The sequence below is a fragment of the Astatotilapia calliptera genome, chromosome 23 (assembly GCF_900246225.1).
Source record: "Astatotilapia calliptera chromosome 23, fAstCal1.2, whole genome shotgun sequence".
Classification (NCBI taxonomy): domain Eukaryota; kingdom Metazoa; phylum Chordata; class Actinopteri; order Cichliformes; family Cichlidae; genus Astatotilapia; species Astatotilapia calliptera.
The window spans coordinates 7728809-7862777 of record NC_039323.1 but is presented as its reverse complement, the minus strand read 5'-3'; the positions used below and the strand labels follow the sequence as shown (position 1 = coordinate 7862777).

At 40.6% G+C, this 133969-nt stretch overlaps 10 protein-coding genes across 21 annotated transcripts; 5 read left to right on the top strand and 5 right to left on the bottom strand.

The window, feature by feature from the left end:
• The first annotated feature begins 14827 nt into the window (after positions 1-14827).
• On the top strand, positions 14828-27138 carry exoc1 (exocyst complex component 1). Of its 4 annotated transcripts, XM_026159828.1 has the most exons (20): positions 14828-15099; positions 16844-16975; positions 17069-17199; positions 17294-17453; positions 17764-17781; positions 19529-19716; positions 19841-20068; positions 20487-20619; positions 20732-20841; positions 21967-22116; positions 22418-22526; positions 23339-23383; positions 23710-23873; positions 23977-24090; positions 24350-24429; positions 24519-24747; positions 25543-25726; positions 25829-26028; positions 26140-26334; positions 26421-27138. In XM_026159828.1, exons 2-20 carry the CDS (start codon positions 16852-16854, stop codon positions 26571-26573), a joined length of 2715 nt encoding a protein of 904 aa, XP_026015613.1. In that variant the 5' UTR covers positions 14828-15099; positions 16844-16851; the 3' UTR covers positions 26574-27138. The 4 variants fall into 4 exon arrangements, with proteins under 4 accessions (XP_026015613.1, XP_026015615.1, XP_026015614.1 ...); XM_026159830.1 differs by lacking the exon at positions 23339-23383; XM_026159829.1 differs by lacking the exon at positions 17764-17781 and having other exon boundaries at positions 14829-15099.
• Positions 27139-27860: 722 nt separating this feature from the next.
• cep135 (centrosomal protein 135) lies at positions 27861-37629 on the top strand. 3 transcript variants are annotated; one of them, XM_026159823.1, is made up of 26 exons: positions 27861-28173; positions 29093-29244; positions 29334-29524; positions 29642-29809; positions 29913-30054; positions 30165-30249; positions 30339-30467; positions 30565-30780; positions 30873-30938; positions 31032-31182; positions 31260-31489; positions 31582-31737; positions 31825-31962; positions 32054-32131; positions 32242-32393; positions 33146-33261; positions 33348-33502; positions 34407-34462; positions 34581-34749; positions 34853-34963; positions 35075-35260; positions 35409-35609; positions 35728-35930; positions 36014-36118; positions 36856-37011; positions 37169-37629. In XM_026159823.1, the coding sequence occupies exons 2-26, from the start codon at positions 29132-29134 to the stop codon at positions 37188-37190; spliced, it is 3495 nt and encodes a 1164-aa protein (XP_026015608.1). In that variant the 5' UTR covers positions 27861-28173; positions 29093-29131; the 3' UTR covers positions 37191-37629. The 3 variants fall into 3 exon arrangements, with proteins under 3 accessions (XP_026015608.1, XP_026015609.1, XP_026015606.1); XM_026159821.1 differs by having other exon boundaries at positions 27862-28173; positions 35400-35609; XM_026159824.1 differs by lacking the exon at positions 37169-37629 and having other exon boundaries at positions 35400-35609; positions 36856-37015.
• Positions 37630-37636: 7 nt separating this feature from the next.
• Positions 37637-41571, bottom strand: chst14 (carbohydrate (N-acetylgalactosamine 4-0) sulfotransferase 14). Its single transcript, XM_026159832.1, has 2 exons — positions 41001-41571; positions 37637-38986 (listed from the first exon to the last, which is right to left on the bottom strand). Exons 1-2 carry the CDS (start codon positions 41295-41297, stop codon positions 38159-38161), a joined length of 1125 nt encoding a protein of 374 aa, XP_026015617.1. The 5' UTR covers positions 41298-41571; the 3' UTR covers positions 37637-38158.
• A 1327-nt stretch (positions 41572-42898) lies between these two features.
• Positions 42899-69009, top strand: cracd (capping protein inhibiting regulator of actin dynamics). 4 transcript variants are annotated; one of them, XM_026159819.1, is made up of 9 exons: positions 42899-43124; positions 62075-62240; positions 62684-62816; positions 62902-63057; positions 63344-63559; positions 63659-66221; positions 66776-66966; positions 67058-67220; positions 67468-69009. In XM_026159819.1, exons 3-9 carry the CDS (start codon positions 62775-62777, stop codon positions 67626-67628), a joined length of 3492 nt encoding a protein of 1163 aa, XP_026015604.1. In that variant the 5' UTR covers positions 42899-43124; positions 62075-62240; positions 62684-62774; the 3' UTR covers positions 67629-69009. The 4 variants fall into 4 exon arrangements, with proteins under 4 accessions (XP_026015604.1, XP_026015603.1, XP_026015605.1 ...); XM_026159818.1 differs by lacking the exon at positions 42899-43124 and adding an exon at positions 50258-51509; XM_026159820.1 differs by lacking the exon at positions 42899-43124 and adding an exon at positions 58653-58678.
• A 782-nt stretch (positions 69010-69791) lies between these two features.
• aasdh (aminoadipate-semialdehyde dehydrogenase) lies at positions 69792-77251 on the bottom strand. 2 transcript variants are annotated; one of them, XM_026159825.1, is made up of 14 exons: positions 76806-77246; positions 75803-75923; positions 74746-75029; positions 74471-74663; positions 74153-74394; positions 73956-74062; positions 73698-73870; positions 72583-72919; positions 72374-72486; positions 71581-72280; positions 71316-71479; positions 71070-71195; positions 70529-70660; positions 69792-70280 (listed from the first exon to the last, which is right to left on the bottom strand). In XM_026159825.1, exons 1-14 carry the CDS (start codon positions 77114-77116, stop codon positions 69885-69887), a joined length of 3399 nt encoding a protein of 1132 aa, XP_026015610.1. In that variant the 5' UTR covers positions 77117-77246; the 3' UTR covers positions 69792-69884. The 2 variants fall into 2 exon arrangements, with proteins under 2 accessions (XP_026015610.1, XP_026015611.1); XM_026159826.1 differs by lacking the exon at positions 69792-70280 and having other exon boundaries at positions 70535-70655; positions 76806-77251.
• A 239-nt stretch (positions 77252-77490) lies between these two features.
• LOC113015951 (uncharacterized) lies at positions 77491-83071 on the top strand. Its single transcript, XM_026158334.1, has 9 exons — positions 77491-77656; positions 77758-77821; positions 79285-79340; positions 79437-79470; positions 79569-79594; positions 79671-79719; positions 80295-81812; positions 82454-82496; positions 82582-83071. Exons 1-9 carry the CDS (start codon positions 77579-77581, stop codon positions 82592-82594), a joined length of 1881 nt encoding a protein of 626 aa, XP_026014119.1. The 5' UTR covers positions 77491-77578; the 3' UTR covers positions 82595-83071.
• ppat (phosphoribosyl pyrophosphate amidotransferase) lies at positions 82850-97457 on the bottom strand. 2 transcript variants are annotated; one of them, XM_026158335.1, is made up of 11 exons: positions 96849-97457; positions 89304-89370; positions 88780-88986; positions 86551-86663; positions 86300-86445; positions 85987-86062; positions 85157-85308; positions 84946-85073; positions 84628-84849; positions 83583-83703; positions 82850-83500 (listed from the first exon to the last, which is right to left on the bottom strand). In XM_026158335.1, the coding sequence occupies exons 1-11, from the start codon at positions 96974-96976 to the stop codon at positions 83328-83330; spliced, it is 1533 nt and encodes a 510-aa protein (XP_026014120.1). In that variant the 5' UTR covers positions 96977-97457; the 3' UTR covers positions 82850-83327. The 2 variants fall into 2 exon arrangements, with proteins under 2 accessions (XP_026014120.1, XP_026014121.1); XM_026158336.1 differs by having other exon boundaries at positions 85987-86059; positions 96849-97456.
• Positions 89454-100903, top strand: paics (phosphoribosylaminoimidazole carboxylase, phosphoribosylaminoimidazole succinocarboxamide synthetase). Its single transcript, XM_026158333.1, has 15 exons — positions 89454-90242; positions 90477-90974; positions 91054-91113; positions 91207-91818; positions 92475-92552; positions 92802-92959; positions 97651-97690; positions 97769-97966; positions 98919-99097; positions 99184-99363; positions 99475-99588; positions 99679-99762; positions 99959-100139; positions 100226-100384; positions 100605-100903. The coding sequence occupies exons 1-15, from the start codon at positions 89873-89875 to the stop codon at positions 100769-100771; spliced, it is 3078 nt and encodes a 1025-aa protein (XP_026014118.1). The 5' UTR covers positions 89454-89872; the 3' UTR covers positions 100772-100903.
• Positions 100904-104554: 3651 nt separating this feature from the next.
• Positions 104555-112728, bottom strand: LOC113016961 (GTP-binding protein REM 2-like). 2 transcript variants are annotated; one of them, XM_026160194.1, is made up of 6 exons: positions 112646-112728; positions 112449-112500; positions 108950-109259; positions 108758-108831; positions 106782-106959; positions 104555-105201 (listed from the first exon to the last, which is right to left on the bottom strand). In XM_026160194.1, exons 2-6 carry the CDS (start codon positions 112491-112493, stop codon positions 104909-104911), a joined length of 900 nt encoding a protein of 299 aa, XP_026015979.1. In that variant the 5' UTR covers positions 112494-112500; positions 112646-112728; the 3' UTR covers positions 104555-104908. The 2 variants fall into 2 exon arrangements, with proteins under 2 accessions (XP_026015979.1, XP_026015980.1); XM_026160195.1 differs by lacking the exon at positions 112646-112728 and having other exon boundaries at positions 112449-112639.
• Positions 112729-115267: 2539 nt separating this feature from the next.
• nrl (neural retina leucine zipper) lies at positions 115268-120284 on the bottom strand. The gene is made up of 5 exons (XM_026160254.1): positions 120091-120284; positions 117579-118389; positions 117169-117468; positions 115831-116046; positions 115268-115562 (listed from the first exon to the last, which is right to left on the bottom strand). The coding sequence occupies exons 2-5, from the start codon at positions 118191-118193 to the stop codon at positions 115401-115403; spliced, it is 1293 nt and encodes a 430-aa protein (XP_026016039.1). The 5' UTR covers positions 118194-118389; positions 120091-120284; the 3' UTR covers positions 115268-115400.
• Between the last annotated feature and the right edge of the window lie 13685 nt (positions 120285-133969).

Here is a 133969-nt window from a genome sequence, read left to right as displayed (position 1 = left end):
CATGGAGTAGTGTAGGTAGTTTCCAGACCTCAATCATATAGAAAACCTGTGGGGGGAACCGAAGCTTTGCGATGCCAAGAAACCTAAAAGAATTATAGAGTTTCTGTAAAGAGGAGAGAGGCAAAATCCCCCTTGCCAACAAGGGTTTCTCCACCAAGTACTTAGTAATGTTTTACGTGTAGCTTAAACACTTACAGTGGGGCAAAAAAGTATTTAGTCAGCCACCGATTGTGCAAGTTCCCCCACCTAAAATGATGACAGAGGTCAGTAATTTGCACCAGAGGTACACTTCAACTGTGAGAGACAGAATGTGAAAAAAAAAAAAAAATCCATGAATCCACATGGTAGGATTTGTAAAGAATTTATTCGTAAATCAGGGTGGAAAATAAGTATTTGGTCAATAACAAAAATACAACTCAATACTTTGTAACATAACCTTTGTTGGCAATAACAGAGGTCAAACGTTTACTATAGGTCTTTACCAGGTTTGCACACACAGTAGCTGGTATTTTGGCCCATTCCTCCACGCAGATCTTCTCGAGAGCAGTGATGTTTTGGGGCTGTCGCCGAGCAACACGGACTTTCAACTCCCGCCACAGATTTTCTATGGGGTTGAGGTCTGGAGACTGGCTGGGCCACTCCAGGACTTTCAAATGCTTCTTACGGAGCCACTCCTGGACATGCACTGGCTTCAGCAGCGGAACACGTCTGGCACTGCGGGATTTGATTCCCTGCCGTTGTAGTGTGTTACTGATGGTGACCTTTGTTACTTTGGTCCCAGCTGTCTGCAGGTCATTCACCAGGTCCCCCCGTGTGGTTCTGGGATCTTTGCTCACCGTTCTCATGATCATTTTGACCCCACGGGATGAGATCTTGCGTGGAGCCCCAGATCGAGGGAGATTATCAGTGGTCTTGTATGTCTTCCATTTTCTGATGATTGCTCCCACAGTTGATTTTTTCACACCAAGCTGCTTGCCTATTGTAGATTCACTCTTCCCAGTCTGGTGCAGGTCTACAATACTTTTCCTGGTGTCCTTCGAAAGCTCTTTGGTCTTGGCCATGGCGGGGTTTGGAGTCTGACTGTTTGAGGCTGTGGACAGGTGTCTTTTATACAGATGATGAGTTCAAACAGGTGCCATTCATACAGGTAACGAGTGGGGGACAGAAAAGCTTCTTACAGAAGACGTTACAGGTCTGTGAGAGCCAGAGATTTTCCATGTTTGAGGTGACCAAATACTTATTTTCCACCCTAATTTACGAATAAATTCTTTACAAATCCTACCATGTGGATTCATGGATTTTTTTTTCACATTCTGTCTCTCACAGTTGAAGTGTACCTCTGGTGCAAATTACTGACCTCTGTCATCATTTTAGGTGGGGGAACTTGCACAATCGGTGGCTGACTAAATACTTTTTTGCCCCACTGTATTTCCTTCAATGACATACAAATAAATTTATACATTTCATCTAATGTGTTTTTTTCTGGGTTTTTGGTTAATATTCGGTCTCTCTCCATTAAAATGAAACAACTATAAAATTTGGAGACTGTTCGTTTCTTTGTAAGTGAGCAAACTTACAAATTCAGCAAGGGATCAAATAATTATTTCCCTCACTGTAAGCATGGAGCATAATGTATAGTATAGTGAATTATGTCTTCTTTTTTTTCAAACTTTTGTTAAACTTTTCATGCATTCACGCAGTCGTGTATAGTTAAATGTACATCATTATTAGGATGAGTCATTACAGATCATTACTGAATTATCTCTTCTAATACCAGGTAATTGTTGGCCCTTGTGTGAAGCAGCGTGTGTAAAAGCAGACACACTTGGCAACGCTACATTTCATTTTGATCCAGACAGTGTAACAAAAGGAAATAATGATCGCCACTGTTCTGTTTTCTTCATCTCAACCCAATATGAATATAAGATGAATTAATGAGATACTACAAAGCAAGGTGGGTATATTTTGGCTGTAATTGGCTTCACTGTTACAAGCAGGGGCTTGGATTGATTGACTAAGAAGGCATGACACGAACCACAAATGAGAAACAGATGCTGCAACAAAGATTCTGAAGATTTATTGGAGTCATGTAGATACTCCATAAGGACTTTGTGCACACAGCAATATGTGATTCATTGTCTCAAGATTTGAAAAGCACCTTTGCCACTTACATGTACATATAAAGCTACTTGAGAAATTAAAATACTGCTTTCATTTACCACTTTCATTACCTGCCACCAGATAAAATGTATATATATTGATTCACTGTAAAAAGATTAAAGGTCATTTTTAAGTCACTTTTGCTGCGGAAACAAGAGATGCACTCGACAGAGGGCTGTAATCTGCTCACAGCTTTGTCTTCGAAATCTGATGCGAGTTTGCTTACTGGCACAAGTAGAAACAAATGGAGTGTGCTGATAATGGAGCAATTCAAGGAGTCATCACACTCATCTCCACCCTTGTCATCCTCCTACACTAATCTCGCTAACCATGCTTTATCTCCCACTTTTCCTTATTGTGAATGGAGACCAAACAGGGCAGGTCACGGTGCAAGCATAACAGCAGGATGACAAGCTATATTGTTCTTTGCTTTTTGATATTTGTTAGATAAACACAAGTTTTCACGGTCTTTTGAAGTGAAATGGATGCTAAAGTTACTTCAGAAACACCTGCTGAGCTTATGAAAGCTCCCCTTGGTCCAGCATTCTGGAGAAGTCTTGAAATGTCACGACCTTTAACGAGTTCTGTGTTGTCATGAAGCTGACTGGCATTTGCGTATGTTGGGGTAAAATATTTTTTGGGAGTTAAAACCCAAAGGTATTTAGAGAAGGTTATTGTCTATGATTCACACATTACTTGAAGCCAAAACACAGATTACAGTCTTTATTGTGCAATAATTATTTCAAAGAAATGAAATCAGGACGTTTGACTCAGTAGCTACCTTACTTACTGGAATCTTAACATTTCATCAGTATTTCTAAATTATCCATGGCTTCATAGTGTAGTGGTTTACACATTCACCTTAGAAGACTCCTGGGGATTCTATTAAATCAAATCAAATCAAATCACTTTTATTGTCACATCACATGTGCAGGTACATTGGTACAGCACATGTGAGTGAAATTCTTGTGTGCGAGCTTCACAAGCAACAGAGTTGTGCAAAATACAATAATGTAAACAAGCAAAATACAAGAATGGCTACATCTGAAACTAATAAATATATGTACAATATATAATAGTATATGCATTTCTGGATGTGTATACTAAATATTTTTCTACGTGTGTGTGTGTGTGTGTGTGTGTGTGTGTGTGTGTGTGTGTGTGTGTGTGTGTGTGTGTGTGTGTGTGTGTGTGTGTGTGTACACATATTTTACAAATTAAATAGAGTAAACAATGAATAGAATATATAAAATAAATAAAATTAAATATACAGAGTGAGACATGTGCAAAACAGTGGCATTACTGTACAGTGTGGAGTGCATAATGTTAAAGTTCCAGTAGTGAAGCTGAGGTGTCTATGAAGTGTTCAGCAGTCTGATGGCCTGATGGAAAAAGCTGTCTCTCAGTCTGCTGGTACGGGACCGGATGCTGCAGAACCTCCTTCCTGATGGAAGTAGTCTGAACAGTTTATGGCTGGGGTGACTGGAGTCCTTGATGATCCTCCCCGCTTTCCTCAGGCACCGCTTCCTGTAGATGTCTTGGAGGGAGGGAAGCTCACCTCCAATTATCCGTTCAGAGCACCGCACTACTCGCTGGAGAGCTTTGCAGTTGTAGGCGGTGCTGTTGCCATACCAGGTGGTGATGCATCCAGTGAGGATGCTCTCAATGGCACAGTGATAGAAGGTCCTGAGGATGCGGGGGCTCATGCCGAATCTTTTCAGTCTCCTGAGAAAGAAGAGGCGCTGCTGCGCCTTCTTCACTGTTTTGTTTGTGTGTACTGACCACGTAAGATCCTCAGCCAGGTGTACGCCAAGGAACCGGAAGCTGCTCACTCTCTCCACAGCAGCGCCGCTGATGGTGATGGGGGTGTGTACTTCTCTGCACCTCCGGAAGTCCACTATCAACTCCTTTGTCTTTGCGACGTTGAGGGTGAGATGGTTGTCTTGACACCAGTGGGTCAGGGCGCTGACCTCCTCCCTGTAAGCTGTCTCATCACTGTTGGTGATAAGACCCACCACTGTAGTGTCGTCCGCAAACTTCACAATGATGTTGGAGTTGTTAGTGGCTGTGCAGTCGTAGGTGTAGAGTGAGTACAGGAGAGGGCTCAGTACACACCCCTGTGGAGCACCAGTGTTCAGTGTGACGGGGGATGAGGTGATGCTGCCCAGTCTGACCACTTGGCGTCTGTCAGACAGGAAGCTAAGGATCCAGCTGCAGAGGGAGCTGCTCAGTCCTAGATCCTGCAGTTTCCTGTCCAGCTTCGAGGGAACGATGGTATTGAATGCTGAGCTGTAATCTACAAACAGCATTCTCACATACGTGTCTCTCTTCTCCAGGTGTGACAAGGCAGTATGTAGTGTCAGGGCTATGGCATCATCAGTGGACCTGTTGTGGCGGTATGTGAACTGTAGAGGGTCCAGTGAGTCGGGTAGTGCAGAGCAGATGAAGTCCCTGACCAGCTTCTCGAAGCATTTGCTTACGATGGGAGTCAGGGCTACAGGTCGCCAGTTGTTCAATGAGGAGATGGTGGAGGATTTGGGTACAGGGACGATGGTGGCCATTTTGAAGCAGGCTGGGACTACAGACAGAGAGAGGGAAAGGTTGAAGATGTGCGTGAACACTCCAGCCAGCTGAGCCGCGCATGACTTGAGGACGCGGCCGGGAATCCCGTCCGGACCAGTAGCTTTGCGTGCGTTCACCTTCCTGAAGCACCTCCGCACATCCTCCTCAGACACAGTGTGCGCACTGACGTCATCCGTGGTGCGATGGGAAGGGTATCCAACGTTGAAAAACAGCACAATTACCCATTGCATGGTATGGTCTCAAACACAAAGAGTGAAATGTTACAATTAACCCCATAGTCTGGGTTAGTTGTAACATATCCTGGGGTGAAATGTAACACAATGAAATAAGGGTACTAACAAAACATTAACATGTAATCTTTGTTTATTCAACACATGAATGCACTTAGAGCCATTTATGTAGCTGTGTGTGTGTGTGACAGAATGCAGAAATCTAGCTTTTGAACATATTCCAACCCCCCAAAAAAGACAAGTTATGGAATTTTCTGCAACTGAATATTTCATTAATTTTGGTTGGTCTTCCTTGAGTTTGGCCTCATTGGCTCAGTGGGCATTATAACCTACAACTCTTGCACCAATTTTGAACATAACAATGAAGCTGGAAAAATGTAGTTGTTCACCAGCATCGCAATTCCATTACTTTTTATCATGGCTTACCTTGGTGTGGTTTGCAGAGTGCTTCAGAAAGATGAGGAAATCTGTTTCTTGCACCCATCCTGATTTATTTCCACTACCAGTACTTCCTACTGGTCCATCTCTGACACAGTGGTCTGCATAATGTATGTGTGGGAACACAAACAGTGAAGTAATTGTGTTGCCAATGGCATTAACCGCATATACAAATGAAACCAGTGAACCTCTCTCTGCTGATGTCGTTGCCCCAACTTGTTTAATATAAGTTAAAGTAATAGTGTGGTAAGTTGTAACATCTGCATTATTGTTACAACTAACCCAGACTGTTGCTGTTACAACTGACCCAGACTCCTATAGCCATGAACTAGCTAACATTACAGCCAACGGCTAAAACATTAGCACTAAAGACCTACACAGAATATATCCCCATAGACATACAAATAACACAATTTAAGTTTGATGAGTTTAACTGAAAAGCAAATAATGCTATTAGAAATTGAAATAAAGTAGAAAAACTTACTTTTTGCCATACAAATTACTTTTTTTCGTGTTAAATTGTCTGTGTTTGACAAAATGTGCTGATTTTTCACATGTGATAGCAGAACTGAATTGGGCATGCACAGGATGAGTCACATCATTTGAAACTTAGCCCTGACTGGAGAAATTGGAAGTGTTACAACTGACCCACGTTACAACTATCCCCGGTCTCCCCTACTCTGCTAGGACTTTACTGTAGTTGTAACTGTCTTCAGTTACTGCTTGTTGTGCTTGCAGTTTTGACTTGAGTAATTGGCCATTGAATAATACAGTATGTCTTTTATTTGCGTTGAGAAACCGTTGACTTGCTTTTGCAGTATTATTTTCTGTTGAGATGAAGTACCGTCTGATCAACTTAGCTGAATCTGAGCCGAGAGTATAGTTATATTTGAAGAATCTCTTAATGTTCACCTACATAGAGCGTTGTTCAGCCGGCTAGATTTTGGAAGGGGTTTTTCTTCACTAAGGCAATAATTCTGTCGCTATGTACTTTAGGTGTCTTCTATGGTTTTTCAGGTTTTTTGGTTCTAAAGCTTATTGCACAGCAAAAAAGTGGACAGGGCCAGCCTTTTCTTCTTGTGTCCACGGTTTGTGCTAAAATGACAAGAATAATAATTCTCATCAGCTCAACCAGAAACCTTTACTGTAACTACTGGGCCCAGTGTCATCAATTAAAGTATTAAAAAAAATTAGACCCACCAAAACGCATCAATTTCTTACACAGTAGCAGGATGTTTTAAATGATGTTCATGGTTGGAAATGAGGAAAATTAGCAGGGAGCGTAACGTATTAGCAAGTCATCAAAGATGATTTGTTAACTTTATAAAATATGACAAACCTCTAAGTTTATTGTGCTTTCTCATGAAGAAAATCAAAGCAATAAAAAAATTGTGAGAATCATCCTGCAAACTAGTGTGAAAGTGAAATAATGGGCTTTTAAAATATGTACATAACTAACAAAGAAATTTTCATTGTGTTATGTAAAATGTTAATGTAATTCCAGTTCAGCAGTGGCTTTATGAAGAAAAATCTCTGAATAAATATATAGAATAACTATAAAGATTTTTGTATATTATTAGTTTTATTCATGTAACAATCCATGTTAATATTCTAAAGCTTAAATTGAACTGAAAATTAAATCACCAGGTTTGACATCACATGTCAAAAAAGAGAAAACTAACTTAATCAAACAACAAACTAAAGGAGGTCTTTACTGTGATTCTAATTATTTTTACTTTTGAATGCTGCTACATATGTTGGTCGTATCAAGTAACAGAAATCAATTTTTTCATATATTACAGGAGATTATCTGCAGTCATACTTCAACACGTGGCTATAAATATTATTATGTTTTATCATTACACTGACTACTGCATTCAGACCAGGCACATTTACAACTTCCTGTGTAGGCAGAATCTGCTAAATTAATGTCAACAGAAGGCAATCTTCTTCCCCTCACCATAATCGATGGGAAATGTCCCACACTTATTACAGTTTTTTGACAAAGATCCTTTGTTCCCTTCAATATGTTTATGTTTGTAATACAATCAAATTCAGCCTCTGTTGATAGCCCAACCAATGCTGTGTTTTGTACAATAAAAATATTTCTAGTCTAATAAAATAAAAAACTTTAAAAACTGTTCACACTGCAGAGTGCAGATGATTTCCCGTTGCCATAGTCACTTTGAGCTTATTTCACAATCATTTTATTGGATCATCAGCTAGCTACTTTATTATTTATCTATATGCCACCAGATTAGCTGGAAATAATATAATAGGGGAACTCTGAAATGCCACATACTAAATCAAAGGAAATATATTTTCCTGAACTTAATCCAAGAGTTGATGTTGCTAATATCACATATTTAACACATGAAGCAATAGCAAGCTGTTGACTGACTTAGTATATCACAGGGCCTAAAGTCCAACACATGATGATGCCATTATAACTGTCAGTTAGCCAATACTGTGGTTTATACACAGTATAATTTGGACTCGTGAAACACTTTGCATCGCACACAAGACACATTGGTGATTCATTTATTATCACTTTCGCCTTAGAACAAGACGATGGTTTGAACCTACTGGTTTTTGTTTTGTTTGCATGCTCTGCATGTGCATGCATGGGTTGTCTCTGCATACTCCTGTGTCCTGTTACATTTCAAATACATGCATGTTAGGTTAGGTGGTGACTATATGCACTGCGCATGGCCGTGGATGCAAGAGTGTGTAGTTAGTGGATTCTCTGTATTAGCACTGCAGTGGACTTGCAGCTTATCCAAGGTCTACTGGGCACTGTCAGCAGAGATAGGCTCCAGAATCTATTATCTTAATATGATCACAGATTACAAATATACCTTATATGGATACTTCGTAATTGGAGAATTGAGGTGTTTTCTACTTTCTTGTAGTTTGCAATATCTCTAAAACTAGAACTATCCTCTTTCCTGTACCTCTTCGCTGGACTATCATATCATGTGATTTTTATTGTCCTGCAATAAAAATCACATGATGCAGCAAGAGTAGTGACAGGGACTAGAAAGAGTAACTGCATTTCTTCCATATAAGCCTCTCTTCATTGTGGATTTAGCTACCTGTTAAATCCACAATTGAATTTAAAATCCTTCTCTTCACATACAGGGTCTTACATAATCAGGGCCTTCACACCAAATCATTACCATATTGGCAAAATAAAGCACTTTGCTTGCAGGATGTTAGCTTACTTGTTGTTACCAGTGTTTCTATAAGTAGAATGGGAGGCATTCAGCTTTCCAACCTGTCTTCTGTGGAACTAGCTCCCAGTTTGGATTCAGGAGACAGACATCCTCGTTACTTTTAAGATTAGGCTTGAAACTTTCCTTTTTGATGAAGCATACAGTTGAGGCCGATCAGGTGGTCCTGAATCCTCCCTTAGTTAATCTTATGATGCTGAAGGCTTCCCATCATGCACTGTTTCTTCTTCACTCACTTCATTTCACTCTCCATTTGTTTATACAACATATTTTATTTTTCATTAGTAACTCTGGCTCTTGTTCCTGTATGTCTTTTGTCCTGTGTGCATCTGCTCTCTTGTTTTTCACTCTTTCCCAACTGGTGGCTGTCCCTCCGTGCTGGATGTTCCTCCTTGTTAAAAATGAGATTTTCTGTCACTGTCGCCAGGTGCTTGGTCTTAGGGGGTAGTCTGAGACTTGGATTTTATACTCTTTGTGTTTATACACCACTTTGCATTTACCTAAAAAAAAATGTTATGGTTTTGAAAGTTTTTTGTTTTTGTTTCACACAAAGTCTATGGAAGCATTTTCATGCCAGTAAAAATAAAAATAAAAATCTGTGACTAGACTAAAAAAAAAAGCAAGAAAGAAAAGAATTTATCCAACAATAACAGCCCAAAACAAAAGAATTGCTTTTCGTGCCCTTGCTCTCCCTCTCAGTGTCTGGGTCCTAAGTCCTGCAAAACTACTCACTTTTCGGTCATAATGACAGCAATTTCCCAATTTATATTTTTCCATGTTTCAGGAAGCTACATAAACAATCAGCAGAGCACACCGGGTAACACAGAGGCGCGCACATTTTAAATTACATGATTACTTCAAAACAAAATCGCACACATTATTGACCCTCATAATGAGCAAAGAGCTCTACATGGAGCATTGCTCATGTAATAGCAGCTCTCATGCTTACTTCGCTTTGGATGACTAGCATGTTCTTCTTTATGTGTAATTTGCCAGTGATGAGCAAAGCCCTCATGTTGGGATGAGGTTACTCAAGTGGGATGCCATTCATACAAGTTTTCATGTGAGTGCTTTGCTGTGTTGCTCCAAGAGTCAAGTGTCACTATCATTTACATACTTGATCCATAATTTAACAGCTAAAGAAACATGATGGGAGTTGAGAGGGAAAAGAGTGGCAAAAGAAAACTTCCATCAACATACATTTGAATAGGAGTTTATTACAGCTTGCTGTCTGATTTTCAAAAAAAAATTAAAACAACTAATAAAAGACTGCTGCCAATAAAAGACCAATAAAAGTTACCCTGTATGAATACTAATTTAATATTTTGTGTGAGTCCTGACATTACAATAAATATGAGTCTTAGATACTTACTCGGCAGTACCTTGGCTTCAAGTAACACTGTGAGGAATCTTCAACTCATTTTTGACCAGAATATGTCCTTCAATGTGCATATTAAACAAATGTATATGACTTCTTTCTTGCATTTACATAATATCTGGAAAAAATAGAAACATCCTGTCTGAAGTGAAAAACTGGTTCGCGTCTAGTATTTATTACTTCTAGGCTGGAGTATTGTTCTTGATTACCATGAGATTGTTCTAAAAACTCCCCGAAAAAACTTCAGTTGATCCAAAATGCTGAATTTAAAATCCTTCTCCTCCCATACAAAATTTTGAACATTCAGGCCCAGTCTAATCTCAAAGACCTCATAGTACCATATAACCACAAATTAGTACTTTGCTCTCAGACTAACCACAAGTTAGCCTGCAGTCTAAGTATTTCAAAGTAGAATGGGATGCAGAGCCTTCAGCTTTCAAGGCCCCTCTTCTGTGGAATCAGCTCCCAGTTTGGATTCAGCTGACAGACACTTTTTAAAGGTTAGGCTTAAAACTCTAGTATGCAGTTAGAGCTGGATCAGGTGGCCCTGAGCCCTTAGTTATGTTGCAATAGTCCTGGGCTGATGGGGGCTTCCCAGTTTCTTCTTCACTCACCTCTTTTATACACCACTATGCATTAAAATCATCCATCCATTCGCTTCCGCTTATCCTTTTCAGGGTGGCGGGGGGTGCTGGAGCCTATCCCAGCTGTCATAGGGCGAAAGGCGGGGTACACCCTGGACAGGTCGCCTGTCTGTCGCAGTGCTAATACATAGGGACAGACAACCATTCACACTCACATTCATTTGCACATTCACACCTAGTGGCAATTTGGATTATCCAATTAACCTATCCCCACAAGCTGCATGTCTTTGGACGGTGGGAGGAAGCCGGAGTACCCGGAGAGAACCCACGCAAACACGGGGAGAACTTGCAAACTCCACACAGAAAGACCCCGGCCTGATGGTGGAATTGAACTCAGGACCTTCTTGCTGTGAGGCAACAGTGCTAACCACCGTGCCACCGTGCTGCCTGCATTAAAATCAATTATTATTAATTATTATTAATCTCTGGCTCTCTTTCACAGTGTGTCTTTTGCCCTGTCTCCCTCTCCTCACCCCCAATAAGTCATGGCAGATGTCTGCTCCTCCCTAAACCCAGTTCTGCCAGAGGTTTCTTCCTATTAAAAAGGAGTTTCTCTTTCCCACTGTCGCCACAGCCTTTACCTTATAATATGTAGTGCCTTGCGGCAACAGTTGTTGTGATTTGACAATATATAAATAAAACTGAATTGAATTGACTTGAAAACAATACCAATGATGCCTTCTTCAAGCATATTAAAGGCTGCCGAAAATGTCATCCTGATACCAAATGAAACAGACACAGAAGCAGAAAATGCTATCAGCCTTTAATCACCAGTGTGAATGTCAAATGTAGATTACACAGATGCAATCACCGTCCTCTGACACTGCAGCACCAGCGTGAAAAGCCCTTTTGTTTTGTCACATCTGCATGTCACCCCGTGCATGTCACTGGGGCGCCCACATCATAGAAATGGCCTCCTGACACGAGTTGGGGAAAATTTTTACCTGCAGGTTCCACTTTGTTTTGTTCCTCTAAATTGAGTACTTTTAATTGATGCTATGCCCACTAAACGGCAGTTATCACAATTCAGTAAGTTTGAAGTTCCTGCGACTGCAAAAGCATCGCTCTGTTTTAGGAACATCAACGTCAGTACCGACCATTATAAACTTTCGCATTCACATAAAAGGAAGACATACGTGGAAACTCTGAGTGAACCCTTAAAATGAGGTGGTGGTGGAAAAAAATGAAGACAATTACAGTGTGTGTATATTTTGTAATGTATGTGTGGCTGCGAGTTGTTTTTAGCTGGAAAAATAGTTAGCCTTTTAATGCTGTGCTGTGGGTCATGTTACAGACTTGTCCGTAGACAAGAAAACAATAAATAAATAAAAAGGTGTATATTGCACACATGGGCTGTAAACAGTTTTCTTTTTACACAAAAAATAACCCCCCCAAAATACACTAGTTCTTTTTCTGTGACTAAATGTGTGTAATTGTCACAAAATATTTACAGATTAAACGTTATTTAAATGTATGAAGCAGAATTGGCCAAGACTTAAATTCTTCTACATATTCCTCTATAGTGTATTATACTCCGTGGATATTTCCATTATTACAGCCATAACTCCATAAAATGTTTTCATGTCTGCACAATGTACATCAATGAGCTACAACAGAGGTTTTCATCACATCCTACACTGATGCTGTATTCATTTCCCTAAATAATGCATGACTTTTATAGTTTCTTTAACTTGGACATATGAGGCACAGTTTATGACACATGACAAGTGGTGGAAATGAAAATATGAAAGCACCCATTGTACACTTTGGATGTGTTTTGAAATCTCCCCATTTCATCACACTGAGCAAGTAGCTCTGAAGCTAACTGATGGTGACAGTGCACGCTACATACGCCAGCTGGGAGATTCAGCATTGTCTCTGCACAATAACTTCAACACAGCCATTTACCTCAAGGCATTGTCTGCAGATCAATGTTAATCCTTGATCTTAATCTGTGTCACATCTCTGACTCATTGTGTTGACATTCATTTGACTTGTTTATTGGTTTGCTTCGGGTCTCTGTATGGCCTCAGTGGACTTTTGCTATAAAACTGGACCACAAATATAATTTTATTGATGCAAAAAAAGGCAAATTCATCTGTACAATACTGACAACACCCTCGTGTTCTTAAACACATGGTGTTTGGCCAGTGTATTTATGAAAAAAAAAATACACATAAGCCATTGAAAGTATAGAAATAATATCTATTTCGTGGCTTAATAATGCCACCTGCTGTCCTTATCATGTTTGATCATGTTTGAATGACATGAAATTTTGTCATCGCCTGAGAAAGTTGAGCCACCAGCAAGGAATGAAATATTTTGGTAGCTAGGAAGGCTCCTATTTTTGAATCTCAGTTCAAAGACAATGTATATAACTTCACGATGTTACTTTAATTTACACGATATTTTAGTCAATATCAAAATGGTTATTGCACTTTGGCAGTTCTAACCATTTTATGCACCCCTCCTGCTGTCCAGCTGACCTATACTGGGTAAAGCCATGTTCTATTCAGCTGGTCATGGCAGATGGCTGACCCTTCTTGAATTAATTGAAGTGACAGAAATGGATGTCTCACTACAAAACTTTCCTCTTTCCTCTGTTTAGGGCATAAACCTTTTTTTCTCCTGCCATAATTAAAAAGTACATAGTTATGAGATTATGAAAGCTACATATATTCAGATCATTTATTTGAGCAAGGGTGTCAAAGTTATTGCTTTGGTAAATTTGACTTCTTTAAGTCATAAAAGACATATTTGGTTATCAAAACTGCACTTATGTGTTCCACAGCTTGACACTTGATCACAGCAGACTCAATGATTTTGATTTTACATTTATTTTTAAGACAAAGGGAATACTCACTATCAGAGAAAAATAATTTAACAGAAAATAAAACATTTTGTTGTCTGGCAGTGTTTTAGAGGAGTAGTTTTACAGATATCTCAGAGTTTCATATTTTGGTTTCATTTATCATACTTGAATCATACTTCAATGAATCTTGTTATTAATCTCTGGCTTTCTTCCACAGCATGTCTTTTATCGCATCTTTTTTCTCTCTCCCCGGCTGGTCATGGCAGATGGCTGCCCGTGAGCCTGGTTCTGTCGAAGGTTTCTTCCCGGTAAAAGGGAGTTTTTCTTTCCCACTGTCTCCAAAGTGCTGGCCTATAGCGGGGTCAGATGATTTTTGGGTTTTTCTCTGCATGTATTATTGTAGGGTCTACCCAGTGGCGGTCCTAGCCTGTTTGGCGCCCTGAGTGAACACTCCCTCTGGCGTCCCTCCCCCCCTCCTCCCCCCAACCACATAAAACTGTTGTCAGAACCATACTGAATTTCACCAGAGAAAAATGCGCACACACACGAACATGAAGAGAGAGAAAGTATGCATAGTATGCAAACAGCTACCAAACAGCCATCATAATTCGTCATACAATGAGAACAGGACAAATCAACAATTGACAATGACTAATTAATATTAAAATCTGTAACATTATGTATTGTACTGTTACTATTTTTACCATTTCTTTTTGGAGCAACTGTAACCCACATTATTTCCTTAGGGATTAATAAAGTATTCTGATTGTGATTCTGATTGTTTCAGGATACATGACCTGCCATTATCCAATGACACATCTGCTTACCTCTATCTTTTGCTCATTTCTCTTCCTCTTTTTTTCCCCTATTTTTTCTAAACTGAACACCTGATGGCTTTCAACTTTTCTTGTCCATCTTCCATTGGTTTTAATTTTGCACTCCAGTATGAACCTAATTGACCTACACCCTAGTTCACAGATTCACTTTGTCTAAGGTGTATTTCTGGAATTTCGCACAACCCAGGAACAAATCATGAATACATAATGGGCTTGGATTTACAACATTATGAATGAAATGTGCTCTATTTGGAAGCAGCCGGCCCCACTGCCCTGTCGACAGGTTGTGTGTGAGACTTTAAATCATCAAACTGTAAATTATAAATTTTAAATCGTTATTGATCCCTTTACCCCTGGTCCTAAAGTGTATATTTATTTTCTTACTCTTCTTATATTTGTTGTTTGTTTATTTGCACTGCTGTAACTGGAGCCTCGTCGTCTCGTCTCTCTATATACTGGACTGTATGTAGCGGAGATGACAATAAAGTTTACTTTGACTTCAGTGCGTGGGACATTGCGTCAACATGTGGTACAGGACTCAACTAATAAATGCTTTGTTGTTCAACATAATGAACATAAAGAACAAATCTACACTTCTGTAGCGAGGAGATCTGTTATATTACGAGGAGCAACTGTTAAACAACTGCACAGAATCTATGTGACTTGTAGTGTTATTTTTAGCGTTTGCTGGTGGAGGAGGATGTTGCTGTCACATGACCGCTCCATCTGAGGACCAGGAAGTAAGAGGGCGGTGCTTCGTAGGGCTGGAGGGCTGAAAAAACAAGGTAACCGCTATTGTATTATATCTCTGTTAAAATGGACACAGAGTGCATTTTGAATAAAAACCCTGACAGTGGTTTATACGAGTATTTCGCGGGTGTACGCACTCTTTTCGCCTGGTTTATGCAACCGGCGTCATTTATGCTAACAGCAGCAGCTAGCTTTGTCCAGCTAACAGACGCTAACCGACAGAGAGGACAGCAGGAAGGGTCACCGATGTCTCTGGGTTCAGGGCTGCAGTATTCACCAGCTGCCTCGAAAGCACGTTTATTTTAGTTTTTGGGGCACTGTGTTGTAGTTTTAATCGACGTCCTTTAAATATGTCAGCGTTAGAAATGCACAAAGACACAAAGCGACTATTTATGTGCATTGACGTAACCTCTTCAATCAGGGATATGAAACTAAATGTACATCTTGACCACCCTTCATTTTGATCTTAATTGGGCTTAAAGTAACACAGCGTTTCAGAAAAAGAACATCATACCAACAGTAAAATGTGGTGATGGTGGTGTGACGGTCTGGGGCTGTTTTGCGGCCTCACAATCTGGAAGACTTACTGTGGTAAATGGACAGTAGAATTCATGGTTCTATCAAAACATCCTGAAGGAGAACGTCCGACCATCTGTTCGTGATCTCAAGCTAAAGTCCACTTGGGTTCTGCAGCAGGATAACAATCCAGAATACACCAGCAAGTCCACCCTTGAATGGCTTAATAAGAACAAACTTGAGACTTTGGTCTAGTCAAACTCCTGACCTGAATCCGATTGTGGCTGAATTACAACAATTCTGCAACAATGAGTGGGGCAAAATTAATCCACAGTGCTGTAAAACTTGCTGCCAGTTATTGCAAACACTTGATTGCAGTTGTTGCTAAGGGTGGCCCAACCAGTTAATAATAAACACCTTCATTTAGAAACTGAATTTTGTTTACTTATATTATCTTTCTCCAATATTTAATTTTATTTGATGATCTGAAGCATTTAAGCGTGACAAGCTTACAAGAAAATGGTAAATCGGGAACGGGGCAAACACTTTTTCACACCACTATATATAAAATAAAGAAATCAGTTTTTCTAGTATCCTGATGACTTTGCACTATTGTACCTACTCCGTCTTCTACATTAAAAGATCTTTATGGAACTGTCTTGGAAAAGGCATTTTTAGTGTCAGTTATACTTTTTACCTCGATAAATACAGGATATATAAATGTGAAATAAATATAAAATAATATAATAATATCAAAATCAAATAATTTTTATATGATACTACTTATCATTTTTTTTGGCACATCAGTTATAGTTAAGGCAGTGAAATGATGTTACCTTATTAAACTGCAGTGTGCATCCTGTTATTTCTTACCATTTGATACACAAAAATTTCCCAAAAGAGTATAAAAACCTCTTTGGGAGAGGCTAAACTTCTTTGGGGCAATCACCAAAATTTTCTGTATGAAGGAAATGATAAACTTTATTTATATAGCATTTTTCTTAAAAAGTAACAATGTGCTTCTAGGAAACATCCGATTAAAAAAAACTTGCTTGGGCCAAGCTGCTGTGTTTTGGACCTGCTGTAGTCACCCAGGCAGTGACAGACTGATACTTGAATAAAATCTATTCAAGTAGTCCACTCAGGATGAAATTAAGGTGTGGATAACCATTCAAAGTCCCTAAAACAGACAACCAGCTTTAACTTTCCAAGTACCTGAAGTTGAAAGAAGCATTTATTTATGTCATGGTCTCTGTATGACAGCATCCATCATGACAGCCATAAAGCATGCTCTCCAGAGGGACATCTTCACACCCAATGATGAGCGTCTCCTTGGCATTGTTAATGTCTGCAAAGCAGGAAAAAAGAAGAAGAACTGCTTCTTGTGTGCTACAGGTAGTCACCATATAAATGGCTGTAAATAATGTGTAAGGATAAGAAGCCTTTTGAAGTAATTTTTTAAGTAATTGGTTTTTTTTGCTCTTCCAGTTACCACAGAGAGGCCTGTCCAGGTTAAAGTAGTAAAAGTGAAAAAATCGGACAAGGGGGACTTCTACAAGCGACAGCAGACCTGGGAGCTCAGAGACTTGACAGAAGTAGATGCCAAAGATGCAAGCAAGGTGAGAAATAATACATTTCTCTGACCTTTTTTTGTGTTTTCACTTAGAAAACATGTTTTCAAAGCTGATATTGTTTTTTACTTTTATGGTTTAGGAAAATCCTGAGTTTGATCTTCATTTTGAGAAAGTTTACCGGTGGGTGGCCAGCAGTACAGCTGAAAAAAACTCCTTCATTTCCTGCATCTGGAAGCTGAACCAGCGTTATCTGAGGAAGAAGGTGGAGTTTGTGAATGTCAGTTCTCAGCTGCTTGAAGGTGCGTAAATAAATACTCCACCATTAGCCATCCCTGTGACGGCATGCCTCTTGCTACAATTTGATTGCATTTGCTTAAAGGTGTGTCTGTTTATCTCAAACCACTGCCGTTGACACTAGAGTGCACATATTTGAGGTAATCTAATATGGAAGTGAGAATTCCACCTGGATTTTTCTTTTTAAGTAAAATTTTTAATGGCATGTTTTCAAAAAGATTCTGCCTCTTCTCTGTTTCCTGGTTTGTGGTATGGTTTTCTGTGTTAAAGTCTTTCTTTATTCTCACTTTTTTCTCTTTAACTTTCTCTGGCCAGAACTTCCTAAAGCGGAAGGTTGGTAGGACTTAACTTCCCCCTCCTCGTTCCTCATGTGTTTTCATTACATCAAACCACCATTCTCACCAGAGACTTTCACCTCCTTAAAACTGCTGCTATTTGGCTCGTTGTCCTTAGAAAGTAAATAGAAATGATTCATTTTGTTTGTCTACAGACATTTAGATCATGTTTTTAATCTCCTTGTTTCCCATGTTCGTTCCACATTAAAATGACTGTTTGTATCAAAATCAAATTTACATACTTGTCCTCTGGCCTGTAGCTGTGTATCTGTTTATATTGTTTTGAGTGCCATCGCCTTAGAGCAAGAGCGTGTTTGAATTAAATCTGCATGCTTCCCTTGCACCTGTGTGGGTTCTCTGTACCTCTGATTTCTTCACACAGTCCAAAAGCATGCATGTTTAGTTGATTGGTGATTCTAAATTGGCCATAGGTGTGGAATTGAGTGTGAATAGTTGTATGTCTCTATGTGTTATTCCACCTCTCGCACTATGACAGCTGGAATAGGCTCCAGCTCCACAACAACCCTGAACTAAAAAAATTGGATGGAAGGACTCAGTTTTGGAGGAAATAACCAGTCTTCTCTTGATTATAATTGAACTAGATATCATGTGAACTTTGATGTGCACAGAATATTTTTGAAACAATCAGCAGTATACCTCTTTCTAGAAATCATGAGCCAATTACTCAAAAAAAAACAAGCGTTATAAACAGTTTGATGTTGGGACTATTTGCCTTTTGCTGTCTATACTGACCAAGCACTCTTACTTCTATTTGACATCATAGAGATACAAGAGTAAAAAAAACCCTCTTAATTGAGCATAAATGTACTTAAAAGCAAGCAGGTTGAAGCATGAGCCTTTGGTTTATCGGGTTTTCTAGCATATATATACTGACTGACTTATTTGAAACCTTTCTTAATGAGTAGCCACATCTGAAAATCGTAGGAAAGTATAATAGGTCTCCTTTCATGTGTAGATCCTGTGTCATTTTCTTGAGCCTTGAGCATGAACTTCTTCTCATGACTATGTGTGTACTTCCTTTTGTTGGGTGTAGTTTATCAGGTTGAAAATAGTTCCTACATGAAACTGCTCTTAACCTGGTGGGTACATTTTTTAAGTAATTGGATCATAATACTATGGAAAGATATTGATGCAGAGTTTTAAAATGTACTTATGTTGTTACCTGAGCTCCTCAAGGCATCTCTACAGCTGTTTATCTCCAAAACTGGGCAAGTCGCACTCTAGAGGCCAGAGTGAAAATATTTATATTTGATTTTGCTGTGAATTGTCCCTTTTCATACATATGGATATGTCAGTATATAACCTTAGTAATATATCCCACACTATTTAATGCACACCTGTAGTTTAATTGGAGCTAAAAGAAGTAAAGTACATTGTTAGTTCAGTTGTTTCAGCATACAGATTAATTATTACAGTAATTTCTTTACTTGGAAGCTGATAGACATGCTTCATATTTTCAACCTCCTGCCACTATCTAATATTGTTTTTCATTTGTTGCTCATAGTCATGCTACGCTTTCATCACTCATACAAAATAAGTACAGCTTTACTCTTAAAACCATGAAAGATCTGGGTATCCCTTACTCAGTGTAATTGTGCCTGTAGATGTTCTTTCAATAATGGAAGAAAACTGGATTGAGTCTGAAGATGCCATATCATGTGTTTTGAACTTTGCCACTCTACTTATGTCTTGCACATGTTTTTGTTCTCTTCTCCTGGGCTTAGAGTCTGTGCCAAGTGGTGAGAGCCAGAGTGTTGCAGGGGGAGATGAGGATGCTCTGGATGAATACCAGGAACTCAGCACCCGTGAAGAGCAAGACATTGAGAGCATGATGGTGACATGCGAGTACGCCATCTCCAATGCAGAGGCTTTTGCTGAGAAGCTCTTCAAGGAGCTTCAGGTTTTAGATGGGGTGAGTAAAGCCAGTTCATTGTCCATTTTTAAGGGTGACATCTGTTTAATGACCTAAAACCACTCTCATTAATAATGAAAGAAAATGATAGTAATTATATCTCTTTATCTGTTCTTACAATAAGGCCAACATTCAGTCCATCATGGCATCAGAGAAGCAGGTCAATATCCTAATGCAGCTGCTGGATGAGGCACTGGGAGAGGTGGACACCATCGAGGGCAAGCTGAGCAGCTATGAAGAGATGCTCCAGAGTGTGAAGGAGCAAATGGACCAGATCTCACAGAGCAATCGTCTCATCCAGATCAGCAACACCAACAATGGCAAACTACTGGACGAGATCCAGTTCTTAGTGGTAAAAAGCACATTAAAATGTTTTCCAAAATAAGCAGCAAACTTTAAGCCTCAGTGGATCTGAGGGTATTGGAAATTTAAAACTTTTTGGGGAATGGCCATGTTGTTTTTCAGAGGAAGAAGAAGTAGTGAAGTAACGTACAAAAAGTCTTTTGGGGCGCCTTTTTAGTTCAGTTAATCACACGACAAGTAAAATTAAGGTGAAGCCACCCATGTCCACTTCATAGTCAAAGCAGACACACTCCTGATTTTTAGGACTTGATAAAGTTCAAAAGGTTGCGTTTATGAAATTCACTTTTAGAACCAGTCTAAAAAGGCCACTTGAGGATCAGTTGAGCAATTCTACTTTCAACCAAATTTAGATTTTGCTAGACAACGACACTTTGATTTGTGACTTTCATTTTGTTTTCCTTGTGTAGAACTACATGGACTTATCAAAGGGACACATCAGGGCCTTACAGGAGGGAGATCTGACATCCCCTAAAGGTATAGAGGCCTGTATCAATGCCTCTGAGGCTCTCCTGCAGTGTATGAATGTGGCTCTCAGACCAGGTAAGTTTAAAAATGACGTTTTCTTGATTACTTGCTGACTGGGTTGATGAGCCGGTGCTCTTTAAAAAAAAACAAGTAATGAGATTAAAGTCTTGTTGTTTTCTTTCTGCAGGCCATGAAAAACTCATGGCTGTGAACCAGCAACAGCTCCTGTTTGCTGAACTGAGAGACACCTTTGCTCGCCGCCTCACGAATCATCTCAACAATGTGTTTGTTCATCAGGTAACAGGCATAGCTTGGTCAGGAATATATTTTCATTGTCTTATTCTAAACATTTAAAGAAGGAAAATCTCATCAGAATAAATGTCTCTTGAATCCCCCAGCACTACTGAACTGTGAAATTGAACAAGGTGTACTGATAACGTTGAAATTTGTTGGTTTCGTAAATGTTTGGCTGAACAAAGTAGTGTAAGCAGATTTAATAATGAAATGTTTTGGTATCCTCGTCCCTGGTCTGCTGTGAAATGGAGGACATCAGTCTATCCTTTGCTTTTCCAAGCTCTTTGTCTCTCTCTTTCTCCTCTACTGAGCTTTCTGTTTAGTTAAGACTTACTTCCTGGGCTTCCTTGTATCGTCTCCCTTCACCTATCCTTGATTCTCTGTGTATCCCACTTTGAATCATCCCACTCTGCTCTTTGTCTCTGTGTCAGTTCAACCACTTCAGTCACTTCAAAATGACCATCCCTCAGTTCTATAGGTCCTCCTGTCTGTCACTTCCAGTGAGTACCCTCACAGCAACCCCCACGTGCCCCATTTTGCTAATGTTTGAATTCTCACATATAACTCAAACATACATGCCATGAGAGCTCAAGCTTTTCACCATAGCACATTATGTATTGCATGGGATATATTTCTAACTACTGAACATCTCACATTTGATCTCAAAGCTGAAGAGGCTCTGTCCATCCTCCTCCTCCTCTGGCAAATGCCTCGGCTCAGGGCTCATTATGTTTGTGTGCTAACGTGGCTTCTTTGCTAATAGTCTCATATCATAAGATGCTGTGCCTGTCTGCGTGCATGTCTTGAAGAGACTGAACAAGCTTAGGGGAAAGTGGGAAGAACATCAGTTCGGTATCAAAAGAGATGCAGTTCAGGAAGTTTGCTGAGAATGTGGTGGCTCTGGAGTGTAAGAACGTCTTAGATTATTTACTTTAACATCATTTGGATATCCAGTACACTAAGGTAATGCTTCAGATGATTGTAAGAGGAAGCAGGCCAAGTCTTCCTTTTGCATAACATGTGTTTGCGTGCATATATGGAAAAATGCATATTATAACTTTTCTCCTGTAATGTATACTTCTGGTGAATATACTGCTAATGATTATCTGTTCTCACTGTGATCTTCAGGGCCATGACCAGAGCTCAACCCTGTCACAGCACACAGCTGAGCTGACCCTGCCCAAACACAGCCCTCTCCACAGGGACTTACTGCGCTACGCCAAGCTCATGGAGTGGCTGAAGAACACACACAGGGAGAAGTACGAAGGCCTGTCGAGGGTCAGTGCAGTGTTACTTTGCAAAAATACTTGAGAAACAGTTTGACATTTTGGGAAGTGTGCTTTTTGTGGGGTTTGGATAGTACAGCGGACATTTGTGAGCATTATTAATACAGTTAAAGAAGCAGAGAGTGGTTAAAAAAGACTAAGAAATAAACTAGAAGCAAAGAAAAGAGGAGAGAGCACATGATTCTTAGTATAATATAATGCTTTCCTAGAATGTATGTTTTCCAAAATGTTAATACACATTTTAGCTGTAACAAGTCGTAAATCTTAACAAATATTCTCTCATTTTTTTACAGACATATGTTGAATATATGAGCAAACTGTATGAGCGAGAAATCAAAGAGTTCTTTGAAGTTGCCAAAATAAAAATGGCGGGTACATCCAAAGACCCGAAGGGCAAGTTCGGTAAGCGCTATGATTCCCACGTTAAACTTAACATGAACTATGCTTGTCTTCCATCATGTAGTTCACTCAAAAGGAATGAATTTTGTTGCATTTCTTGACTGTTTTATCCTCTTCTTATATTATGTTCTCACACCTTTACAAACATTTCTGCACCATGTCTGGTACCAAAAGCATTACCAAAATCTTTTTAGAACAGGTCTCACAGCTCTGCATCCTTGGCAGCCTTCTTGATAATCCCTCTAGACACTTATTTGGACAGTTATTTTGAAGCTTTATCTAATGATCACGGCAGCATTAAAAACTGCATCTGTAGAATCACCAGTTGAATATGATTTTAAAAAACAAAACACTTGAAGATTTATGTGCTTTAGCTTTTAAAATAAGATTATAAATAGCTTTTTTCCCCCTGAAATTATTCTTATACCACCATCTTTGCTGTTGCAGGCTTCTCCATCTTATAATCTTATGCCTGCATCCAAAGTTTGTCTTTCAGTAATGTCTCCTTTTCCCTTTGCACAGGGACTTTACATGCTTTGTTTCTCAATATGTATAATCTGCACAGAACCCCTGGATGAGCTTAGGTTTTGGCAGATTTATAGGACTCTGCTTTCTGCACTCTGTATTAGCTTTTCCTTCTGAAAACAAAAACAAAGACTTTGTTTTCCAAAGGTTTTTTCGAGCTACTACCTAAGTCACTGTGGTGCACGTCAGCATATGTGTACATCTAACATCTAGCCTTACCCCTCCCATGCTGCATGTATTAAGCCTAACCTGTGTCTGTCTTTGATGCCCGCCTTTCTAACTGGCTGCAGCTACGCTTCCGCGGAAAGAGAGTGCACTCAAACAGGAAACAGAAAGTAAGTACGACATTTGAAATGGAGCTGTTCCACTGTCAATTTTCAACTGTGCTTCTGATCACTACATGGCTGTACTAAAATGAATCCTCTGATCAAACCCCTTTGCTGTTCCAATACAAGCCATTACCTCACCCTGTACCTGGTTGGTTGGGCTAAATCATCACAGTACATTACCACACATTCTGTAACAAATGCCAAAAATCTAACCATTTAATTTGATGTTAAGTTGGATTCCTTCACTGTAGAATTTTTGGAAAACTGACTTGTATTAGCCTTCCCACAAAACATAGCCATTAACTCATACCATATTTGTTGTGCTACATTAGGCCTACATGGCAGCTCTGGGAAGCTGACAGGCTCTACTTCAAGCCTGAATAAGCTCACAGTGCAGGGCTCCAACAGCCGGCGTTCCCAGTCTTCATCACTACTGGACATGGGCAACATGTCCGCTTCTGACCTCGATGTGGCCGACAGGACCAAGTTCGACAAGGTAACACTACCAGAAATTTAAGTGGAGTGGAAATAAAGCAACATGTGTGTACATCCTGAGAAATTACATTTATTTATTTATTTATTTATTTTTGTCTCTGCAGATATTTGAGCAGGTCCTCAGTGAGCTGGAGCCTTTGTGTCTTGCAGAACAAGACTTCATCAGCAAGTTTTTCAAGCTGCAGCAGCATTTGACAGTTGCACCCCCTCTCGCACAGGTATTTTTTTGATCACATACTGGAAATGGCTGTAACAGAAAGATCAAATGTCATCTAAATGAATTATAATACTTCACAACAATAGCAGTGCTTGTACTTGTGTGGTAGCATCTGAAACTGGAGCATTTGTTTCTCCTGAAAGCGTAGAATAAAACAGTGATGACAGATGTTAGCGTGTTATCAGATCCAGTGTCATTCATATATGCATCCACAGATGTTTGTTTAGGTTTGTCATGTTTGATCTCTTTTGTCCTGTCAGCCAGAGGCGGAGGATTTCGATGGAAGCTTGCCATCTAAAAAGCCTCCCCAGGCAGAACACAAACACTCCTTGTCATCAGAGTGAGTTCTTGCAGATCATTGCTAATATTTCTGATGTAATTTTTTATTTTTTTTAAATGCAATTGTTCGCTTCTTTTTTCTATTTCCAGGAAAGATATAGTGCGGCTGATGATGAATAAAATCTTCCAGAGCATCGAGACAGAGCTCAACAGCCTCATCGCTTTGGGCGACAAGATTGACAGCTTCCACTCTCTGTACATGCTGGTGAAGATGAGTCACCATGTGTGGACAGCTGAGAACGTTGACCCGGCCTCTTATCTCAGCACAACTTTGGGAAATGTGCTGGTGACTGTCAAGAGAAACTTTGACAAATGCATTGTGAGTAGTGCCTTTTTTGTTGTTGTTGTTGACATCACTAAATTCAAGTCTGGTTAAGGAATATTATGTAGGTTTATTGAAGGCTGCCACACTATGTGTCTGTCTAATTTCTTAACTGCCTATCCAACTCCAGACCCACAAGCAACTCGGGGTCATGTGGGGGGGGGGTACACTCTGGACACTCGCCAGTCCATCGAAGAGACAGAAACACGCTCTGACATCCACACTTCCAGCCAATTTAGAATCACCACTTAACAAACACATCTTTGGCTTGTAGGAAGAAGTGAAAGTAGGTGAAGGAAAATCAAAAAGGCTGAGGGATAACATGCAAACTCCACAAAATAGTATAAAAGAGGGACAAAGTTTCTGGGTCTGAAAGGTAAGGGCAACACAGACGTGCCTTAAACCTGGAGTCACTAAAGTGGTAGAAAGCCTTGCAGCTGGGTGACTGTGGGTCAGGAATGGTTGTGCAGCACGGCTACTCATGCCTGGATATTGCATTCAGTGTTGTGACACCAAACACGTGAGTTTACAATGAAGTCATAAAGGCAAAGTGTAGTTTTCTGATGCTGAGGAATTTATTTATAGCGATCTACTCCTCAAAAATCATAACAGTAGTATCATTTTGTGAAAAGGCCAAGCAAAATTTTACTCAGAATTCATTTTCTGTGATAATCCAGGGCCTGTGGGAAATTACTAGTGTTGTTGTTTATTTGTTTGTTTTCAGTCAAAGGAGTCATTGCTGGGCTGAATTTGGGAATAAATTTTAACTTTCTTTCTTTTCTTTTTTTACAGTCTAATCAGATCCGACAAATGGAGGAATTTAAGATATCCAAGAAGAGCAAAGTTGGTATCCTGCCTTTTGTCACTGGGTTTGAGGAATTCGCTGAACTGGCTGAAACCATATTTCGCAATGCAGAGCGTCGAGGAGACCTGGACAAAGCTTACGTTAAGCTTATCAGGGCCGTCTTCATGAACGGTGAGACCACTGATCATTAAGCAAGTTTTTATTTATTGGAAAAGGATCATGTGAAGTTGATGTGGTGTCCTGGAATTTCTGACTTGTTTATTGTCTTCTCAGTGGAGAAGGTTGCCAATGAAAGCCAGAAAACACCACGAGATGTCGTGATGATGGAGAATTTCCACCACATCTTTTCTACGCTGTCACGTCTAAAGATTTCCTGCCTGGATGCAGAGAGACGAGAGGCCAAGCACAAATACACAGACCATCTACAGTCTTACGTAATCAATTCTCTGGGCCAGCCTCTAGAAAAACTGAATGTGAGAAGAGTTAAAGTGACCACAAAATTCAGTCATCTTTATTAGCCTGAGTTGGAGTATTACGAATATAAGCAGAGTTTTATAACAGGCAAACTGTCATCTCGCTTGCAGCATTTCTTTGAAGGAGTTGAAGCACGTGTAGCCCAGGGTGTTCGTGAGGAGGAGGTGAGCTATCAGCTGGCCTTCAACAAGCAAGAGCTGCGAAAAGTAATCAAAGAGTATCCTGGTAAAGAGGTGAAAAAGGGACTCGACAATCTTTATAAGAAGGTGGACAAACACCTGTGTGAAGAAGAAAGTCTGCTGCAGGTGAGAAAAAAACAGTTTAGGGGATTAAAATCATTGCATGCCTCTTCCTGCCTCTGAACTGTTGCACTTCCTGTCTATTCCTCTAGGTGGTGTGGCACTCCATGCAAGACGAGTTCATCCGTCAGTACAAGCACTTTGAAGATCTCATAGGCAGGTGCTACCCTGGCTCTGGGATCACTATGGAGTTTACAATCCAGGACATGCTGGAGTACTTCTCCAGCATTGCTCAGTCTCATTAATCTTGCTGCTATGCACCTTTCCTTAATGATTCATTACTGGCTCACACTGGCTGAAGATACACTAGCAATTTACAAACTACCATCTAATGCTTTTTGAATTAAGAACATTTCCTCTTTGTGTTTTTATTTGAATGAAAGGGAATTTGTACATAAGACAGTGCTAGGGATATTGCTGCATTTTTTGTGTGTGTGTGTTTCGTTGAGATTTAACAACAGCTCTCTAAATACTTCTTGTTTGTCATATTTTTATTATTTTTTGATGCCATATGTACATAATAAATTAGCATCTGCACAACCCCTCCTAGTATTTGTCGCACATTTCTGTTTGTTTTACCGTTAAGTCAGGGGAGTGTCCTTGCTCTCGATACTGGATGAGAGCAGGGATAGGACCAGTGGTGGAGCGTAACTTTACTGAAGTACAATTTTAATATACTTTGTTAAAGTATATCTGTGTTATTTTGCTTTTTCTTTACAGTTGAATGCAAACATTGCATTTTGTACTGCGCACATTTACTTTAAAGGTTATACATCTCCAGCTGCATCAATAAAGTGATGTATACATACACTTGGTAGTGACTACTTTTGCTTTAGGTAATTTATTTTTTTTATGCTAAAACTTTTATACTGTTAGGCTACTTGGTTATGATAACTACAGTGTGTTTAGGAAAAACAACCCATCAATGGTAATAGTCACCCTCCTACTGAATACTCTAGTTAACACAGTATTAATTTAAGCAAATTTTTTATTGGTAATTTCAGTATTTATTTCCAATTTTTTTGGTCAAATAAACTATTCATATTACAAAGCTATTAAATAAACCTTTGTGAGCCAAAAAAAACCCCATTAGAAATATAGTATAGTAACAAGGTTAAAATTAGATTAACCAAGTTGAACAAGTTAACAGGGCTAAACTGATATTTTACTTTTAATTGAAGATCCTGACATAAATGTGGCAAATAATACTCAGGACCACAGAAATGTTGTTTCTCAGTTTTATCAGAAAAAGATGCAAGCTGTGTGTTTTGTAAACCTCTGTGAAAGTCCAGGATAAATATAACTAAAAGAAGGAAATTACAGAAAAAACAAAAAGGTCGGCTGGGCCTATTAAACGTTTGTGCCCGACGGTCTGTGACTGTTTTTTTCAATGGTTTTCCAGTTTTTCTCTTCAGATGTTCTGATTTCCTGTTGGGTCCTCCCCTGCTTGATATTAGTCCCCCCTTCCCCGATCGAAAATATCTGGAAACGCCCTTGCGTTAATATTTACTGTTTGGGCTAAATAACTTTGTCGACACCACCCGTCCGCTTTCAGAACGGGCAGCACCGGTGCACAAAACACGCAGCTCCAAATACTTCCCCTAGACTCTTACTTCCATGGTGACGAATCCAAACCGGAGACCATCGGCGCTCTTTTCAAACCACTTTACCGCGGAAACGTGTCAACTCAGAATTGAAGATTGTCTAACACTACCAGAAAACATATATGATACGTTATAATGTGGCTCGTGCAAGTCATTGGTCAAAGGAAATGGAAACATACTGTCGGTGATGTAGAATTACGCTGGACGGGCTAACGTTAGCCGCTAGGAAAGCACTTCCAGGGTAAGACAAGCTGTGATCGTTCTGGGATTTAACGCTAGCTCGTTAGTCGTCAAGCTTTGCTAACTAACAGGCTACTGCAGGCGACAAAACGACAACAAAAAGTTACCTCAGTGTTAATAAACGCATAAGGCTAATGTCTCTGATGAGCTAACATGCTTAATGTTAAACTTGCTGCTTAACGTTAGCAAACATTAAAAAGACTTGCTAACTTCTTTTAGCCATTCTATAAACTCAACACAGTCAATTATGAATAATAAACATTTTAGTAAATATCTTATGAATTTGTTTTCTTGGCTGTTCTTGCCACAGGCTAAATGTCAAAGTTGGAGTGGTCTAACTTGATTTGATACTTTATTTGGAGAGGAAACCTGGTTAAATGTGATCAGTGATAAATAAACCTGTCTTAACTCAGATGTGTTACAGCAAAATGTCTGGTCATGTTAAAATCATCTGGCACATTCAAAAAAATGCATTAGGTTAAGTTACTTATTGTTTAACGCAATAATGTTACCTCCAAAGTAGCTGGCAAACTAGAAGACAGTGATTGTATTTTTATGTTTAGCAGAAAAATTCTAAAATATTAACTTATGTATTTTTTTTTTCATAGGTAGGTAATGTAAGTTCCATGCAGATCAATTGTGCTTGCATATGTAATCATCCTGAAGGGCCCGTTTTGAAGCACAAAAGTGTCTGGAACTTGAAGTTCCTAAACACATTTTGGGAATAAACATGACCCATTCTATGAGAATGTTTCTTTGATGAGTAACATTAAACCTATTGGAGGGGCAAACGTGTTTTAAATCTTTTGGGGCCTGTGTCCCCTGCATATCCCCTGAAATTTACATTCATTTTTAGAACAGCAACAAACAGATGTGAGACAATACTGACATCCTTTTAACGTCATCTTATTTGCGATTAGGCTGATAGCAGTCACCAAGGTCAATATCGGCTCCCAACCATGACCAGCAATGCAGAAAGGAAGTTTGTTAATTTGCGAAAACGTCTGGACCAGCTGGGCTACCGGCAACCGCTGGGAATCGAGTCACTGCCACTTGTGGAGAAACTCTTCAGGTGTGAAACCTCTGAACCATGTACCCTCATTCTCTTAATATCACCATGTGGTCCAGTGTAGTTCAGCCATGTCTTTCTTTGTGTTACAGTGACTTGGTCCACACAACTGAAAGCCTGCGCAATGCCAAACTGTCAGCAGGGAAGTCTGACAAAGAAAACCGAAACGTAGACTCTCTTCTGGAGCCATACAGGACAGAGAATGCCCGGTTGGTCAGGGAAAACAATGAGCTACACCTTAAGCTTCTAAAATTGAAGGACGAGAAAGAGCGTGTCATTAGTGGTAATAACTGCGTTATAATAAGCAAGCACTGGCTCTTCAGCACAGTTTGAATCATTTTCCTCATATTCATCACCTGCATACACAACAGACAACATTTTTTTTCCTGTCTGGCTCCAGAGCTCAAAACCAACATCAGAAAACTGGACCATGAGACGACTGATCTGAAGTTTTTAAATAATCAGTATGTGCACAAGGTTCGCTGCCTGGAGAAGGATAGCAAGGCTAAATCTGAACGCATTCAGCAGCTTCAGGAGAAGAACCTGCAAGCTGTTGTTCAGACACCAGGTACTGACAGGGGAGGGGTAAGGCCTAAACTCTTAGATAGTGGACTTAAAATGATATTCCATCTAGGTATATTTAATCTTGACCCCTCTCGTGCTTTTAACAGGTGGAAAAAAACGCAGTATTCCTTTCAGACGGCAGAGAATGCAGATTGACGAGCTAGTACCTCCGTCTTCAACATCAGCTTATCCTGTGCAGCAACCTGATGATCCGTACATAGCTGATCTACTGCAGCTGGCAGATGGAAGGTTTGTTTTCTTTTGTGACTGAAAGTTGTTGTAGTTGCTTAATTAAATTGTTGATTATTAATGTTTGTATCTGCATTTATTCTGTCTGACTCACTCCAATTTTTGTGTAGAATTCAGGAGTTGCAGGAAGGTGTTGTCAAATTGAAACTAGACCTTGGAAATGCTCAAGAAGTTGCAAAACATTTAAATACTCAGGTACGTTAAGTGGGTGCTTGTTACGTTGTGAATATTTTAAGTTGTCATAGAGGTAATCAGCTCTATTTTTTAAAACGCACTTCTGTTAGGTGGAGGAGAGGGACAAAGAGATTGACCGCCTGAATGGCGCACTTCATGGCGGCCGACCTCATGACATAATTTCTCTTGAGGCTCAGAACATCAGCAACGAAAAACTAATCGCCCATCTTAACCTGCAGGCAAGCTCTACAGTCACAGCATAAAAGTGGAGTAAAGAAATTTGGTTTGAATGGTTGCTGGTAGTTTAGTACAATCTCTTGATATGTTTGTGTGCAGATTGATTACTTACAGGAGACCAACAGGACGCTGGAGCAGAAAATAGACGGACTGCAGCAGAAAAAAAAGGACGCCTCCACCGAAGTAGCCAATCTGTCTTTAAAGAACCTGGAACTGTGTGAAGAGCTGACGCACATCGACGACCTCGCAAAGCGAATGGAGATGGACAAAGAGCGCGTGCTGGAAACTGCTGACATGGAGCTACAAGAAACTAAAGTAAGCAATGTGATGATCCTGGAGTTCTTGGCTTAAAAGCATTCAGTGTAATTCATCCATTAAGAATGGACTTCAAACTGTTTTCTCAACAGAAAGAAATTCAAAGGCAGCAGAAAATGATCGAAGATCTGGAGGCTATTATCACAAAGACAAGAAGGGTAAGTAGTAGTATACACTGTTCTAACTCTAGATTTCCTACTTTACAGTATAATATACCTTTTGCTTAAACTTCTATTACTTATTTACTTCAGGAGCAATCTGAAAGTGACTTTGAAAAAGATCGTCTGAGAGATCAGCTGGTGGAGCTCAAAGAGCAGAATGAGAAGATGGAGGGACTCGTGAATTTCTTGGAGGATGAGAAAAACAGGCTTCAGGACAAAGTAGAGAAAATGATGGCAGCTGGTGAGCAGCAGTGGAAATACCTCAGCAGCTATATATGCATTGCAGTGTTTATATACGCACTTGATGTTATATCCTAGACAAAGAGCTGGTGCTGGAGTTGGAGGCCATGCGTACTAAATATGGCGTTTGTGGAAGGGAACGCTCTCCGTCTCGTCTCGATGCATTTGTCAAGAGTCTAGAGGAGGAGAGGGATTACTATCGCAAAGAATCTGAGCGTTACAAAAGAGCCAGAGGAGCTGGCGGTGTTGACATAAGCCCTAGCCGTAGCCCAAGCAGGGGCAGGAGTCCTGGGTCCAAAGTAGTCAGGGTAAGAGTCAATAAAAAAGAAACTAGCAAATTTCTAATTGAGGTAGTTTCATGTTAAACTGATACTAAAGAACAATGACTTCAAATTTTCAGGGAGGTGCTGCAGAAGCGGAGCTGCTTCGTGTAATTCAGGAAAGAGATGAGCTGAAGGTTGCTCTCTTGGATTTTGAGAAGCACATGGAGGACATTCAAAATAATATAAAGGCCCTGAGCAATGAGAGGGATCATTTCAAAACCCTCTTTAAACAAGTAAGTTTTAGATGCTTTACATTTGCACCAATAACACATTTGAATAAATCTTTTTGTTTTTACATGATATGATTCTGTTTCATTCAGACTCAGGATGAGCTGAAGCTTACCCGCAGAGTAGATACGTCGAGTAATGTTGTGAAACTACAGGAGGAGATCAAACGAGCAGAAGCAAAGCTCGAGCAGATGACGACTGAAAGAGACACACTGATGGAGAGGTTAAAGGTCAGTGCAAGAATACAGCCTTTAAATCTGCACGTGATTCTGATGCGCCGTTACAGCTCTGCAGACACATGCTGTGCACATGTATCTGCAGGTTGCACAGACTTCAGCTCTAACAGACAGACAAGGGGAAGAGAGGAAGATTCTTAACCTGGAGAATGCTGTAAAGAGTGTGAGTTGGGATATTTCATTTAATAGGTTTAGTTATTTGAACCTTCCAGCACTTGAATTCTCACTATACTGTGATATTATGTAATGTTCATGTATATTTTTGGAGTGCAGCTGGAACGGGAGAGACTGGATCTCCAATCACAAGTATCCCTGCTAAAGGAGAGCAAGGAGGCTGCAGAGGAGGAGCTGAAGGTTCAGTCTGCTGCTATGGTCCACAGTGGAGAGGAGGTCGCCCAGCAGAGGGTTGAGTCTAATGCTCTGAGGTTTGAATTGCTGGTTATATCAGCGGTGTTCACTTCCACTTGAGGATCTTTATAATGTAACCAACTAATGGTGCCATAGTTCAGTTCTGTAAAATGCTTTATAATATTGTATCACAAATTTATCACATTATATATGTGGTGCAGTGGAACAGTTTCTCGACACTTCACAAAACAAAAAGTTACCCTATTTAAATTTGACCCTGGAGGATACAATTGTGTGTAAATCTGTGTCTAACCCTGTGAATATCTAATGTCTTTAAACAGTATTCTCTTGGTGGCACTCCTGACCACTGGGGTTGGATATTGCTGGGTTTTCTAAAGAAAACTGCTCATTAGTCACTGACTGGATCATAGCCAGATACACAGCTTTCATCATCAGTGATGATTCTTAGCATTAAACTTCTAGTTCAAGTTTATGTTTGCTCTGTGTGCAAGTCTCTGCAGATGGTTTTCTGTGAGTGGTCCGAACAGAACTTCTGGGAGCTGTGTTGGAAGCTGTCCTCGTGCACAAAGATATGACCTTGATTTATGATTTTTATAGGACGGAGTAGCAACGTTTTTGTTTTTTGTTTATTTTTAATCACACCAAATACAAAAAGTACCCAAAATGTATTAAGCTCAAAAATAGAACATATTGGTTTCTTTAGACTTCCTCATCTGAAACGTCATCATTCTTGATGCTGCACTAAGGGATTGTTATACTTGTCACCAGTTGTTGGAGAGCTGATGGGATTTTCCCTGCCTGTCTGTAGGCTGCTACAGGAGCAGATGGAGAAGTCACTGTCTGATACTCAGCACAGGCTATCTGTGAAGATGAATGAGCTGCATGCTTCCCATGTGCAGATAGAAAAACTTGAGGAGAGAATAGGTGAATATGTTGAAACAGTCATTACGCTTTTTTCTTTTTCCGTAAGGCTCTGTTTCCTGTTTGCTGAATTTTAGTTTGCCTTCCAGGGGAGCTGAGTCAGCAGAGTTCCAAGCACAAAGGGGAAGTAGCTGTTCTTCACAAGTCAATCTCTGCCCTGGATAAAGAAAAAGATGCTCTGCAGGATGAGGTGGATCAAAAGACTGAGAAACTGGTTGCTCTTCAAGAGGAACTATCCAACAAGGTAGTATTTTTTATTTTATTTATTTATTTATTTATTTAAGGTTCAAGATTACAAACTTTTATGAAAGGATCGAATTTCATGTCCATATGTGAAATCTTAAAGGTCAAATCTCACATCTGACCCCTAATGTCCAGTTCATGTGACGGGTGTGATCGCTGGATACTACGCCAGCTGTCTCTGTGAAAATTGCTGTCAAATAATTAACTCTTTGAGGCATGTAAGACAACCACTTCCATAACCACTTCCAAAAGAAAAATATTTCAAATAAAATCATGAGCCTCTTTGTGCTCTACAAGAGCACTTTTCAAAACCATGTGTGCAATTGAGAGCAACTACGAGAGAGGAGTTGAGATGCTGAGAGAAACACAAGCGTACTTGGACCTGGATGGGGAATTGTGCTTGGACGCTGTGTGAATCAACTGTGCCTAGTACGCGTACACCAGTTCAGTGTTTTGTGGCCCAGTCTTTTGGGTCAAAAGAAGAGTGGATCTAACTAAATAGCTCTGTCTTCTTTGTGCCTCCGGATAAACTTAATGGATTTATTATGGGAGTAGTGGGTCTGAAGCTGAGACTGAATCCATGATCGAAACATTGAGTGTGTCACACAAGAACCGGTTTATAACTGAAAGCTTTTACATAACTAATGGAGAGATGTGTCCACTCTAGCTATTGTTTGCAAAGAACATATTATATGAACTAATCTGTGGCTCAAGAAACAAACCATGGATTTGTACAAAAAGAAGGCTTTGGATGATGAGTTGTACTCATACACTGGAATCACATGAGGAAGGAATAAATACAGTAACTAAATACACATGGGTTTTCTATTAAAATGCACTTTGCATTTGCATCTAAAACATGTTATTTAAAAAATTAATGAGGTAAACTCTTGATATTTACACAGGAAAAGACCCTTGAAGACGTGAGACTCACAGTCACAAACATGGACAGCTCGTTAGCGTGAGTACTGTGTTCTTGGGGTTCAATGTCGGTTTTATTTAAGTAAATATTAGGATAAAAACCCAACGTAAGAAATAAAGTTTTTCTTTTTATGAACCAATATTTTAAATTCTTTCAGTCAGCTTCAAGGAGCGTTAAACAGTCGTGAGAGGGAGTTGAACAGCCTCAGGAGACAGCTGGATGCGTCTCAGGAGGAGCTGGCTGGACTCAGGAGAGAGAAGGAAATTACAGTCCGAGAGAACAGGAGACTGCAAGATGACCTAGCCACAATGACCAGGGAGAACCAAGTAAATAAAAAAAATCACAATTACTGTAATCAATGTTGAGTCTTCTGTGTCATGTACCAAAATAATAGAAGTGACACTAGCTACTTGCATCTTTTTTGTCCAGGCTGTACATGCAGAAATGGAAGAGTCTTTACATGAGAAGGATGAGCTCAAGTTGAGGCTCCATTCTTACATTTCTGAAGTGGCCAGAGTAGAGAAGCTGATTGCCACAAAGGCAAGAACATATCCCTTTGCTCCTGTATTTTATGTTTGCGACTTTACACATATTATAATTACCTGGAAGCCCTTGTAGAAGCCTTCTTCTGACAGCTCTGTTGACCCACAGGAACAAGAGAACAGGGATTTGTTGGAGCGGTTCAGGTTGTCCCACATGGAGATGGAGGAGCGGAACCAAAAGTTACAGCAGGCTGAAGGCCTCAGCAACTCCATCCGCCTGGAGCTGCTCTCTTCAGACACAGAACGCAGACACCTCCGAGATGCAGTCGGCCAACAGGAAAAGGAAATCCAACAGGTGAGATGTGGCACTGGAAAAAGATTACAGAGACATTTCTAGCTGCTATTCTAGGTAAACAAGTTAAATGAATGTTAATTTCAGTCTTTAAACAAATGTGTCTGAAATGCACCCTTTTTCACTTTTCTGTTTATCCAAGCACATGCAGGCGATCCAGGCTTACGAGGCGCAAGTTTCCTCGTTGGTTCGTGGGATGTCCCGATTAGAGGAAGAGCTACACAAAGCACAGGAAGAGAAGGCTGCTCTCCTCGCAGATCTGGCTTCAGTTAGGGAGCTATGTGTCAAACTAGACTCGAGCAAGGAGCTCACTGCACGTCAGCTCACCTCCAGGAGCATGGACCTCGAGCGGGTGAGGCTTGCTGTGGTGCCGGCTTATTTATTACAGTGTTTTTTCTGGTCTTGGCAGGAAACTGTTCACATCCTGTTTTCCTTCAAACTTAATTATGATATTTGCTTTTTGTTTTTAGGTTACAGGAGAACTGGAGGATGTCCGGTCAGAGGCGGAGATTCTCAAGAAGCAGTTAGCCAGCGAGCGGCTGACTGTGCGTAACCTCGAGACACTGCTCTCCACAAATCGGCAAAAGGAGTTTCAAACACATCTGACAGCCAGCGAACGAGAGTCAGAGCTGAAAGTGCTACGAGACAGGCTCACCTTGGCTGACAGCAAAACGTAAATAAATCCCGTTCACTCTACTTGTTAAAAGAAATCTCCTTCCTAAAGAAAAAGTTGGTAACTTGTGTGTCTGTGTAAAGTGCAGAGCATGCCAGGGAGGTGTCCCAGCTTCGCGGCAAAGTCTCTCAATTGCAGACAGAGATTGACGTTCTGAAAAGGCAGCTGACCACTGAGCGCTTTGAGCGGTGAGCTACACGACTGTTTGTCTTTACAGTGATGCTTATAACAGCAGTTTCTCTTTGGGGATTAATAAAGTAACCTATCAGTCTATCTGTGGGCGTTATTGATGAATCTGATAGCAATTGTTTCTAGATTAATCAAAAAGAAATCAATATTTTCATTACATGAGACCGAAAATCTCAAAAGTGCCAAAAAAAAGTATTTTTGCAACTCTATCCATCCCATGAAACCACTTACTAATACAGAGCAGGTGATATCAGTGTGTTGCATTGGAAAAATGTCATTATTAATTTTTTGGGTAATCACCTAATGTTAACTCTGAACCAGAAATGTTTGGTTATCAAAATTTCACCCTGAGTGCACCACATCTGTCAGGATTGATGCAATATTCCATCATATCACTCAGCTACTGCAGCTTCATAACACGAGTAAATACAGCTGATGTAACAGCAGTCTTAAATATCATTCCACTAAAAAAAAAAAAAAAAGAGTAATTACATTGGGTTTTTAATTTTAGCTGTAAAAAACTGGCCAAATACATTTGAAGTTGGATGAAACGATTTCTGACATTTAATTCTCCAAAACAACCTCACTCTTCATTTTTACCCCTCAGCCGTAGAAGACTGATGGGGTTTTGTCATCACCCCATCAGGTCAGATCAACTTTGTAGCTACAAGGACGTGACCGCAGATACAAATATTCTGATGCTGTTTTGTTGCCTCCTTTCTCTCTCTCACCTCAGTGAAAGGGCAGTTCAGGAAATGCGCAGACAGGGTCTGTCGTTCTCAACCCTGCAAACCTCATCATCCCTCAGCGTCTCCAGCAGCTCTCACCACATCTCACCAGAACGCTCCATCCTCCGATCTCTTGATCACTCCACTGATAAATCAGCAGACAAGTAAGCCATAAACATAACAGTTTGGGAAATAAGGTGAAAGACATTTAAAACCAATATGATCTTAAGTTGAGGCTGAAAATGTTGAGGCTTGATTTATTGCCATTATTATGACTATTATCATGTGTTTAAAACCTCTCTTCCTCCCTTCTGTTTTTAGGAGTGTGAGCTTCAAGGATTGATTGGAACAAAGATTAAATGAAGGCACTGACAAGTGAGTCAGAACCCACTAGAAGCTTGTGAGTGATGTCTTGACTTTGGACATAAAAAATGAAGGCCTCTGTAAACCACAGTTTAACCTGTGGAGTACCTCATAGAAACTTTATTGTTCCGTTCAACAAAAGGGCAACCAGGGCTGTTTAAATAACGTTTGTACTAAAGGTGAAGATTTTTCTAACATTTCTAACAATGTTTTTTGAATGTGTTACTTGCACTGTAGATTAAGTATTTTCTATTGATTTAAAAACAAAAGCTTCATAAAGAAGTCCCAAAAAAATGAATGTGATTCCCACCATCTTTAACCACATGTAGCAAGTGTTCATTTTGTGTGAGGTTTTTTTTGTATTATGTATATTATGCTTAAATTATTCATAAATAAAGTAATTAAAAACTGCAAACGAACATCAGAAAAGGTAAACTTCAGTTTTATTACATGGTAAATAATCTCAGTTACATCAAAGAGGGAGAGGAGCTGGCAACGAGAGGCTGCGATTGAGCATTAAATAAGCTTGATATGAAACCCTTGACCATCCCAGCACATGGTGCGTGTTTTAGCCTGCTAAACCACTGAATGCCCACTAAAACCACTGAACAATTTTTTTCTAAGGTCTACAGTGTATAAAGCAACAAATAAAAACAGAGTTTGGTCTTGCAACCATATTAATATTTCCATTGTTGTATACTGAGCAGATATAATTACTGTAACAGCTGACATAACGTATGGTTTGGTTGACCTTTTCTTTTGAATTTGATTTCAAGCTTTAGTGGTTCTGAAGTCAGGTCTTTCTCGTCCAATAATCAGCACTTTTAAAAGGCACGCGGACATCAAGTAAACCTGTGTAACAGCTCTGAAAATACAATTTGTTCCTTAAAAATAGTACAAACGGTTTTCTATAAAAAAAAAAAAATACAACTTTAAAGCATTGCTCATTTAATGCCGACAGTGTGCAGCGGTTGTGTTGGGGAGAGGGTATGTGAATAGAGAAAAGTCTAAAATGTACTTGGGCAGGAGTTCTCTCAGTAGCTTCTGTGGTAAGCTGCATAAATAATAGTGTATTGTTTCCGTGGTGACCGGCTTGTACCACGTTTGCCTTTCTGGAAAGTGAACATGAGGAGGCGCTCCAACATGCTGGAGCACAAACTCCGCGTCGCTTTCCAGGTGCTCGTAGGACCCGATGAAATCATAAGAAACAGCACAAGGTTGGCATAAGTTATATATGGGCATCCAGTGCTCATTCATGCGCTCCACGTCCTCGTCTAACAAGTAACGAACAAACTCTGCAAAAGTCACGTCGTCTCCTGTTATAGCTGCATCCTTAGTGCGGCCTTTTCTGTAACGCTTTATGATCTCCACGCCGTACTTTTTCTGGTAGGACTCTATCTCGCCAAACTTGTTCCTGTATGCGGAAAGCAGGCGCTCCATGGGCTCTCGCACAAACATGAACTTGAAGTAATGCTTGAGGCGGTAGCGGATCTCTTCGGGCTTCAGAGAGGACAAGAAGACCAGGTCGCTGCGGTGGTCCATCTTGATGTTGACGTCCACGTTTTCCAGGGCTCCGCTCAGGACCTTCAGAACCCTCTTCCAGTTGGAGCAGGCCACTTTGGGGACGTAGCAGTAGAGGAAGCGGTGCTCGTCGTTCACGAGGACATGCTGCAGCAGCGTCTTCCTCTGTAGGAGGCTCAGTGACCACACACTGTGGGGCATGTTCTTGTGACTGCACATGGTTTTGATGGTCCGGTTACGGATCTCCTGGAGGATCTAAAAGTGAACAGAAATCAGTGACTTCAAGCTGTGTTCCATTAATTTTACACAGTAAGAACACTCCCTGTGTTCATATACCACTTTGCATTTAATCATTACTTATTATTTGTCTCTGGCTCTCTTCCACTGTGAGTCTTTAGTCCTATCTCCCTTCCCTCACATCTGCCATGGCCACAGCCGGTCTTGGCAAGCTTCTTCCTGTTAAAAGGCAGTTTTTCCTTCCCACTGTTGCCAAGCGCTTGCTCATAGAGTATCATCTGATCTCGTTTTCTCTGTATTATTGTCTGGTCTTTGCCTAACATTACAAAGAGCCTTGAGGCAATTGTTGTGATTTGGCTCTCTATAAATAAAACTGAATTTAATTGAACAAGCATCAAATAAAAAAAAAATACTGAAACATTTGTCACTGAGGTTCAGGATATCTCAGTCCTTCTGTTTTCCTCGTATTGTGTTCGCAATAAACCTGAAGTTGGGTATGGCAAATACATGTTTGCACAAGTAGAAAATACTTTGCCGAGCCAGCCTGAAGAAATTTTGACCGTGTCTATTAGCTGATAGACTGGATTTCACTTGTGATTCTACCAATCAATATAAACAGGGAAACCTTAATGGTGCTGTTTGAGGACAGCTGGACCATTTAAATCTTTTTATATAGATATTTGACTCTGGCTGTTTCTTGTATGTCTCCTCCTCCCATTTGTGGTTACATGTCAGTATTTGTGGGTTTCCAAAGCATTTCAGCAACTGTATAATTGCAAATAAAGCCTCGTATATGGTGTGAATCCCCTTTAAGAGGCCTCCAGTGGTGTGAAAGTGCAACACTTTTTACTGGGTAGATGTTTTGCAGAAAAATGTCACGATTTAATCTTTCGTTACAGACTCTGGCCACTTTAAACTTTTTATAGGTGGATGTGACTGGTGAATTTACTAAGTTGTTATTATAGTTGATTTTTACTTTATTTAATTACAATTTTTAATTTGAAGTCCCATTAAGTTTCCAGTTTTAGTTTCTTTAAAATAATATGGACATTGAATTTAAGAATATAAACAGTGCTTTTTCAAGGCATTTGACTCAGTTGTGTGGACTTCCTGAGTGTCAGTAAATATCTGCACCAAAATCTCATGAGGCAGATAATGACATGGTCGTTTCCTGTGTATTTTTCCATTTCAGTTCACTTTTGAGTGCTTAAAATGATTTCTGGTTTGAGTTAAATTATTTATCCCAAAAGTTGGAAATGTGTTAAAGCAGATAAAAGTATGGAAAAACATCTCGGAAGGAAATGTCTCAGAAATGTAGAATATTACACTTAACGGGAAAATCTCAGTAATTCACAATGTAATATGACAGTAAGGAGCTTTAAAGTTAACGTGAATGCTGGTATTAAGGTGGTAAACACTTTGTGCATCTGTCCCTGTTAGAGGGGAGCTGAAACGTGTTCAGAGCATGTCCAGTAAGTGTTACCGAGGGGTGGTCGTGTATTATTCACAGCCACTCACCAACTCCTTTTATTTCTAATTTTAGTTTAGTTTTAGTTCACTAAAGATCTTTAAATATTATTTACTGCAGTAATGTGGACAGGGGCATAATTTCCAGGAGGGTTATGATTCCCCCCCCAATACAGTTATTAATAAATAGGCTGTTGATTTTGTTTACTCATTTCAGTTATTACCAGCAAAATAGTTGCATGTTTAATCATTTGGGAATTTACCCAGATGATTACACCCCCCACCACCAATGTTCAGCACAAAGTTACGCCCATGAATGTGGAGTGAAACTACATTTGATCAGGGGTACCATGATGTCAAAGTTGGCTGCAGGGATTCAAAGATGGTGTTTAAATCGAGCGTTCACGGAAACCAACCAAAAATCTACCTTTCAACCATTTCACTGAGGAAACTGCTCTAAGGCTCTTAAGCCTCCGGCTTATCACCGATCAGCAACTATTACGAAATGCTGAAATATTCAGACTAAATCTAAGCTAAATCTTCATGTGGGGTTACATTCCTCTACCTGGGACTCCAGGTCCGCCGCGTCTGGGCTGCGTCCCCCCGCCTGCCCCCGGTGGAAGTCTAGTCGCCTGCCGTTACTGCGGGGTGAAGGCGTCTCCATGCCGTTTAGCATTCCCTTCTCTATCATGAGCAGCAGGCCTCCGGATGCTACGATGACCAAGAAGGTTAACAGCGACGGCAGCACGGCGGAGCTGCGGCGGCCAGAGCTCAACTTCATCGCTGACCTGAAGTTTATAACCGAACCGCTCCGCGCTCCTCCGCTCCTCTTCATGCCGTACTCCTGCCTCCGAGGGAGCATAGTTTGTGTCCGGCTTGTCTGTTTGATGCCTACCAGGTTTTCTAAGTTGCTCTCTAACTACAGTAATACCTACCACGTACCCATACTTAAGTTCAAAAGTGCACGAAAAGTGTTTTTGTGATTTAATATAAGCACTTCCTGTTTTGACTGTCAAAATAAAAACCCCTCAATCAGGGGTAAATCGGAGTCTCAGTTTTTGCTAAGAAAAAAAAACACTCTCAAAATTGCCTAACAAACCACAGAAGGTTTCATTTCTAATTTATTGAGAATACACTTACAACATAGACGGTAAACTACTTGAGATTTCATAAGAGAAATAAGTGCAATTTTTAGTGTGATGATTTAAGTTTTCCAGTCTTCGTCTGCATCATCTCTGAATACATGTGCATTAAGTTACAGATCATAGGAGAAAGGCACAAAACTTTGTGTAGTTTTTTTTCCCCATGTAGAATTTTTGTAGTAAAACAAAAAATGTATATTTTTTAAATTTATGATGCAAACTAGATTGTTTGACGTTGAAAAATAAATGTAATAATTTCTGTAAAGTGCTTTTGCTCGCTGTTTTTCAACTGCGCAAACTGATCAAGCTAACTAGAATATACAGTTTCAAAATAAAATCCTTACTGCTTCGTTTTAGAGAGGGGGGGGACCAAAGTATCCCTATGCATGCTGGTGTATGTAGTCCAGTTAGCATTTTCTGATTTTTATCTCCGCATTCAAACATAGCTTGGTAGATCCTCAACTAATCTATGGTCCTTAGACTGAAAACATTTATATAGTATGAATCAGCTGTGAACACAAACTGTTTATATTTCAAAACTATACATCCTGCTAGGCACTCAATACAAAGCCTAAAATGTACAGCATTCCTTGTTTTTATCCACCTTTTCAATCCAGCTGCACCTTACTTCTCCACAAAACTGTCTGGCCCAAAGCTGGAATCATTGATACCACTGTATATAAGAGAGACTACAGCTAGAAATTCACCAGTGACTGGCAGGAGATGCAGCCAAAAGTTAAAAGAACAGCTGAGCACCTCGGAAAGAGTTCAACACACCGGCTGGTAAAACACTGCCCCCTGGTGGTGAATTTCTTAGTTAAAATTTGCCAAAGTAGTTTATTTTTGTGATCTTTGTGTATTTCCCTTTTCTATGGCAATAACTTTCAAACTACTGACACCTTTGCTGCTTTGCTGATTACAGATGTCTTTTCAAATCTTTTTTACTTAATTAGTTTTTGAGAGACTCGCATGCCTTCTTGCCTTTTGAAGATTGGAGACAAAACATGAGTCTTTCTCTTAATATGCTGGATGGGTGAACGGGGGGGTGAATATATGTGCCCTTCTCCGGTTATCCTACACGCAGCCCACAGTACGGTGTAAGCGGTCTGCTGTGTAACTGTGATGCTTCAGGGTTGTATTATCACTGGGCATCATACAAGAAAACCACAGACTCAAGACACCCTTGCAGGATTTACACCTGCAGGAAGACCACCCTGCCCTCCCTTCCCTCCTCGGTGCTTTCACTTCCATTCAGTTCGTCATTCCTTTCATTACCACCCACAGGCACGAGCTTACGTTACAGTAACGTGCTCGCATCGTGACCGGAGCTCATATATGCGCTGTTACTTCGCCGACACTCGCCTTTCTCTGGCAGCCACACCCTCCCATCTTCATCTCCATCTCTCACGCGTGCAGCTGTGACCGTCGGGCGGTGCGTGCGTCTCCGTGTCGGGCACCCGCAGCATCAGCAACACAAAAGGGTCGGAGCTGGAGCTGGGTTTACCTCAGCGCGGATCGGAAGGAGGGGATCGCGTTTCCGAGCAAAGGTGGTGGGATTTTTTATCTTCTTCTCTTCCATGTCGGTTTGTGTTTATGGTTACTGACTTCCATTTTCACGACGCTATTGACCTTGTCATTGTAGACCACCCCTCATTTTACCCATTGACCTGCTCAGATCTTCTACTCCATCCATCGCAGATCCGTGTGTGTTCGTCTGTGTATGTGTGTGTGTTTGCTGTAAATGGGCTGGTACTTGCAATTTGATCCGGTTTGAAATGCGCAAACGCCGATGTCAACAGGCCAGGTTGTGCTCAATCGTTACTTTTTAAACCCCAAAACAATCCTCATCAATTAAACGCCGTTTGGATGCTATCAGTGAAAAATGTGAGAAAAGCAGAGGCCACATTCTTTGTTCTCCACGCGCTTTTTAGTCTGCAATTAATAGACTGTAGTCCCCGTGCGGCGGCATCCGCTAATCTGCAATCAGCGGTTAGGTATCGATCGGTGCCTTTAGGGTGTATGTTGATGTTCTCCTTTACTTTGTCTTCCCCTAAACGATGGGCAGTCGGTATGAATTATAAGGATGTTTATGCCAGCTTGAAAACCATGCGCAGGCCATATGGTGCGGGCCTACATGTGCGGGGGGGAAATGAAGGAAATTATGGATTTATTTTCCCACGCGTCATTTAAAGCCTTTAAATCAATGCTGCAACACTGTCGTACCAATGGACTTTGAGGCTGAGACACACAGGCAGCGAATATTAATGTCAGCTTGCCAGATATTAATTCACAGGTTACTGGTGCTGGGTTTATGGTGCTGGTGTGGAGTAAACTGGTCTGTTTTCTGGTTGGCTGATTCAGTGCTTGACTGACATGAAGATGTAGACTGCTGTAGTATTTATGTTTTAGGTCATCAATAGAAAGACTGAAGCACGTGCTTTGCAGGAGAAAGATATGATAGTAAAGACGATGATAGCAGATAAGTGGAGTTACTTAGCAGCTATAACAACAAGCCGCTTCATATCCAGCCTTTAGAGTATCAGATCCACTGATGCACAGTAAACAACAAACCGTTATCGTATCATCACCACCCAATGGTGACTAACTGGCTTTTTTTTCTTTGCAGAGACATCTGCTGAGTGTCTTTGTAGTGCCAGACATGAATTTATTTTATTTGAGTCATGTATGGCCCTGGGACCTCAAAATAAAATGATTTAATTTGAAATTCTGTAAGATGTAAAAATGTCTGTCTGATACTCTGGTCTCTGTGTGTTTTAAATATCAGGAAAAACAGAGCTGAAAAACCCCATGATAACCTAGAAAGGTTGGTTGTTCATTAAACGAGTGACTGTCCAAGAGTATGTGCACAGCGTGTGATGCACTGACCGGATCCAGCATTTGATTGTAGTTTGCATCTTACTGCATGACCCACCTGACTCTGTATACTGAAATGAAACAAGTACTACGATTTGTCCTCCTTTAGTTCAAAATAGTAGCAGAATAACTCACAGTATGTTATTAACACAAAACTCAATTGTATTCCATTTTAATTTATTTATATGGCACTATACAGACCCTACTGCTTCTAGTGAGTCAAAATGCCCCAGGGTCCTTTTAGACTGCCTAAATGATTTGATAAAAGTACTGGATTCTGACACCAGCCCGTACCACCAGGCTAACCAATACACCAGCCCCTGTAAAAAATGTAAAAATGATAAAGAATTTGCTAGATACCTAACCTGATTAAATAATCACAGTTTTAATCATGTTGTGCAAAGCTCCGCACTGCCCATCTAAAGCATAAGTTCTCTTATTCTATACAGAGGTTTGCATTACGATTATTGCTGTTCTTCTCCAAAGCTAAAAAAAAAATGTAATTACAGTCTGGCAGTCAGTTCCTTAGGAGGCCTGTCCTAATTATTCAGTCCTCTGTGATGCAAGTTAATATCAACTCTTTAGAAATTTCCTTCCTGGATGATCTTAGAAATGTTTATGTAACACATCTCTGACCTAAATAATATGACCGCACAGTGTTTATTGTGTTTATGTTGTTATTCTTATTTTCCTGACATGCGTCATATATTTAGGTCACCACAGAAATGTTAGCATATATCAAAATGACAAGGGATTGCAGCAGGCTGTAGATCACATATCTGTGTAGGTTTGTATATTTAATGAGATCCATTCAAAATGTTCTTATTTGTGGACATTTCCCCCTCTGTGTATTTCTTATAAATCACAAGATGACATCACATTGCATCTATACAAATTTCCGTGCTACGGAGAAACATATTCAGCCATGCTTTCCAATTTCCATAAAAAATTTGAATGGCTGCTTTACCACATGCCAAGTGTAGTGGCTGCTACAGTATCACTTAGCATAGAGAAGGCTGTTTGATCCTGGCCTTTTTCGCACAAAGTGGAATCGTTAAGACACTCTGCTCGCCGTGTGTGCGCGAATACACGAGGATGTGAATATCTGTACTAGAGCATGTTTGCGCTGCTTTACTGGGAGGTTTCTATTTATGCACATAGGCAGTCAGAGAACAGTCTGTCTTTGAAGTGCTGTGCTGCTGTAACATAGGCGGCATCCAGGTTGGTAAAGCCCCATCATTACCATATCCCTGTGAGACTGCAGTGTGATCCTGCCAAAACTGGAGAGTGGGGGGAATAGCCCTTATTACACAGTAACACTGTGGTGATTCTCACAGCCATTATGGTACCACGTCACATTATTATAAATGTAAAAAAAAGGATTGAGGGCAATTAGCTCCTTTTGTTCTCCTAAAAAAGGATATTTACTTTAAAAAAAAGCCACTAAATAGTTCCACAAGCTGACTTGTGTGTGTTGGATAGTGTTGGATAGCTCTAAAGGCTGTGAGCTTCACAGACTAGTCTATTACAGACATTTGTGACCATAACACTATTAGGGAGCTGTGATGGGGCGCATTACAGACCTTTATAATCACACATGTGCATCCATGATTGCAGTTAACCCACAAAGAAAGTCTTTATGAGCATCAGCCAGTTGAAATGCTGAATGCCACTCTGTTCTCCTGCACTGGATATCTGGCGGGGAAAACAAAGTGTCACTTTGTGCCTCCTCAGCACAGCAGCACTAACAGACACAGGAGAACGCCCATCTCTCTTCGCTAGGCACTCTCACTGCCCCTGTACCCACCGACACACCTCCTCCCTTCAGACTGTGCGTGTGCTCCACTCTCTGACACACATGAGCCAAAACTGACATGAGTTTTCATCATATGACGTCACCTCACAGGGACAATAATATTCTCATCAGTGTGAGAATATCAAGGGATGCTTACCGAGTCATTCTCCCGTGCGCCCACATACATGGACGTACATGCGCACACAACCGAGTGCTCACCGCATTTGACACCTGACTCCAGGTAATGCCCTAGATCCACAGTGACAGCAGGCAGGTGGAACAGGCACACACTCGCAGATCCCCTCGCGCACAAAGCGACTTCACAAGGGTAAGAAAGCAATCTTGAGCACACAGTTAGGTTTGCCTCTTCTATGCTGTTTGATGGTTGACTTAAGCTGTAGATTGGTGTAGACAGTCTCTCTCTGCTTGAAAGACACCTATCATGTTGCTCATGCTGTACAAGGTTATTATGTGCAGTAATGTTACTGTATGTTATTTGTCTAATAAAATATGCTGAGTCATGATGTTAGTGTGTGAGATGGTCAGGCAGGAGAAAAGGGGCTTTTTGCTTATTTGCAAAACTTAAGCATAGTCACTTAACACTTGCCTAATGTGGAAAATATAACCACGGTCATGTGATACATGTTGCACGTGACTCCTAAATCCATTGTTACACCACACGCAGCCTTTGGCTTTCAAAGGAGGGGACAAATACCAAGAACACTGCAGCTGGTGTTTACTCCAGACCTGTCCGACCAAACTGTACATTTAGTGATTCTGTTAAGGTTTTTCAACACTATGCTTTATGGCTGCGGAGTTCAGGCAATAAGTTAATAATAAGACCATTAATGAGGTCCATGGAGAAATGTCAGTTACAGTCAGTTAACAGCTATACTGGCAGTTATACTCCCCAGATGGTCAATGATATTGACTACCTGCATCATGTTAGTTTGTCAGCACTGGCATTATGAGAATTTCAGTACAGTAATGTTAGCTCCAAGCACTACTGTGCACAGGTGCATCCTCATGAAGCTGTATGTAGTCTTCTAAATGCCATGTGCAACTCCAGTTCCACAAAAGTTAGAATGCGCATAACATGTCAATAAAAGAAGAATGCAAAGATTTGCATATCTCATATTTTTTCACAATAGAACATAGAAAATATATTAAATGTTTAAATTGAGAAAATTTACCATTTTAAGAATAAGAAAAAAGCATTTAGCAATGATAATGCCTTTGCAATTCCACAAGGACTACTGCACCCCGTTACAATCAGAGGCTTTTAAACTGAGTGCTGATAGCAAACTGGACTGTCCTCCTCCTCTTTAGTCTGAAAATAAATGTAATCTTTGCCTCATCTGAACACACAGCAGTATTAAACTGAGTTTTAACAGAGGTTTTTCCCCAGAGCCGACAGTGGTTTTTCTAGATCATGTTCAGATATGGCTTCTTATTTGCATGATACAAGTTTAAACCTGCATTAGTGGAATGCACGGCTGTGTTCACAGGTGATTTATGGAGGTGTTCCTGAGTTCATGTCCATTTTTAATGCAGTGTCCAATATTGACTTTCAGCCTTGTCCTTTACGCACAGAGATTTTTTCAGTTTCTCAGACTCTTTAATAATATTGTGTACTGTAAACGATGACATGTTCAAAGTTGTGGCAATTTTACTTTGAGCAATGTTACTTTTAAAAAGTTCCACAATTTGTAGATCAGTGTTTTTGAAGATTGAACCTCTGCCCATCTTTACTTCTGAGAAATTCTGCCCCTCTAAAATGCTCTTTTTATACCTGTTTTTTCAGTCTTTTGTTACCTCTGTTGCAAAATTTTTGAGACATGTTGCTGCCATCAAATTCAAAATGGGTTAAATATTTTTTCATTAAATAGTAAAATGTCTTAAGTTTGAAAATTTTGTACGTTTTCTATGGTCTATCAAAGATAAAATATGAGTCTATGAGAATTGTAAATCGCTGTATTTATTTTGTACCCAACATTTTTTGGAAGTGAGGTTGTAAATATCGGTGCTACTGCATCATCCATAAGAACGTTTCCTTATGGCAGTTTTTTATCTTTTGTCAGTAGATTATGCCTTAGCTCTAACTCAGGCAGAAGTAGGTTTAGATCTAACTCGCACAACTGAGTATGTTCACTAACTCACATGGGGCTCTGGTTTCATGGCAGCAGAAACAGCATCAGCACATGTTGGTGTTTTGATGTTTATGTTTGTCTTCCTTAAGCCCTGTACAGCAAGTGTGGTACAAAGGTTGTAAGAGGGGAGATTTGCATTAAAATTAGCTGCAAAAAAAGCTTAAAAAGACACATGTGGACTGAAATCAGCTTAGAGCATGGAGCTAATGGTTAATCCACCTTTAAATGCAAGTGAAAATGTGCAGCCCTGACAATAATGAAACTGCTAACAAATAATTTGATGAAATACTTTGCATCATCTTTAGATATTCAGGTTAAATTTAAAGTTGACTGTGACAGTAGAAGTCAAATGATCTGTAATTAACTCTGAATCCATCAGTGGACGACTGGATGGTCTGTATGAAAACCAGCCTGCTGCTGTAAAACCACTGCATTAGCAGGTGTAAGTGCGTCTGTCCACAGATATAGAAGACTGAAATAAAAAATAACAAATCAAAATAAGATTGTAGTACAAGTCACCAGCAGGTATTGATAAGCCATAGTCACTAGAAGTGTCAACAGTTTATGACCCTGGCGCCTTTTGCAGCATTTTCAATGCAACTGCCTAGCAAATTATATCTTTGCATACATATATACAGTAAGAGGTGTCTTTGTTTTTGGTATGCACCTATACAGCCTACGTCTGACTAGCTGGTGCTGTTTGGATTTTTTGGAACCATATTTGCATATTTGCTGCACCCATACTGTATATGGGTGCAGCAAATACGTACATGGAAAGCCACCTGCTAATTAATACTATGTAACAGCAACTAATAAAATTACAAGAATTTCCTTCACCAAAATTAAAGCACAAACTTCATAGATGAGCTGTACTTCTTAGTGGACCATGACATTTGCTCGATAGTTCCATTAAAAATTCTTCAAAAGGCGCCAACGCTACAAACGCAATAGCGAGGTCGTATTCAGTTATTCAGATCAGTGGAGTTGAGGCCTAGCAGGCAGCTGCTGTCTGTCTGTTTGGCACACCTGTCAAAGCTTTATGAAAAGTGCAATTGTTAAGAAAGGGGAAACTACACATAGAGATCAAAGCTATTTTTTGTAGCAGGCTGTAAATGTGATGTTAATTCTGTTAAACTGGTGATTTTATCATGGCTGCAAATTGCCACACCGCAAACTGCAGTTTTTGTCATTTCTGTGGCTTTCGGCTCACTTCATAGAAACATTTAACATGAGGAACTGATTACACCATTACACTTGCTTTGCCACTGATATTTATTTTAACCAATATAGGGTGCACTAGATAGCAAGTGCACATGCATGCTCCTTTTACTATCATTGCTTGCCACTTTGTGCTGCTCTGTGCAACTGTTCTTAAAACAACTACATCAGGAGAACCAGGAGCAGTGTTTGCACATATGCAGGTGTGCACCTAGAGAACCATTTCAGTCTATTTGTAGTGATAAGCACTTGTTCTGTGTACGTTCTCGGTCTCCTTTGGCCCTGCCTGTTTCTATGATTAGTATAGGCTGAGACACGATCGAAGTCCAAACCCTAAGGGCACCTAACAGATCTTGGGATTGCATCTCCTTCCTCATCCATCGCTTACCATCTCACTTTCCAATCCATGCTCCCATTCTTCAGTCTACACCTGATGCTTATACACCTAACAAACCCAGACCTGTTGTTTTGTCACTGCACTGTATTTATTTCACCGTTTTTCTCCCAAAGACACAGCGGAGGCAGCAGGAACATTCATCTGGGTAAAACGAGCTTTGTGCAAAAGGGCAGATCGATGTTCCCTAAGGTTTTACTGCAGTGGTGCGCAGCCATCTCGAGCTGCGCAGCTGAAATAGGTAAACTGTTAACACAGCTCCAACACGTTCGTCTGTCTGCTTTGTCAGCAAGCTACCTGTGCTGTGCGATTATGGCACATAGCTGCTACAACTCTGAGCTATGCCATCAGGACTCTGGTAGCTGTCTGGCCTGAAGGATGTTGAGCTGCTGAGTCGTTCAAAAGCGCTGAGACGCAGCATCGTGTTATGCCACCGCCATACTATGATGCAGCTGTATCCTTGTCAAAGGCATTTCTCTGCTTCTGTAGAGCACATGGCTGCTCCTCGTGCTTCTCTCATCCCATCTCTGTCCTCTGCAGCAATCGGACTACACATAAACACGAAATAAAAGCTTCTCGGCACACAGACACTTTCTCAACATTGGCACAAGCAGCCAAACAGACAAACAATAAAACAAGATTCCACAATATCTCCGTTTATAGACACAAACACATGCAGTCTCTTTCCTCAAAACACGCTCTCTCTGTCTGTGTTCACACTCCTACTTCCAAACATGCTTGTTTGCTCCTTGTCCTGTGCTGGCTGGAGTCAGACAGGACAAAGAGCCTTTTTCTGGAGCGAGACATTTCTGAGAGAGTCTGTGCAGCTCTGTCACACTCAGGAAGGAAGCCCACGACATGCTGATCCCACTGGAGGCAGCGGGCTTCTCTCCAGCTCTCTCAGTACTGTCTCTGATATTCTCTGGTTTTATCCTGACCACTTGTGGTTTTTTACAACACAACACACATTCTGCTGTACATCAGAAAACCTCTGGCTCGGCCGGCGTGCTGCAGACAGGTGTTGACCAGAGGACGCTGGGGTTTCAGGGTTCAGGAAGCCATCTGTGGTGTGTTGGTTCCTGCCAGTTTAGGAGTTGCAAATAAGAGGTGGTTTGTGTGGATCTCTAATTATGAGGCAACTTATAATACCTGCATCTTAGCTGAGAACTGAGTTGTTGGGGGTTTTAATCACTATTTTTGCAGCCACAGCAGAGAGACTTCAGAGAGCTCATCTTGTTTTTATCATACCCCAGGAAAGCCAATCACAAGAGCCATTCTGCAAGAGCTAACAAAGCCGACCTTTCTGATGAGAGTAAAATGGAAAGCGCACAGGCCCTTTCCTCTTCCTCCTTTTCCTTGAATTAAAATCTTAATAGCAGCATCCCCATGTTCACTTCCTTTTTTCTCTCATCACAGCCAAGGTGGGCAGTGATCATAGCAACGGACACCATGGAAACTAAGCATGACATGGTCCTAGAGGTAACCGAATCCAAAGGCCCAGGTAAAGTAGTTTTATAGACATCTTAAAGAGACGGCCTTTTAAAAAAACATGTTAGGTTCATCGCATCATGACCTTTTTTTTTTTACTGTCTCTTTAAGAACTGCATGGTGTGGTGATGGGTTTGACTTCATAGAAGAGATTTACTTCATTTGTGGTGTGGTGTGTCCACATTCTGACTTCTTTAATCGCCTTGTTCTTGCTTGTCTGTGATCCCTGCAAGGGTCACGATGACCCTCATGGAGAGTGAGTACAGCATAGTGCAAATTGAACAAAGTAACACATCAATGTTAAAACATCATGAAAACACATTTGTGTTCAGGAATTGCAAGTGTACAGATTCTGTACATTTATTGGTGGACATAATCGATAGCTGTCTTAATGATAATGTTAACAGATTCGACTATTTGACATATATGCTGTTTCAGTGGTGGATACTTTTACTCTTGGATCTTTGTGATGTCAGTGAGACTGGATATCCCTAATAAGGTCATCTTACAAACATGCAGTGCAAACCTTTTAGTTGTGAGGGGCAGCCAGTCAGCTGACAGGTGACTTTAAGTGAGAGCAGATAAAATGTCACATTTCAAACAAAGATAGAACCAAGAATGAGGGGGAAAGGGAGCTGAAAAGGCATAATAAGTGTATATAATAAAATATTATGGACACAAAATGAAAGAATTATCATGCCCTTTTTGCATGCACTATTTCCTGGCAGCGATCACAATTTGAAACTGGTTGTAAATAACATGTCCAGGAGTTTATAGTGGCTGTAAACCCCATCCTCTATAGGCAATTTGGGAGTTTTGAATGTTGCTTATTCTGAGAAATATTTTTTAAAAATGTCCCTCATCAGTTTCATACCGCCTATTAGTGACTGTAAGATGAAAACCATGGCTTTAATGGTTCACTGCTCTGCTGATGCTTTAAGTAAAAAAGCTACAAAACTCTACTCTATACTACCTGCCCAGCTATAGACAGTGCATATTTTTGCTGTTGTTATAAAAGCATAAAAACATTTGAAAAGATTAGACACTAGTTGGGTTTTTTGTAGTTTTTTGAATCTCCCAGCCTTCGATCAGGTAATTCATTTACAGCAGTTTGAAGCTTACAGATAAAACAAAAACAACAACAAAAAAGAAATGCACAGGAAAAAACTGAAGAAGAGCTGAAGAAACCAACTATTTAAAAGATGAAAAAATAGGAAAATAACTCATTAGATTATATATGGGAGTAAACTTTTCATCTTAAGGGTCTAGTGAAGAGATGGCTGCGGACATTAGGGAATGTACTAGTGTGAGATGATGTAAAGGGTGGGAACAATCAGACATGATGGGTTTTGCTTTCTTATGTAACTGCAGGGTTTTCAGTGCTGTTCCAGTTATTTTGCTGCAGATATTAATCACCTTATTCAGTATGTTTTCTGTTTGATCTCGAGAGACTGATTGCAAATGACAGCTTGGAAAGTGAGTTCAAATTCAATAAAAGAGACCTAAAGTGTTGTCACCAGGGCCCTGTCAACCTGGAGCTTGAGGAGTTTGTCGATATAAAAGAAACACTGTAGGTTTTCTTATTCTCATGTCAGTATTAATATTACTATTAGAGTGGACCTGTGATGCTTCATATTTTCTGCATTAGTGGTTAAACTTATATATATTAAATATGACTATGTTTTGAATAAATAATTTCAATTAATTTACATGTAATTCTTGTCAGCTAAACGTTTCAAACTGCCGCAGATTCTTTTCCCCACTTTTGGCTCACTATGATGTAAGTGACAGCAGATATTCCTCATATAGTCATCTCAAATCAACATAATTGGTTTTGAGCTCATAAGCCCCTCCCGCCTGCTCTTCAAAGTGTTGTTTTTAAGAAGCAACCAATCAGGAGAAAGTTAGCTTAAACGAGGAGAATGAGGCCCAGTATAAGATAAATAGGGATTATTGTGAACTGTGAATGCTGCAGAGCATTACGTTTACCATTAAAAGTTGTCACTTTGTATTACATATGAGGGCTAGGGTTACATAAGACATTTCTATGGCTTACACCCTTTCTGTCTGAAATATAGCAAGTTTTAGTTTTAGTCTGGCACTGCTTGTTTTGTTATGATGAGATAGAAATGAAAAGTTTGAGTCTAAAAGTAGTTTATTTTATATTTATTGTCTTTAATATGGTTTCCAAATACATGTAGAATTACAGTGTTTGTATTATTCTGAGCATCAATCACTTTATTAAAAACCAAGTCCACTATGTGCCACAGATTCCTATTTTAGGAAAAGGAAAGAGTGGACATCTTATACTTCTATTTCCTAGCATGGTGGCAGGGGCCTAGGGCTGTGCAATATGAACAAAATCTCATATCCCGATATAAGAATTCTATCGTCCCGATAATGATATAAATCACAAAAATGTAACATTTTCTGTAAATTCTGTGAATCTCGGGCAGCTCGACTTGCGGGAAGTGTTTCCAGCTGCGCGTCATGTAGCTGGAGTCGAGTGTTTTAACAGATGCATGAAACGATACATTTTTAGACATAAGTTGTAACGGCCGCCGTTTTCTTTGTGAGTATTTATTACACGGCGTGCTGCGGGGAAAAGCCTGTTCTAACGTTTGAGTCTAAGGTTTATTTTTTTAGCACCCGACGGCTCTTTTTTTACTTCTCATCCGTAAATAATCTGCTCTTTCATGTGATTCAGTTTATTTTGAAAGGTTTCAACAGGATCTTGAGCTTTATTGTGAAAGGTTTATGTGGAACATAAACAAGCGGCGCAACGCATAAAAACAGGCGCTTGTCCATCCGTATTGTGGTTATATTAAATATACGAGAAAGAGAGAACTTTAAGAAATTAATATAGCCACTACAGTGACCATCAAACGATGAAAAAATATTGCCGTAAACAGTTTATTTTGCGAAACCACGAAACAAACGATAGCGTAAAATGAAACAATAGATGTTTTTATATCGTCATCTGATATATATCGTTATATCGAACAGCCCTACAGGGGCCTACCATGTTTACAAAAAGTACTATATTTCAGCAATGCTGCACTGGTGTGATCCATCATATGTAGCAGCATGGAAGGAAACTGAATGCAAAACAATAACCGATATGCATATACAGGCAGTTCTGGCAGATAAAACTCTACAGGACTTGATTGTTAAAACAGGAAATCCATGGGTAAAAGCCACACTAGAGGTTTGGAAAATGGTAATAAAAGAAAATAAGTTGGATATAGATAAATACTTGGTGTGCTGCTGGCTGCATGTAAAAAGGCACTGACCAAAGGGTGGCTAACACAGGATTCACCAAGTGAGTCTTAAAATTAAGGTATGTGTCAAGTGATGTACATTTTATTTCAGGTTTAACTTCAATAAACACTTAAATTAAAAAAAAAAAAAAAAGGTATTATCACCTGAATATTACACAGCTGCTGTGTTTTGGTTTCCCCCTTACATTTATGGATCAAGGATCACAGACTGCATACTGCATAAATAGTTATTTTTAGCTTGCTTCCTCCTGCTTTGTTCTGCTTCCGTCTTTTACCTTCACCAGATGTGAAACAATCCCAGATCGAATGGCTAGAATGAAAAAGCAGCAAGATTTTGAATCCTGGATTACCAGGGTCAAAGCATCCTGCATTGCGAGCACATGGGAAGCAAGACGTAACCCTCAAAAATAGGTTGTGCTGCTGCACAGTCTTGTTCTCTGCAGAAAAAATGTGTCCTGCCTTGTTTCATGCATGAGTGTGTGAGCATGCCCATGGCGGTGTATTATGAGCTTTGTACCACTGGATTGGCCCTCATGCTGGAAGAGCGTGCTGCAGGGAAACAGAGCATCACTGTCGTACCCATAATATGAGTCGCTGCACTTGCACTGAGAGTGAACAGGTCGATGCCACCAATTTGATCAAAAAGAGACACAAGAATGGCATGAAAAGAAACAAAGCCAAGATAAAAAAATATCAGAGGCCTCCTCATAATCACTCTGTAATATATCCCAAAAGTACTGCTTTGAGATTATCCACAGATTAGGCAGTCCACTATTCTGTCATTCAGTGAGCTGTTTTTTACCAAATTTAACCTGATTCCAAACTAGGGTGTTACAATAGTGGAAATTTACACTCAATACTGATAGAAAGGAATGTATTTGATTCTATTTTGAAAAACCACAGGGGACAAATGACAAAAACATAAGGTATTGCAAAAAAAAAAAAAGATAACATCAGTGACAACACTTTTTAAGCTGTCTGGCGCAGTGCAAAAAAATGCTGTAACTGTAAGGTATCTTATTTTTTCGGCTGCTCTCTTTATGCGTCATCACAGTTGATCATCTGCCTCCATCTCACAGTCACACTAACCCTCTGCATGAACCTCCGCTCAGGTTTTCTCATTTTTCTCCTGCTTGGCACCTTGATATTCAACATCCTTTTTCCACCATCTTTGCACCATCCCTCCTCTGTACACGTCCAAATCATCTCACTCGTTCCTCTTTAACTCCCACTTGAGCTGAGCTGTCCCTCTGATATATTCACTTCTAATCTTGTTCATCCTGGTCACTCTCAGCGAAACTCCTAGCATCTTCAGCTTGGCCTCCATCTCCAAACTATACATCACAGCAGGTGTCTCTATCACCTTGCAACCCTTCCTTTTCATTCTTGCTTCTATCCTTCTGTCACAAATCACCCCTGACACTCAACTCCACCCACTCCACCCTGCTAGCACTCTCTTCTTCATGTCTCTTGCTTTTGATGTTTGACCCCGGGTATTGAAGCTCATCAACCTTTTCTTCCTCTACTACTGGCAGCTCAAACAGCTAACAGATCATCTGCAGAGGAATGGCTTATTTGAAGAGTTTCAGTCAGGTTTCAGAGCTCATCACAGCACAGAAACAGCTTTAGTGAAGGTTACAAATTATCTTCTTATGGCCTCTGACAGTAGACTCATCTCTGTGCTTGTCCTGCTAGAGCACGCTGTAGGTATTACAGATATTACAGGTACTGCAGTGGTTTGAATCATATCTATCAAATCGACTCCAATTTTCTGCACGTAAATGGAGAGTCCAATGGTCCTTTGGAGGTTTCTGTTTACATTACATATGCTTCCCTTAGGCACTATCATTAGAAGACATAGTGTACATTTTCACTGCTATGCAGATGACACCCAACTATGTCAATCCATGAAGCCAGATAACACACACCAATTAGTTAAACTGCAGGAATGTCTTAAAGACATAAAGACCTGGATGGCCACTAACTTTCTGCTTCTTAATTCAGATAAAACTGAGGTTATTGAAAATCTTAGAAATATGGTATCTAACCAGATTCTTACTCTGGCATTACCTTGGCCTCCAGTAACGCTGTGAGGAACCTTGGAGTCATTTTTGACCAGGACATGTCCTTCAATGCACATATTAAACAAATATGTAAGACTGCTTTCTTCCATTTGTGCAACATCTCTAAAATTTGAAATATCCTGTCTCAGAGTGAAGCTTAAAAACTAGTTCATGCATTTATTACTTCCAGGCTGGACTACTGCAATTCATTATTATCAGGAAGTCCTAAAAACTCCCTGAAATGCCTTCAGTTAATCCAAAATGCTGCAGCAAGAGTACCGACAGGGACTAGAAAGAGAGAGCATATTTCTCCTGTTTTGGCTTCCCTTCATTGGCTTCCTGTTAAATCCAGAATTGAATTCAAAATCCTGCTCCTCACATACAAGGTCTTAAATAATCAGGGCCCATCTTATCTTAATGACCTTGTAGTACCATATCACCCTATTAGAGCACTTCACCCTTGCACTGCAGGCTTACTTGTTGTTCCTAGAGTATTTAAAAGTAGAATGGGAGGCAGAGCCTTCAGTTTTCAGGCCCCTCTTCTGTGGAACCAGCTTCCAGTTTGGATTCAGGAGACAGACACTATCTCTACTTCTAAGATTAGGCTTAAAACTTTCCTTTTTGCTAAAGCATATAGTTAGGGCTGGACCAGGTGACCCTGAATCCTCCTGGATTGAATTGTAACTGCTATTGATCTCTGTCTCTCCTCCACAGCATGTCTTTATCCTGTTTTCCTTCTCTCACCGCAACCGGTCGCAGCAGATGGCCGCCCCTCCCTGAAGGAGGTTTCTTCCTGTTAAAAGGGAGTTTTTTCCTTCCCACTGTCGCCAAAGTGCTTGCTCATAGGAGGTCAAATGATTGTTGGGTTTTTCTCTGTATCTATTATTGTAGGATCTACTGTACAATATAAAGTGCCTTGAGGCGACTGTTGTTGTGATTTGGCGCTATATAAATAAAATTAAATGGAATTGAATTGAATTGAATCCACTGTTACAGATCTCCCTCCCACTAACACACATGTATTCTGTCTTTAATTCCTCTTTTCTCTGGAGCAAGCCTCCAACTCTCCAGATATCCACCTGCTCCCACCACACTCCTACTGCTTACTTTAACTGTAAGGTATGACAAAATTATTGGACCACTAGTCATAAAAAACAAGAAAACACAAAGATTGTAGAAAACTGTTAAAAACCTCATGTTTTTATTAGGCATATAGCAAACTGAAATCTTGTTTTAATACCCAAATTTGAGCCAGCACTGGACTTCTTTGAGAAATCAAAAAGTAATTAAACATTCAACCGTTAAAACTAATTTTTCTGTTCAGGAATGCATTTAGTTTTAATCGCTAGCTTAACAGCTGTAACTATTATTATTATTAACAATAATAATAATAATGATAATAGATTTGTATAGTGCCTTTCAAAGGGCGCTTTACACAAGAGTAGAAAAAAACGAAGGTTTTGTTGAAGAGGTGAGAATTTGGTAGCCTAATAAATAAAAAATACTAATAATAATGATGATGTGCTTTATGTCATGAGCTTTTTGGAAAACACAGCATTAAAATTTAGCATTAAAATGCATAATTTTGATTGAGGACCTTGTGCATATACTGGTGGTTGAACCTTAATAGAAATATTAAAAATTATTGCTTGATTTCTGGCAGCTGGGAATAAACCTTTCATTTGGTGGTCTAACAAATTTGTTGTCATTACTATATATTCTTATTATTTTACTTTTGCTTGAGGCAGTGCTGTACTTCTAGACCCTTACCTCCATATGTCGTTGCTCATCAATTAGAGCTGTTAAGGTAGGCTGCCAACGTTTCTGTCTACTTGCTGGTAGGCTTTTATCAGCTTCAATCTTTGACTTCAAGAGAAACACAACACTTTTTAGCTTAACAAAATGGGTTATTTTGTCAAATTCACGCTGTTTATTACCGTTACAGATCTGCAGGACTGATAACGCTTGCTACCTAACGTTCACATTAAGGTTTAGCCATAGCCGCTAGCTGCTACCGTAATACACGCTAATGTGGCTATCGGGTAATTGCTAGTAGTTAAACGGCTAAGATTAATATTTATAATTCATGAACTGTTTCACACTTAAAAGCATTAGTGACCTCTCGAAAGTTCTCATATGTTTTTTTTTTCAGTGTTGTGAATCTAAACTACCTCAGCAGCTGTTGACAGGAGCAAAGACAGCGCTGTCAGTCTGGATGCAGATACAGGGACTCATGATTTTAGTTATCAATCCTATTCCACTTCCTCAAATATAAGAAATACCTAATACTTGTTTATTTTACGATTTTAATAGATTTGCGTATTGCTCAGAGTTAGATTTAGATACTAATCTAACTCTAATGTGTGTTTTGTAACCATTTTATCAAACGCACAGTTTAAACCCAAATCCATTTGACTCGTGTGGACATAATGTCTCGATTGATTGATTGATTGATTTTATCAATTTTCTTCCATTTTGGTCATTTTAGGGTGCATTACATAACAAGAAGCCACGTTAGGCAGCAGAAACACAGATCAGCCACAATATTAAAAACAATAATTAAATTATTTATTTAGAGTACAAATGTTTTGTGCAGTAGACCTTGTTTTGTCTTGAATCCTTTACAAATCTTGACTTAAAAATTTGTTTAGGTTGAAAATTTATTTTATATTGAAGGGCGGTTTCGTAGCACAATGTCTGAAGGTGTTTTCTGTTCCTTCCTGTTTGCCTTTGGAGTAACATATGACAGATTGCACCTACATGTGCTATATCCATAAGAAACTGGGAAAAAAAAATACAAATATGATACAAAGTCATGTAAGCTCATTCATCATTTTCATAATATCATCGCTGACCAAAGACAATGACTGCTGGTGATTCACTGCTTTACAAGCAAACATCTACCTACAGGTTTTACACTTAAGTATTACTATGACAGAAGCAAATAAATATAAAATGCTGATTTGTGTGCCATGGATTTGCTAGTTATTATTATTATTATTATTCAATTTGGAAAGAGCCATGGTGGCAGTTTCTCCCATAGATTTAAGCTAAGCTTCACATTAAGTCATGAAAGTAGCTAAGTCTCGAAGTCTCTGCAAGAAAAGGAATGAACATGTTCTTCTTTGGGATCTGGGGCATCACAGTGGAAGGTAACCCTGTCACATCCATGTTTTGAAGAAAAACAACAGTAGTTTTAAGTTTTTATAGAAAAAAATGGGAATAGTTTTTATCTTGGCTGATACTTGTGAACATTTTTCAAAAAGAAAATGAGGGTTATGTTTTTTAGGTAAGATTTAAGCTAGTGGACAGGGTAAAAAAGATAAGGAGTATATATAGATCTTTATATAGATCTTTTTTGGAATGATGGGGGACTTCAGCAGAGTCAAATATAAGATGAACAAGATGGAAACATCTGTCCCTTGACACTGAGTTTCTAAAATATTTTTTTGTGTAAACATGTCCTCTTTCATACACAAAAAAACCCTCGAGTTCTTCAGGGTCAAGGAGTGGGGAAATTAGTTTACTGTATCATTTCCCATCATGCCTTTCGTTTAGTGAGCAGCATGCAAAGTGAAATCCCACACCGGTTTCTACTTATAGCACTGAAAGGGATACCCGCAGAGCCCAGAGAATGCCTGTCTGCACAGTGGTGTAGAGTAGCTTTGTAGCTTTGTAACCTCACTCACTTAGTTCAGGGAGTGGACCTTCACAACTACACAAACACACAGAAGTAAGACACACAGCTGGGTAGCTGCTGTAGTTTTGAAGGAGAAATGTTCTGCAGTACTTGTTGAAACACCTCAACCAAGGCTGAAAAGTCCCTCCACTCTGTGGACAAACTGAATCCCTGGATCAGGAGAGAGAATCCAGATCCAGATTAGTTTGTGATATTAGCTTAAGAACATCAGGGGATGTCTCCCAATTTCAGTTAGGTATGTATTTGTGATGATATCACATAAAATGTCAAAGTTTTGCTCTATATCTCAATGATAAAGAATCTGCTAAAAAACTTCCTGGATCTAGCAAGAATCCAGGAAGTCTTTAGTGACTGGATTGACTCCAGAAGTTGAAGCAAGCCAAAACTCTCGTAATTTGTTTTTAACTATTTGATCCTGGTAACCAAGAGGAAAAAAAACAGGAAGCAATCACATTATTTTCTTGGAGGAGATCATTAAATTGTTTGTCTACAGTTTTAGCCGAAGAACCAATGAGCTCCTGCCATAATGTGTCATCCGTCCATGTTCAAATAGCAAGAATTGCTTCTCCTGCTACAGTAGTGGTCAGGATTTAATCACACTTAAACACAATTATCATCTAATGCATCTTCAATCAAATTGTGCTTAAGGTCAGAATCATAATTGTTTTGTTTTTTTTATGCGCAATAAGCTTTGAATTATGATGGATCGCGAATTGCACGAGCTACTGTTTCAATGAGGTTCTGTTAAATGTTTTCAAGCAAACTTTTATTGTTATGTTATTGTTTGGATCCTGAGAAGAGAGCGCACAGACACGTTTTCGCGTTTACACATGGGAAAGTTTAGTGTAAGAGTTTATAACTTACTGGCATGAACAATGATGAGGTGGTAAAGATACCTACTGAAAGTCCAAAGTTAAATTCTTCGCTTTTGTCAAACACTTCCTCATGAATCAGCACTGATCTTGGTAGCAATAGCAGGGTTTATGACAGCTGCCCTGTTTTATTGTGTCTAAATCGACACACTTGAAGTGATTACCTCACAGACTGATAGATTAGCGAATCTTCCAGTGGTACCTGTGATATGTGTAGCCTTGAACTTTTATATTTACTGTAGTGCTGCACACATGTGGCTAGTTTGTAATAGCTTTTGGAGTTGTGACGATAACTGAGCTTTCCCTACTTTCAGTTGTGCATTTATTTTCAGTCTGTAAGTAGGGGAGCTAGTGACCTCCTCCTTTTTTTTTAATTGCTTTGGCTGTTGGTGCTCTATTTTTTATGTGTGGTGTCGATCTTTCACACTTCCTGTAAATACAAGTATGAACCAAAGAGCCAAGGTTTTCTTCTCATTCCATCTGCTGTTTTCTTCGTTTTCTTTTAACTCCGTCAAACACATTTCATTAAGTACACGCGTGTAACAATGAATATGCTCATAGGCACAGTCCTGCTCGTTATCTCGCCCGAGGGTGAGATATAAAGATTAATGATGTGATTGCATGTGGCTGTGGTTGTCATCCATTCTCCTTTCTACCGCCAGAGAGAAGGCGACAGGGCAAGTTCCAGCCGTTCAGACGACTGTTTGGGAAGAAGAAGAAAAGACAGGCGAGAGAGGGCTTTGATGGAGCAGAGCTAAAAACCAGTTTTTCCACAGGGGAAGTGTGCAATGGTGTTACATCTGATGAGGAGTCCGATCAAAATCTGAGGTTAGTACATGGATCAGTTTTTTTTAAAAACATGTATTCATCTATACTATACACACAGAAACTGAGCTTATTGTCCATTCACTACACTACCAAAGGTTGGAATTTGTTGCTTTTTTAAAACAGTACATTGTTTTTTTTCTCTGCTAAAAGCAACTCAGCTTCTTATTCACTTCTAGACAAATGAAAGTGTTAAATCACGCGGTTGCAAAATGCTGCAAGGTGACATAATCTGTAAAGACAAAGGTGAGGCTGTGCTTTGAAATGACTTTAAAGGCAAAAGGCTTCACTGACAATACGAGCTTACCTGTAACGACTTGTAACAGGACTGCGGGGTCAATCATTTCACTGTGTAAAGTTTTTTGCTGCTGCAAGTTTGTGATAAATGCATGAATGACTGACAGATGACACGCTGCAGCACTGAAGACAATCTCCTTCTCCTGCAGGGAGTTGAATCCCATCGGATCTCGAGCTCTCTCACACGACAGCATCTTCATTCCAGAGGAACCGGTGAAGGAGGCTGGTCTGGATCACAGCATGTCCCAGGAAAACGTGTCGGATAAAGTTAGGAATCTGCAGGTGGGCCGTGCAGAGGTGTACACTCACTTCTCTTTTTGCTCCAACTAGATATGTTGTAATCATTAATTGCTTTTTATCCTCACAGAGGCAGATAGCACAAGGTATAAAGTTTGGCCAAAGGCCTCCTTCTCTGAGAAGAAGTGAGGGAGATGAGGGCAGCTCAGATGAGGAAGAGGTTCCGCGTAGCCCTCTGAAAGTTTTGGCCCAGGTAGAAGCGGAGCCACCAGGAACAGAGCCAAAGGTATGAGTTGACTGACTGGTAGGTTTTTTGTTTGTTTTAAGTTTGATTAATTTAACACAACATTTGTTCTGTTTAAGTCTTGGGTAGCACTAAACATGTGAAGAAGTTGCTTAGAACCTTTTGTGATTCTGGTATATCACTCCACATCAGGGGATTGTATTAATATTAAATAAACACATAAATAAATAAACAACCTTATCACACCACGGACACCTCTGCTTTCTGTGTACTGTGTCTACAGAGATCTCTTTAAGTCGTAGTTTAATTGCTCTTACTGTGACATAAGCAGGTGCAGGGAGGTCAGCCATTTGGACCACACAGCCCCCCTGTGAAGTCTCCAAGGTCCAAACGAGTTCTTCCACTCACTGGCACGATTGAGTCCATCAACCTTGATGCCGTCCCTCAATCAGTTCCTCGCTTAGACAACGCTGCCGCCAAACATAAACTCTCCGTCAAGCCGAAAAACCAGAGGATTTCCCGCAAGCACAGACGATTCACACAGGTGAGTTTCTTTTAATGTGGGTTTGCATGTTTGTTTATTCTGTGACACCCTTTGTTATTGTTAAAAAAAGCTGACACTACTTGGACTTTTGCATTCCAGGACCTCCAAGAGGTATCCATTCCTGGTTTGGTCCAAGATGACCTCGAAGCAGCTGGCATCTCCACAGACGACCAGCGTAGAGCGTCTGTTGAGTCCCCTGAAAGCTTCAAGAAACAAAGACTCCATGAGGAGGAAAGACAGGAGGCGAGGAGGATGAGAGAGCTTGAGGAGCTGAGGTTCAGACAGGAGGAAGAAGAGAGGAAGAGGAGAGCAGAGGAGCTGAGGCTGCGTGAACTGGAGGAGGAGAGATATCGTATGCAACAGCAGGAAGAGGAGGCAAGGAGGCTGCGCGAGGAGGCAGACAAAAAGAGAATGGAGGAGGAGGAAAGGAGGATCAGAGAGGAAGAGGAAGCAAGGAGACTGCTAGAGGAGGCAGAAAAAAAGAGAATAGAGGAGGAGGAGGAAAGGAGGATCAGAGAAGAAGAGGAGGCAAGGAGGCTGCTAAAGGAGGCAGAAAGAAGGAGAATGGAGGAGGAAAGGAGGATCAGAGAGGAGGAGGAACGGAGGTTCAGAGAAGAAGAGGAAAGGAGGATCAGGGAGGAGGAGGAAAAGAGGATCAGAGAGGAGGAGGAAAGAAGGCAAGAGGAAGAGCGCATGAGAAGGCTGGAGGAGGAAAGGAGGATGCGAGAAGAGGAGGAGCGTCGGCAGAGGGAAGAAGAGGAAGAAAGGAGACGACTAGAAGAACAATGGAGGAAAGAGGAAGAGGACAGGAAGAGGCAAGAGAAGGAGGAAAGGAGGAAACATGAGGAAGAGGCAAGGAGGCAGCAGGAGCTTGAGGCTGAGAGGAGGAGGAAGCTGGTAGAAGAAGAGGAAAGAAAGAAAGAGGAGGAAGCAGAGAAACTGAGGTTGTGGGAAATGGAAGAAAAGAAGAAAAAGGTAGCAGAGGAGAAGAGGAAAAAGGAGGAAGAGGAGCAAAGAAGGATGTCATTGGAGGAGGCTGATGGGAAGTTTGATCCACAAGAGATGAAGAGAAGAGCTGAAGAGCTACGCTGGAGGGAGATGGAGGAGAGACAGAGGCCATTTACTTTTAAAGTGTCCTCTGGTGAGAAACAGATTCTCTTCCAGAAGGTCAATCTGACGCCTGTTACGCCGGCCTCCAGCCACCAGAGCGCTGCTGTCGCTTATCAAAGAGATGGAGCAAAGGCTTCCTCCTCTGAAGGACCAGACTCCCCCAACCTGCCAGCATCTCCATATGTCCCCCATACAGCTATCCTAGTGACAGGCGCCCAGCTATGTGGGACAGCTGTCAATTTAGACCAGATCAAAGACACCGCCTGCAAGTCCCTGCTGGGTTTGGGAGAGGATAGAAAGGCCCAAGGAACACCGCCAACAAAGAGCAAGACTTCCCCAGAACGCAAGTCTGGAAAAACCAAATCACTCAATGAGTCTGTGCTCTCTACCGATCAGTCCAGTGCAGCTGTCCTGGCAGAATGGGCAAGCATCAGATCAAAGATATTCAAGGGGGTAGAAGAGGGGAAGTACGACGAGTACCCAGAGCCGAGCAGGAGCCAGTCTCAGTCCAGCGCTGAAGAACAGCCTCTGTTTGCCCACACGAACCTCAGGAAGACCATGTCTGCTAGCGCCAAGTTCTCCATCACCCCTGCAAGGAAGAAGTTTGGAGATTCAAATAGGAACTCTGAGGTGTTTGGTGCAGAAGATAAGGAAGCAGGAGAGGAGGTTGCTCCACCTGGAAGCCCCACTGTAGCCTCTCCTTCTCCATCAAGTAAACCTCAGAACAGGACAAGTAAAAGTGTCCGCATCATAGAAAGAGGGTCAGATGAGTGTATGTTTGCCAAAGACCTTCCTTCTTTCCTCGTTCCCAGTTCTGAAATTCAATCTGAAGAGGCAGAGTCGAAGAGCAGGGTTCAGAGTGAAACAGAGACATCTGAAAGCAGAGTGGAGGGAGAGGAGCAGGGCCAGGACAGTGAGGAGAAGCCTTCTCCTTTTGGCATAAAGCTGAGGAGGACCAACTACTCTCTGCGTTTTCACAGCGAGCAGTCCACAGAGAAAAAGAAGAAGCGCTACAGTGCTGGGGACAGCTTTGATGGCGTCCCCTCGCCTCTTACCCCCATTGAGCCAGACTCTGATGCCTCTTCTGTCTTTTCTGACAAATCAAGCCCCACGTCACCTCAGAAAGAAGGCGCGGTCAGCAAGTATTTACATGCATCTGCCTCTCCTGCATTCCCCCGGGGTAAACTGACTAAGTCTACCAGCCCGACTCCACACAATGAGGGTGAGAAAGTGTTTTCCAAGCCACCGCTCTACCGCAGACCAGTGACATCACCTAAGCCTACAGGTGCAGCCCCAACACCTCCCCCATCACCACTACCTAAGGTAGCTCATGAGTCTCCCAGTGATGATTCAGTGGAGAGTACAATGGGTGTGGATTCATCCATCCAGGAGCAAGCCGGAAGGAGTGAGGAACCTTCAGCCCTGCTGCACAAGAGCAGCCAAAGTCATGTCCAAGGGGAAGAAGAGCCCAAGGAGAAGAGGTCATTCTTCCCCTCCATTAACATACCCTGGAGGGAAAAGGCAGACAGAAAGACAGAACTCATCAGGAAAGGTCAGCATCTTTGTTAGTTAGCTGAAATTATCACGTGAAATAACGAGCTTTAGATGAACCTGTAAGCTTATCTTGATACTTTTAGACAAAACTGTGTAAGCTGCTTCATCCCCAAGCATCTCCAGACCGTAGCTTCCTATTTAAGTAAAGAGACATAAGCAACAATCTTCTCATCTACATAATGCAAATCCATTTGATTTGCCAATATCTTGGCAACATTTACTGCTTAAAAGGATGTTCCATACCTAAATCAAATTACCATTTATCCATCTAGATTGTTTTGGCATGAGTTGGTGATATTGGCAGTAGAGATGTCTGCCTTCCCGTGAATATACTGGGACTAAATGATAAATCCGCAAGCAATTATGTGAATAGTTTTTATGTAAATGGCTATTTTCTTTCTACTAACCTACACGCATTGTCGGACAGAAAGAAAAAAAGGTCCTGTGGAAAAATTTGGAATATGATTTTGAGATGAATGTTTTGTTAAATTAAAAATAGTGTTTTGTAGTATCAAAGCTTTCCAACAACATTTATCGTGTGTTCATCTGCAGAAAAACCATCCCTACAGAGCAGGCACTCACTGGACAGTGCGAGGGTCCAGGAGAAGGAGGCTGGACCTTTGTGGATCACACTGGCTCTTCAGAAGCAGAAAGGCTTCAGGGAGCAGCAGCAGAACCGGGAGGAGCGTCGTAGCCAAAGAGAGGCCAAGCTGGCAGAAAAACAAGCTAAAGAGCGAGACAGTGTATGCCCCACAGATAAACGTTTACACACTTTCTCGTGATCTCCGTAACATACTGTCCATCTTCTGAATGGATCCCAAATCTCTTTTGCAGATTACACTGGTGAGCCCCACAGACAGCAAAGGAAGTGGAAGCACCAGTCCTTCTTCTAAACCTCAGACGCCAGAGGAGCCCAAGAGACCAGAGAGCCTCCTGGGAAAATTTGAACGCCGGGAGCACCTAAAGAAGGCCAACACTCTACCGAGCTCTGTCACTGGTAAAATTGTCATATATCGTAGTAAAGTGAATATACTAAGTAGCTATTAGCGTCACAAACAACAGGATGAGCTCTTTTTCTGCGATTTCTGGTTATTCTGATTACAGTTGCTGTTATTAGTCAGGCAAATTTCTTTATTTCCAGAAGCTCTTCTTCAAAATTAATCTGTTTTTTTAAAATGAGTTTAATAATGGGATATAGAAAGCAAACAGATTAGTAACACATTTTTACATGTTTGTTGTTGCAGTTGAGATTGCAGACTCTACACCGTCGCCACCTGCTGTCAAAGAGGTGTCAAAGCGCTTCCCCTCCAGTGACTCTCCGCAGGTTTCCACAGAGCCGGCCTGGCTTGCTCTGGCCAAACGAAAGGCCAAAGCCTGGAGCGACTGTCCTCAGATCATCAAATAACACCTCAAACCACCAGCTACACACGACACTCCGGCCTGCATCAAGAGTGTACACTGCCTACAGACTCTGAAACACTTGGAGTGTCACCATTAACTGTCCCCCCCCTCTGAGAACTCCACCTCTCACTTCTCACAATGAAAACTCTTCCCGACTGTGAAACCAGTAAAGCTCTCCATCTCCTCCTAACCCCCCCACATACACTGGCTGGTACTATTATCATGTTAAAGTGCGCTTCACATTCACTTAATCCAATACAGCCACACAGATATAAACAATTGATGCGAGCATGCACATACTGTATAAAAACATAAATTATATGTCTCTTAAACTCCTGCAGCCAATCGCAACCATGGTTGGCCACTGCAATAGCCAACCTTTTTCTTTTTTTTTTAATTGTGTAGCCAACTGTGTCACCATGGTTGTAAATAAATCATTTGCTCAACACAATATAACACTTCTTTATTATAGAGGTGAAGCTCTGATCTATGACAGTGTTTAATCAACAGAGGGTAACTGTCTGAATCATGTTTTAAGGGCTACCAGTTTAAACTCAGCACGAACCTGCTTCTGGAAGTGTTACAGGCATCCCCTCTGTCCTTCTTGGCGTTATTTATGTAAAGCAGCAGCTCTCCCTCTCCTGTGTCTTTTCTCTGAGCCTTGTTTTTCATCTACAAGAGATGCCTTTTTTTTATCAACACATACTGGAAAATCTTAGCTTAACAATTCTCACTGTGCCCGTGACGACTGTGATAGCTGTCCAAGGAGCTATTGTACAATTTTGCCATGATTTAAAAAGAAAAGAAACATGGTGGGTGCACCTAAACACAGCACTGAAGACCACAAGTGTTACTGGGCATTTATGGTGAACCTGCACCTCATCCTCACAGCTGTGTGCCGATGTAATTTGGATTTTTTATTTTTAGGCTTTGCTTATTGGAGACAGATGTGACACCTCCTAGCTGTAGACCTACGACTCTTATAGCTGTCCTCCTGTAACACGCTCGTCTTAGTAGGCTTGCGCCATCACTTTCTCTTAAATGTGATATGATCCTACATAATGTAAACATTTCCTCTATGAAGAAAAAAAAAAAACTTGATTCTTATTTCCTGCCACTCACTTAATGATCTGTATCTATGTAAGTATGTACTGTATGTAAGTGAAAGGCATTGCCGGAGGTTCGGTCAAAAAGAGGGCCCTAAAAGAGGTGGACTCACTGTCATTTTGTTTCTAACTTTGGTCGTGCACAATAGTGTAGTGTACGCAGTGTTGTATGTAACAAAAAATGTTTGGTATTATTTGCACTTTTTTGTCCCACTTACAGATATGAAAAAAAAGATACAAAATGTTATGAATAATGTAAATTAAATACTGATGTCTGAACCACAGAACTGCCGTCTCATACTGTTCAAAATCACGAAGGGGAAAGTACTATGCTCATTACAAACTCCATATTTCTATTCTTGAAGTGGCTTTACATGATTCGTAATTCAAATTAATCCGTTTACCTTACTGCTAAGTCTCGGTGCAGCCCTTGAGTTCATATTTGAATGAAACAAGCTGTTTTAGCTCGCTTCCTTCTCTGTTTTACATTATTCTAATTGGGACATAATCTAAAAATGGTTTTGATATACTTTTGGTAAACTATATCATCAAAAGTATTCACTCACCCATCCAAACCACTAAATTCGGGTGTTTCGATTACTTCCATGGCTACAGGTGCATAAAGCATGGTGCACAGAGGCCTGACCTCCACCCAACAGAACATCTTTGGGATGAATCAGAGTGGGCACTGTGAGCCAGGGCTTCTCCTCCAACATTTATATGCATGTGAAGGCAGATGAGCAAATACTTTTGGCAATATAGTGTATGTTCACTAGATTTGTCCCAGTGTAAGTGTAACCCAGTGACCTGCGACGTGCAGTAATCAGCACAGCTGTTTCCATTTACAGCTCTGTGTGTTTTGGCGGGCCCCAACACCACCCTGGTTTAAACGGAAAGTGGGTGGGGCAGAGTGCATGCCTGAGATGGTCACATCAGGGATGTGGACTCCCTTTGAAATTATAAAGATTGATGAGTTCTAAAAAAATGCCTCAACTAAGCTTGTAATGTGTAACAAGACATATGGATCTCAGAAAAGAAGTAGAATTGACTTAAAAATCCTATTTCCCAAAACACCTCACTTCACTGACAAACAAGTTGTGTTTATTGTTTTTTAGTTTTTTTTTAAAAAAGGTACAAAAATAAAATATATCCTTCTACGTTTCCTCTTTTACACTCAGGCTCAGACAATACACATAGTCATTACGACATCCGACTAGGAGTGACTTTTCCCACACCACCGGGGATGAAAACAGCTCCCCGGGAAAGGTATGCGAGGCCAACATCCGTCCGTCTTTTCCATCCAGGATCCAGACTGTGCCGTCAGTGGAGGCCAGGCCCACCAGTGAACCCCTTTTTCCCACAGCTGAGCCGTCAAACACAAATGGGGTGGAGTACACCTTGCCTGTCGTCTGAAAAGTCCAAACCAAAGAGCCATCTGCACAATTCAAACAGTACAGGCAACCGTCATGTGATCCACACAGAAGTCTCTGCTGGTCTGACGTGATGCATGGAGAGGAGAAAACTGGACCCTTTGTTAGAAACTGCCACAGCTGCAAATACACACAAGGGTCATACAGTTATGAATTACACAGAGGATTCAGAAAATAGCCAGGCCCCTTCCCCCCTTTTCACCATACGAGTACATTTGAATGTTGTCGTAATGAATGGTTGTGACTTTAATGTAAAAAAAACCAAAAAAAAAAAAACCAAAACCCCCGAAATCGCTCAAATCTTCAGCAAATCAGGTTTTGTATATATAGTAACTGGAAAATATTATAACAAAAAGTGAGCTCCTTACAAGTTTCCCTGTGTTGCTGAAGCAGCAGATGTGTCCATCAACCGAGCCGATCACAATGTGCTCAGAGAAGCAGTTTGGTGAGGAGAAGAAAGGAGTGTCTCTGCAGTAAGACCACAAGACATCTCCACTGTCCTGGGAAAGAGAAACACACGTGAGACATGTAGGGCCATCACTCTTATTATTCTCCTTTTTTAATGTTTTATAGTCAGTAGCAAATTTCTCTTTTGAGACAAATGTGCACATAAGGGAAAGAGGAAGGCTACAGAGAAAGTTCATGAATGTAGTGAAAATGGACATGCAGAGGGTTGACGTGACAGAGGAGGATGCTAGCGATAGTGTGAGATGGAGACAGATGATCTGCATGGCGACTCCTAAAGGGAACAGCTGAAAGATGAAGAGCTTTCTCATTTTAAACGTTAAACTAACACCCTCAAAGTCATCATAGAAATATTTTTACAAAAATTTCTGATTCAAACAGACTCGTGCCTCTTCCTTTCTTATTTCCACTTGTGCACCAAATGGCAAAACGACCTTCACTTACGATGCTGAGACAGAGCAGGCGTCCTCCCAGTGAAGCCGCGTACACCTGCCGGCGTGACGCGTGAAGACGTGGAGAAGAAAACACAGCTCCTCCACCACAGTGACACTTCCAAACACACGTCTGAACCTGAAAACAGAAAATAGAGTGTCTGCTTCAAACACGTGAGACAGGTATCGAGTGCAACCATCAATCTGTGACTTTTCTGAATCATTCGAGTCCTTGTGTCTCTTTGCATCGAGCACTCACCTCTGAGTTTAGGGCGTAAACGTACCCATCGTGTGAGCCCACTACCACCAGACCAGTGAGAGGATCCACAGCAGGACAGCTCTTCACAGCATCTCCCGTCTCAAACACCCACTGTGTCTTTCCAGTTTCAGTGCATAAAAAATACACACAGCCGTCATAACATCCTGTGAAAGAACCCCCCCCCCCCCCAAAAAAAGGGTTAGATATAGAAATATAAAGTAATAAAACCTCCTGAACATTAGGTATTCACAAAGCTGACACTTACCTATTACAACAAGGGCGCCACAGTGAGACACGGCAGCAGAGGCCTCGATTCTGTCTCCAAGAACTCGCTCCCACATTAGGTTTCCGGTGGCGACCTCTAAAGCCTGGATCCTGTGGGAGTGTGAGCCGATAAACACTGTTGCTTTGAACAAATCTGACCTGTGATCAGCTCTGTTTTGTACTAGAAGCACCGGGGAGGCGTCCACACATCTGCCTGTGTCTGAGGACCAGCTCAGACTGAGGCCCAAATCAGCTTCTCCACAAGACTCCCTTTCTCCGAGGAGTTGATTCTGCACTGTTTTATCATCTTCTGTATATCTGATGTTCATCTCTATCACCTCGCCCCCTCTTCTTATGACTTTCACAGCCTGTTTCTCCACCTGCAGACTCTCAGCTGCTGTCCAGTCTTTGCGCACTCTCTTTTCTAGTACCTGAGACGTGGATTCGACGTGCCGTCTCTTGGCCTGAGATGGCGTTGACTGGCTGTTCTCATGCTCCAAGATTCCTCTTGCTCTGGCAACATGATTCACGATGTCAGAGAAGGTCCCATCAAGTATAACCTCCAGGAGCTCTGGTGAGGTCACTCCCACAGCAGTGAGGATGTCTTCACAGAGACGCAGAGCCTTCAGAGAATCTCCTCCACTGAACAGGAACTTGGACTTCTCGTCAACGGTAACATCTACAGCAAGATTTAAAGTATCCTGTTGATAGATAGTTTAAAAGAGAATGAACATAAGGAGACAACGGTTTATTTAAATTTAGAGCATGAATGTTGTCATCAAAAATGAAAATACCCGCCACAGAGTCTGAAGAATTTGCCTCAGTTCACTGCGATTTCTCTGTGAAGACTCTAAACACTGTCTCTGTTTTTCATAAACTCGGACTAATGCCTCCATGTTGACTTTGCCTATCAAAAAACGACAGTTAGAAAGGTGAATGGATAAAGTGGTGAATGAATTAGCTGCTGTTTCTCCTCAGCAGTGACAGCGTGTCTAAAGCTCACCGTGAGCAGTCAGGCATAAAGCCGGGACGAGCACCAGCGTGTCAGGAACGCTGTGAGCAGGCAGCAGCAGAGACAACTGGCTCAGAATGAGCTTCTTCAGATCTCCGTCTGCACCGCCTGACTCCTCCAAGGGGGGGTTGACAGAAGAGGGTAGGTTCTCAGCATGCTCACCAAAAGCACAAGCAGAGGGAATTTGTTCTGCACGTTGCTGTACAGATGCGGAGGTGGAAGCTGCCTTCTGGTGTCCAGATGTGGATGCCACGACAAAGGCGAGAAGTCGAAATCCTTGGTGCAGACCCACAGCGCAGGCTTCCACCTGAGGGAGACTCAGCAGGACCTGCAGGAGGGGAGATGTAAATCAAAATCATAAAGGTGTTAAAAAGATGTTGAAAAGGTATTTTGTTTACAAAGAATTAATGAAAAGTATCCACATTAAAGTACAGCATTAAGAAAAGGTGCCACCAGTTTAAAAACGCAATTATTAATCAGCTGAAACTGTTTTTCTCTTGTTTGCTCTTTTTTTCTTATTGCTGTGTGTATGTGACAATAAATTGAAAAAATAGTCTTTCATTATTTTTAGTAACAGTGAATCTGAGTGAGGAAACTGGTTCATAACAGAGACACCAGATTTCTTTAGGGTGGGGGTTAAGGATTCAAATCTTTCCTTTAATTTACCACAATCAGTACATCAGCTTTGCCTTCAGTATGTTAAAAAAAGGATCCAGTTGAAGTGGCTCGAGAAACTGACTAAGGCGCCTCCCAGTTGAGGTATTCCAGGCATGTTCTAACAAGAACAGGCCCTGGAGCAGACCCAGGCCAGGCAGAGAGATTATATTTCTTGGCTAGCTCGGAAACACGTTGCTACAACTCTGACTGAGCTTGGGGAGGGTATTTTGGGGAGGTGGTCAAGCTCATCCCTCAGAAACCAAGGTCTGGGCTTCTCTGCTGACACTGTGACCTGGATAAGACGTAAAAGTTGTTGGATGTTAAAAGCACGAGTGATGTGTGTTCCTTCATGTGTCAGTCTTGGTCTAACATGAGGCTAAGCCAGTGGACTTATTTCTTTTTTGAATCAATCACGTGACTTATAATTCATACATCAGAAAACATCTTACTTGCTGCAGGCTGTCTAAGTTCACTCGTTTTCCATTGCGTTTGATCAGTCGGTCTCTCCGTCCCAGGTAGTGCAGCTGTCCATCTTTAACATTCACCCAGTCTCCTGTAGCCCTCATCGTCCCAGGGACAACAGTGTCTTCATCATCCAAGAGACACACTCGGTCCTCTCCACCTGCACAAACGATCATATGAATTCATGAGGTTTTTCTTCATCTCAATGTGATTAATTTGCAGAGAACTCACAGTGTTTTTCCTACCTATGAAGATCTGTCCTTCACCCTCTGAAACAACACAGCCATGTTCATCTCTGACTTCCACCACTGTGCCCATCAGAGGAGTCCCGAGAGGCACAGAAGACACCGTGCTGTGAGATGTTTGTAATGTTAGATAACTCCTACATCTGTAGGACAAACTTGTAGAAGTCATGAACATTTTAAAACGGGGGTACACTCACAGGTTACTTGACTGCAGCAGAGACTCTGGTATTCTGTAACAGCTGGCCCAGCAGGAAACCTCAGTGATCCCGTAGATGTTGTAGATTTTGGTTTTATTGTCCTCATGTCTCCAGCTCTCCAGCACAGCGGGCGACGGGCAGGCTTCTCCACCCAGAGCCAACACCCGCAGTGAAGAGCCGCACGACAGCACGTCCTGTTTTAGAATACGATGGCCGAAGCGCAACAGCAGAGTGGGCGTGACCTGTGACAACAGTGAAAATGAAGCATTGCACAAACAAGGAATACTGCCTCACAAACACAACTGGCTCTACACTTGCCTGGAGGACAGTTGTCTTGTGATCGTTGAACAACAGTTCAGCTAGTCGATTGGGCATTTTCTTAATCACATTAGGGACAATGAGGAGTTGAGCCCCAGATGATAAGGCGAGAAAAATATCCACTACTGAGGGATCAAAGGTTAAAGGTGAGGCGAGGAAAACCACATCATCCGGCCTCATCTGAAACAAAGATCTGAGCAGAAAGAGAAGGGATTTGTCTTGGACTGAAAATGCCACTCTACAACAGGCAAAGGCATAAATGATTCCTTACTGACCTCAGATGCAGTATGTTGGGAAGTATACACCTGTGTGGTACCCTGACAGTCTTTGGAAAGCCTGTTGTTCCCGATGTGTGCAGCACATACGCCAACTCCCTGCGCCCAGCGTCGTCTTGCTCCACAGCTGAACCGCTGAGATCATTTACTGATGAAGTTTGTCCTGCTCCTCGTTCACGCTGGGCGACTCGCAGCGGCTCGATGTGAATCAGAGTCAGTTTGAACTTGAGCAGCTCCACACAAACTTCCACAGTTACGTGTTTGATGAGAGCTGCCTGAAATTGCTTTAAGTTGAAAAAAACAATAGCAATATAAATATTCACAAAAAAACACAATTCATTAACAAAGAATTTACAAAGGTGTTCTGATATTGCATTAAAAAAAAAACTCTTAATATTACAGACGAGTCATCTGTAGGAAACATACACTTGGAATATTTTTTGTTACTGCACAGGAGGGGATCTTGAATTGGGTTTTGTAAAGAAAAATTCAACCCAAACACCCCAAAATCCACAGTCATCTGGCTAGTAAGATGTTCTCAGGTTACGTAGCTGGATTAATTAATTAGAATCTTGGGTTGGCTATTGCACAGATTGTTATACTAGATGGACAGAATCAGACAGAATCAAAGTCCCACTGTGGAGCCCTTGTTGTAATAGGTCAGTGTCAGCTTTGTGAATATCTAATTTTATCATTATTTTATATTTCCATGTCTTTTGGGGTGGGGTTCTTTCTCAGGATGTCTCCATGGCTGTGTGTATTTTTATGTACTAAATCTGGAAAGACAAAGGTGGCTGTTGGCCTTAATAAATAAATAAGACCATGGCCTTTCTCGTGTGTTTTCATCGTCTGGATGGTTTAACCTTTTAACCCTCTCAAGGCAGGCGTTGCAGATTTGCAACAGTTAAAAACTAAAAACCTGATTACCCCACATACATATTTTTTATGAGTTTTTTTTACTCTTTTACTCCGAGGGTTAAGTGAGGCCTGAGTATTACATTTGCAAAATTACTCACAGCTGTTGTATTAATGCTGATAAAATATGACAAAATTCAACCTGCAGGAGGTCGGTCTGTACAGCACAGTACTTGAGGCCACATTGGTTCATGACTCTGGCAGAGAGGAGTCCAGGAGATTCTGGGTCCAGTGGGACGTAAGCAGCAGAGGATTGCAAGATCCTGACAAACAAAGCAGAGTCATTTGTGAGTTATGATTTGTTATAGAGCAGTGAGGCACATGCAGCCATAACACACAAGAAGCACATAGGCACTGACAAATATTAAAATAATGAGAAGTTCTGAATATGACAGCTCTTCAGCTCTGTTCTAGGATGCCCTCTGGACCCAGTGGAGGTGGTGAATGATAGGAGAATGGTGGCTAAGCTGTCATCCCTGCTGGACAACATCTCCCACCCCATGCAGACTCTGACAGCACTGAGCAACTCCTTCAGTGGCAGGATGCGGCACCCACGATGTGGGACGGAGAGATTTGCAGGTCTTTCCTCCCCACTGCTGTCAGACACCACAACAAAGACTTCCAACTGACCAAACACACGCATGTGCAATAGCAATAAAACTAAGTGCAATACTCTTTTCTGACATCGTTGTATTATACTCAGTTGCATATAGCATTTGTTTTATTTTATTCTTTATTTTTAATTTTATTCTATTCTATTGTGTACAGTATCTTATCTTATTCTATTCCAGTGTTTTCTAAGTTTTGCTATGTAACTTTGCACTGTCCACTTTCTGCTGTAACAAAACAAACTTTCCACATGTGGGACAACTAAAGGTTATCTTATCTTGTCACCTGCAAATTCTACTCTACTACATCCTTGAATCTTCTGTGTACTCTCTTTTATTAACATGCATTGTACCTGTCACATAAATAAGAATTCACTGTATATATTTTGATATAAATTATCGTAGCTTGGAATGACAACTTTCCTTTTTGTGGGTTTTTTTTTTTTTTTGTTGCCTCAATTTCCGTCTCCTTGATTCTGATCACTAATATCGCCCATAAATAAATTACAGAGGTCGATCTCTAATGTTTGCACTCACCCCAAAATCCAGACAGGTACAAACAAATCATCTCTGCAGTAAAGCCCGATCACCCCGCTCCTAGGAGAACAGTTATTTTGCAAAGCACGAGAGAATTCATCGGCGAGTTGAACCAGGTCTCTGTAGGTGAGGGACGCCGATGGTTTTCCGGACACCGAGTGTGTCACAGCCAGCCTGTCGGCGTGCAGGGAGGCAGCGGCGGCGACCAGCTCCTGCAGCGTCCGAGCAGACATGTTGAGAAGCCCTTTAGTGACCAAATGCTCATCTTCTGTCGGTGTACATTCTGGCAAAACCCGAAAATTTTTAAACATTCAAGTGTTGCTAATTTCAGAAGAAGCTGGATTTGTTTACAAGCACATTTGTCGAGGATTGATGACGCGGATTTTACAGTAAGCAATGAACGGTTATTTCAAATGCTCGTCTCAAAGCTCGGCCATAACAACAATTTGTCCTTAAATGTCGTTTTAAAATTTTGCTTACAAAATATTATTAATACTTGCAGTCATTTTCATATGAACAATAACCGCTACGTGTTATCGCTGCTAACACAAAACAACAGTTTTCTATTTTAATTTTGTCTTTCAAATTAAACGCAATAAAGATACAACCGCAATTTCCTAGTATCAAGGAAGGCACCATATGTCCACTGTCCAATCACATTCCACTATTTTGTGACGTAAAATCTTTAAAATCGAAAGCGCCATTTTTCTTCTTCGTTTAGCTGTTCTCTTTCTTTGTCGTCTTTTTGATAAAAAATAATTTTATATGCAAACATGGATGAGCTTGTAAAGACACAATTGCAAATTAACAATTCAAAGTTCAAACTTTCGCTGGATCGAATCATAGACAAGGTGTGTGAATAAGGCTATGGACGGTTAGCATGAACGTAACTATCAGCGGGTTTTGCAAATGAAAGCAACAGAATTAACCAACCTCTGTTTCCTTCTGATAGTATTCAAAACTTCAGTACCAGGACGCGGGGACAGAGGTTGATCTCGACGATATAAGCCCCACAAGTAAGTGAGCCGGAAAGGTTTTAATAACATCGTCTGTGTTAGTAAAGGTAACCGAAAACTAACTAATTAGATGCGTTTGTAAGCTAGATCAATCACAGGACTTGTTTTCTTTCTGGAATAATGAAGTTCAGTATTATTTATATATTAATTCACAGCAATAGTCGCCTGAAGGGCCTTTTATTACAATAAAAACAATAGACTTTAATTATAAATCTTTGAAAAGTGTTTTGAGTTTGCAAAGCAGTTTGACAGACAAGCAAAAGCAAAATGCTAAATTCAGAAACAGTGAAAAACGGAAAACAAACATTGAGATGAGAGGACAATAAAGTGAGATAATAGTAGCTTGGAAATGTGGAGGTATGCTCTGGAGAGGACAGGATTAAAAGTCAGAAGCAAGATAGCAAGATAGAATGTGTGTGGATGAAGATGCAACGAGTAGAGTTAAGGAAGGTAGATGAGTTTAAATATCTTGGGGTGCGTGAGTTTTGCAATGTGTACTTTAGAGGTGGTGACACTGACAAAAAGACGGGAAGCACAGCTGGAGGTGGCCGATTTGAAGATGTTAAGATTGTCATTGGGAGTCACCTGGATGAACATGATTTGAAATGAGAACATCAGAGGGACAGCTCTGGTTTAGTGGTTTGGACATTATTTAAAGAGGCAAGGCTGAGATGGTTTGAGCAGAGGAGGTATAGTGGATATACTGGACAGAGGATGTGTTGAAGGAGGACATGCAGAGGGTTGATGTGATAGAGCAGAAAGATTGGCTGAGATGAAGGTAGATAATCTGCTAAAGATAATCCCTAAAGAGAGCAGCTGAAAAAAGAAGAACAAACAAGATAATATTTCTGCAAAGTATCTTGGAGATGAGATCAAAACATATCTTAAAAGTGATCAGTAAAACCTTAAAATCAAATGTACTGGGAACCAGTAGAGAGGAGCCAGGAACGGGGGTAATGCAATGCTATGTGCTAAGTCTTGCTGCTGCGTTTTTAATTAGTTGAAGGTGAGATTTTTACCAGCAGTAAGAGATTTGAGGTGGTCTATCCCAGAAAAAACATAAACCTGGATGATTTGTTTTCCCAGATCTAATTTTGAGTGTTGTTTTAATTTTGGATTAAAGGTTTGGATATAATTTGAAAGAAGCAAAACTGCAGAGCTTTCCTTTAATGTCATTCAGACATTAAGGCCATGTCACATGATACATTTTACTGTTTCTGTCAGCTCCAATTAGAATATTAGTGGTTGATGCAATTTGCATGATTTGTGATTTTGATTGTATTTAATGGAAGAAAATGTTACGTCCTCCAGCTGTTATCTTCTTCACCAGATTTCAATTATAGGTATTTGTGTGTCCAATGGGTGAAGGCCTGATACCTGAAACACTGCTTAATATTTGACGATCTGTAATGTTCACTTTTTTTTGTTGTCTGACCACATTGTGTATATTTTCTGTCCTCAAGAGCTTGACAGCTACATGACGTTATCTAAAAAGAAGGTGATCTCACTGCAACTGAAGGTTTGGGTTACTAACAACGACCTTTGCAGCCATGCACGACACAAAATACCATAAGCTGCGTTTACTACTATTTAATCACCCACATTTTCTCCTCAGAGCTCGACAGATGTCAGAGAGGAGTCACTAAGAGGTAATTTCTCAGAATTAAGAGTTTAAATGACAACATGCATCTTTTTCTTTGCTTCACTGTGTAGTTCATCTAATACAACTTGAACATTTCTTACACAGCACAGGACCCCACAGGAGACTCTCAGGTAAATATACCTGCAATTACCTTCTGTATCAAAATATCTGGCATAACTTGAGTTAATGATGGTTTGTTTTTGACAGCTGGACTTGTCATCTGATACCAGCATCCAGCTGTCTATGGAAGATGGTGGTAAGAAAAAGGAAATCCTTTTGTTTCAGTGTTTTCCAGTCTTGGATTAAATTTGTGACAACAAAGAAATGCACAACAGAAATGCGTGATTGCTTTCTTAAATTACACATGCATGCTCTCTTTAATTATTAAATAATATATTTAATAAGTTTTGCCTCCACAAACATTTTGATTTCCCTGTACTTTGTGATAAATGAATAGTTGACCATTGTGGTAGTTTTAAGTGTTAGACTCCAACACCTTGAACAGCAGCTGGCAAAGGTAATCCTTGTTCTGCTCTTAGCTTTGGCGAGGGTTAATTAGAGTGGGCCTCCAGCTCACAGTGAACCCTCGGAGCAAAAGAAACACCACTATCGCCAACTGCAATCCAAGATAGAAGATTTGGAGTACATCCGGTTACCCCAGTTAGGTAACCTGGCCCGTGAGGCAGCTGGAAGCTGTTAGTGTGTGAACTTTCCAAATAAAACAGAGGGTTGTCTACTAGTGTATATATAAAGATTGTTCATCCAAGAGAAGCACTGAGTATATTATTTGTCTAATTCCCAATTTTGTTTCCCCTTGTGCATCACACACAGGGATGACTAGAAGTGATGTGACTCAGCTGACTGTGAGCTCACTGGATGAGAGTCAGAGAAACTTTTCCAATGTGGACCTTCAACCTGAAGACCAAGATGAGGAGCTGGAAATGTCTCTTAGAAGTCATGGCAGTTCCTGGGTGGAGCTCTATCCAAGTATGATTAGTCGGATAAAGAGGGCCTGGGATCGGCAGCATGTCTCTACAGCCGCTGATTCTGTGCTGAGGAGGTACCGCAGATGGCGTCAGCAATCAAACAGAAGTAACCTCAACAACACCTTTGTCGTCCCACTTAGACACACAAACAGCAAACCAAAGATGACCACAAAAGCATTTCCAGAGAAAAGCTCCAGCAGGCCTATGAAAGAGCAATTCACGAGGACCAAAACAACGCCTATGCAGACTGTGACCTGTCCTAGAGACTGGCACGAAATGCACCAATCTCCTGATAGGGAGGAAAACCTTATGAGCAGGCACCAGCATAAGCCTGTCCTTGTAATGGACTTCTCTGCTTCCTCTGTGTCCTTTAAACCAAAAGAGATACCATTAAACAAGACTTTCACTGTGTCTCAGCTGTCCTCTCGTAAACAAACCCAGCTGGAAGACCAGGCCTCTGCCTATAGCGTCAGTCCTCCACGACCTTGTGCTAAAGCCTCTGAGGAAAGATCAAGTCTTTCTCTATTAGAGACAGCTGGGAGCTCCATCCTTGCACCAGAATTCACTGCTGCAATACAGAGACCTGATATCTATGGCTCCCCAGTCAGGCAGGAGGCGCCGAGCTTTAGGGACAGGAGTCCCCTAAAAGCAAGAGTGGTGACCAGCCTGGGAAGATCACCTCATTTGTTTTCCAGAAGCCCCAGTGAATATTCTGTGACTTCCAGAGAGCCTATGAGGCCCAGATCACTCACGGCCTCTCTGTTTTCCCCGACAAAAAGGCCTGTTTTGCCACCGAAGATGCTTTACTCTCAAAACTCCCAGCAGTCCTTCCTGCCACACTCACCGCAGTCAGCCTCAGCAGCAGGGGGTCATCGCAGGCTCGTACGACACCTCTCCATTGATTCCGTCCTGCCTTCATCCCCTGGCTCGTGCTCACCAAAACAAGTTGATGAGGATTTCATGAAACTTTACCACAAGTTTGTGTGTCAGAACAAGTCAACTTTCTTCAATGGCCCTCCATGCCGTCTCTGTGCTAGAAGCTCTGAGGCCAGCAGAGGTCACTCTTCATCAGCTCTAGCTGCTCTTGCACTGTCACCACACCGGTCTGTCCTGAGGAAACGCCACAGGGACCTAGACTGGAGCAGCCATCCACAGTCCAAACGCTTCAGGGAAGTGTATTGCACATACTCCCCAGGGTCCAAACGCCACAGCAGAGCGATGCTAAGGCCTTTGTCTGAACTGGAGCTGCCTCGTGGTGGTAGCTCCAGTAAGCACAACATGTTTCAAAGGTTCAGCAGCCAGCAGTATCCAGCATATGAGGAATATGTGGAGGCTGAATCTGCAGCGGATTTTTCTGGCATGGGTAAGCCTCATCCTTTTTTTAAGTCAAGTGATAGTGCTCAAATTATGTATTTTTGCATAGCTACAAAAGTGCAGTTAAGATGCCTCCTAAACATATCAGGTGCAGGCAGGTATTTTGGGAAGAGGACTTTGATGAGGACACACCCACTGAATTTGGATGCATGCATGCATGATTGTGCATGTTTTTTCTAGGGTGCAGCTTTCTAAGGAACCACTCACCCAGACAACACAAACTAAAGAAGATACAAATATATAAACTGATTGTCAGCTTACTTTGTAAGAACCCCCAATATTTCTTTAAAGTTTGGGTTTTGAAATTACAAGTCAGACTTATTTTATGCAAGTTTAATCATCACAACTATGTAAAGAGTCCATCGACGTGTATTTTGTCAGTGAATTTCCACTTGGGGAAAGAGAAAGAGAGCACGCCTGTGTGTTTGTATGAGAGGCCGTACAAGCCAAAATTCATTCTCATACTGAGTGGAGCAGACAGAGGTCACTGTAGCATACAACTCGCACAAAAATGACAGCTACTAAATGACCAACACTGCACCTGTGAAGTTTGTCTGTCCCTTCACATCTGATCTTCATAGTTTTCTTGACTTGTTTCTGATTACCTAATCATTATGCTTTATTCAACAGGAAGTTCACTAGAGAGCAAAATGACCTGTGGCTACTCTCCCAGGTGACTAAAATAATTCCCATGTACAAGATATTTTTGGCCTCTGGGGGTTGATGTGTTCTTACTCACCTTTTCCCGTCACATACAGAAAATGGCGATGAAGGGGATCATCAAGGAGATGGGCCGATGAAATTTAATGAAATGTATGACCATCTAGTTCTGCGATGGAAACCCGCTGATAATTAATCTCTCTGAACTATTTTTAATTGATTATAATTGTTCTTATATGTTCTATCATTTCTTGAATATATGTTTGATGTCCATTTTTTCTGTCTATTCATTATTGAAATAAAATTGTCAATGGGAGAATGTAGTTATTTAAAAAAAAAAAAAAAAAAAAAAAAAAAAAGTACTTGTCATTGTAGTTATTGTTTATTATTCATACATCATATTCCTGTATTGTTCAAATTTGAGCAAACAGCCCAAAACCCAAACAAAACAGTCTTAAGTAAATAACAGAAATAAAGATGATTTAATGTTTTGGTCATTTATCGTGTGCGCTTTTTCTGGCATTGTAAATGCTTTGAATACATGTGGAAATCTACTTTTCAAATAAATGCAGCTGCAAAACAAAAACATACTTGTGTGGTAAGAAATACACACCTGGAATTAGTCACATCCAGGAACAGGAAAAGAAAAAAGCTTAGCCACCACAGGTGAGAAAAAGCATCACTTTTAGCTTCCTGAGGTTCTGAATAAAGTAACCTTCTGTAGTTGTGCAACATCTTAGTGTTCCGGCTGGCAATGTTGAGATAAACCATATGTAGAACAGGGGTTTTTTTTTTTTATTTAAAGTTTGCAGCACCATCCACAGTGCTACTGTTGGTGCAGCAGTTACCACTCCAGCTCCACTGGATATTTCCCAGTCAGACAGGCAGTGCAGTGGCCCACTTTCCTGTTGGACTTGTTATTGGAATTAATTTTGTCCTTTTCAATATGGAAAGCAATACCCTCCTGGACAGCAGATACGAGGCCCTCCACAGTCAGATATTTAACACTGTCAGCACCTGTAAACAGCGTTAGCATTAAACACAAGCTTTTGTTCTGACCAGGCAAAGAAATGAATGGTAGATGTGCATTTTTAAATACCAATATAACCAGCAATGTCCTGAAACTCCGGCTTGTTGGCAATGAGCTCCTCCTTGGTTGGGATGTTGATGCCCATGTAGCAAGGGAACCTGATTGGTGGAGAAGCCACCCTGATGTGGACCTGTCCAGAAGAATAATTAGGTTACTATAAACACAAAGTTAGTGTGTGACTATATTCTGGTCACACACAGTTCGGTGCCCTTTTCAGGACCAATATTTGTTCTTCAAATGGTCAGAAATAACAAAACAAAACGTATCTTCCGTTAATTCATGTAACAATGATTATTTACCTTTACTAAGTGTGGCAAAAATGTAGCATTTATCTATTCTTCTATACACATCAAGCACTTGATGTGTATAGAAGAAGAGACAATAAAGTGCTGCATGAATGTTTGGTTAAAATGTGAATTACGGTTCAGATCAGATTGACTAGTAGGCCCAAAAATGATGAATGAGAGTATGTTACTCATGCCATAAATCTGATTAGGGACCGATTTTCATAAAAATGGTTTACCAGACGTGGGGCTTGGCCCAACTTTTAAAAAAATCCAAAAGTTAATCACTTCCTATCTTTAGTATTACAAGATTAGATATTCCCAAATAAACATGTATCAATGAAATAATAACTGGGATGTTCAAGAAAATACCCCCAAAATTTGGATCCAGATATCCTGGATTTGGGGTTTTAATTCATGCATAGTGCGGAGGGAATTTTCTGTCTTATTGGAAATACAGTCTCAGACTGCTCTTGTGGTACGCCCACTTTTTTGAGTTGACAGTTAATGAGCCTAATATTTTCTATGAACCCCTGATGTAAGTATAGTACGCAATGTGACAAACACATGGGCTTTTCTCACTTATTCCACTTACTGCCATTAAAAGAAAAAAAAGAAAAAAACCTCCAGTTTTATGTTACTTTCCTGTGCTTCTAGTCTACTTACAGTCTGAATTATCAGACAATCCAAACCAACCAGTTTCTGAGCCACTCTGCCAAAATGTTGTGTGTGCTATATCAACAACTATTGCCAAACACTATTAAACGAACCTCTTTGGCACCCGCTTCCTTCAGCAGCTTAATAATAGGGGAAATTGTGTTGCCTCTGACGATGGAGTCGTCAATGAGCACCACTCGTTTCCCAGCAAAGTTGTCCGTCAGTGCTCCAAACTTCTTGGCCACTCCTAGCTGCCTCAAGCGGGTGTTTGGCTGGATAAAAGTTCTTCCAACATAGCGGTTTTTACACAGAACCTCAATGTATGGAAGACCAGACTGTGAGAAGAAGACAGAAGAAAAACTAGTGAGACTGTAAGTCCACCCGGTATATTATAAGATTACTGAGGTGGAGCAGACACACTGTAGACAGACCTGCTCAGCGTAGCCCAGAGCAGCAGGGGTTGCAGACTCTGGCACAGTGCTGACAACGTCTGCATCAGTCGGAGACTCGATGGCCAACTGCCGCCCACATCGCTGTCTGGCAGTATAGACCATCTGCCCTGTAGTACATTGATATTTCAGTATTAATACATTTAAGAAATGAGTAATCAGTAAGTGTGTTACCCATAATAAATATGCATACCTTCGAAAATAGAGTCTGGTCTGGCAAAATAAACATATTCAAAAATGCAGAAGGCTGGGAGGTCTCCCTCAGGTCGGGGCACAACACTCAGAGATTTGACACCATGTCTGGATATCTGGACTATCTCTCCTGGCAAGACCTCTCTGTAGTACCTGTTAATCAATAACGACAAAAAAGTACAATGAACGGATGGACTCAAGGAACACCATTTCACTGTTCATGCATTCAGATTCAGAAGAATTTATCCCCAAGGGGCAATTAAGAGACTGACCTTGCCGACCGTATATAAAATACACAAACATCACATTGGGGAGACAAGTCAGGCTAGGTAGCTGGCCGCACGAGCAGCGACCCGGAACCGAACAGCAATGGGCGTGCATCAAAAGCTATGTCGTTACCACTGGGAAACACCAGAACTATTACGATGGTCATTGAATCACGTCTTTGCTAGAATATACTAAGGTGTCAAAACTAGGGCTGTCGGCATTAATCATGTCGGTCGTTAACGGAGATATGCTGCGTTAACGCGGTTTTGCCGTCAACGTCATTTTAACGCGATTAACACTGACAGCCTTAGTCAAAACTTGTCATTTAGGTTACAGGATTGTTATCGAAAGCCATCTTTATGGGGGGGGGGGGGGGGGGGGGGGAGTGTAAAGCGCCAAAATAAAAAAAAATAAAAAAAAAGTACTCGTGGCCTAAGGCAAATGATATGAAACCTTTGGGAAAGAAAGAAAAATAAAAAAATAAGGTTATAAAAATGATTTACACCTGGCATGACGGTTCCTTTTATACTAAAGAATACTTTTGCAAAGGTAACAAATGCTTACTTGGCACCAATCGACTGGAAGCTGCACGACTCTGATGACACAACCCACCCCTCAGTGTCTTCCTCTTGAGCGCCTGCTTAAAAAAAACAAAAAAACAAAAAAAAAAAAAAACAAGAATCAAGTTAATCATTCACCAGCTTACACATCTGACCTCTGACAAAATCAAAAGGGCCAAAAGCTCTGCTGCAACCATTGACCTCTCGTGAGGCGTCCTTTTTATCAGTAAAGCTAGTCTTTTGAGAGCAAACATGCCTGTGTTCTGCAGTTGCACTAATTCTGATGCAACGGTCACATGCAACAACTGTGTAGATACCTGGATTGTGCAGTTTAGAGATGGGAACGAGCTGCCCAATGCACAGTGGCCTATTTCCATAAGGGTCACGCACTGCGTAGATTACATCTTTGAACATGACCAGCAGTGAGTATGATGTTGGCGTTTCAGTCATGAGGTTTTTAATTCTACAACAAAAAACAAAAAAAAACAAATAAAAACAGCATTAAAGTAATGTAAAGCAAAAATATTTATGCTTATATGCTTATGTATCATTAGGTCACAACAGTCACCTGGCAACCCAGTCAGGTGAGTCTAGCTCCTCCATAGGTGGAGTCAGTGCCAGCAGCTGGGTGATGAGCTCACTGTCTGAGCTGGTGGAGAGGCCGACACCATGGCGCATCACCTACAAGGCACATTTATAGTGACTGATTAATTATGGAATAATGTTATTTTCTGTGGAATAGCAGTCTTTGGAAAATTTTATAATGGAAATGGTTGTCACACCCCTGCCCTCAAAGAGCCACTCAACAGCCACTCTGGGAAAGAGACACAGGCCAATCATGTTGTTGCACTGACGTCTAGGCTCGCCTGATGTTCATGATAGTTTTAACTGCGCTTAGGCACAGCTGCTATATAATGACACAAAGATATACATAAGTCTACTTATTATTTTTCCTTCAATTATTGCATCTATAATGTGAGTCAGGACTCTGGAGAAAAGTGTTTTGTGTTTTTTACATTTTATTTCTAAATCAGTCCTGCTTTTACGTCTCAGCGGCCATCAAAATGAAATTTATGGGTTTTTCAGATCAGACAAAGCTACTTTAAGATTCTGGCTTGTCACAAGAGGTTGGCCACATGTTTAAGTTGGCAGAGATTTATACCAGCTGACTTTCTTGATGCACAAAGAGGATTTGTGTCTCTGGCTGGAAATGAAACAGTGACCTTTACTTGCCAACTGAATGTTATCAACTAAATCACTTTAAAATAATTGTCCACATAATCACCTGAAGCAGTTTCCAAGATGGCTGCTGAGCATAAAGGACAACTAAGAGTATGAAGTTAATCCATTGGTCTATTGATGATCTATTTCACCGTCCAGTTCAATAGGTAGTACGTACTGTATATTCCATATAAAGGTCTGGCTTGTCTTAAAAAAAACAAACAAAAACACAACACATATACATGACACACAGATTTTTGTTAGTGATCACAAAGTGCACTCGAGAAGGGACGTTGATGTGATCCAGCTGGACTGAGCATGTTTCAGTGCCACTTATGAATAGAGATACTGACTTCTTGTTAGGAAAAAGGGGAGGCAGTCTAAATTTACCTAAAGAATAGGACTTATTTGATGTAAAGCTTTAAATTTCCTTCTGAAAGGTTAGTTATGTATAATTGGTTAAAAACCAAATCCAGCTGACAAGGTCTGCGTTAAAAAAAAAAAAAAAATCTTATTAATTCATCGTAATTGGTTGACTAGATATATAATATAAAGTGCATGGATTGTCATAAGATTACTTTAAAGAACAAAAAAAAAAAAAAAAAAAAAAAAAAAAAAAAAAAAAAAAGAGGACAGTTATAAATATGCACTCAGTGAATGTGCAGGTTTGTATGAAAGCATAATCATAGAAATGGCAGTGTCGAACGAGCAGATTATGGCATTATAGTTTTCTCAAGATCCACTTATACAACCAACATGAGTAAGTGTCTCAAATCACCTTTGACAAGGTAAATGTAATCGATTTACTGAACCATCAGAGTGATGGCAGAACTTCAAAAAGCCTGTTTGAGCGTTCAGACTTTTGAAATTTGGAGTGAAGTTTAAGAGAGCAGTTAATGATTTGGTACTGATATTTGATGGCAAAAAATGTGTGGAAATCTCACTCAGTGCACGTACTCATAAATATAGTCAAAACTTCCTGTGTATGTTAGCCTCAGATTGGAAGAGAGGTTGCTGAGAAAAAGACAGGATGGGAACACATTTGTTAAATTATGCTAAATGGCCTGTATTTGTATAGCGCTTTACTAGTCCCTAAGGACCCAAAAGCACTTTACACATCCAGTCATCCACCCATTCACACACTGGTGATGGCAAGCTACATTGTAGTCACAACCACCCTGGGGCAAAATCAGTTTAATATAGCTTACATTTTATAGATTGGGGGGTTTTTTTGGGTTTTTTTTTTAGATTTTCAGCCTGAAATGTTCTTAAGAGATATACATTTTAAAAAGCTATTCATTTTGTTTCTCATTAATGCGAGCATTAACTGCAGATACAAATTCTTTTGAGAGCGCAAAACACTTAATAGTCAAACAAATCCTTTGACTGGATGATGGATGCAGCTCTGGTATGTGAAAGTGTTGACATCCAGCCCATAACCTTCGTTAAGATTGGATATAGCAAATAAATATTTCAGCAGAAAGAAAAACTGTGTCTGTGTGTGTTCAGTTCATTATTTTTATGTCACATTGATATGCGCAACATTCAGTGTGGACAAGCAGAGCCCCCTCCTCACCTTTTTCCGCAGGGCATGGGCATTAACCAGCTCTCCATTGTGTGCTACAGCAATCTTGCCATGCAGTGTATCCACCACAAAGGGCTGGCAGTTCTGCAGCTCTGAGATCCCAGTGGTTGAATAGCGTGTGTGGCAAATGCCGAGGTTACCATAGCGCAGTTTAGTGAGAGCCTCTGGTGAAAAAGCGGTGCTCACTAATCCCATTCCCTATAAAATGACAACATTGCTCTGTGAAGGTTTTAACTTGCACAAAAATATTTTAAAATAAATAAAAGTGATGTTAAAAAGCAGAAAATCAGCAAACAATGAGGATGTCTGAAGGCTTTAAAACATGTCTGTAAAGGCCAAACATTAAAGTGCTCAGTGTGATTCTGACCAGCTGGGTTGTTTTGATGTAACTGTGCCAAATGGAAATATATTCAGGACGCAACCCAAATACGTCCTGGGTCTGTTTTTGAGATGCTGGGTTAAACTGTGCTTCTGTTTTATCATATAAGAAGCTTCTGATCATGATTCAGTGTTACCTTGTGTGCTGTGTACGTGGGTGGACTGGCTCCATTACTTGTGACAATCCCAGCACTTTCCTGTCCCCTGAGTAGAGACACACACACACACACACACACACACACACACACACACACACACACACACACACACACACACAATTACAGTGTAAATTTTCATGTATTAGTGGGAAGTGTGTTTTTTTGCATGAATGATTTCTGTTTCTTCTCTGCAAGAATAAACTTGAGTCAGTTACGGTTGCCTTGAGGCAAATCAAAACTGGTTTAACGAGGGCCAAATGGAGCAGAAACAAAATCCCCCCCCCAAAAAAGGAAAAAGCAGATTTGCTTCCCTGCGGTGAGGCTGCCATATATGGAGAGTCGCCTTGCTGCAGTTTCAATCCATTACCAAGCTGCTTCTCAGATTACACTTAGTCCCGCCCCCTCAGCACACAGCTTAAGCCAGTGGTGAGGCTGCTTTTCAGCATGAAGGCGTTGCTTTCAGGCTTAACCGCCTGGTTGCCTAGGGAACCGGGCAGCAGAGACAGACAGGCTGGGGGAAAAGAAAGCGTTTCCAGGTCAGCTCAAACATGGAGAGAGGAGCAGAGAGACAAAGAGGAGGTGATAGTGAGGTGGGGGAGGAAAAAGGCTCAGTGGAGAGGCAGTGGGGGGAAGCAGAAGTGCTGGCTCTACTCTCAGTGTGGGACCAGGTTGGAGCTCAGCACGTAGTAGAGAGCAGAAGCACATTTGAGGTGATTTCAGAGCGTCTGAGGAGGCTCAGTGTTGTGCGCAGCTGGAGGGAGTGTCAGGCCAAATGCAGAAGCATGAGACTTCAGAGCAGGAAGGCTGACGCAGGCACATCGGCAAACTACAGCCAAGGAGTGGAAGAAAGGCCGCTTGAAAGGCCATGGGAGGAAGAAGATGTGGATAATCAAAGAAGAATCTACCCAGTCCAGGAAGGTAAACATGTACAACACCACTGTACTATTGATGATAACAACATGACTTTTTCCACCTTGGGAAAAAACAAAAACTGGCATCCAAGGATAAACAGACACGCCAGTTAAAACTATTCTTAGCTTGCTTGTGCTAAAAAGTAATTCAAACACTTACATAAAAGTCATCTTGTTCTTCTTTGGGTTTTTTCTACATCAACATTTAGCCAAAATTTACAATGTTTTCATGTGTGCACAGGAATGAAGACTCGATTTCATTCAGCTGTTTCTTACTCTACTAATGTGGCTGAAGAGGGAGGCCGCCACTGGACGGATGACGAGGTTAGAGCGCTGCTGTGCGTCTGGGCTGACCGCAACATTCGGGAACGTTTGAAATGCACGCTGCGCAACAAATCCATATTCCAAGAGATGGCTCGTCAAATGCAGAGAAACTTTGGGGTGATACGGAACTGGAAACAATGCCGTACAAAATACAAGAATTTGAAATATGACTATAAGACTGCGAAAAGTGCACACGCTGCGGGAGGCAGCAGTGCAGGAAGCCCGGGGAAATACATGAAGTTTTTTGATGAAGTGGAGGCCATTCTACTGGACAAAGGACTGGAAAATGGGACCAGGGAAATGCAGAAGAGACTGTATGATGGTGAAATGGAAGCAGGGAGGCTACAAACAGCAGCAGGCCACACAGGGCAGATAACGGGCTCTGAGAGTGAGGTGGTCATTGAAATTGATGATGGTAAGCATCAAGTTTGCAAGCAGTTGTTTTAGATTCAAGACTTCGTGAAAATAATTTTCTTATGTATTTATCATTTAAGATGACAACAGTGACGATTACGACATGGATGGAGAAATGGAAGTAAAATGGAGAAGTGCAGGTATGCCGAAAAAGAAAAATCTGCCAAATCAACTGTGGAGTTTAGCAGCATAATTAAACTTTTCCTTCCATATCTGTTCTTCTTTTATCCCAGACGCCCATCTAGCACACACAGACTCCAGCTCTGACCAGTTCCAAGTAGTCACAGTGTCGGACACGGGTCGAAACTGGAGCGACCAAGAGGTGCGAGCCCTGATCCAAGTCTGGTCGGATGAGCGCATACGCAGGCAGCTGGAGAGCTCAACCAGAAAGAGGGACATCTTTGTCCAGATCTCGAACAGGTTAATGCAACAAGGCATTGAACGTGACTGGAAACAGTGCCACACAAAGTACAAGAACCTCAAGTACCTCTACAGGTCCCTTCAAAGGGGCAAGACTGATGAAGCTGACCCGAGACGCCTCATGAGGTTCTATGAGGAAGTGGACTCCATTATGAATCGCACGGCTAACGACTCTCTGCGAGACACAGGAGCAGCCGAGTCTGCAGATTCAGGCGGACTTACTATATCTGACAACTGTGATGAGAAAAATCACGTGGACGGCAAGTTGACAAACACGAGGAGAGCTGTGGAGGGAGCCTTGGAGGACAAAACCTGCACCTCTGATTCGGACTTATCAGTAACCATCGAGGCTACATCAAATGCTTATGAGCCAAAGCGACATAAAATTAAGGAGCATTATCTGGATCAAGAACACATGTTGATGAGTGAGCTGATCATTTAATCATCATCATTATTATCAGCATGAATTAGATGAAAAAGATTACATAATGCTTTCAGTGGTCAGTTACCATGAGTAAGATAATCAAGCAGGACCATCTTGGACAGCCAAAAACAAATGTTTTTTTTGTTTTTTTTTTACATTATGTCTTAATATATTTCCCATACACAAAACAAACCGATGACATTTAGTTCAGGGTTCTCCCTGGCTCACAACAGACTTTTCTTGGTTTATGACACATGTATGCAAGATTAGCCCCAGCAAAGTCAAGGCACTGAATCTGTTACCAAATGTGATAGAAAATGCACAGATTTCTAACCACTTCATGAGAAATCAATCAATGCATCAGCTGAACTTTAGGTTCATTATCTTGCCCAAGGATACTTCAGTCCAGAGAAGTCGGACATCAAACCAACAACTTTCCAATTAGTAGACAACTTGGTCCAACTTGGTTTTAAAATATATTATTATATACATATAAAATATATTATTATTATAGTTTAAAGATTTTATTTAAAAAGGAGTCCCGAGGTGGTCTTAAGCCAGTCTTACTATGTTTAGTACCAAGACAATTCTTTTCTTTTGTAGCAAAAAATGCATATTTGTATTTTTGTAACTACCTTTAATATTATATTTTTGCAGGTGCTTCTGAGAGTGTGGTGGAAAGAGAGGATACTACTTCAACACACAGAAGAATCAAGAGGAAAGCTGTAGATGAAGGTCTGAAATATGTCTCCTTCTGTAATCCCTTTTAATGTCACGTGACATCCACAATTGACTGAAGCTTTTGTAATTTCTGGCTAAGTCCCATGATATGCCATGGCGCTTCATAATTAAATTATGGATAAGGATATGGTCATGACTTCTAATAAAATGCACAACTCGCATAACCCTACTAGGAGCTAACATGTTACACTAGTAGTACTTAAAAAGTAGGTTAATGTAAACCTTTGTCCTTCTTATTTCCAGACCCTGGACTGCACACACCACTAAAAAAGCTGAACATTGGGCCTCTCGTTGCTGAAAGACTCCACAGCCAGTGTAAAGAAGAGACGGACCATATTCCAATAATAAAGATCAACTCAGTCTGTTCAATGGCCACCCCTGCTCCGTCGCCAGAATTACAGGTAACATATACTGATCTCATGTGACCATTATAAAACTGAGGTATTTTTTAAATAATAAAAGCTGTTGTGGCAACTTTTTAAAAGCTACCCCAACTACTTGATTAATCGAGTGACAGATTATTTGGCGAACATTGTGATAATCAGTTAATCATTTTTTAAATAAAAATGCCGAACATTAAAATTATGATTGCAAACTTGAACATGTTTAGGTTTTAGATTGTTTCAGATTGCAAAAACAAAGGTGAACTGATTAATGCATATATCATAAAAAATAAAAATTAAAAAAAAGCTGCAGCTCTATTGCTTTTATGAATGAAAACTGTTATGTCTTAAGGGTTATTCACTAATCCATGTCAGAAAATCCCAGAAAGTTGATTTTCTTCATCTGGTCACAGCATTTTCAATGGAAATGTTTCATCGCTTATCCAGGTGACTTCTTCAGTATCGACTGACTGCAGTTTTCCACAACTTTACAGTACAGTACTTGAGCGGTATAGCTGCATAACAACTGAAACCAGCACCATTGACTAACAATGAGCCACAAATTCAGTTCCATGGTTGTTAGTATGCAAACTGTCATGACCATTGGTAGCATGAGTACCATTTAGACAGTGTTAGGAATTGGCTGCAATCACATCACTCTAAGATGATGAACAATAGTTCAAAGATGTCATCCCCTTTTCACATAACGGCTCGCCACTCAAACCAGGATGTGCACATCGTCACTGAAAGAGTGGCCACTGGCCTGTAGGTGTAAACAGCCCTGTCCTGATGAGCTAGCTCTTCTGCGCTGTCCAATCTGCTAACCGGAGGTTGTCGGGTTGGCTTTCTAAATTCAGTGAAATTGGGAGAAAAAGAATGATATATTAAATTGCAAGCTAGATGAAGGAAACCAGGCCTTTTGGTTCTTGAAGACATTTCACCTCTCATGTGTGAAGCTTTTTCAGTTCCAAAAACAAAGTATTTTAACCCTTAGTGGGGTTGTGCTCTTGGAGGGTGTCCTGAGGATCGTTGACCCACCCGGTTTTTATGCAAGTCGTTAAGGGTCACATCAGTTGAGCTGACATGTGACTAAATGGATGGGTTATTTCGGTCACAAGACCTAAGTGTGAATTCTATGTGGGACAGCTTCATGAACCAAAAAAGAAATCCAGTTGCCTTCAACTCAGTAACTTAAAACTAGCATGGTCTCAACAACTGTATCGAATATTTCATCAGAACCAAGAATGTGGCAATCATATGATATGTTTTCAGAAAAGCTGCTTGATAAAATGTTGCTAACTACAGTGACACTTTAAAAGGTGTTTTGTGTTTCCACTGTACCAGAGTCGATGAGAAAACAAAAAATTGCTAACTGCTAGGCAATCAAATCTGGCTTTTATGAGTGTAGACTCAAAAATTGTACAAAAAAGAGAAAAGCTATTGAGTAGTCTTTTTCTCAGTGTGTGCTCAAGAAGAACAGAAGAAAGCAAGGCCTTCATTGCTTAAGAATGTATGCTTCAAGTATTTAGCCCAAGAACATTGAGCTTCAAGAGGTCATGCTTGGTAATATCAGAAACCTGTGCCAACTTCTTAAACACAAGGCAGAAGGTAAGACAGCCTTTCAAAAATGGCTAAAGACACAGCCTGAATTATGCCAGTCCTATGATGTAGAGCAAACTGTCAGGATGCAGGAGATCAGTTTGGAGAGCTACAAAATCTCAATATTTCTCTCCAAAGAACGTCACAAACCAACTCTGGTATGCAGGCTGTCTGTTGAGTCCCACACTGAGGCAAAAAAGGCAAAACTAATGATGCTTTCCAAAGCCTTTTTGAGAAGGCATCTACCATTGTGGTAGATCACAGTGCCACAAATCAGGCAACCACCCAAGTAAGTGATTGATGTTTTTCGCACAGCTTGCAAAGCATTTCAGCAAAATGGTCTACTGACACAGTAGAAACTGGAAAAAACCCTGCTTATTGAAAAAATTGATTCTGTGGTAGATAAATATCCAGAAATTGTCCTACCCGTGTTCAGGCTTTACTACCCAATCAGTCACAGGACAGAACCTGTAGAAATACAGGTTTTGCAGCAGAGTTTAAGGTTGTTGTTTATTATAACATTCACCTCCTCTGAATCGGGAAGGTACTTTACTGCGCTGAGCAAGTGGATGACCTGGCTGCATTCAGAAATATATAGCACTTTGTCATAACCACCAAAAAAGCTGGTTATCCCAAAAAGAAAGTTAGTGTGCAAAGAAGCATGTGGCATATTTGGTGCTTTTATATGAAGTAATCCAATGCCCACTCAAAAAGAGTTGAGTGCTTGGTTGCCAGAACATTGTAGAGAACCATGGTGTGGCTGCAGCTCTTTACACTTAACACAGCAATCCTTGCCTGGGATCCTCTAAGAATAACATGTCCTTCTAATATAGATAGCTAAGGGAATGTTCCATTTTGAAAACCAATAACACTGCAAGAATTATTACAAAACATTAGGGATTAAATACAGTCAAATTATGGTATAGCAATCAAATGGCTGAGTACTCTCCAATACTGGAACAACTAATTCATACATATGTTTTTTGGTTTTATACAAAGTGATTTTTTTTTTGTTGTCCACAGTGTTGAACCTAAACTTATGCACATGTACATTTATATAGCTAAACCTTAGGAAATATGCAAAGCTCACTTTTATTCTTGCCTTAGTAATGTATTTACACATACATAAGTTTTTTTATAGTTTTCACTAGACATTGGCTGCTCTTTCACTCCTTTTCAGTGTAGACCTTGTCACTGAGCATTTTTAACTCTTCATGTTTTTCATTTTTCAAATGAACAAAAAATGTGTGTGTGTGTGTGTGTGGGGGGGGGGGGGGGGGGGGGGGCTGTCAAAGGACCTAAGAGATGGATTTGGTTCTTCAGTGGTCAGTGGGAGGGTGTCTGTAAAGATGTCATTCTTAAGGAGGGGGAGCATGGAGGAAAAACTGAGGTATGCCAAATAACACAAGAACTGGACTGAAAAATCTGTGACGACAGTGATGTGATTAATTAATATTCAATTGTCGGTTCAAACTGCCATCAGTGTGTTAAAAAAAAACCAAGAGGTAAAATAGAGAGCCATCTTTAAAACACAGTGGAGGTTCTATCATGGTTGTATTGCCTCTGATTCAATTATAATAAAGAAAAATACTGACAGATTTTGATCTAGCATGGCGAGGAAGCATCTGATTGATGCCTCATTTTTCAGCACAGGAGTGATTCCAAACACACTGCCAATGCAGGAAATGCATACCTGGACAGAAAGAACACACACACAATGAAACATGGTCAGTCATGGATTGGCCTCTCCAGAGCCCAGCCTCAACATTTTTAAAGCAATGTGGGATGGCAGAATTGACAGACTGAGGGAAAACAGAACAAGGAAACAAACATCCAAAGACAAACTCTGAATGTCCTTCAACAAGCCAGGAGAACTAGTGTCGAAGGCTACTTACAGAAGTTACAAGAAAGTTTCCATAAGAGAATTCAGGTTGTGTTGAAGAATAAAAGGTTGTCATACTAATATTTGCTTTGATGCTCTTTAGAGTAGTAAAAACTCAGTTTTTGTCATATACAGCCTATTTCTGTGCATATTTAAAAAGTCGCTACCGTTTTTTTCTAATTTCTCTGCAAAATATAAAGAAAAGGGGGAGCGGGGGTCAATATTTTTGCACAATACTGTAGGTGCATGAGGTTGCTTTCTGCAAAAATTCACATCTTGCATTTTTGGTTTTCTTGCTCAAGTTTGGGTCAGATTCAAATTTAAACCAAACATTTCATCTAAAATGCAAAGCTTGGACGTCATTAACTAGTGTGGTAACTTTTCAGTCGTTACCAATTTTGGAGTAACTGGTTTTCCGTTACTTACCTGTGCTGTAACGCCACCAACCCCAAAGTTAAGACCTGAGCCACCTCCAGCTGTGTGGGCCACTCTCCCGCAGCGACACACCCAAAGACTCCGCACTCCTCTCCAATACCCGACTCCTCGAACTCCATGGGCTCGCCTGTCGCCGATGCCTCTCGATGTTGCCTCTCGTATAAACTGCGGTCTAGTCTCGCGCCTAGTTGTCTGTGAGCAATTACCGTGCGCGCGCGTGTTTGTATGAGCGCTTGCCTGATACACGTTCGTGACCAAACACGTGCTTGCAGCGATACAACGTGGTTTGTTAAAACATACCAAACTCAGCTGACACTGCTGAATTGGGCATGAAATCACGAGTAACAGAGTTAAATCAGACTAGACACGTTTTAACCTAACAACCGGTCCGCCATAACTAAAATCATAACGAATTAAATGGAATACGTGGAATTTACGAATAATTCTAATCAAATTAATCGATTAGGTCAAAAACCACACTATTTAGTCCTGTTGGAGCTTTTGATAAGACAACCTTCTCATCAAAGAGTAAAAGGATGAACTTTGGTAGAAAAACCTCCAAAAGTTTTTTTCTTTTTCTTTTTTTTTTTTTTTTTACGTCTTCTCTTGACGTTTGAGCGCTTCCCTTTCACGTGGTAACAGATGCGCCGCTGTGATTGGTTGTTTAGATGAGTTGAGAACTGTGATTGGCTCCCGGCGCAAGTATGACACGGCCCACTTCCCCTCCCCGGCTGCCTGCACACCTTCTGCTTCTCAATAAGTTAACTGGCGTGTTTTGTGATTTGTCTTTCAGGACTGTTCAGGATCGACGAGCGCTATGGCATCCACCCCAGGTACTGCACGATCCTTAATACACACGTTAGCGCTTAAGTTAGATGTGCGTGTTTTAACTTTTTCCTCTTTTTTTTCAGAGTTGAAAGTCGGCCAAAAGCTCAATGAGGGCAAGACAAAACAGATTTTCGAGCTCTTGGACCAGCCGGGACTGGTTCTAGTCCAGTCTAAAGACCAGATCACGGCTGGGAATGCCGTGAGGAAAGATCAGATGGAGGGCAAAGCTGCCATTGCCAACAAAACTACGAGCTGCGTGTTCCAGCTGCTGCAGGAGTCTGGTGAGGACTTATTGAATGTTTGTAGGGGGGGGACAGTATTCTGCAGTCTGAGTGGGTTGGGGCAGTTCTGTCAAACGCATGTGTATAATTATTGCAGCTCTTTTTTTTTTTCCCATTAAAAAAAAAAAAAAAGTCCCTTACACTTGGCCAGTATCTAGGCACATTGTTTCTGCAGAAGTTTTTGTGAGCAACAAACTATCAAAGGTAAATTGATTCAGTAGAGTTTACTGGAAAAAAACAAACTTTGGACTCATTGATCTTTTCAGTTTCAGTTAATGTGGGGGCTTGAATGTTAAGAAAATATAAAACGTTTGTCACACTTTGTCAGAGCCCTGGCTCACTTATTCAGTTTGCAGGATTTTTCTGAAATGCCATTGGATTTATTTAAATATCTCAGAAGTACATGGTAATCAGTTTTCCACACATGGGAAGCAGTTCGGCTCTTCTCATTTTTGCAACTTTTTAAAAATGACTTCTTTTTTTTTTAACCCTCTGAATGACAATCCACTAAGAACTGAATTTTATGTTGTGTTTCATGGATGGATGGGGGGTGAATTGAACAGAAATGACAATCTTGCAAAAATACTTAAATGTGAAGGGCATGCAAGATTTACATGATCCCAAAATTACTTTCCATATGACTTTAATTTATAAGCAATTGGCTAACTGTAACCATCTTGTGTGTGACGCGTAGGTCAGTCAAGCTGTAGTAATGGCTGCCTTGTGACTTGATGTGTTTCCACTTAGAATTAACCCGATCCAACCAGCCACATCCCATCCACTTGACCCTAATCAAAGATAGGTTTAAATCATGGTAACTTGAAGAGCCATCTGTGTGCCAGTGTATAAAAAAATTAAATAAAATCTATATTTTTCTAATCTGACATGGTTGCACATATTGAAATTTGTCCATTAGTTTGAGGTTGCCCTAACATCCACCCTCCCCCCCCAGGCATTAAGACAGCTTTTGTTAAGCAGCACTCGGACACGGCGTTCATTGCAGCGCACTGTGAGATGATACCCATTGAGTGGGTATGTCGCAGAGTGGCGACTGGATCTTTCCTCAAGAGGAATCCAGGAGTCAAAGAGGGCTACCGCTTTTCTCCTCTAAAGATGGAGATGTTCTTTAAAGTGAGTCTTCCAGGCGTGCAGTGATTCTCTCGATGCATTTTCAGTCTGTGAGTGTTGCATGCAAACTCATCAATGATTGTTTTTAGGATGATGCCAACAATGATCCTCAGTGGTCAGAGGAGCAGCTGCTGGAGGCCAAATTCTGTCTGGCTGGGCTCACTATTGGTCAGTGTGAGGTGGACATAATGAATCACAGCACTGTGGCCATTTTTGAGATTCTGGAGAAGGCCTGGGCCACTCAGAACTGCACCCTGGTGGACATGAAGGTAGGCTGTGCAGCACCTCCCCCTGCTGGTTAATTTCATATCTTGGTGCAATCACTTTTCTTCTGTACCTACAGCAGAACTACAATTAAGGACTTTTTTCTTTGCTTATAGATTGAATTTGGTGTCAATGTTAAAACTCAAGAGATTGTGCTCGCTGACGTGATTGATAATGATTCATGGAGGCTTTGGCCAGCTGGAGATCGGAGCCAGCAGAAAGATAAACAGGTCATGCATTGACTTTCATTTCATGCTGATATGAGGAGGGGGGGGGGGAAGATACAAGCCTTAAACTGTTTTTTTTCTTCCCCTTTGTAGGTGTACAGAGACCTGAAGGAGGTTACCCCAGAGGCAATGCAGATGGTGAAGAGAAATTTTGAGTGGGTCTCTGAAAGGGTCAAGGTACAGCAAACAAACTCTAAATTCTTCTTTATCTTGTAGGAGTATTTTGCTTTGAATATCTTAACCAACAGACATTGTTTAACATCACAAAAGCCTGCAGCTGCTTTTTATGCAATTCGGGGAAAAAAACGAGTACAATTTGAGCAGTCAAAAACTGAAATAAACTGATGATTCAATGGTTTCTGTGCCTCTACAGTTGCTGCTGAAGCCCCAGGCAAGCAGCAGGGTGGTGGTTTTAATGGGTTCCACCTCAGACATGGCCCATTGTGAGAAGATAAGAAAGGCGTGCACCTTCTACGGGATCCCCTGCGTCCTCAGAGTCACCTCGGCACACAAGGGTCCAGATGAGACGCTCCGAATCAAGGCTGAATATGAAGGTGTGCTTTAATATTGACATAATTCCATCTTTAAACTGATCTAGGGATTCTTGATAATGTGATAATTTCTCTATGCTTTTTTGCAGGTGATGGGATACCCACTGTATTTGTGGCTGTGGCTGGGAGAAGTAACGGCCTCGGCCCAGTGATGTCTGGTAACACGGCTTACCCTGTTATCAACTGCCCTCCTCTCACTCCAGACTGGGGATCGCAAGATGTATGGTCATCCCTCCGCATGCCAAGTGGTGAGAAGAGCTCTTTAGAATAGAATGCCTTTATTGTCACTATACAGATGTACAATGAGATACAGATGATCTCCTACTCGGTGCAAACATGTTGGAGAAGAAGGGGGGGGTGCATCGTTTCTGCAGCAATATATACATGTGCAGTGTGAATCATACATACGGTTTTAATTTTTTCCCCCTTATGGTAACCAAGTCTTTCTCTACTTTATTTGTCCTGCAGGTCTTGGCTGCTCCACAGTATTGTCTCCAGAAGCTTCTGCCCAGTTTGCAGCGCAGATCTTCGGGTTGAGTGACCACCTGGTGTGGTGCAAACTGAGGGCATCCATGCTCAACACCTGGGTGTCTCTCAAGCTGGCTGACAAGAAGTTACAGGCCTGCAGCCTCTGAAGAGCCCAGCGTGCTTCACACTTTAACACACTGTCTTTGTTTACTATTAAAAACCCATTAAATGTAGTTGCTTGTCACACATATCATTCCATGAAGAGACAAATGATTAAAGCTTATATGTATTTCTGCGCATTTTCTTTCTTTAAGACTAATTTTTATGGGTTTATATACTCATATTCATGAATCCCATGATAGTTTGGAGGATTTCATGATTTCTTTGAACTTTTGTTTTTCCAAGGTTGTAATGAGTGCACTTCATATGTCCTTAATGATTTAAAAAAGGTGCAGAGCTTTGAGATAATTACCCAGGTTCTAAATTATGCATACTGGCTCACCTACATACATGCATACAGATATGAGTGAGTGTATGCATGTATTTTTTTTAAAAAAAAAATGGAGTTGAAGGTTCTACGATGTCTTAAGCTGAAAATGCCAAGGCCTGTTAACTCCTTATTAGACCACTTCACATTATTGTCACTGTTTGGCTTTCAAGCGTAACACTGTACCAACTGTTGTGTGTCGGGGTGGTACTGTCATGCTCTCGGGCTGTTTTGTTGCCAGCAATACTGGCACATTGCACAAAAGCGATGGTATAATGGACTACCTCAAAATTCAACATTAGCTATATTTAACATCTATGGTTAAAACTTGGACCCAATTGGATGTTCCGACAGGGCAATGACCACAAATACACATTAAAGCTGTTCAAATAATACATGAAGCAAGCCAATATTAAACTGGCGTAATGGCCTTCCCAAATCCCTGACCTCTCCTCTACTAAAAATGTGCGGACTACACTTAAAGGCTGGGTTAGTGCCAGGAAATAAACTCTACCAATCCAGCCAGTAAGAGTGGTCATATATCCCAACCAGAACTATGTAAGAAGCTTGTTGATGGCTACCAAAAGCCTGGTGAAAGTGCACCTTGCTAAGGGACATTAAATCAAACAGTAGTAGCCATGAAAATCTACATAAATTGAAAATTGTGTACCTAGTTCTTGTTTTAGATCTATGCTGTACAATCATTCAACCTTGTAAAATGAATAAATTACCAAGACATTTAATGTCATGGTATACATTTGGGAACAGTCAGATAACTTTAGGGCTATTTAAATCATTAATGTAGGGAGATGAGGAGGAGCAATTTTTACCTCAATTTAAAACCAGAAGAAAGACAGTTTTTCTGCAGATACTTTCCCAATGGTTTTATCACCATGAGCAGGATTTCATCTTAAGAGATACAGACCACAGGCAGTAAGGATGGGCGGACATGTCTCAGCCTCCACCACTCTCAGCACTGGAGCCCCCCAGGGGTGTGTTCTGAGCCCCCTGCTGTACTCTTTGTACACATATGACTGTGTGGCCACTACCAGCTCCACCACCATCATCAAGTTTGCTGACGACACCGTCGTGGTGGGCCTGATCTCTGATAACAATGAGACGGCCTACCTGAAGGAGATTAGGAATCTGGAGAACTGGTGCCAGAGGAACAACCTCCTTCTAAACGTCAGTAAGACAAAGGAGCTGATAGTGGACTTCAGCACTAAGCAGGAGAGGAACTACCAGACCCCCGTCATCAACGAGTGCCCAGTGGAGAGAGTGGACAGCTTCAAATACCTCGGAGTTCACATCACGCAGGACCTGTCATGGTCCTGTCACATCAACACCGTGGTGAAAAAGGCCCGACAGCGTCTCTACCACCTCAGACGCTTGAGAGACTTCCAACTGCCCTCCAAGGTGCTCAGGAACTTTTACTCGTGCACCATAGAGAGCATCCTGGCGGGAAACATCTTAACCTGGTTCAGCAACAGCACCATGCAGGACAGACAAGCTCTAGAGAGGGTTGTGCGGTCAGCTGAGCGCACCATCCGCTCCGAGCTCCCTGACCTGCACTCAATCTACAGCAGGCGGTGCTGGACCAAGGCCAGGAAGATCGTGAAGGACCTCAGCCATCCCAACAACAGACTGTTCTCTCTGCTGAGGTCAGGAAAGCGATTCCGCTCCCTGAAGACCAACACAGAGAGACTGAGGAGGAGCTTCTTCCCGCAGGCGATACGGTCTCTCAATCACACCACCACACAGTACTGACCCACACATACAGTTCTTACACACACACTGGACTTTCTGGACTTTGGTTTTGCACAACACTGGTCACTATATTCTTCATTTCCGGTTAATACTTGTACAGCTGCTGTTATTGTGTATATATTTATTTATATTTAGATTTCTTCATACATTCTTATATAGTTCTATATTGTGTATTTTGTTGTACAGTTATTTTATTTTCAACTTTAATTTATATATTTTATCTTATTCTTCCCAGTTAAATTTACCCTTCATTCTAATTTGTGTTGTACAGTTATTTCATTTTTAACCTTAATTTATATTTTATTCCTTCCTAGTTAAATTTACCCTTTTTAATTTTTCATATTTATTTCCTATCTTATTCATAGCCTTTTCCTTTTTTGTTTTCTTTAGGTCACGAGCAGTTGTCCAAGCATTTCACTATATATCGTACTGTGTATGACTGTGTACGTGACAAATAAAAATTTGAATTTGAATTTGAATTTGAATTTGGAGTAGCTTTGCTAAATATGGATAATTTCAACAGAGGACAAGTTAAAAATAAGCAAAATGTTGGGCATGGTATAAAAGACTAATGTTGGCACAGGTGCAACATCTTCATCTGCTCCTTACAGAGTCGCTGCATCCTTTTTATACCTACAATATCAGTCTAAGCACTTAAAGCATCTGTACTTGTATTTATTTTTAAAAATCAAAAGGGTTCCCGTGTGAATCTGCATGTAGTAAATATGGCGATTTGTTGCATGGAGGCATGCAAGATAGCTGCTTTTCACCTAAGCTAAGTAGCTTGCAAGCAAGTCATGAACTGGGATGCAGACTTCTTTTCTATTACTAAACCTTCACCTTATGTTTGCGTCTCATTCTTATGCCTAACTTCATGTTCTACATGCTGCAGGACCTGAAATCAGCCACACGAGGGAGCTTGCACCCCATGTTCACGATCCAAAATCTTAACCTTTCATTTCGTTCCAGTAGTTTGCAGCCAAGGGAATGAGTCAGAATATCATGCCACCATTTTATTTTTTACTTGTATTATAGCCCAGTTCTCCCTTTGATAACAAATGATGGGTATAATGACCTGTGATGTGCTAAATCTTTGTTCACGTGTGGGTGTCAGTGGGAGGATGGAAGTGCTGAGGGTTCCGAGCGTGGTTCACATGAGTGCATGGAGGCTGATATCTGATAATAATAATAATAATAAAAAGTCTTTGCATTTTAATTTGGATCGAATTCCATACTTAAAAATATGATTTGCTGCACGAATCATCCTTCTTCTCTCGCAGTCGACATGCACCAGAAAGGGTAGAGGTGCAGTCACAGAGCTGAAATGGACATAATGTGTAAGTCTCAACGATTCCAGGTTTCCTTGACAACAGTAACATGGCAACAATCACTCCATATACAATAATCTCCCTTTCCTTTTTCTGCTCCTTTTCTTATTCTCATGCTGGGCTCTTTGAGTCCATTTTTAAAAAAGAAAGCTCTTTAATTCCTGCCTGTCATCACTGGCCTTTCACTGTTTTACTGCGCACTATAATAGCTCACAAACAGTGAATGAATCATCAGAAAAGCATAACCTGTAAATGAGTTATGAAAATGTGTGGTCATGACTTTATCTGGGGCTTGGACTGTTTTTAATGTGATTTCCTCTTCAGTGTATAAAACGCGTGGCAGATAGTAAAATAACAGACCTCAAGGCCACTGTGCACTCACTTTCTCAAGACTCAAAAAAGCAATTTATTTAGTTCTCAAAGCTGTGAAGGTTGCAGTTAAATGTCACTACTACAGTTTATTTACATGTTTCTACAACGGTATTTTATCATCTCCTTTTCTGTCTACAGAGTTTCTATATCATCCTATCAACAATTATCCTCTGATGAGTGAGCCTCACAACATTGTCCTGTTATCACTGTTTCCTTCACATTTTCTTAGTCACTCCTCCTGTCTTGTCTACTCATTTGCATCACTACATCTTTTTCTCTTTGTTGGTATAATACATCCCTTCCAGCTATCCCTGTTAACAATCTAACCACTTGCTCCCCGTGGGGCACCATCACAGCGCTCCCAGATCGTGGCAGGAGCGGGACTTCTGCCTCAGGAACTTCCCCACCTCTCGCTCTCGAGGGTACCGAGGCACCAGACTGGACAGGAAACGTTTGGCACGAGATGTGATGCTTTCACGTTGCCCTCCTCCGCTCATGTCCTCGGCGCTTGTCCCCGGAGGCCAGGGAGACTGGCCCCTGGCTAGTCGCACCGCACACTCCAGGAGTTCCACGGTACGGTGATCCAGAGAGGCGGAGATCTCCAGATACAGACAGTTGAAAAGGGCAGCGCTAGACATGGCCTCTGTGAGAGGAAAACAGGAGACGGAGGAGATCAGAAAAAAGGCAGCTGTCACAGCTTATATTCAGAGCCACATGTCTTTTCATCCATATAAACCTTTTGATACTCCTTCACCTGTAATAGATTGTTGGTAGTAGAGGTTCCAAGCCAGGGCACGTCTAAGAGGAAGAGCTGCATGTCAGCCTTCAGTGACGACTAAGAAGGCTACTCTTACAAAGCACAATACTTGGGAAATATGTGATAAAAATGTTCCCGCTTAAGGTGGAAACAACAAACATGTTTCACCACTTGAGGCAAAAACACACCAGGGAATACAACCAGATGTCCAACACAAAAACAAATGAGTGACTCCACTGAGATTTACTAACAACACTCAGTACATGCACTCCATGTACTGAGTCAGGCAAGCATTAAGAAAATGTTCAGTTTAAAAAATATGTATACTGTCACAAATATTATGGTCACAAAACCTTCTTGAAATGTTGAGCACTACGTTGCAGGTTTATGATCTGTGCCTTAATCTGTGTTCAGAATACAGAAAAAGGCCATTATAACAACATAAACCATCACACGAACCTGGCCTTAAGCAACAAAAGGGTGCCCATTTATCCCAGGCCCACCGCTGTTTCCAGTCAGCACATCGTAAAACACACTGTAAAGTATGGCTGAATAAATGAAATAGATTTGTGTGTACACAGCTGAATCAATAAGGACAGGTAGCTGTAAATATTGTGATTACACCGTAAGTCATTAGCAACCATGATATGTTGTGTATCATCTAAGGCTTGTAGCTGGGGTTATGGAAGGATCTTCTACTCAAAGGAGCAATTACCCTTTAAAAGTGAAAATTTCAGGGTTAAAGTCTCAAAAAGATAACTAAAACAGCAAGAGCAAGCTTTTATCTCTTGGTAATGAAAACTGTGCTGGAGGGAAGATGTCTGCATGCTAAGTGAGATATCTTTCATAGTTTTCCAACTGTGCAAAACACGCAATACGAAGTATGTCATCAAGAGGTTTATACAACGACTGGATCGCCTGTGATAGTGATAGTTAATATTTACTGATTAAGTAAACAGGACAGAGCTTGTATAAAGTAAGCTAAATCAAGCTGGAATTTTTTGCTTTAGTTTCTTTATATAGTTCTGTAGCACATTTGTCTTTAGTTTCATCTTCAATGCAGACCATGATCTCCCTCTGCAGTATTGGTCTGCAGGGTCATTTAAATAAGGAAGAATGGCATACACTGGGTTGAAAAGTATGTAGTTTCATAGCCTGTGTGATATAAAACTGTGGCGTGTGGACAAGCAGCGTAGTCACGGTGAACAGGCTTTTGCTTTAACTGTAATTAAACTCCCACACTGCAATAAAGCATGACATTCACATTTACGTTGTTTATGGAGAGAAAGAAAGAGCGTAAAATGTCAATGTCAAGTGTAATGAAGAAAGCCAAAACAGAACTAAACTGTGAAAAGAATCTGCTCCCAAAGGAAATGCTTATACTTTATATGAAAGAGTAATGTAAAGTGTAATGTATCAAAAAAAATATTTTTTTTTAGGTGACTTGGAAAAGATAATCGTCTCACCTTGAGAGGTGACCTCACGCGTGCGAACGAGGTCACTCTTATTACCAACGAGGATTATTGGAGTCTGGGGCTGAGTCTCTCTCAGGAGAAGCCGAAGTTGCGCGGTACGGTGGAAGCTACGCCTGTCAGTCACCGAAAACACCAAGACGCACACCTCACTCTGCAGAGCCGACAGGTCCTTAATGACAAGCACAGGGACAGAGGATGATGCATTTTTGTTCTTTGTGAAATATAAGACACTAAAATAGAAATGAAATTTAAAAAACCCAAAACAAACTCAAAGATTCTAATTCAAACTGATGTAGTGTTTTGCATATGAATCAAAATCTTTTTCCTTCATAATGTTTTACTTTCCAGTGCTCTGATGAATATTTCCACCAACCCTAAAAATACAGAAAAGAGAAAGATTGTGTTTGAAGAACCAGCAGGTGGCTGATCTGTCTTTTTAACTTTACCTGAAACCCTTGTTAGTCAACAGCTGCACACTCCTCTTCCAGCAGCAAAGGGACTCCAAAAATATCAAATTCCTGAGTGATTTTTTCACACAAACTGAACTCACCATCACTTTGTCTTTAGTCGGTGCTGCCATGGTCCACTGAGTTTTCATTAAATTTTAATTAAGTCTACAACTGAGCACAGACCAAAAGGAACGTATGAACCCTAATGGTGTAACTGGGAAATTAGATAAGTAGATTCCTTGGTGTGGTAGTTAGCGCTGCAACCTCACGGCAGATTTGAATCCATGTGCCAACTGAGGCCTTTCTGTGTGGCATTTGCATGTTGTCCCCGTGCCTGCGTGGGTTCTCACAAGGTACTCCAACTTCCTCCCAGGGTTCAAAGCCATAATTGGCGTTTCTAAATTGGCTGTAGGTGTTAATGCGAGCATAAATAGTAAATTTGTCTCGCTATGTAAAATCTACAACAGACTGGTGACCTGTCCAAGCTGTACCCAACCTCTCTTGCCCCACAACAGCTGGGGTAAGCTCCTGCCACAACCCTAAATTGGACAAGTAGTTAGAAGGATGGACGGATGGAGATTCCTTATAAAGCCACAGTTTTAGTGTGTTTTAGCATTTCTCACATCTGGTAGCACAAGGAGTAACACATTATAATCCCCCACATCAGAAAAGACAGATTGTGCCACAAGAGTGTAGCTTCAGCGTTTTCGCACATGCACCTACAGTAAATCAGAAACATTAATGTAGTCATTTGGCACACCAGCTCTGTGGGCGACTCCTTCTCTGTCTTTCTGTATGTTTCTCTCTCTCCTATTCACATCCTCACGCTGATGCCTCAGAGCTGCACTCACGGGAAAATAAGAAAGTGTGGAAAACAACCTGATAATGAGCTTTCCTTCAGTCGACCAGATGCAGATGCTGCAGATTGACTGTCCCCTTTTTGTCCAACAGTTCTCTGAGCTTGACAGTTTTTGTTACAGTGATGGCAATAAACAATACAGGGTGCTCCAAATACTGTGCACACTGTGAGCAGATCAAATGCTAAATATGCAGTAAGCATTTGTTTATATATTGTAACTGAACCATTTTTTATGTCAAATGTAAGCTGTTATTAGTAATCTATCAGAGGCAGTCTACCCTGCCCCCAACAATAAAATTGTGCTCACGAGTGCTGTGATACACTCGTGTTCATGCATTAATATGCTGTCAGTTCTGCTTGCAAATTTCTCTACACGCTCTTTCAAACTCTTTTTCTATTACCCCAGTTAATCTCTTAATACAGCGAAGCTTTATTCCTCCCAGCACACAGAGTTCTTCAAATACTGAAAAGCAAATGAAACCAAGTGCTGAAAAATCTAAACTGCAAAGGAGCAATTTAAGCTTCTTCTTCTTAAAGCAGTCCAAGTATTCAGCACAGAGGAGCAGCTGAACACACTGTATACAGCTGCACAGAGGGCTCACTGGCCTAATGAGGGAGCAGGAAGCAGAGTGGGAGCTATGAAGTGTTGTTTGGCTCACCTGTCTCCAGTTGTCATAGATAATGATGGTGCTCTCCTCATCATCCACGGTAACTGTGTGCACATAACCCTCCCCTAAGGACAAAGGGAGCAGCAGTTAGGTCTCAGGAGGGAAATGGGCACTGTGATTTATTTACTTGCTGCTCACTTACTCCACTGCAATACATTGCTCTGCATACAAACAGCACTGTACCATCAGAATCCACAGATGCAGTCCTGTCCATGTCTCCCGCGAGGGCCAGGGCCAGAGAGGACTTCCCGACGCCATTCTGCCCCAGGAGAGCAATCCTTAGTGGCCCGTCAGGTCTGCCCTCCACAGTCACGGTTGGAGTATCATCCAAGGCAGGGCTGAAACTGTTTGGGGACACCGAAGGCCCGGCCGCACCTGACGCCCAGTCGCATTCATCGTGGACGGCTTCCTCTCGCCTGAGCTGGTGCTTAATTGGCAGAGGAGTGCTTCCTCTGCGAACGGTTGGAGTGCTGGGCAGAGTCATACTGTCACACTGGTGGGAAAGAAGAACATAGACAGACAGTGTAACACTCGTGAAATAGTGATTCCCACATGCCAACCAGAGCAAATCCCAAAACCTGATCTACATGAACCTCTCCTTATTTTTTCCCTATATCTTTACTGTTGTGGATTCTATGTGCAAAAATGTTTGTGATCATAAAGCTCGGGCTCTAGGTTGTAGATATCCCTGATAGGATCATCAGGCACACAGCACTGGCTGTGGCTTTGCCCTAAGGTTTGGGATAAAAATAAATAAGGATTATTCTGAACTGGAAAGAATGTAGTTTTAAAAATGAGCAGTTCCCCTTAAATGGACTGCAAAGACAGAAAGAACTTCTTTTTAAAACCCTGAAAATTCAAAGAGTGTACAGGGAGATATACTTATTAGTCACTAACATAAGTGAAGCATTGGAAATCCTTGCTTCAATAAATCTCATAATGAACAAAAAGCTCCCCAGTCAACACAGCAATACTAGGATGGAGTAGAACCTGACTAACCGCTGGACCTGATATTACTCTTTGCAAGCAGCCCAAGGGGAACACATTAGATATATAATGAATTATGACATGGCTATTGTCTATAGACTTTTTAGCAATGCATTTGATTAAGTAGTGAAATAGCCTACACAAAGACAAGTTTGCTTAACTGTAATACATAGTCTGCTATTTGTGCAGTAAAATCCCCAAAGTAGTCAAACTATGTGATGATACTATTTCAAATTGATCCAGTCCATCATATTCTTCATGATATTCTGTGAAAATGTTTCTCACATTAGCAACACACACATACTGTGAAGTTTGGGTTCACGTTTTAACACCTAGAGAAACCGTTTAGTGTCAACCTGACAGCTGACTAAGGTCAGCGAAAGGAGGCAAGCAATGTGGCCTCACAATAAATAGACTCTGGATATAAATATGCAGATTCTGTGGGCAAGAGCTTTGGTACTGAAAGCTTTTTGGTTTTTGTTTGCAGTGCTGAGCAATCATGTTTGAGTAGATTTGGGTTGCATGGAAATAAACAAACCCTGCAAAGAGCAAAAGAGAGATTATATTTGCTTAGATTAAATTTCAAGACCATCAGCTGTCATGTGATGAAGAGTTATGTCTTTATTAGGTTTTTTAAAAACAAATTTATCTTATTTATCTTCATTATCAAACAATTACAGGTGCACAGAACAGGAATTCTTGGCCCAAATAGGCTTTGTTGTCCCAAAGGCTGAGTCATCAGATGATAACACATGGGTATCTGGGTTAGGTAGCAGGTGTTGTAATCTTAGCTTTTCTTCTCCTGCTACTATTTATTGATTTACCTTTGAGCAAAAATTGAGAGTTGTGTTATAAGACACCCTTTTCAAAAGGTTTACAACTATGCCTTACAATTTTTTCCACCATTGTCACTGGCATGACACCACAGGGCAGATTTGGCTGTAAGTCTTAAAGATATTAAATGAGTGTTGGATGGGTTTAAATGCAATGCCAAGTTATTCTGACATCAATAAACTTGTTACACATTGAATCAGCTGGGATCAAATTTGGCATTCTGTTTGTGCTATATATTGTCTATAAAAGCTATCCTGCCATTGCCTTTTAGTTTATGAAGTCCTGTGAATTCATCCCAATTTAGCACTTTGAACCAGATGTGATGAGTGAGGGTGGGATTCAATGGAGAAACCAAAAAACACTGTAAATGACCTCTCAGTCATAAGGTAGACCGGCCCTAAAGCTCTGCTTAATTGTCTCTCTGTATCTAATTAGAGCCATTATTTAAAAAAAAAAATGAAGACCCTGGTGTATTTAACATGATTTGAGACAAGCAACTGGGACCATGACTCACCAGAAACATCTTAAATGGGACCATAGAGCAAGAGAGCATTATGGTCTATTTCCTACAGACTTCTTTTCAATGGCAACCAGATGACTCAGCCTCTGCTGGTGTTTGGAAATAATGCAGGCCTAAGGCACTGTGACTGTCTTAAATCTCAGTCCATTTAGAACCTACCTCAGTCTTTTAGATATATTTGCGATATTGCATGGATCCAATGCCAAGTAAATAGAGGGCCAGTATTGCTGATACCGATAGCGATACTGATAACTTTAACCTATAAAGGCAGCTTATGTAGGTGAGATCAGTATGTCATGTTTTATGAGATCACCTCTAAATCCCTGTGGTTTTTATTTTCCATAATAATAAGTTAACACAACAAAACAGGCCTTTCAGCTTTTCATGTATTTTGAAACTGGAGTTCTTTTTTTGGAGACCTGAAATGTAAATGTGTGCTGCATACTGAATCCTAGTGGTTAGAAATAAAGTATCCTTTCTATTGCGCTAGTATCGATCAGATACCGATAGCACCGTATGTATATCGATAAACTATTGGTATTCGGATCAGTTCTCCCACCTCTAATATTTAGTGTAGATTTATGTCCATCTGACAATATTTATTCTTGTTTTAGCTGTTTCTGAAATTCTTAAAGAGAAAAATTTGGCATTTTAGCTGCTAAATTCTACTGTGTCGATTATTTAGCCAGAGGGTGTTTTAAAACACACCAAATTATTTTGTCTACTGAGTGGTATAATTTTTTTTTCATTTTTAGTGGCTGCCTTGACAACAATGGCAACTTAATAAGTAATTTTTGAAAATGCATATATTTTCAGAAATTAATAAATCGATTTATTGGTTGGATTTCTGAGGATTAATGTTAATTAATGGGGTAAACCTGTTGCTTAAAGGATAACCTTCAGTTCTTGGAACTGAGCAACAACCATAACATAGCAGATCCCGCCCTCCCTGCAAATAGACGTAACTAAGAATTGAGAAGTGGTGACAATTAACCTGAGATTAAAGGTTGAATGAAAACCAAAATCAGTCGAAAGGCGACATAAAGTTCTTGGAGGGCTGAAATGACATTTAAAGTTTGAGCTGCACTAAGCCACCGAGTGAGTTAATTATTGAGCACCATTATAATCGGTTGTTTATTGCATTGTGGTTAAAATTAGTCATTGTAGCCGTAACTCCATTATAAACTGACTCCTTGTATTTTGTAATGCAGGACACCCCCTCCCTGCACCACCACCACCTACCTACAACACTCACACACACACAGAGATTCAGCAAGAATACCATACACCGTCAGCACATAACCTCAGTTCCCTTCTTTTTTTTCTTTTCCTGCACCTTACCGTGGCCGCATTCTCCTCGCTGTCTTCGGGCACATCTGTCGGCATCTGCAAACTGAAATCAAGCGATCGGAAATGAGGACTCCAGAAGATATACAGGGAAGAGCATCATCACCATTCTTCCTCCTCACCCATGCCACCCCCACCCACCACTCTCACTTTATGAACCCCTTATCAAACAGCCCGGTATGATCTCTCACCTGTCAGGTGGTTATCAGCTACTAAAAAGTAAGCACTAAGCGCGGTCTCTCTCTCTTTCTCAATCTTCCCTCCCTAGCGCGCTCTCTCTCTCTCTCTCTCTCTCTCTCTCTCTCTCTCTCTCTCACTCTCTCCCCCCCTCTCTCTATCTCTCTCTCACTCTCTCTCTCTCTCTTCATTTCGCTCTTCGCTGTCATTCTGTGTTCTCAGGTTAGGGCCCAGGTCCAGATCGGTAAGTCAGTACTGCCATTTATCATCAGCACTCCACAGACTGACTACTGTGACTCACTGACTTGACGCCTAAAAAGCTCTCCAGATCTTGATTTGCTGCCTAGAGAGGAGAGGTGACACCACTACCACGTGCTGGAAATGTTTACTGCAGGTGCATGCAGCCCGGTGATAGCAGTGAAGCGTGATGCATGCGTGCATGTAGGGAGCAGTGCTGTAGGAAGATGCTCAGAGTCACGAAGCATTCACTGACCTCTGGTAGATGGAGGCGATGCAGGAAGCGGCCGCTAGGGGGCATTATAACATAAGTAATCACATTCCTAATTGACTTTTTTTTGTGTGTGTGTGAGAATGTTTAAAATGTGTTATTAGGTTATCCCTGCTGTAAAACAGAGACTTGATTGCCTACCCATTTGCTTACAAAGTTTAATAGCCCTATTTTTTTTATTTTCTTTGAAGACACTCAATATTTTATTTGACAGATTAATTTCCAGTTCACCAAAGTATTTTCTAGTCTGTTATCGAAGGAGTGTATATGAACATGTTTTCTGTCAGAGTGCGAACATGGCCATGAGCAGTGGTGTGTCCCTCCCACACAAAGCCACAATAGACTCCGGCAGTGAGCAGCCAGGGCGCTATTATAGCCCTAATCCTGCTCCTATTATACAGGCCAGAGAGAGAGCGAGAGACACAGAGAGGGAGGTAGAGCTGAAGATGAGGTCATCCCAAACAGCACACACCCAGGGTCACTGCCTCACTATAGAGGGGCAGAGATAAAGAGAGAGATGGAGCCGGACATGGTGCTGCAGAGAAAAGGCTTCCAGGAGATTGACAGTGGCAGATGCTAGGATAGGTGAATCGAGAGATGAGGTTTAAACCTGTGTGCAAGGTGTTAAAAAAAACCCTGACACATCACAGGGATGGTAAAGTAATTGGTTTATTGTATATGCATATGAAACCACACTACAACAGGAGCAGGAAACCATGATAAGGGCCTTTGTTGTAAAATAATGTTAATTCTAATCACAAATGAATAAAAGAATAAACTGTAGGAAAGTAAAAATACACGCTAATGGAATAAAACCAAAAAAATAATTAGAATCAGTACATAAATAAACAATAAATACCAAATAAATAAGTGAATAAATAAAACAACAATTTATGTAACCTATACCCAAACAAAATAAATAACTCTAATGCATTAACCCTGGCAATAAATTCATGGGACAATTAAGAATGTGTCTCCATGAAGATTTTCTTTTAAATCTTTTTTTTGCATTTTTTTTCATCCCTGCACCATAAATTTTCTGTTGCATCAGTAGCCCACAGTACCCGAGTCCACAGTGACCAGCTCTGTGGTGCTGCATGTTGTAGTAATATGAAAATGATCTGTGTTTTCACAGAGCAATGCTTTTTCCTTTTTTCTCTCTCTCTTTTTTTTTAACAGAGGTATTCCTTCTGCCCAAAAATAGCTTCCTAGTCTGAAGAACTGGACACAACCACACAAATCATGCCACACTTTTTTTTCTTTTTGCTTGCTGAAATGGGTTGCCTCTTTTTTCATTTGCAGTTGCTTGAGTTAAGCACACTACCATCCCCGTGTCTCTGTATGTAAAAACCCATTCTCGAGAGCACACAGCAAGTCTGTTAATGGCTGAAATTTGCCAATTCCAACTGGCAAAAGTACATTTCTTTTCTAAAACAAAAGGTCAGTTTCCCCGCTATTCATTTAACACAATCACTGGAAGATATTCTTGTACATTCTTTAATCTATGATTATTAATCTTACAAAGAATACCAGGTCTTGGTGAGCTTAAACACTTTGGTAGGCAACTGTGAAATATTAGCTTAACTGCATGCCATGGATACTTTATCCAAGCCCATACCACTCCACATCCAACACCACTGCACTACTCAGACCTCTGCAGCTTTAGCAGCTTAATATAAAAAGAAAAGAAAAAAAGAAAAAACAACTACACTGAGCCTCAATCACTCACTTGCAAAGTACATTGCAAATATGTAATATTGCATAGATAACAATATCAGACACTATAATAGTTTTATTGCAAGATAAAGCTGTTTTTTAAAATCCATTTTCAGAGTACTGTTTGTCACCTGTTGCACTGATATCACCAGCAGAAGCTCTCAGGAAACTCTCAGTCAGTTTTTTGTGCAACCATGATTCACATTTAAGTAAATCTGAGCCTGTGAAGCAGCCCAGGGCTGAGTCTAACCCTATCAATTAACAGTCAGTTCCCCTTTAGTCATTCAAGGGTGGTTTTCACAGTTGTATGATCCCCAAAACAGCCTTCCAAAGTCTCTCTTCCATTTTCTCTTTCACACACACACACACACACACACACACACACACACACACACACACACACACACACACACACACACACACACACACACACACACACACACACACACACACGTTCTTGTTTCTTCGCTCCAAGTCTGATTACTCATTATTGATTGCTCCACGCTGGCTTGTCTATTTTCTTTGTGCACCCCTGTGGATTAAACTCAGAGGAAGTAGTCAGGGGGCGGGGAAGGTGGGTTGCTGGTGTGGGTCGGCTGGGCGTCACCACCGGTACCATGGTTTGTGCTGAGCAACTTCTCATAGCGAGCCTTGTAGGCGTCTCTCTCCCTCAGCACTCGCGTCAGCTCGCACTGTAGCTGTTCCAACTGATGAGAAAGGAGTAGAAAGATTGTAATTTATCTGCGCTTCGCTGAGCTAAAGTGCAAAGATGCTCACTTGGAGTGCATTATTTATTCTATCTGCAGAGTGTGTCAGCGGTTATGTCAGATGCTGCATGTTTTTGCTGTCCTCACCTACTTTAAAACCAGAATTTCCCATTAAAAAGCTGGCTGATATTAATGATTAATGCCAGTGTAGAAAAAGAGGCAAAATCTCAGGTTTGACACTTATGAAAAGAAATTGAAGACTGTGTACCTGCTGGGTAAGCAAATGTTTCTCAGACTCCAGAGCGTGCCTGTGCTGTAAACGCTTGTAGCGGCAGGACTGGGCATAGCCTCGGTTCTTTAGCGTGCGGCGTTTCTGCTTCAAGCGCACCACCTCGTCCTTGCTCACTCCACGCAGGTGTCGGTTCAACTCGCGCACTGACAAGCTCACCAGCTGCTCATCAGAGAAACGCTCGTTTGCCCCGCACTGAGGAACAGATGGAGACGACACACATAAAGAATATGCTGTTTCTCACCATTAATTGGCAACAAGACACATGCAGGAAATTATGGGAGGGTGTGCAGGGTGTGAAGCTGGTTCTGGCAAAGCTTTAGATTCATATATGGCATGAATGGTGTACACATGATGTGTCAAACTGAGTGTGTGTGTGTGGTGTGTGAGCGTGCCTGGCTGTCAGGGGGCACATTCTGGCACCACATGTCTATAATCTGTCATGTAATCTGACTAAGTGTGGGAGACAGTTATCAGGATTACCCACAGCAATAATAGCAGATATTATCATAAGCTCACACTGTGTTCCATATAGAGATCCACCCAGACATCTTGATCAACCAGAACACAGATTACAAAGTTTATTTACCTTTTACATGCAGAGCAGAATATTCACAACTGAGTTATTAATAAGATACTAATGTAGTTTTAAGCAGAAATACTTATCGACAAACATTTTTCTTCCTGAGGACACCAATAACAGGCCGGCTGTATATACAGTTTGCTTCTATTTATTCCCCATTATTTGTAACGAAAACTGAGAAATTATTACAAAGTAATTAGAAAAAGTGGCTTAACTTTTTTTTTTTTTTTAGGTCTTTCAAGATTTAGTCACCACCAAACTGGCATCACATAACAATCTGCAACATTGAGCCAAAATCTTGGTGCATCCTTTATTGTAATAATGCAAATTTACAGTATACCTTTTAAAATACTAACATTTAGAGATTTACAGATGTCAGATTATAACTAAATTAAATTACAGAATACCTGCAGCTGCTAAACTGTTTTGGGAAAAAATGTTCCCAAATTTTCCCTTAGGTAAAGATTTATCTTCCCTTATTGTTGCCATGTGGAAAACAATCCTTAAAGTGATACTTCAGATAGACAAAGACATTAATAACCATGTTGTAATGGCCTAATCCTAATCCTTTGCTGGACCATCGCTCCCTCCTTCCGCCCAGCCTTTTAATGCGACTGTTTTCTCGCTTCACGTCTTTTCCCTCCAGGAATTTCTCATGGTTTACTGATTAACGCTTCCTGCTGAATATTATAATCATAATTAGGCCCTCTCTTCAATTCTGGATAGATTTGTACCTGATTGGTTTGTGGGTGGTGATGATGGTGATGGTTGCCATGCATGGGGTGGTGCGGGTGATGCTGATGATGGTGATGCTGGTGGTGATGCTGGTGGTGATGAAGGCGGCCCTGGGGGCTGAGGGGTTGGGGGTATGGAGCAGAAGCAGGGTTAGTGTTGGGGAGGGAGGGAGGGCCTGATGAGAGGAAGACGAGTGGGCGATGGCAGATGTCTGCTGCTTTGGCGCAGGAGATGTCACCTCCGCTGTCGCTGCTTGAGTCTCCCAGGTTGCTGCTTGAACTCTGAGAAAGACCTGGGAACTGAAAAGAGGAGGTGCAAATGATGAAGGGAGAGAGAAGTATAAAGTCAGTTGTTTAGTGGGTATATGTATAATGAATAATAACACTGACATAGCATAAGAAATTCTTACCTGTGAGCTAACAGCTGCTGCAGCTGAGTTCAGTAGAGCCTCCACAGCATCCTCACACCCCAGGAAGCCATTTACCTGCCCTCTCTCTCGGTCCCCTCTCTCTGGCACCCCTCCCAAGGCTCCCAGCAAAGTGGCGGGCCCCGTCACCTCACCTCCAAACTGTTGCTGCAGTGCGGCCAGCCAGATCAGGTCCTCCAGAGAGGCTGGGGTCGGACCTTGAGGGCCGCCATGGGCTGGACTGCCTTCCACGTTCCCCTGAGAGCCGGAGCTGATGTTGGAAGTGAGACTGTTGGGTATGGAGAGGGGAAAGGAGATGGAGGAGGACGATGAAGAGAGAGAAGAAGAGCCCGAAGGGGGTGGGTGGGCATCGCTGAATGTGGGCGAAGGTGGCAGTGAGTTGTAAGGGCTGGAGCTCAAGCTGGAGTCCTGTGGTGGGTGGCTGGTGTACGGAGAGCTGGAGGGGTCATGGGTACCAGATTTAGGGTACGCACATGGAGGAGGGAGTGGAGGAGTGTCAGATTTGACCTCAAACTTGAGAAGGTCAAAGTCGTTTAGGTATTCCATGGCCAAAGGGCTTGGGGGGAGAGAAGGCATGGGGAGGGAAGGAGAGGACATGATGTTTGTCGCTGCTGCTGCTGGCGGGAGCTTCAACAGGGTTTTTACGTGTGTCAGGATTGTTGAAAAGTCCAGTCCTCTGACTCAGTGCAGCTCATAGACAGCGGCAGCGGTGATGTCAGAAAGTCCACTGGTTGGTGAGTTTCTTTTGTGAGAAACTGTATGTCCCCTTTTCCTTGTCTCTGTTTCTTTTGTCCTGAAGAAACAAAAAGGGAAAAAAGGGTTTGGATGGAAGGGATAATAGTAATGGGTGGTTGATGTTGTCTATAAAGAGCTGATAAGCTGTAATTAATGTTACTAATTTTGTGCAGCATAGATTTAGCACTCATAATTAATTAAAAGAAAGCTAAGAAATGATGCATCGAACCAGAAATATGTGTTTTTTATTTAACTTCACTCGTTCTTTTTCCTTATTAAAACTGGAAGCCTACATTACCCATAATAAAAGCTGACAATGATCTTTGAGGTGTGTTGTGTTGCAGGCCTTAGGCTGCAGAGGAGTGGTAAGCTCCTCCTACATCTACATCCAGATTATTTTCATTTGAACTTAATTTCCAGCCTTGAATTTAAATTAGATATTGCACTACTCCCAAGCTCTGTCAGCTCATTCATGAATACATCTAAAGACCCCCTTTAATTTAACCATTTCAGTTTGACTGAAATATATATATATATATATATATATATATATATATATATATATATATATATATATATATATATATATCAGTCAAACTGATTCTATCATGAAATGCCTTAAAAAAAAGGATCAGTTAGAAATGGGTAAACATCAAGGTAGGCTGTGTTTGTATATTAACACACGAATCTGCAGCACACACCTCTTGCATCCCACACATGTAAGCAGTCTGTGTACATAAAAAACACAAAGTTTCGTGCACTTAAAAAGTGCATTTCCTCTCTTGTAATTATATCAGTACTGAGCGTCACATTTCTTCTTTTTAAGATCTCCTTGCTAAATGAAGAAACTGAATAAAATGTGCTGCCAGATGCCTTTTGACAACATCTTCTTCTGCATGTCAGGTTTTGCATTTGGAATACTTCCATGTAGAAATACTTTCCAGGTTGCTCAGGAAATGCAATATATCTAGAAACATCCGCTCGCTGAACTCATAAGCAGTTGAAGCAGAGGAATTCACAGGCTTAATCATTTTTGACAGAAAGATCCAAAGGTCTCAGAGAGCAAATCCAATTATCGAGCACTTCAGACTTTAATCCAGAGGCCACGACTTTCTAAAATTCTATACAGCTGTAAATTTACTTTTAGCAAAAATTGATAACAAGTTAAAAGTAACATATCAAGATAGTAAAATGTGACCTTTTTTATGCATTTGCTGTCAAATTCATGTTCAAAAACTCGTTTTACACAAAAAAAGAGTTACATGACAATATTTTAGAGTAACTTATAGAAAGTCTGAGACGATAAATGAGTTAAATATTAACATAATAAGTCAAAACATTCAAAAACAAATGAAGAGGCTAAAAGTAGTGTCCTCACAATATAACTGAAAAGTTCAACACTTCCATTATGCTACAGGGGTAAGTGCATCGAAGAAAGCTGTAAGTGGTTTCCGCCAATACTAATTACACTCCTTCAGATGTAATAGTTGTTATTAATAAAATGAACACCTAATTAAAAAAGTCCACCTTTGACTAGTGCCTCTGCTTCACTGCTCATTACTTTCACCCCCTGTGGCTCAAAATGGATTGTAAAAGAAAGCAAACAGTGACAGGGCTCCATGGAGGCCTCAGTCTGGCTCCGGACCAGAGTTACAGCAAAAACACACACATGAGAGAAAAAAGTAGAGTGAAAGCAGGCCGAGATAAAGGCCCGGTGTGAGAGACGGTCAAACAGGCAAAGTGACTGAAAAGATCTTACCGTCGGTCATAGAGAAGAAGGATGGTTACGAGCTCTTGTCAACGTCCCCACTGAACACACACACAAACACAAATAATCGACTGACTGGTTGACTGACACGTTTGGAAAGAGACACAGAGGAAACAGCGTGTGTGTGCATGTGCGTGCGCATGTGAGTGTGTATAGCACTCTGCTACTGAGTGCCACTGCCCCCTTTCTTTCTGTCCACTCTGCTGCAAATCCCTGTTTGCAGCAATCCCCTCCTCTCTCTCTCTCTCTCTCTCCGTCTCTCCCCTCCACATCCCTCTCTCATAGTTCACAGGCATGTTCACGCTCTCTGGCAGTGTTTCCCCCGCTTCACTCTGTCACCCCATCCCATATTTTGTACTCCTTTTTCTTTTTCTCTTCTTGTTTTACACGTTTCTGTTTCCTTGCATACACCCCACACACATACCTCCAAATTCCCAACTCTCTCCTTTGATGCGACATAAAATTTCTTGCAAAAGAAGCAAAAACACTTCATACATGCACCGCTTCCTTCATCAACTACATTTCAAAACTGTTGTTCTGCAAAACAAGTATCGCTGACACTTCATGAAAGTTTACTCAACTATCTCTGAATATTTATCTCTCGGACATAACAACTTTAACAATTGTGTTGCTGCAAGTTGGACTGTAGGCTCTGTGCTGCCTCACAGTGGATAGTCACATATCCTGAACTGAAAATGAGTCAAGAGCAGCTCTGCTTTAACGCTAAAATGCTGTTAAATATTGAACCTGTGAGTTGTTACAGTCAACCAGGTTAAAGACAAAGTTTTAAAAACTCTCTAACCCACAGACCCTGTCACTGTAACCACATAAGGTCAAATGAGTCTAAAACCATACACTTATTGTGTTGTTTTTCCATCTGATTGGTGCCTTTTTGTTCAAATGTTTCACTGCAATGGAAGATGCTTTAAAAAGAAGAAGCTGTAGAGTATTACTATTAAGGTCACTGGATGTTTACTCGAGACTCACAGATTATACAGGTAACACAAAAACAACAACAACCCACAGAAGAACAAAGAAAAATGGGGGAATTTATTGAAAAAGATTGTTTTAAATTACAGGATTTAGATAAAAATTGTGTTGCAGCAATTGGACACTGTCAATTTAAACCAGTGTCCAACGTACTTGTCAGCAGAGGTGCAATCTGCTCATGTACTGTGCTTTGGTTCAATTTCAAGGTACTTTTATCTTACTTGAATATATTCACTTTTTAAAATTCATCGTGGTAAATTTCCCAGAGAAAAAAAAAATATATATATATATAACACAGGTTTTGAATATCTAAACCAGCTGGCTGTTGGTTTATTCTAACATGGTTTTATGTTGACAGTCTACAACATAAAGTAATTATATCCACTGATACAATACAATATCTATAATTTTTATAGTATTGCTTTTGTGCATTTGATGCCTAATATTTCTCATTATTTTCTCTGCATTATTGTAGGTCTCTGTCTTACAATATAAATTGCCTTGAGGTGACTGCTGTTGTGGTTTAGCTTTATATAAATAAAACTGAATTGAATGTTTTCTGGTGTAATTTCTATTACCACTGTTTAATATTAAATAAATACATACCAGCAGTGATTCACCCATTAAGCTCATCCCATTTATGGATTTATTCAAACAAAGTAATGAGTCTTAATTATGTATTGCCTACTGGCCCCAAAGGCAAACAGCACTTCTGTGCTTCATTATGTCTGGATTAATTTGTAGCAGTATAAGTTAATATCATTTTAAGCATAAAAGACTGATAATTTAGATGTATGACTGAAAATGTATCAGTGAACAATGATCTCACTAACTGGATATGTTTTCAGCTGGTAGATATTCATCTCTGTGGGTACAGACCCAAAACATTTCAACAAAGAGGTTCGTGATTTGAAATTAGCACCCCCCGCGTCGCCTTACTACCCTGCCTCTCACAATTAGGATCAAAATCTGTGAACTAATGCTGTTTTTTTTTCTTCTTCCAAGCCATTTAAGTCTGCAGGGAAATGCACAACAAGCGTTTCTCGATGCTCCTTAAAAGCTAAACTTGTTAATCCCGAGTCTCTCAGTGTCTTAATAGCGTCTCGTTCAGGAATCAGTAAGTTAATAGTGCCTTCACAAATCTGATTTGGACTGTAAACAAAACCTTTATTGAAAGCAGACATGCTGACTCGTGGAAAAAAAAAGCACAAGACTGATAAACAGTTTAGTATTTTACTATGTAATTAAAAAAATAAATCTTTAATAAGCAGAGATGTTACTGACAGCTAAATAAGATTTAATAGACATAGTAAAATAGAAAAGAATTTAAAGGTAAAAAGCTTCTGTTCTCTTCTTTCAGTTTCTGTTTCCTCTGCTCTCTACTTTAACCTCTCTATCTGGCCATCATTTGTGTTTCCGGGGAAAGCTTAGCAGCTAAACCAACAGGGCCTCCTGTGAGGGCGAGGGACAAAGAGAGGGAGAGACACAGAGGAACTTACCTCATACTTCATGACAAACACACAATCACTCCTCCTGCATCTACACACATTTATCTTTTAGCATCTCAGTGTGCCTTACACGCAGGTGTGACCTGAAGTTGATTCAAATGATTCACTGTTCGTTTGCTCTTTTATTTTAGAGGCAAAGGTAAGTTTTGAGGTCGTGTGATTAAGATAACGTAGTAGAGGTCGACCAGTATGTTGACTGGCTGGTGTTGTTTTATCACATTAAACACACAGTGACACAAAAGCTTTTTTCTTACATAGAGTAGTAGTAGTAGCAAAAAGATTCTTGTAATAATTAGAAAATTATGTCATCATATATCAAAGAAGCTCTGACTCCTTGAAGCAGAGTAGCATCATATTTGAGCATATTGTATGCAAAGTCCAGCTGTAACTTGGTAACAAGTAGTTGGAACAAAAACAATGACTTTTCTTTTCATTACCATAATTTTTCCATATCATGTCTGGCATACTTTAATTAGAGTACGATGATATATTGAGCCAAACACAGAATCATTTTAATGCAAAACTGAAACCTCCGCTTTCTGAAACCTCAAAAAGCTGATAAGCCAAAGCCCAGTAATAACAGAAGGTAAGAAAAAAAAAAAATCCAAACTAACAGAAAAAGTTAGGCACTGGGGACAAAGGCAAGAAACATGGGATTGCACATGAGGGGAAACAGATGATGAGAGAGGTAAATAAAAACTAAATATAGATGGCAGGCTGATTAGTTTACGAGACACAGCAAAGAGAAAGAAAAGAATAAAGACAGAAAGCAAAAAACACAACAATTCACAAAAGAAAACAAAGTACAACATGATGACATGATGTAGGGAAATAACTATAAAGACACACTCTTTGCAAAGCGTAGTCTGGATTTGATTTGCGGAGGAAATGTTTAGCTTAGCTTTGCCAGGCTAACTGTGATGACATCGTATCCTGTTTCCTGTCTTCATGTTAAGCTTACTGATTGCACGCTATGACTTAATATCATCCATGCCGATAAAAATATATTAGTCTTACAATATATTTAGAAAGAAAATACATCATGCACTATTACACTAACATTTCTTCACAACAGATAAAACTGGAAACACTCCCTTGCAGGATGCTTTTAGATGTAAATTGATGATCTGGCAGAAAAGACTCCGAAAACTTGAGCAGGCTATTGGCCCTGACCCCCTGAATGTGACACTGACCCCCCTATCAGCTCTTAACCCGGTTTCATAGCCTTCAGAATTACTACTTAGAGGCTCTGAAGGCCAACAGAGGACATGACTTGGACTATTTGGACTGTACTCCCCCCCTTACTTCCTTCACCACAGGAGCTACTGAGAAACTCAGGATGAGGCCAACTACAAACAGCAGGAGGAAACAACTTGTTGACAAAAAGCAGGAGACATGAGTAAGAGAATACAGACAGATAGGACGGAGGGAATGAGAGAGTGACTGATTTGGGGATAGACCTGGACTGTTAGGACAGATGGTGTTAGCTGGAGCACTGTAGGGTCCCAGTAACTCGGTCTTATCCCACAGATACATGTCCTAATCCTGACTAACTCTGCTACAAGCAACAGGCTTACCCGTCTCACCTCACAGGGGCTCCCTCCCTTGTCCTTTGTCTCCTTCACTCTTCATGCACACACGCAAACACACAGAAACAACACAGTACTCAAAAAAGATACGTGACCGGTTAAATGATGCCTGTAGGATAATCACATTGTGCCAAAGACACAAATGTTATATTATGCTTTATATTTCGTCCTGGTTTTACAACATCTACATGCACTAATTTTGACTTTTTTGACTGAAATTTTATTTGTAGTGGCTTCAAAAAGTAGTTTCTATATTAAAAGGATTGATGGCAAGTATTTTGGCTTTAACTTGAAAGCGACATTACAATTAATATACTACTAGGATGTATTCCAGTTCTCCTAATTTATAGCACAGGTATTGAGTTATTTATAATAGTAATCATCATAGACTGTATATAAAGGATGGCTCAGTGTTACGGCCCTAGCAGGGCCTCCTCCTGAAGGTGCCTGTGTGGGCGTGTCCTTCAATCTCTCCTGCCTTAGCTGCCACCTTTTTCTTTTGTGCAGCTGACTCTCGTCAGTAATTAAAGGGATTTAAGCCCAGGGACAGGTGAGCTCTGGCCCAGAGTGCCATGTGCAGCTAGTGAGCTGCCCTCTCTCTTTTTGACTTATGTTTTACTTTATTGACCAATAATTGACTAATTTGTTTGTTTCCTTAAATGGTGATAGCGGCTTGTCCGTCTCTTTTAGTTGAATATTAACAGAAACTTTAATAAAACTCTTTAATTTAACCCTTTTGCCTCCTTGACTCCTTTTTCTGACCTGGACACTTTTTGTTACTCCCCCCTCACCTTGTACACCACTCAGGGGAACGTAACGCTCAGATTAATAGTCTATATGTAATTATTTTGACCATGTTTTTGCTTTGAAATCATATGTGACATCAAGAGGGAGAATTTTTTAGGAATCATGGGCTCTGCATTCTCTGGTAAATCACAAGGTTTGACCATGGTTTACAAAATTAACATCACATGGGACTCAGTAGGATGCATAACTAGCAATTAAGCCAATAAATTCATCACGAATGCATTTAGTGAGGACATAGATCGCAGGAGAAGTAGGATAATTTTACCTTAGACTTGAATAGAATTGGATATTCTTTTGCAACCTGTGTAGCCGCCCACTGTTGCCTATTCCAAATAATACAGTTTTTGAAATATAGTCTTTTATAAAAGGTCTGTGATTATTATATGCCTTTTGTGAAAATGACATATATGCAGCATTTATCCCTTTTGAACATACTGCATCCACAGATCAGCCACAATATTAAAACCACTGACAAGTGAAGTGAATGCCATTGGTCATTTTGTTATGATGCAACGTTCTGCTGATGTGGCTTCTGGTGCACCCGGATGTGTAAGCCTCTAGAAAGCCTAACCCTGCTGCTAAATTCCTGGTGCAAAGCACAGGACAGCTCCAGACGTCCTGTTTGCATCTCCCAACTGATCAGAGCACGATCATCACAATATTCTGCAGATTTGTTTCATTGTTTTGGCTGAATTGGTGTATAACTAGGCTGCTTACAGTTTACCTTATGATGAGCAAGCAGAAAACCCATGCAGAATGTTGTGATGCATTCATAATGACCGTGTACATCACATTGGCTCATTATCTTTGGAAACAGCCATTTGCATAAATATTCTATATACATTCTTCCTCTGGGGTCTTTGCTTATCATTTAACTTCCTTCTCCTGGGTCCTCTAAGCCGAGTGTTTTTCTAACAGGCTTCTAATCCATCACTTCAGCTGCTAAGCTTTAAATTGCCCATTTAAATTTGACTTTGAACTTGTGCACCTATAAGCTTACACATTTCATATCCTGTAAGCTATTTACAGTCTTTTATTGATTTCCACTCCAGACCGTCTTACTCATCTGAATGGAATTATGAGGCTAGTCACGGGATTAGATCTGATTCTCCCTCTGAAACTAGTGTCGGATTAACAGATACCTGTGCCTACATAAACCATCTGTAATGTACACATAAGCTGTCAGAAGCACTGCTATTACCTCACCTACCCTAGACTCAACCATCTATTCCCACCTCAGATCAATGGATACACTTATCGTCTCTATTTGTACACTTCTACTGATATTTTGATATTTAAGAGTTTAATCCTTTGGAGACATTTGCCACAAAACAAGCTACAATCTTAAAAGGAAAATAACACATATTATGATGTTCTTACTATTATTCATACACATAATGCTTGAATACTGATCACTTTAACTGGCATCATAATTATGCACTTACAGAATATAAAATCCATTAATAAATGAACTCTTCATTTGATCCATAAAAGCCATAATTTTCTTCTTTTTTTTTTTTTTTTTAATAATCAATTAATGACAGACTCTAAATCTGACAGTTTAACATGTCTATGAGCACAACATTACGTCAACACTAAACACGCAAACAAAAAGTATTAGACGGCTTTAATCTTTAAAATAAAAACAACAAAGATGAAGAGAGATAGAAATTGGGGGTGGCAACAGACAGAGAGACAGAGGCGGTGGTTTTGGAGGATGAGCATGAGGAAGAGAGGGATGAAGGGATTAAGGTGGTCGATACTTTGGCTCCTCTCCCAGACTGAGAGATGACACTAAATCTGTTAATTCATTCCCCCTCTATGCCCCTCCCTCCATCCTCACTCGTGTGGCTGTTCTGATTCTTATCCTCTTGCAGGATTAGGATATTTTTACTGTCATTCTTAATGTCACAAACACGTCAGGCACTTTAATGCTAATACTATTCCCTGAGTTAATAGTGCACCTCACTTATCAATAATTCAGATGCAGTAAAATTTTCAGTAAGATCGTCAAACTTTTTGAAAGTATCTACATTAGTGCAAGAATAAAAATAAAACATTTATTTTAGCTGTTAGGACATTTACAACTGTGTTTGGTTTAAACAGATTCTGCAGACGGATGTTGTGGTATTTATGAGTTAATCTGGTTATTTTGGTGGGTTTGCATTGCCTCGTTTTTCTTTAGAAATAGCTTTGCCTCTTTGTGTTTATGTTCATACTGCACTGTATTGTACAGCATACCTCCTTTATGCTTTGATCATTTAAAAACTGTAATAAAGGTTTGTTCTTTTTATAACAGTATGTGTTTCAAGCAGTTTTATTAATTCTAATATTTGATTGAATGTGTGGATTTAATTTTACTCATGACAAAATGTGATTTTTGTTAACAATTTCCAATTCATTTCAAATTAGTTGAAGCTGTTCCTCTTAAACACCGCAGTTTATCCTAGAATCCACCTGCAAGTGCCACCATGCTCCAACAGCCCAAAAATGACATGTTCAACATTTTAACCTATACTTTTCATTTTTTATACAAACTTTTCGTGGACATATTGTACCTAACAGTATCTGTGTATGTGCATAGATGCACATCTATGAATGTACCTCAACACCTCATCTATGCTTTTAGATAGACACACTCGCATAACCAGTATCAAGTAAATATACATACACCCCCATTTTCATTGGTTACGAATATTTTGGTTTGGGTAGTTTAAAAATGATTTGTATATTTCCTCTAGTAATAATTGCATTTGTCCATAATTAGGATTCAAAGAAAAGTTAGCTTCACCATGTTGTAGATTTCCTTCACAGGTATGTTCAACTGAATTAGAAAATCACATGGCAGCAACTCAGTGCATTTAGGAGTGGTTCAGGTGTCCTGCTGAAGTTCAAACTGGGCATCAGTGTGGAAGAAAGGTGGTTTAAGTGACTTTGTATGTGCTATGGTTATTAGTGCTAGATGGGTTGGGCTGAGTATTTCAGAAACTGCTGATTTACTGAGATGTCACACACTTACTGTCTCTGAGGTTTACAAAATATCCAGTGTGCTGCGGTTCTTTGGGCCAGACTGCTTTGAGCTGATAGGAAGGTAACAGTAATTCAAATAAGCACTTGTTACAAGCAATGTATGCAGAAAAGCATACCATAGAAGCTTAAACATTAGCGAGAAAAGCGTTACATGGTCTAAAAAGCCTCCATCTCTGGTGTGATATTTGGATGGTAGATCAGTGGTGTAATAGTGTGAGGGATATTTTACTAGCACACTTTGGACTCCTTACCAACAGATGAGCATCCTTTAAATGGCACAGCTTACCAGGGTATTTTTGCGGATCTAGTCTATATCTCTATGGCCACCGTGTACACATCTTCTGATCATTCAAATCATTTCAAAGTCGTTTTTTGAACATAATGATTCCACTGTACTAAGATGACCTCCGCTGTTACCAGAGCTCAATAGATCTCCTTTAGGATGTGGTGAAATGGAAAATTTGCATCATGGGTGTGCAGCAGACAAATTAGCAGTAATATTATGAAGCTATCCTTGCACAAATCTCAGAGGAACATTTCCAGCCCTTGTTGAATTTATAGTAGAAATAATTAATTGAGCTCTGAAAGCAAAAGGGCTCCAAGCCAATACTTGCAGACCTAGTTCAAGTATCCAGTGACTGTTTAAAACAACTGTCAGTTAGTGCAAATGATGTCTGTCTTAAAATGTATGTCTTCAAGGTTTCAGCATCAACTTTTCTTCTTACGTGTTTTTATTGATTTTTTTTGCAATACCGTCTCAGCATGCTTGTTAGGTATGGGCGGTCCATGAGGCACGTGTGACTGACAGCTACAAATGTGAATTTGACTTTTGAACCATGGCTTAAAATGATCCCAGTTCTCAAACAGAATAGACTGCCTGTCCTGAAGACATTTAAAAATAGATGTAACCACACATCAGTGAGCAACTGGTTATGCAGGCAGTTATAGACTGTTTAATGAACAGGTCAAAGCTCACCCTTTTAAATTTCTACCAATTTGGCAACAGTGCGCTTTAATTCCAGAGTTTTGATTGCATTCATGTTCCAATCAGGATGCATTTTAATCACATGCTGACTTTTACTGCATTGCCGCATTTTGCAAAAATATTAACATTCCCATCTCTTAGTATGCTTACAACTCTTTTAAACTCTTGCTCACTGTTCTTTGCACATTTTTATGACTTCAAGTGAGATAACCCACTCTTAGAAAGAAGCTGCCAAGTTCTTCCTGGTTGCTGTATTTATATGACAGAATTACATAATTAGCAGTGAGCAGTAGTTCTGTAGGTTGTCTTCATTAGTTGCTACAAACCATGGACTGATGTGAGCCACACCATCTGACAAACAGGCTGCTGGGCCGAAAGATGACTCCAAAGGCAGTAGCCTCTGTCACCCATTAGGGAGGCAGTTCCCATGACAACCCTTCTGAACAGCTCACTTATGACCTTTGCAGACGTGGTTGTAATTACATTAAATTACACTGCATCTTTTCCTTGTCTGCTTTCATGAGTCATTATCCATGCAACTACAGCACACACAGGACAAAGGATTTTGGCATTAGTTGTAAAAGGCAATGTGCTCAATCTAGAAGAAAGTCATTTTTAAGTTGTATTCTGCACTTACAATAAGTCACAGACGCTATAGTCAGGCTGGATCCCTCCTCATTTCAGAAGGAAAAGCAGAGGATTTTAATTTTATACCGGAGGGGTGTTGGGAGCTTTGTATGAACACATTCATACGCATTTCTTTGGATTGTCTGCATCCTTTTATTTTCACTTATCTTTCTCTTCTGCCCACACATGTTCTCTCTCTGGCTCCTCTCTTCCCTCGGCCTTTATGTGATCGTCATGTTGCTTGGTAACAAGCAGAAGAATGATGAGGAGAAGAGTAGGATGTGTTCACATCATCCGTAAGAAACATGGTGAGCTACAGTCACCATAACCGCAGCCATGAAACTTACCCTAAAGTGTAAGACTGGAAAACTTATGACAATTACGTTTTGGTTTGCTATGTTGCAAGCCCAACATTGTGTCTTATTTTCATCTGTATTTGAGTTTAATATCTACCCATTCTAGTTTGCTTTGGTTGAAATAAACTTCTCTCCAAGCAAAATCTACTTCTTCAAGCCAAGACACTACATGTTCTTTTTTTCTTGGTTTCTTTGCTTTCTAACATGTCTGTGCTTGGTGGAACATGTGGAAAATAATGCTAAAATTTTAATTTAGGTGTTTATTTTACACTTTGTTTATCAGATATCTTTATCAGTTGGTGTAAACAACATGACACCATGGATGCATCATGCCTCAGCACCAACTGAGCATCATTTAAACACTACAGCATACCTGCTTACCATGTCCATACCTTTATGACCAAAATCTTTAGATGACTCATTCTGATTTGTTACAAAGCTGAATCTAATTTTAAAACATCATATTCCTAAAACAAAAAAGTTTCTCTCTGTTGAATCTGGTTTTATCCAGTGTTTAAGTAATTATCCAAATGACTGCCTAATTATATAGATAATGATGCTCATTTATTGCACACTGAAACTGTTCAGAAAGCTTGCAGTACTAATAATAGCTCTCTTAATCCAATTAATCAACTGGGAAATTGTCACTGTGATTCCAATACAACATACAAAGTCATGCAGTAAATGTCTTTTACAGGACATTTTCTTAAAATAAGATACTGTAACATTCAAAGCCAGAAATCTCTGCCCTATCATAAATGAAAATAAATAATGTGTATTTTCTCATCATTTGCATGTGTTAACGTTAAAGAAAATGTGTGATATGTTGAATATTATATTAAGTTTTTTAGTTAATTAATTTCTTCTTTATTTTTTTTACCTTCCTTTAGGAACTCAAAGCTGCACTTACTGAAGCAGGTCTCTCCACAGTTAATCTATAACATAAATTTTAAAGTATTTCATGATAAAACGGATTCCACATCAGTTTCTGAGGTGAAGTGGGTCTAAAAGTTCAAACCAGCACCTGCGTTATATTTCACTCCACCGTCATGAAGTCATTGCTACAGCTGCTGCCAACACACTCCATCCATGCTCACCATAAATCAGAGTTTGAGATGTTAAATCTGAAGAGAGCTGGTTGTTTCTCAGGCAGAGTAGCTGAGCCCAGAGTAGATTTGGGGAAAACGAAATATTTACCTAGAAAGTGTTTGTGATTAATTAACAAGGAGCTCATCAACGCAAACTTGTAAAACCAGTATTTCCCGGCCACCTGAGGGAGTTTTGGGATCTATTGCAGAAATGCATTCATAAACTCTGCAAAATATACATGTGTTGCATTTAATGAACTCAGCAATTAGTTTAAGTCAACTGAAAAAAACCCCAAACACTTTCGCATTCCCCCAAAGGCTGTTTGCTCATTAAAAATCACTGACTCGGTGGGAAAAAATAAACCTGTTTATCTCCATTTCAGCAAACTGCAGAAATATTTCCTCACTGCGTGGCAGTATTGTAACTCGCATCTGAGTCATTACAGCATCTTTAGAAAAAAAAAAGGTCACAGCACGGTTGCTAATGACAACCTCCAAGACTGCTTCTCTTCTTGGATTGTGTGTGTGTGTTCGTGTGTGCCCAGTGGTTGCCTCATTTGTGAGGATCAGTCGCCCCCTGCTGTTTTACATTCTTTGACGTGCGAATATGTGAGGTTGTCATGCCAACCAGAGGGGGGCATTTCTGAAGTCAGGAAGTAAATTTAGCATCCACCTGTGATCATGAAAATCAGACGGTTAGAGTTTGATACTGCAGAACCATAGCTTTTGCCTTTGGTATTAGTTCTACCGATCTACACATGAGCTAACGGAGATAACATGCCAATAAATAAATAAATAAACAAACAAATAAATAAAATTCTTTGTAGTTTTACAATAGTCTTTAATGTTGAGACCATTGACTGTACATAATAGATGATTGTGGCTGCCTATGAGTTTCTCAACTCATATTTTGAAGTTTGGGATGTTGCATTTTGGATGGTTTTATTGAGTCAAAAATAAAAGATACCCAGACAAGAAGTCATTTAGAAGAGTTACAAGTTGAGAAATCCTTAGTAGCAAGATGCGTTACAGGCTATATCTGCACAAAACATTTATTTAATTTAATTTAAATGGTCACTAGGACATAAAAAAAACTGAATGCACAGAAGTCAAATTGCTCAAAAACTGCCAAACTTTGCCCCCAAAATAAAGTTTCTGATGGATTTTTCCCCTCAAAGTTATTCACCATGTTAGCTGTTTGAGAGTTTTTTTCCTATATTTAAATTCAGGTTATTTGATGTCTCATCTTTATGTGATATCACACACATACACACCTTGTCTTTAGTACTTTGTAACATTTAAATTAAATACTACAATTTCACTCACTAAAACTGGTATGCAGATTGGTTGGTAATTGAAGTCATCACAGAGAAGCTCACATCATTTGTTGGATCATTCTACTGGCTGCATGACACTAATAATGCATAAGGCTCTATCTCCATGAAAACGACTCTATTCATTTCTCTTTGCAGTTGATAGCTGGTCACTATGACAGAGATGCTCCAGCTGTAAGTTTCCTACAGCATCCTCTGTCAGTGAGTGGTATTCTGTTTTCACCTCAGCTGCTTATCTCAAAGTTGAAATGAGTTTAAGTCTGTCATGGCCAGTTTGCCTGTCATCACTGTAAGTCACTGAATTGCCATTCACGGTCTCTGCTAATTGGTTTCCGTGTGCATGGTTTAAGCCTTGACACAATTTCATCAGAGGAGCTGCCCTCCTACCATGGCTTCATTTCTTTTCATATTTTTCTTTGACATTTTGGTCACATGGGGGCAGCAAAAACAAATCCAAAATGATATTATTGTCTTAAAGTTGACTTTTGGAAAAAGCTGCCTAATTACACATCCAGCAGCCACAAACATATATATATATATATATATATATATATATATATATGAAATCCTGAGTTATCTGTGTAGGTTCATGTTATGGTAGACTAAAACACTTGAATTGAAGGCAAATGAACTTCTCTTTTTAGGTTCTTTAAGATGTTTCACCTCTAATCTTCCAAAAGCTCTTTTGAACCATGCGTCTGTGATGTGGGTGTTTGGTCTCTCCCATGTATAGGTTATAGGCTCTCCCATGAACAAACAAACAACTCAAGCACTCCACCAACACAAGGTGCAACACAGGAGATCCAGCTCACCAGAACAACACTTAAAGGAGTTTTTAAAAAAATATATATCCACAGTTTGGACAAAGAAGACAGCTGCTTTATGAGAGGAGAAGGGTTCATTTATATCCATCGTTAGAGGTGGACTACGATACCAAGCATCAGCCATAAATCTTGAGATCCCTTTCCAGGTGTTTCAAATCCCAGTTACACCTTGATCATGTGACCTTAGTGACACATATAATGGCAGGATTAGTCAGCAACTTTCATGACCACCTCCAAGCTGTTAACCTTATTAGGAGTTAAATAGAAAGAAGTTTGGTTGCCTTTTAATCTAATATTCAAGACATTAATCTCAAACTGTTTTCTTGTTACCTGAAAGGATATTCACACAACTTAAATTGTTTTAGACAAGCTTTCTGGGCCAGTTCACGATCGGCACTGTCCTGTTGTGTCTTTTTTTGTCTAGTTATGCTTTAACTGCCTTGGTAGTTTGGTTGGTGAAAAATGAAGCTGTTGTCAATCAGATAGCATTGCACAGTGGATCAAATCTGATGGTACTTTTCTGTTTTCGTAATTCCATCAAATTTGACAAGATCCGCAACACCACTGGCTGCAATCCCAAACCATGACAGAGCCTCCACTGTGTTTTACAAATGGGTGTAGGCGCTCACTGTTATAGCTCTTTCTTGATCTCCTCGGTACAAATTGAGACAGACTTTCCAAATTTAGATCGATCACTCCATAAAACATCATGCCACTGACTTTCAGTGCACT

What these genes read in the sequence shown, in the direction of transcription:
- aasdh (XM_026159825.1), bottom strand. Translation starts at nt 77,116, where the DNA reads ATGTTTAAAAATTTTCGGGTTTTGCCAGAATGTACACCGACAGAAGAT. An exon ending in TACAGACCGACCTCCTGCAG is followed by an intron (nt 75,030 to 75,802) that starts GTTGAATTTTGT and finishes TTCAACTTAAAG; the next exon opens with CAATTTCAGGCAGCTCTCAT. An exon ending in GCCTGCTCTGTCTCAGCATC is followed by an intron (nt 70,661 to 71,069) that starts GTAAGTGAAGGT and finishes TCTCTTTCCCAG; the next exon opens with GACAGTGGAGATGTCTTGTG.
- exoc1 (XM_026159828.1), top strand. Translation starts at nt 16,852, where the DNA reads ATGACAGCCATAAAGCATGCTCTCCAGAGGGACATCTTCACACCCAAT. An exon ending in AGCTTCAGGTTTTAGATGGG is followed by an intron (nt 19,717 to 19,840) that starts GTGAGTAAAGCC and finishes TCTTACAATAAG; the next exon opens with GCCAACATTCAGTCCATCAT. An exon ending in ACAATGTGTTTGTTCATCAG is followed by an intron (nt 20,842 to 21,966) that starts GTAACAGGCATA and finishes TGTGATCTTCAG; the next exon opens with GGCCATGACCAGAGCTCAAC.
- LOC113016961 (XM_026160194.1), bottom strand. Translation starts at nt 112,493, where the DNA reads ATGCCGACAGATGTGCCCGAAGACAGCGAGGAGAATGCGGCCACG. An exon ending in TGCATCTGTGGATTCTGATG is followed by an intron (nt 108,832 to 108,949) that starts GTACAGTGCTGT and finishes CTTTGTCCTTAG; the next exon opens with GGGAGGGTTATGTGCACACA. An exon ending in TCTATGACAACTGGAGACAG is followed by an intron (nt 106,960 to 108,757) that starts GTGAGCCAAACA and finishes CTTGTCATTAAG; the next exon opens with GACCTGTCGGCTCTGCAGAG.
- LOC113015951 (XM_026158334.1), top strand. Translation starts at nt 77,579, where the DNA reads ATGGATGAGCTTGTAAAGACACAATTGCAAATTAACAATTCAAAGTTC. An exon ending in CGACGATATAAGCCCCACAA is followed by an intron (nt 77,822 to 79,284) that starts GTAAGTGAGCCG and finishes TCTGTCCTCAAG; the next exon opens with AGCTTGACAGCTACATGACG. An exon ending in ACCCCACAGGAGACTCTCAG is followed by an intron (nt 79,595 to 79,670) that starts GTAAATATACCT and finishes TGTTTTTGACAG; the next exon opens with CTGGACTTGTCATCTGATAC.
- ppat (XM_026158335.1), bottom strand. Translation starts at nt 96,976, where the DNA reads ATGGAGTTCGAGGAGTCGGGTATTGGAGAGGAGTGCGGAGTCTTTGGG. An exon ending in TTCCAGTCGATTGGTGCCAA is followed by an intron (nt 85,309 to 85,986) that starts GTAAGCATTTGT and finishes ATTGATTAACAG; the next exon opens with GTACTACAGAGAGGTCTTGC. An exon ending in AGGAAGCGGGTGCCAAAGAG is followed by an intron (nt 83,704 to 84,627) that starts GTTCGTTTAATA and finishes TCTTCTGGACAG; the next exon opens with GTCCACATCAGGGTGGCTTC.
- cep135 (XM_026159821.1), top strand. Translation starts at nt 29,132, where the DNA reads ATGACCAGCAATGCAGAAAGGAAGTTTGTTAATTTGCGAAAACGTCTG. An exon ending in GAAAGAGCGTGTCATTAGTG is followed by an intron (nt 29,525 to 29,641) that starts GTAATAACTGCG and finishes GTCTGGCTCCAG; the next exon opens with AGCTCAAAACCAACATCAGA. An exon ending in ACTGATAAATCAGCAGACAA is followed by an intron (nt 37,012 to 37,168) that starts GTAAGCCATAAA and finishes TTCTGTTTTTAG; the next exon opens with GAGTGTGAGCTTCAAGGATT.
- chst14 (XM_026159832.1), bottom strand. Translation starts at nt 41,297, where the DNA reads ATGCTCCCTCGGAGGCAGGAGTACGGCATGAAGAGGAGCGGAGGAGCG. An exon ending in CGGCGGACCTGGAGTCCCAG is followed by an intron (nt 38,987 to 41,000) that starts GTAGAGGAATGT and finishes GTTCACTTTTAG; the next exon opens with ATCCTCCAGGAGATCCGTAA.
- paics (XM_026158333.1), top strand. Translation starts at nt 89,873, where the DNA reads ATGGAGAGAGGAGCAGAGAGACAAAGAGGAGGTGATAGTGAGGTGGGG. An exon ending in GGTCATTGAAATTGATGATG is followed by an intron (nt 90,975 to 91,053) that starts GTAAGCATCAAG and finishes TTATCATTTAAG; the next exon opens with ATGACAACAGTGACGATTAC. An exon ending in GAGGAAAGCTGTAGATGAAG is followed by an intron (nt 92,553 to 92,801) that starts GTCTGAAATATG and finishes TCTTATTTCCAG; the next exon opens with ACCCTGGACTGCACACACCA.
- nrl (XM_026160254.1), bottom strand. Translation starts at nt 118,193, where the DNA reads ATGTCCTCTCCTTCCCTCCCCATGCCTTCTCTCCCCCCAAGCCCTTTG. An exon ending in CAGCAGCTGTTAGCTCACAG is followed by an intron (nt 117,469 to 117,578) that starts GTAAGAATTTCT and finishes TCCTCTTTTCAG; the next exon opens with TTCCCAGGTCTTTCTCAGAG. An exon ending in ACCACCCACAAACCAATCAG is followed by an intron (nt 116,047 to 117,168) that starts GTACAAATCTAT and finishes TCTGTTCCTCAG; the next exon opens with TGCGGGGCAAACGAGCGTTT.
- cracd (XM_026159818.1), top strand. Translation starts at nt 51,395, where the DNA reads ATGTTCACTTCCTTTTTTCTCTCATCACAGCCAAGGTGGGCAGTGATC. An exon ending in CACCAGGAACAGAGCCAAAG is followed by an intron (nt 63,058 to 63,343) that starts GTATGAGTTGAC and finishes CTGTGACATAAG; the next exon opens with CAGGTGCAGGGAGGTCAGCC. An exon ending in GACAGAACTCATCAGGAAAG is followed by an intron (nt 66,222 to 66,775) that starts GTCAGCATCTTT and finishes GTTCATCTGCAG; the next exon opens with AAAAACCATCCCTACAGAGC.